Source organism: Plectrocnemia conspersa, unplaced genomic scaffold (assembly GCF_051122295.1).
Source record: "Plectrocnemia conspersa isolate PC_06_02 unplaced genomic scaffold, ASM5112229v1 ptg000011l, whole genome shotgun sequence".
In the NCBI taxonomy this organism is placed as follows: domain Eukaryota; kingdom Metazoa; phylum Arthropoda; class Insecta; order Trichoptera; family Polycentropodidae; genus Plectrocnemia; species Plectrocnemia conspersa.
The window spans coordinates 23,696,383-23,840,561 of record NW_028277175.1 but is presented as its reverse complement, the minus strand read 5'-3'; the positions used below and the strand labels follow the sequence as shown (position 1 = coordinate 23,840,561).

The window sequence follows — 144,179 nt, the reverse complement described above, 5'->3', positions numbered from 1 at the left end:
TATAATAACAAAGATAATTTAAACCCAGATTCTTCGGATAGTCACTAATAGTTATACCACTATGCTATTTTACTGATACATAAGCAAATATTAATCCTAATACATAATTCCTTAAAATATAATTGCAGATGATTTTATGGATCGACATTTATAAATGCAATAACACATAAAATGTATAATGTAGGGTCTTGTATCATTATTAATAAAATCGTTTTACTTTCAAGATGAACACCTAAAGACAATTAATCCTCACTATTATGTTTCATTTTAACAAAACTCTGATTCAAAAAATAAAGACTCAACGGTTGAGCGGGGCAAATGAACCGAATGCGGTGTATGGGGTTCCAGCTATCTGCCCTCAGACATTCAGACCTTTAAATCACGATTAACTACCAGTATCCAGTTTAACGAAGATTTAGCATTCATGTTTTCGGTTTAAATGCTTCCACAGTTCTGCAATCGTAACCAAGTTGCAGCGGTAGTTTCGCATATAATTAGCGCTATGCAAAAACACTTCTCCGGTGTTCGGTGAAAATACTACCACCAACTTTGCACATAATAGCATTTTGTAAACTGAGTGATTTGACACTTCTGTCTAATTTTATTACAATAATATGCCAATATTTTGCATAATAATTAATAATACAGATTCCTCTCTTCAATTGACCAGTGTTTTATAAAGAACACTTTTAGATCCCTCTTGCTATTGATTACAAATTTCAACGGTGGGTTTTTCAAGATTTATTTCCAGATTTTATTTCTACATTAAATTTAAAATATCTAATAAATAGAAAAAATAAGATATTTTGTGAGATAATCGTAACATATTAAAAATGCTATTGATAACACATAACTAACTGTTGCCACTTTTAATAAATGTGTTCTCTATATTAATTAAGCAAAGGCTAAAGGTAGTTATTAAAGAATTCATTAACTATGCAAAGTCTCACACCTAAACCCCTTAACCAACGCCTGAAAAAATTCTCGTTTTAACCTTGACCTGTCTTGCTGCCTTACAATATTTCAACGCTTCTCGCCGTAGCTAGATATGTAAATCTATTTCCGACTCGACGCTCCGGACTAGTGTTAGGGTCGAGCTCTTGACCTTAACCGATTCTATCACCACTCCCTCTATTCCATGCATAAATTGATATTATGTGACCGTTCCTGTTGCCAAAACCAATGCGGTTTCCTGTTGTTTTCAGTGGTGGCACGCGAATACTTCGTTGGGGAAAGTAAGTTTTGCCTTTTATCGTGAATTAGGGCGCCCAGGGCGTCCCGCGGCCACTTTTATAACTCTCTTTATTTCGGCCTTTATCCTCAGGTTAGCGGGCGTAAATTTTATTGTGTTTTTCATCATATGTGTAGAGAGTGCCGGCTGTGCTCGTTTTTATTACATGTACTAACTCGTAAAGCGCTCCTGGTCGGAACGCGGACCATGAAAATTGCGCCCCTGAACAAAATATATATACCATACTAAAACAGTTGCTAGGTGATACATGCGTTTGAGTTGGGTTAAGAACGGTTAAATAAGGTTATGTTAAGTTTCAATTTTTAATCTAAAGCTAGCATTAAATTAAAATTAAAAACAAAAATTTAATTTATTTAAAGAAAATATGTATGTAAATCTAAAAACAAAACTTTTTAAATTGAGAACTATGGATTGAACAAATCACACGTATAAATTTTAAACGATTGGCATAGACTCTTTAAAAAATTGTTTCTGAAATCTATCGATAAATTAACAGATTTTATGGTTCTTAATTTTATTAAAATAAAGAAATAGAAAAATAATCAAACTATTTCTCTTCATTAAGGAGCTTTAATTGCTAAACGTCTGAAGTCTTCAACATAACCGTCTAAATAATGAGTCAGAATTCACTTATAATTAATGAATATAGTTACATTTTACTTTTATGTATGCTTTAACCTTTTGAGGAGTATCGCCGTACATGTACGGCGATCGATATTTCACTGTTTTGCAACAGAAAAAATAATAAATATAAAACAATTTATTTATATTAATTTTTTTAATTTGATTAAATGATTTCTATAAAAAAATAATACCAATAAATTAAAGAGAACGGAATGAATTAACATAACAAAATATATTTTATAATAATTTTATAAAAAATATTGAAAGCCTCTGTATTGTTATGAAAATAATTCACAAAAGCATATGTAAAATAAATTAATGAAAAAGTGTTTAAATAAATTATTAAAACATACTAATACAAAAATGTAGTGAAATAAATCAAAACGATTAGACGTTGAACATCACTGATGTTTTCTCTAATTTACTATAAATACAACATAAAATAATAAGAACTCAATAACATCAAAAATAACTCACTCCCAAGTGTATACTAACAAATTAACAAATGTTTATAAATTAAGTCACTACTGAAAGAGTTTAAAATAAAATGTTAACAATTTTTTAAAACCAAACTTGACATTTATTGCCTAGTTAAATTTCATCAATCAAACATTTTTAGATTCCTGGTTTAAGATATTAACATCAAGCAAACCATGGGATGTTTACATTTACAAATGATGTATACAGCCATTTTTAGGTCCAGAATCTTGGCGACTTTGAGACGTATCTCCAGAATGGAGTCACGGAGCGGGTTATGAAGGGTGTCGGACATTAAGGGCGCCAACGTTTTCCGGAACATGATTTATGCACCAAGCGGCGATGAGAGATCGCAGATAGGTGCTAAAGAATGTTCGGACTCGCCCCCAGTGACCCAAATGACCCGGAACATCCATTACGGACGTCCGAATAAGGATGCCGAGTACGTGGTGCGCGAGATTAGACGGAAGGACGCCTCCTCGAAACGCGGATGTCTATAAATGAGCTTTTTTTCTTCTTCTCTCTCTCTCTCTCGAGCTTCTTGGTTACGTGCGTTTAAGTTATGCAAATAAAATGTATAAAAGAATGTTTAATCTCACTCCCTTTGTTGTTTTTACACGTATAAGCTAATTGTGTTGAATTAAGATTGCTAATAAAAATAATTTAATTTAGTTGCTTATTAATTAATTTAACAATATATTCTAACATATAATGAAATATAATCATTACCATTTTAAAGCTTATTTTCTTGTCAGAGTAACGTTACTTGTTATATAACCACGAAATTAAGGAGTCTATAAAACAAGAAATTAAACCTAGTGCATAAATCACGTCCGAGAAAACGTTGGCACCCTTAATTTCTAACACCCTTCATAACCAAGTCCATGACATTATCCCCAGGCCAAATCTAGAGTCTTGAAGAGCACGCTCGCAGTTTCGCTGATCGAACCTCTAGGTTGGCACTTGGAGCGTAGAAAATCTACGGCCTATAAAGCCAGTGCACGCACAACGACCCGTAATTAAATTTAATTGCGGACCAGGCCGTTATAAACCCTCGGTGCGGCCCTGCGTATTATGTAGGGCTAGTGAAAAAAAATCAATTTCGGCAGTAATACAATGACCTCCGAGCGTTCAAAATTCACGAGCCAGGTCGTCACGTCTATACCTTTAATATCCCTCACTCAACGTTAGTATACTCACTTGGGAAAAGTTGAGCCAAGTGTTTCAAAGTAATAAATGCATTATTAAAATTTGACGAATCGCTTTCATAGTCGCCTTTGTTCTCGTAAAAAGTTTATACTCTTCTTTGCGTAAAAGACAAAATATTTAGCTACTTATATACGACATATTTTATACAGAAAAATTTACAAAACAATATTTCTAAAAATATTTCAAACCCACGTTAACTTTAATTTTTTGCTAAAAACCTAAAACTGGTAGTTTATATACGTGATAGGATTAATGACATATGTATCAAATCAATATTTTTTACACAATATTTAACTTTTGACACAAGTATGCAGTGTTGCCAATTAAAAGAGTTTTCAAGCATGCAATTAGAGATTGAATGGCGATTTTATATTTGTTTTTTATTCTAGTTTACCAAATATCTATAAATACTCTTTATTATCTATACAGTTAAAAAGTTTTTATTGAGTAATAAATATAAAACAATATTTAATACATAGATACACATATGACTTCGACCTAACTTTATTACGCTCTCTTCGACAAGACTCTAAGTTATGCCGTTTATTTCTAATATCTCTCCTTTTCAAGATTTTGCGACTGGAAAGCATTCGACATACGAATGTTTGATATTTAGTGGTATGAGTGAACACATATGAAAATTTCGTTTGATCCGAATCACAACATTCATTTGAATACATAGATCCATATAAGCTTATAATTTATAAAAATACAAAAGTTAAGCTAGTTTTACGCATGATTCTGGTAAATAGTAATCTGCAAAAAAAGTTGAAAGTTTATGTTTAAATTTTTGAGGTTATTGATATGTCAATTTATTATACATAAGTGGTTTTCTCGTAACATGTATACATGCGATTAAAGCAAAATAAACTTTCGTAAATAAATTTTGTTTTTAACATTTCAATTAAACTTATTACAGAAATGCAATATATTTTATTAATTTATTAAAAAAAACCGTCAGGCAAAAGCCTCAAAAATGAGGTAGATTTTTGTATATAAATATAGTATCATTTGTTATATAACATTTTTTTATGTCTTTGCGTATCAGTTTTTTTTTATTTTTTTTAAAATCCGTTGAAAATCACCAGATTAATGACTTTGCTATTTAGCTCAGTTATAAAATGAAACTATACTTTCTAAGCAAATTATTTATTTATTTATTTATTTATTAAAATTATAACCATCGTGACCTGACAGGCAAACCCAATGCGTCACGATAGTCTTAAGTACTAATACATCATAATACATACAAATATAAACAAGACAAAACAACAGACACAAATCACCTCAACAGGTGTGCATTGTCCCATACGAACTGAACCAAAACTCCATATGTGCAAGAGAAAATGTCAATATTACTATGGACAGAATTGAGCAGATAAATAGCCTTGGCCAGAGAAGAGTTGGCAAGTGCTCCAGTTCTAGACTTAACAGGCAAGAATAGTGGACGCGACCGAGAACTATAACCACCTTCAGGAGCCCACATTTGAAGCTGCTCGAGCACTGAAGGATTGTCTACGATGCCCTTGAGCAATTTCCAGAAGTGTTTAATTACATAAACACTTCTGCGAGTCGACAAAGAAACGTATCCCAGGGCTCCCAAAATAAAAGCACTGGGAAACAAGAACGGATAATACCCGTATTCCTTCAAGTATAAATATCAAAGAAATTTACGTTGTACTTTTTCCAGCTTTAATTCATTACATTGATTCATTACGCCTGGGATCCAAATGATGGAGCTAGTTTCTAGTATGCTGCGGACTAGAGTATCATAAAAAGTGCGCAGTACTAAAGTATTTCTGAAGTAACGCGCATTTCTCAAGATAAAACCGAGCATTTTTAAGGATTTGCTATGAGTCTCTGCAATGTGCTGGCTAAATTTCCAACGTTCTTCGAAAGTCACTCCTAAATCCTTAGTTGAAGAAAACCTTTCCAGAAAATATCCGCCTAGATAGTATGAATATTTTGCCGACGTTAACGACCTTGAAAATGAAATTGTGTGACATTTCTTTACACTGAAAGGCAATTGGTTATAGCAAGCCCATTTCCATATAGAGTTGAGATCCTCCTGTAGGTCGAGGGAATCAGAAATCGAATGCATTTTCTTGTAAATTTTCAAGTCATCTGCATATAATAAAAAATCTGAATGCTATATTGCTGTTTCTATGTCATTAATGAACAATAAAAACAACAATGGACCCAAATTGGATCCTTGAGGTACTCCAGTAGGGGTCTTATATCGTTCTGAAAAGGAGTTATTATACTTGACGAATTGATATCTATTGGTCAAGTAATTTGAGAATAGATTTATGAGATCTTCAGAAAACCCGAAATTAGATAACTTTTTTACAAGTAAAGCATGGTTAACTTTATCAAATGCTTTTTCAAAATCTGTGTATACGACGTCCACTTGTACACCAGAGTCCAATGATTTTGAAAAATAGTTAGACAAAATCATTAGATTAGTGACAGTGGATCGAGATTTACGGAAACCATGTTGTTGGTCGAGAAGCATACACCTGCAATGATTAAAAATGTATTTATGCAAAACAATTTCAAATAATTTTGCAGGTGATGAGATCAAAGCTATTGGCCTGCAATTGTCAATCTGAGATTTGGGACCCTTTTTATGAATCGGAGTGACTTTTGAGCATTTCCACAATTCTGGAAAACAAGAGGATCTCAAAATTAAATTAAATATAAATTTTAGAGGCTGTAAAATACCAGACTTGCATCCTTTCAGAATGTAGTCTGGAATAAGATTTGGTCCCGAGGTAAAAATGGACTTTAGTCTGCTAAATCCATATTCCATATCAACCAAACTAAAGGTTTTGATTGATAACAAAGATGACCATGAACGATGAGTCTCATCGTAATTAGAATTAAACTCTAAATGTGACCCATCATTATGGTATACGGTTTGAAAATACCTAGCAAATCCATCTGCAATCTTTTCAGAACCTTCAAAATTGATGTTGTTCCAACTCATCGATGACAGTAAGGATTGGCCATCGCGTTTTAAGCTAACGAATTTCCAAAATTTTTTCGGATCTAAAATTATTGACTTTTCAGTCTCCAATATAGTTGCGATGGCAATTGGAAATCATCAATTTTGCACGCGATCGCAGAGTACGAAATTCTTCATACATGAGAGAATTTCGTGTTCGTTTCCAGATTTTATGTATGACAAATGAAAGGTTGCTCAAACTAACAAAAACAATATGATAATTCCTCCTACAGATTGATGTGTATCTTACTAGTTGTGTATTACGATTAAAAATAATTAGACCGGCTTTATAAATAAACAATTAACAATACAGCAATAGGATATATTAACAAAATATATTAATGAAGACTTTCAAAATATTTTTGTTTAATTAACAGGAGCGATCATAGGGGGCATGGATTAATCATATACCCTGATTGGTTAAAATAAAATTATTTACTATTCGTCTAAACAGAAAACATGCAAAATAATTTGTAAGCACTAGGTCACACATAATACAAGCAATGCTTTTAAATGTCTACTCTACTCCACAACTACACTACTAAGATTAATCTAAACTTTTCTGCATTTGACACCAATGTTCGACACTGACATCTGATTTATGTGTACATACATATTCCTTTGCGAAGATAAAATCTTATTAATGACCCCCAACATCTGAGATCAAAACTTTGCAAAAGAGATGAAAAACGCTTAAAATAAGTTCACGATATGTTAAACGTTAGTTTAGACGCAATTAAAAATTAATCTTTAAATATGATGATTAATAAATATATTCTAGGCTTTGTATATTTACTTTCTAAATAGCTCTTGAATTTATCAAGAGTATTAGTCATTATTATTTTCCTTTTAGGGATGGACATTAATCACAATCATGTATAATTTAATTAGATCAAATCTGCACAGGGGTTGTAATTTCTACTGAAAATTAGTAGGGCCACACAGTGCAGTGTAAATAATTTGTCCCCTCATTAATTATTTACGACTCATCTCGCGGGTAGGGCATGCGAATCGTTTGAGCGTTGTATGGCGTGACTAAAAGAATTATCCAGGCTCTCGTAAATTGTTTATGAGACCTACTAATATCCGGGCAGATTACAAACGAAGGTCTGAAAGGGACCGGCAGCCATTATTCTGTTCGGCACGATTCGAATCACGGTCGTTGGTTGTTATATGTTTCAACAATGACCGGCCGATGGTAACGCAGCACAAGGGTGTTATTTGCTCTAAAGACTCAAATAAATAACTCATCACACACACACTAATTACTACACATTTTTTTAATACACATAAATACACTATGTAGTAGAATACTTCGCATTATAATTAAATAATTAACATCAACATTTATTCAGGAGATAAGGAAAATCTAGGAAAACTTATTCTTAAATGAATAAAAGTGAATTAGTTTATATTATAAGCTGTGAATTAAGGTGTAGGATCATAATACGTCGGTATATCATAAATAGCAACATACGAACTTTGCAACATGTTTTTTAAAACAATCTCGTACGACTTAAAAACCCACTGGCGTAGTTTGTAAAGAAAGCCAGATAACGCTAAATGTATTTTCTTGTAACACAAAAATGCATATTTAAATAAACACATACATTTGACACAAGACTATTAAAATAACAAATTCGAGAGCTATTAATGTAGAGCGATGGTAATATTAATATTGACCCTGAATAATATAATTATAACCATTCAATATTTTTATTCCGACCGTATGCAATTTTATTCTAACCGTTTGATATTTATTCTGACCCTAAATAATATATATATGATCAGCCTGTTAATGTAATATAATTCTAGCCAAGATTTGCTTTTTATTGCGACGCAAAGATGATTTAAATTCAGATCATTTAATTTGTTGCCTTAGTAATAAACTACAATCGTATAGTAAATTAGTAAATTATTAAATTAAATTATTGACATATTCTACTTCTTAATCGATACGTAACATCGAGTGCTTACGTTGTCCCAAGAAATAATACTAATAAAATAAACTCTTAAAATAAATCACTGGCAATTTATTTTGCGAGACACACACACGCCGCGAATGACATTGCTTACTCAAGCAAATATACAAATGAGGCTGTAACAGATACATGCCTACTTATGTACATATATCGTGTATTTTCCATGTGTATGTTATCCTTACAGACGCACACTCGACGACGTTTCCGTTCCAGTACGTATTCTATTACACCGAACGGCTGATTCTTGTATCCGGCGTCGACTGTACTCGGATAAAATTTATTTGCAAAGCCGTATTCTTAGATTTCTTTTCCGATCGTATCAAGTATGTGTATCAAGTGGATAGTATATATTAAACTTAGTATTATAACATAAATAGTAATATAACATTGTGCTACTTTATAGAGCACCCGAACATTTCGAAGCAATGGTTTAATGAATGGTAGTGAAAATATTTCTTACGAATATTTATTATACTTTGCGTTTGTGAAGAGATATTTTCATTGCAATTATATTGTATTAAAGGCTTTGAGAGTGTTCAAAAAGCAAGCAATAATTTTAGTTTTAGTCAATAGTGTAAAATTATAAAATTCCTTCTATAGAATTGAATAAAATAAAATATATTAAAAGTCAGTACATTTCGTTTGACGAAAGACCATGGGTTATGCTAGGTTTAGTTACGTTAGTTTGAGTTGTGTTACGTTAAGTTAAATTAAATATAGCTACATATGTCATGAGCCAAAATTATGTATAGAAACTACAGAGAATGTAATTTTTTCTAAGTATATTTAATAGTATTTTCATGTGATGTTTATAATGTTTAAGATAGAGGTGCACAAAAATTTTTCGTGTAAATATTATTTAATACTCCTATAAAAAATTATTTTATAAAGATTCGTTACATTGAATAATGATTTTATCCTATTTATAAAATAAAATTGTCGATTTAAAGAAAAATTTAATTTTTTTTTTTTAAATTAAATGAAATATAAACACGAGTGAAAAACGGAAAAACTTTGACTAACGTTGTTGATATGAACAAAAATAAATCAAGGACTCATAAACTTTACACGATTCAAGACAAAGATGGAAATTATTAGACGTTCTGATAGCGGTGAGTCTTTTGCTTCAATCGGACGTTCGTATGATACAAACAGGTCTACGATATGTTCAATTTTGCAAAATAAAAATATAATTAAGAAATATGTTCAAAATTGTGAAAAATAAAGATATATTTCTGCAATCTTTAAAGATGTTTCCAAAAAAAACACAGCAAAAAAAAACATAGATGTAATGGAAAATCTTTGTCATCGTGGATCAATGACCAACATCAGAAAGATGTCCCTCTGAGTATTTTAATTATTCAAGAAAAAGCTCTATGTTTGCATAAAGATTGGAAGGATAGAATAAAAAAAGATTTTAACATGGTTTTTCAATCAAGTAACGGTTGATTTTACAATTTTAAAATGAGGTATTATTTTCATAATATTAAATTTACTGGAGAATCGGCTGATGCGGATAAAGATTCTGCAAAAGAATTTATTTCCTAATTATTCAAAATTATTGAAGATGGAGAATATTCCTTTAGCCAAATATTGAATGTAGATGAGACAGGTTTATTTTGGAAAACTCTTAAACAATGAAAAATATGAATAAAGCCTTCACGCACCTTGACAAATTTTTAAATATGATGGAAGATTGTAATCCCAATGGAGAACGCATATCTCAAGTGCGAGGGCGATCAATAAAAACATAGCATGTTATAAAATACTATATGTAGAAAAGAAAAAGAAAAGTGGAAAACAGTTAACTATTGATAACTTTTCAAAGGAAACACCCGCAAACCCCACTTAAACGTGTTTCTTAAACGCCTCTTAAACATCTTATATTTCTTGATAAATAAATATTTTAAGATACACACAATTTCAATTTTTTTTACTTCCCTCGACTTTCGTACATTCAACATTCGCACACATTTTCAGGAACCAAATATGTGCGAAAGTCAGGGCCGCCTGTACTCTCCATTACACGCATCTCACTCTAAATACCTGATAATTTGAAAATTGCTATTATACCTATACCTAAACCTAAAATATTTTTTTTTTAAATGAGACTAATTAACATGTCGCCAAAACAATCTATGCAATTATAATTTTTTTATCTCTTAAAGATCAACTAGCCGATATATTTTTCTAAGTGTGTTTCTAGCATTAACTTTTCCATTGTCAAATAAAAAAAAATATAAAATATTTGAAAGACCAACTATAAGCTTTATAATATTATAACTTGTTTTGAAGTTATTCTCTGCTAGAACGACTTTTTTGTTTTCAGGTAGCTAAAATATGATAATGACGTGTACGCCAGCTAACTTCCCACTGCATTAACTTCATATAAAAGTATCTTTTACATGCAAATGAGGTAAACGCTGAAAATCCACTGCACGCACACATACATATATACCTTCTGTATGCAAATGCGAAATAATCATAATCACAAAGCTGTGTCCCTGCGGAGAAAGTCACAGTCGGTGTGCTAAACACGTTTAAACTCTAATCACAAGCACACACGTAGCTATACTTAATACAAACATACATGCATAAATTATAATATTCAAATTGTAGTAATGTGACAAACACTAGCGTTGATTATTTTATTACTGTGTGGTTTAGACTTAAACCGCACACTACTGTGGCAAATTGCGTTCAACGGTCAGTCGAACCTGAATATTAAGTTGGTTGACGTTCGCCTGGAAATAGGTGGACGCTCTGATCAACTTATTGGAATAACAAAGTGAATTATGTATACGAACGATCGACGCAAATTACTGACTTGTTTAAAGTTTAATTGGCGTGCTATGTGTACAAAGTTTTGCACAAATGAAATTTCAAGGGAGCACGGTTATATAAGCAGCAATTTTACATACCAAATAAGATTTTTTTAAATTATATATTATTATTTTAATACAAAATATAACTTACTAAGAAAAAAATAATAAGCTAAACTTGTAAATAATAAACCTTTTTGAAAGAACACAAAATTATGTATTTTCTATTCATAAATGAAATCCGACAAGATTCACACGGACAGAAAAAATACAAAAATTTCAATGGCACGAGCGAAAAGCTGAGAGATTAGGGATGACGCAGCAATATAAATTTAAAAAGTTACATAAGCAAGTTCATTCTTGAGCTTTCCGCCAAAAGACAAAATTGTTTACAAATTTTTAACACTCGAATTTACCTTATTTTTGCTTAAGTAATAAAATAAGACACTTAGGTCAGAAACCTTTCCGAAGGTGTTCGTGCTAGAAGTTTGAAAATATGCATACTTTCTCGGATCGAAAGTATTTGAATTACCAATAAGTTATTTAACAGATATGTATCTTCGAAAAATGTTTTTAAATAAACAACTACAAGTAGTAAATAATACCTTTATTGCTGCAAAATCCAAGATATTTGGCTTTATTTGACTTCTAAAATTGTATAAAAAAATGTTTCAATGAGGTAACTGATTTTGCTATACTTGTTGTTGAGTATTTGGAAAAAAAGGATTGTAACTTAAATAACATATTTTCAGTTTTTAAAGAAATTGGTTTCCCACCTTTGATAACACAACCGATATTGGTAGATATAACTGATGTAGTCACGCAGTATCAAGAAAAACTCTTAGAATTGTTAAAAATAATGAATCTTTTAAAACACTATTCAACATAAAAAATACAATGACATGGCTTTGTGTCGACACAGAAACGAAATACCAAATTGTGATAAGTTTAGCAAAAAAATTACTGTTACCATTTCCTTCGTCATATTTAGTTGAATGCAGCTTTAGCGCTGTAAATGATTTGTGATTAAAAAATGTCTGGATATTACAAACATTGGAGATTCAGGATTTAAATTAACTAAATTAATTCTTTGCAGCACACATAAAGCACAAAGATAGCACTAATTTGCATATTATTTTCTTCAGAGATATACATATGTAATATTCCATACATTTACTAACACGTAAACCATCTTGGACGAGTTGATAAAATATTAATCTTTACTATATAAATATTGTTTTTCGAGACTAATTTCATCTTAATTATTATTATAAATATAAAAATAAAACACTCAAAAAGAGGTCTTTATAAATAAACATAAAAGTAGCGCAAATAAATAATTATTATTAACATGTTTCTAAAAAGGTAGTAACTTATGATAGGTACTTAACTTAAAAATTGAAGTTTCTTCTACTAAAACAATAGTTTATTAATAAATTAATATAAACTTTTTATACATATTTACTTACAAAAGTCAGCAAATCTATTTTCTCCATACATTTTAGATGAATATATTAAAGCTCTTTGCTTACATAACTCTAATTGATCTATCAATATCTTTCAATACTAACATTACACAATCATTAATCACATTAAATCAGCCACATCCGCCACCAGAGATCTACATATTTCTTTTTGAAAATAAAACCCAGAGGTGGGTACTGATCGCGCTTCCCTAACGCCACCCTATCCTGAGATATCTCGAGACGCTCTGCAGCATTTCGAGCGGCATAAGTCTATCTCGCACAAGGCCGCAAGGCAATGTTAATCTCATATGCTTTAGAAAGACTATGTACATATTGTACACGGGTGAAATACACCTGAGTATTTTCCCAACAGGCTAAGCCCTCGCCCAACTCTCCTCCTCTTTACCGCCCACTTTCAGCCCCTTTCGGTATCTCTTTCACCCCCAGTCAGGCCTCGCCAGATCAATAGAACCAACCGGCTTGCAGAACGCAGACCAAAATAAATCAAGCCTTTTATATCTGCCCATCTACCGGCCGGCCGCTGAGCAGCAATTAATGATACAGGTGTTCTCTGATACTCGGGTATTGCTACGGATGCTGCGTATTTTGCGTCTTCGGGATGGATATTAATGGAGCTGAGCTAAGAAGGATCGATTTTAATGTAATTTTGTGTTATTAACATTTGTGATTAATAGAATATATTACGTAGAAAATAATATTGATCACAAACAAACCTTACTTTTCGGCTACATAATTTCGTAATATTTATTTATTTGTTTAAATAAAGATCATCATATCCTTGAACAGGTTATCCAATACGATAAGCAAAAATAGTATGTAGTATAATATATAATAAAAATTGTAAAGAATCACAAACTATTTAAATGAAATGTTACGAATCGGACCAGCTCCTCGTAGCTGACATTAAGCATGTCAATGTACAATGTCAGCGTATTACGGAGCCTTTTCTTAATAATTTTCCAGATATATTAATTATATATATGTAATACACATATTACTGGTTTATAGCCATTTTCATGTTTACAGTTAGTTGTCAACTAAATTCAATAAAAAATAAGAAAATTAAACAAGACGTAGGTTATGAATTAAAGGAAAAAAATTAAAAAACTTTTATAATTTAAGCGAAAGAAAAACAAAAATACAGAAAACAAACAAAATATTGCTCCTTTCATTGAAGAGAGGTGTTAGCAAAGTTTGTCTACGTTTTGTGGAAATAATTGCGTATTTTTTTATTTGCTTGATTTTAATTTTCCACTTTTTGTGATTTATTCGCGATTGGTTTAAAACCGTAAGCACTAGTTAAAATATTTGTATCGTCAACGCACATAAATAAACGCGTATTTTTTATTTTTTGGAATATCGATCGTATCGATCGTAAGATAAAAAGAAACAGCCCAAGCAAACTTCCTTGAGGAACTCCAGCAAGAATTTTACGCGGGATTGAGTGTTTCGATAACATAGCTTCTAATTTTCAGATATGAGCGTAAGCATAGTAGATAGTAAGAGGGTTTGTTTTTGTATAATTTATGAAACAAACCGTCATGCCATACTATGTCGAAAGCTATTTCAATATCCAACATTAAAAGTCCGTTCTCTTTTTCATAAAAAAATTCGCACATATGTGCTCCGTTAAACTAATAATTAAATGTGCTCTCAAGTGATTTTCACAGAAACCTAACTGTTTTTATTCTTTAAAAATTATTTTAAACACATAAGGATTATTTTTTTAATATTTTACTAAATGACACTAATAAGCTAATGGGGCAATAACTAATCGGATTTGTAAGATTCTTGTCGGAATTTTTTGTCGGATGAATTTTAGCGCTTTTGGAAAATACGCAAAAGATAGGCAGGCGTTAAAGATGTTTGTTAAGTAATGAATGCAAATTCCAGGAAGGTGTTTAATCAACGTGTTATTCCAAGATTTATTTTATTTTTCAAGTTTTTAATAACATTTAAAATACCCCGTAAACTAATTTTGCGAATAAAAGTCTTACCTGCCGCGGATGCTTTTATTTTTCTTATCAATTTATTTACTTTATTTTAGTTTTAGAGTGTTCAAAAATTTTAGTAAGGTAGTACGGTACAGAAAAAGCGTTAGCTGACATCTCTACCTTATCCTGATCCGTGTCAGCTAAAATATTATCAGTTAATAACCGAGGAATTTCTGTGTATTAATTTTTTTCTTCATAATTAATTATCTGCTGATTTTCAAGTTTACCCGACCACGTTTCGTTTTTTCCACTGATTTTCTATTTTATTTTTAATTATATTTAATTTAATAATCGATGGAGTAAGTGCAATATAATTATGAAAATTTTTACGCATCGGTACTGATAATATTTTAGCCTTTTATGAATAGGATTAGGATACTGTTTTAGCACTTAAACCTAGAATGTTAAAACGTTATGATTCTGTGATACAGTTTAGATAATATGACTGGCGTCAATATAACCCAGTACCAAAATGATGAAAGCAAAACATAAATAAGACCTAGAGATGAACGTCTAGATAAACTGCATTGGAATGTGATTTGAAAATTACTCATTATATTTTTACTAAATCTCCCTGAATACCATGACGTGGATATTATTATTTTTTGTATACGTTTTCTCTTAGTAACTAGAAGATATAAAACAATTTAACGCGAATAACCCTTTATTAGCGAAACCATTGTGGTCGCTTCCCGAAGTCAACAAAAGATACGAGCTATAATCATTGCTGAAACACTTATCTTCTAACCCAAATATCATTAATAAATTGTTTGATATGTAACAAACGCTAATGTAGATTTGGTTATTAAATAACCAATGTTTCATCGCTCTTTAAATTTTAAGATGTTTTAAATATGAAAATTTATTTTTTGCTTTTGATTGTTAATTGAAAAATATTATAATATATTACAAGTTACCAATTGATTATTTTAATACATTTGTGTATTTATTGTAATATGACAAGCGATTGCCCAATGTGTTAGAACCGAGTAAATACAATAAACAACTACTTCATTAGTAATGAGACATATATTTTAATAATAAAAACTACTAGTACAGCTATCAATTAATAAATATATATCAATGGAATTAGGAAAATCTAGAAAAACTTTATCTGGATAATAATTTAGAATAATAATTATAAAATAGTTATAATATAATATTATTCTCTCAAATACAATAGAAATTACAGTACGAATCTTTCAGGTTTTATTACCTAATTTTTATTAATAAGTCGAGGATTATAATTATCATAAGTAGAACACTGAATAAAAATATTACTTTTGAAATAAATATCAATTACCACACCACCAGAATTTTTGTATTGTCTAATTATACTCTTTCTGAGAATTTCGGTCCAATTGGATTTATTTTTAAATTATTTATCAATGAAATTATTGTTAAATATGACATGAAAAATATAAATGCTTATGCTTCTCAGAAAAATCGTGATTTTAATATTCATTTTCTTATTCGAGCATTTATGAAAATTCCTTTTTATCGAATACTAAAAATTCTAAAAATAGTTAATGCGACTTAAGCAATATAATAAAATATGCATGATTATATAACCCTAAATTTAGATTTCAATGATAAATATGCATAACTTCAACAGCTAACAACTATAATAAATTACAAAATATTCGCAATTTCTGTCTAAATATCTATGTTAGTATAATATGAAAATCAATTTTGTTAGTTTTTACGTATAGTATTAAAATAATAATTGGGTTTTTTATCAAAGTAATGTCGCTTTACATGATAGCTTATTCATTCAAAAAGTATATAAGTAGTATTTAACTTTGTCTATAAATAAAGAAAACAGTAACTGATTATAAACAATCAATATTGTAATGATTTTTAAATTAAAAAATGTTTTTTATAAATCAACGACAATCGTTGTTTTTTTTTAAATTGCCACTTTATTTTATTATCAACATAAATTTAGCACATTTTTTGTCAAACCCATGATTTAGAGGCTACATTTTCTTACTTTAAAAATGTAGCGTCTAAACTGTCAGATCAAGATAATGTAAAGTAAATTTAAAATGCGACTCGTAAATTATTTACATAACTGTGTAACAAAATTGCCTTCATGTATATTATAATATGATAAATATTTATACTGTATACCTCGTTGCGAAAGTGATTTAAGATGGTCAATGTACTAGAAAGCAATATATTTTATTTCTTAATGCCTCGTAAAAGATATATTACTGGACACACAAAGCTTTTAGATGAATTCAATGTTTCATATGGGATTTTTCAAAATAGAAATTAAATAATAAATCGCATATTATAAAAAATTAAACATGGCAACTGTAATTCATAAATTATACTGAATACCTTTTTTAAGTGAATAAATAATAAAATGAATAATGACAATAATTATTTAACTTTTATTTTTATGTTGCACTAAATCATACACTATAGCTCCTTATTTTGATTAAAGTTACTAAATAGACAAACTTAATAAACACTAATCTTCCGTTTATTATTTAAGCTTTAAATACTTATGATTAAGGCTAACCGATTTTTTAGTCGAAACAAAATTGTGCATACCATAACGCTCGTTTCAACTAGAAATCAATTAAACGGCGGGTTGTTAACGACTTTTTCCACGAGCTCTCGAATTATCGACAGCTGACACATTTTCCAGGGACGATCGTGACAAAGTGTCGGAAAAACGGGGAATTTCGGACACTCCATATCGAAATAAGCTTCCGAAAAGTTTTTGAGTCCAACGCTGGAAATACGTCGAGTGATCGAAATGAGAAACGACTTTACGCTGGGGCAAATGGAAGTATATCGTTTGTGTATTTAATTATTGTTTTATTGGGTTTGAGTTATTTTAAACAATGTGATAATTACTTAAAATATATAAACGTACCAGTATATAATAATTTACAAGTTAAAAAATAGTAAATGTATTAGACATTTGCCCATGAGTAATTAGATATGCGCCTGTCCGAGTTTCACATCGAACGCTGTGCGCGAAATGATCCACAAGACTTCCTACTCGGGCTGTCGTTATAGACAACCACGCTTGGTGAAACTCGGCGCGCTTATTTTGCTTATTTGTCTATCTAAAGTATAGAACCCATTAATACATAACCTAAAACAACTGTATGTATTAACCATCAATTGGATGCTTACTTTATTGAGATATGAATGAAAATGGTAATGCTAGTATGCTATTTTTTTAATTGCTTATTCATAAGAAGGCCAACTATCGTTGCATAGAGCTCGATGAAGCGCTCAATAGCATAGTAGTTAAGCCTTATTATTACCACGTCTTAGTATGATAAAGTTCTCTTGTTTTTCACTTCAAGTACTGCGAAAAGATATCTCTTCAACCTGACACTTCTGAGTCTTAGGTTTTAGTAGTACCCCTAGCCTAGTCTTAAAGTTTTACTATTTTAAGCTTTTTAGTGATTTAAGCAAATATAATTAATAAAATTAATTATGTTTTAACGTTTATATATACACAGAAATTTATAAACAAAAAATAAATATTGGAATATTTAGTAATTAAATTTTGCCAGGATTAATTTAACCTAACTTATCAAATAAACTATCCTTATTATTACTGTTTGTTAGGTTAGATTAGATTGTGCTATGTGAAGTTGGGTTGTGTTTGGTAATTGAATTTGATTGCTATATATTAGATCAAGGACATCCATATAGTATCATAAAGATATTAATAGTTACTGTTTTTTTAATGTCAACTAATGTTGTCCTGACCAATGAGACAGGAAGTTTTAATATAATATAAAGCTATGTAGTTATAAATAATTAGAATAATTTAAATTATGGTACGTACTCTAATACTGCATTTTAATTATAAATAATTAAAATGCAACATGCAAGTCTCTGTAGTCTTGTTTGTTTCTAAAACCTCCATTCGTCTGCCAAAAACGGGTTGAACACTGGGTTCTAACCGTAGTAGCTGGATCAGAGTTCACATGAAGAGAGAAGCAGCTGTTTTTTTACTATTCTCTGTCTATGTTGATAATCGGTAAAGTTTCACTGGATAAAAGTTTGCATGAACTCCAAAGTGAGTCCAAATTGGGAGTAAATGTAAAAAGTTTTTGATGAAGTGCTGATATAATTTAAGTTTATTACGAATAAATTATATACTTTATGGGTAATAAATACAGAAAATTTTCGAGTAATTATTATTTCTGACAATTTTTTAATTTTATTAAATATAATAATTAATATTATCAAAAATCTTGGGTATCCAAAAATGAAATTTAAATATTTCAATTTACTTAGGGTAAAATAATATCACCTATGGTCGACTGGCGTAAATTTCACAGTTAATTAAAACGGTTCGTTTCCTTGCTTAATTAAAATTCCATGAAATTGTTTTTATCAATCTAGTTTTTGTATCTTTACGATTTAATATTTAATTAAAGTTGATCGCCACAATAAAGCGGCGTTTATATCCGATTATTGGCTCTCTTTTTATCTCTCGGCTAACAATATCTCGTTTCGCTTTGTCCCCGCCCTGATAAAGTGCAAAGATTACGGAGGCACCGTTATTCGGGGGGCCTTAATTGCGCCATAAAAAAATAGTCGAAACCCCTCGGTGTAAATTTGGCGGAGATCTCGGCTTGGCTTGGCAATTTCTCCTCGTTATCTGCGGCCGATCGACATTTTTCAAAATTAGCCCTTTCATTTGTGAAATTGCAAATTGAATCGACGGACAGTGTAAAATCCAATGTTAAAACGAGATAAGTGTAATTGTGTAAAATTTCAATAAAACAGAGACGACGAGGGAGAAATAATGGAGTTTATCGGAACGGCGCCGGTAAACTTTAACCGTAGTTCGAGTTAACGTAAAGTTTGCTAATGTAGAAAAACATAGCAGTATATATTTTGCGCGATTACGATTATTTAAAATACTGAAAATAAACTTAGATTAGTTATTGAATTGCTAAAATATAGAATAAATAAAAATATATTAATTTATTTTGATACGTATCGATTTAAAGATATTTTTGACTTGAAACATAAGTAAATTAATGCACTCACGAATAAATAAAAAAAATTCACAGTAATATATCTAAGCCTTTGCATATATCAAACAGTTTTAAAAATCAGATAAAAAATCAGAGACTGGCAGTGTATATAACAAAACATTTAAAAAAACAAAAACAGGCACTTTCATAAATCATCTAGTAAAAAATGGTAAATCAATTATTTAATTATTATTAAATTTTAGTTGTTTTTGTATTGTAAAAATTTAATACCACGAATTACTTTGTAACTTATTACATTAACGGGAAATTTGACAAAAGCATGGCAGAAATTAATAATATATCAAAGCTGCCAGTTTGGGTCTAGTAAACTGCAACGTATGTATATCATGTTTTTGTCAGACTTCGTAGAACTATGTATTAGTGAGGTGTAAATTGCGAAAAAGAAACTGTTAATAACAAGTAAATGGACCTAGATGTTAAATGGTATAGACCTGAAAATGTTCAAGATGCAGAATTGGTCGCAAAAGTTAAGTCAAATTTATAACGATAATAAAAAAAATATTATTTTATCCGCCACTGACTTAATGCAAAATAAATAAATGGTGCGATTCAACACGGAATTATTTAGGAGATATGTGCATTTAAATTAATACTTTGTTTCATAAATTGTTTGTGCATTACAATAATACAAAATGAGCATTCAATAAATATATTTATGTTCAACACTAAATAATTGATCAAGCAAGATTGTATTTGTAGTGTGCAGTGAAAGGTATGATTTGTGCATTAAAATAAATAATCTGTGCATTAGCGTTCCGTTGGTGTAGCCAAGCAGCTAAGCTAAGCAGCACGTGGTCGTATTTGGATGGGTGACCGCTTGTTGACACATTAAGTGGTAAACCATATATGTAAGATATATCTTGATTAAATTTATACAATTCTTCTTTTAAATACATTTGTTGCAGAGAATTAATCATGTGGTGTTCACTGTTCTGCCCAACGACACCAGGTGTCACCAACCAGTCTCCGACATGCTGCTCAACTTCGGTCGTTGGCTACACCAACGAAACGCTAATTAATGCACTGCTTATTTATTTTAAGGCACACTACTAATAAAATGTTGATCAATCTAATTATTGGCACAGAAAATAAAATTGAAACTTGCAACTGCTGTGTTTATGGCATTAACAAATGATGAATAGAGCATAGGGCTCAGTTTAGACCATTGATTACTCCTTAAGAGAGAAAATATTATTTTGATAATCAGCTACTACAGATTATAAACTGTCTACAGTTGCTCAAATAACAAAGTAATAATCGGGTAAAATCATTTGAAAAACAGAGGCTTGACATTTTTATACTAGTAACCAATGACAAACATTGTCAAAAGCTTTTACAGAATCATTGTATACGATGTCTACCTGCTTAATTTAAAATTAAAAATTGAAATTGTTTCAAAAATGGGTGAATGTGAAACGCTGACAAAAATGTGTTGAAAAATAAAATAAAAAATATCTAACTTTATAAATCCTCATGGCAAATTTGAAACTTCATTCGTTCACTTCCCACTCAACATAAACGAACGACAGTTTCACCGTGCCGCATGTACACGCAAAGGGTTAAATGTTTGGGTTATTAATTAAAATTTATCTCTGAGTGCTTGTATATGAAATTTTTCCGCTTTACAATTCCAGATGTAATTACATAGTGTCGTCTCACGTAGGCGGATGGGACAAAAAGGATGGTAGAAAAGTGTTATATAATAATACAACATGAAACGTGAAAATCGTGTATGTTGTAATATATTATACACGAAATAACATATTACATATATGTATAGTATACATTTCAATTTTATATTACACAATATAATTGAAAAATAACGGCGATATTATCGTTGATGTGCTATAAATTGTATATATTGATTTCCAATTAGGCCCTGCGAGTCAGGGCCGCATTGCGCGTAAATAATAATAATAAAAAATCAAATGTTACTATACACGTATAATATAAAAAATGCAAATTTGCGAATTAATGCGTAACGAAATTCGTTAAAATTTCAAATTTATTTGTTAATTAAAATTTGCGCAGCACAAATGAAATATTTAAATTTTTAGCGAAGCGCCCCTGGCGCCTGTGGGGAAATGTGACAGATTTTTGCTAAAAAAACGACCGACGAGAATTTTATTTCACGAAAAAGGCACAAAGAAATGATATATACGAAATTGAGGTCCGCCGAATCTCATTTTTGAGTTTTCACGTCGATGGACCTCATAGAGAATATTTTCCTCGCTTTTCTCCCACATCCACGGCCGTGTGTGTAACTCGATATCAACGTATTTCAAAGAATACTTGTTTATATATATATTTAGTTGGCATATAATGGAACAAACATAAAAACTGCCACTTTGTGGATAGGTACATTTTATTATGAAGAAACTTTGTCTATGTTGGTTTATTTGTATGAAAAAATAACGTTTGCTTATAAAAACTATTCATCGATGCTTGTTACCAAAATTTCTATCAATAAAATAAAATTTAACGAGTTTTTATCTATGTATATATAAACCTGTTCCTGAATCTAAATTTATTTATTAATGTATTTAAATACATGTGCAAGGCATAACAGCTTTACAGCAATGCCCAATACACGAAGAGAAAAACACAATAAAAAAATATTTATAAAACGAAGGCCTTCCGGAATTTTTGGATTGTGAATATTCCCTACCAGCAACTTGAAGATACAAAAACAAATAAATTTGAACGGTGCTGCTAATTAGGAGCATAGTATCCGAGAGGCGTAGACCCTCTGGTGATGCTGCATCTTTGCTGGGCGCTGGGCATCCAAGTAACGCAGTCCCTCACCGTGAGACTCACTTCAATTGCGCTTTAGGACATCAGCTTTCTGCGGAGTTGGTGTCCAAATGGCCAAATACAAACAAGTTTGCTAATAAAGGCGACTGAAATACAAATGTGCTGCTCAGTTTTTGAATATTGCATGAGCTTTGAGAAACAGAATTTCGGCGATTTATAAACATCAAAATTTTTATATATGAGCGACCCCTTATCTCGCCGACCCTTTTTAAATTATTATATTTTTCTTTCGTCAAACACATCACAATCACCACTAAGATTATTTACTTTTGTTCTGTGGTTCTTATTAGTGCTGCAAAATTTTGTGAATTATTTTGTGATAAAATATATACATATGTACCTTAAAATGAAAAATAAAATAAATTTAGTTATTAAACAAAAAGCGTACTCTTACTTTTAGAAAAAAGTTAAAACAAAGAAACGGTTTCTAAAAAAGTACTGTTTATTCAAAAATAAATAAAAACAAAAAAAACAATAATATTTTTGCTGCTCTGTTATTGATATTATCTTGTAATTTTCTTTAAAAAATAGGTTTAAAAAGATTATCTTAAGCTGTCGCTACATATGCACGATAGTTCTTGATGTACTTTAAATAACTAATTAGTTTATAGATATAAAATATACAATTGCTCTCCAGGCTTAAATATATAAGAGATTTCATGTGGCAAACGATATAATAATTGTCTACAGAATCTTTTTATATTTTAAAAGTCATAGTGTATTTTGCAAAAATAACTAAAAAATTAGGATACTTTTTTAAAAACTGAGACACAGAAATTAATTGAAGATAAAAGTTTTTTTAAGAAGCTGATACTCTAATTATATAAGATAAGGCTTAATTTATTTATCCAAGTAGCGAGAATTTTTTTGTAAAAAAAAATATTTTACTTGAAGAAAGAGAGATCCGCTCATTTGTCTGAATACGCCTAATATTTAAATTAGATTTGTTAAGAATTTTAAAGACAAACAATACTAAACTCAAGAGCAGGAGAGGCAATATATAAAATTCTTTTCAATAAATTTATATAGTATTTACTAATAAAAATAGTATCACATTATTTAAAAAAGTGAGCCTAAAATGGCATTCAAAATAAATTTTAAGGTCGGCACAGATCAGATAACGATCCTTTTTTGTTTAAACGTTTCAGAAAAAATGCAAATGCAGTGCTTTCATTGAGATCTGATTCACGCATTTCTACAACTTTTCTTATTCAGAATACCGATCTTGCACAATATGCTGGTAATTAGATGGCACCCAAAAACTGAGTACTGCTAGAATTTTCAGATTGCGTAAAATTTCTACAAGGTATACACGTCGATGCGGCCAAATAAATTAATATCTCAGCATACATTGCAAATTTATATAAAAAATAAGGTTGAGTATTGTTTTTATAGCATTAAGTCAGTTGTATTATTAACATCTAAACAAAAATAAATGTTTAATGATACCGCAATTTTATATTTATACAAGAAAAGGACAATATTTATAATTTTTAAAACATATGAAAAGGCTTAAATATTGCTCTGATATATGTATATAAATATATATATGCTATGTACATATGCACATGTATTATAATATGTATAATAAATCATATATTTATATTTACAGAGCATCCATATTCTTATTCAAGCCAAACATTCGACGGGGGTCATTTTTCAATCTGTCGCAGACAGCCTTTATCTGGGATGGAGACGGTTGATCCCGGGTGATGAAACTATAGGACGCAGTTCGCGAACTTTTTCGCGTCCGCCGCGGCGAAAGGGTTAAAAAGAACAGAGAGTTTTTGCATTCCAAATCCAGGGATTTAGAACTTTTGCTTTCGTTCCGCGAGAGAAATCGGGGATTTGCGGCGGGAGCGGTCTTTTACGGGTGGCATTTTACATTACCGCCGGATAAATAGGGGGCTTTGCCCCGGGTGCCCGCTCTCAACCTTTTTTCAACCCTTATTAACGACCTCGAACGCAAAAATTAGCTTTTATTGACAGTATGACCTTTGAGGTGTTTTGGAGCTCTGTCTGGGACTAAATATGTACACTGAGAATAATATGTACACTAAATATGTACATTAAGATAACGTAGAAGTAATAAAGTTATTTGTGCACATATAATTTAAGAACAAATAATTAAGAAGATTTTTTTGTTTCATTCCTGCCAAAAACTTCATAAAAGTATCAATCTCGACTCATTGCTATTTTTGTTGACCAGAAAATATTCGAGTAAGTCAGAACGTAACGTATACTAACTGTAGTTCCTAGAGTCGGTCATAAAACGCATATTGGTAAACAATGTTGAGTGTTAATCGATAATCCCTGTCCTTTTTATCACTACCTGCTCTAAATTCAGCTGTGAATTTAGCGTATTTAAATCACTACTCGTTTTTATAACTATAGCAGTTGTGAAGCAAAATATCTACAATACCGTTCCAGCAAAATGAATCGCTAGAAATGCCTAAAAATATTTTAAGATCGTTGTTAAGTTGAATGATTGACCATTTTTACTATTCCCGAGAATTCAACGTTACTAACAAATATTATAAGCTCGCAGTCTTACAATTCTTATTAAATATTAACGATAGTACACCTAAATGTATTGCACGAAGGGGATATGAGTGTAGTTCATATAATATAACGATTTTATAGAATTTTATTTTTTTTTCCAATAGATGCTATCATTATTAAAAAAACATATAGTTTTTTCACAGTAGATTAAGTTACTTCTTATTTCTATTAAAAGACTCGATAAATGAAACAGTATCAGTTCATTTAAAAAAGCATTTCTAAACCTTCTATTTATATAACTATATATCTTATTACATTGCAAGAATAAAAAAAGGACATTTTTATGTCATTATTGTATAAACAAGTTAAATTTAACTATCTATTCAATTCATCAATTAGGCAAGGCAAATATAATGCACAAATTACTGATGTAGAACAAATAAAATATGTTCTCGGTTCAAGTGTTAATTTTAAGCTAAAATTTTAACCACTATTTTTAAATGAAAAATGAAAACATCTACAATAAAATAAATCAATTATTTTAAAATACAAACGGTCAAAAATTTGTCTTGTTTTTAGAACATATAATAACTTAGTAATAATAAAATATATAGTTTAATAATAATAAAAGTTTTAATTTTATATTAATATTTAAATAACAGATTAAAATGGTTAAAAATATTGAAGGCTATATTTTTTATACATAAAAATATTTTTTATCCCTTGTAACATCTGAGCTTTTAATATAATAAAGACAATTTATAAAACATATTTTTTAACTCCTTTTGCCCCTTAATAATTCTGCGTTAAAAATCGACATTTAAACTTAATGTTGGATAAAAACACAAAGAATTAGAAACCGCCACATTTTCTGAAATATGTACGCTTAACAGACCCACCAGAAAGCGACGGAATTAATTTTTAAGTAATTAACAATTATGATTATGGCTAAGATTTCAACGATGTTTATCACGCCCAAATGTAATTGTATTTATTTAAATGCGTGAGTAAGATTATCTAAGCTATTGTCATGCTTGAAAGAAATAGTATTGTATACATTTATCTGCATGTAAAGACCGTAAAGTCACCAAATAATGTACTTATTTAAGTTTACTTCCCTACATAAACACAAGCGCCAGTTACACAAAAGCGTACTAAAGAGAGAAGAAATAGAAATAAAAAAGCAACTATTTATTTACTTCGAGCAGCATTTAGCCATCAACACATATTTGATGCATATATTAATTGTTCCAAGCGACAATATTACATTTAATTTTTAATACTGGTATGAAATCATAGCGCCAAGCTGTACCAGTAATAACAATAAATACCCTATGGTGCGATTTTTAACCCAATTTCCGGCATCTGATCACACGTCTTCTAGTCACAGTAAGAGTACGTGCTCTAGCGTGTTTTTATTTTTGTATTTATTTACACCTTTCATCGCGTCCGTATGATTGATGTTTCCACTCAGTGCTGAGGTCCACTTTTTCATATTTCATATCCCCGTCGCGTGCCCTTTGAAGTCGACGGCGAAGCGTCTATAGTCCGTTCACGTGTGAAGGACGCAGGGCCGACGAAATGGCGGGGCCCCAAAAATAAAACGCTCGAATCTCATAAAGTATTCAAGCCGTGCCCATTCGTGGATGTGCTCAGCGCAGCGCTCCGGGGCACGCTCGTTGCGGGGGCGCCAAATTCCTGACGCCTGTCTACCCGCGTTGTATGTGTGCGTGATTGTCAGGCAGCTTTTTATTTCGCAATCTGAGAGTGATTAATGGGTAATTTAAGTATTTATTTACTCAGGCGATGTTGGTGTTTGCTTGTGTACATTGTGATTTTCAAAACGTAAGTACTTGTACCCCCAGAATTTAGGCGAGTCGAAACATGGGAAACGCGAAAAAAATTAATTATATTTTTACGTACTCCGTGTATCTTTATGCCAACAGAAAAAAATACTGCAGAAAACTATTTAATCGTGAAATAAACTAAATTGAAAAATATTAGCTATAGAACATCAAATAATAAAGCAATACAAAGATAGAAATGCAGCATGTCCCTGGTTCAAGTAAAGAAAGGTGATTCCAACACGACATGATAATTAATTTGAAAGTGTAAAAAAAAAATTAAATTAAATTAAAACATTTTAATTTTAAATTAAAAGTACGAAGATCAACCTAAACATATATGTATGTATATTTATCATAAATGATCTAAAAAATGTGGATTCTTCAATGTGCATATTGTTTTACATATAGATCTATAAAAGAGAAATTAATCGACAGTGTGTAAACTGAATTGTTACAAATCGTATCCTATGCAGATGACATAGATCTAGAGAGTAAGAATGAAACATGCACAACGACACTACTGCACAGGTATTTATTTTTTGATTTATGTATTACAAATATTACCCCTAATCTATACTATAAAACAGAAAATAGATGCGTCTGTCTGTTTCAAAAACTCCTCCCAAATGGTGAACAGTAGTGACGCAAAATTTGCACATATCATTCTGGCTGCTATTCTTAGATCAACTTTTAATTTGCGCAACAAATGTTATTGCTTCCCTGAGTTTGAAAAATCTCAATGAATAGTATAGTTTCAGGATATTCCACTTCATCGCTATATATCATCTCCATAATACATGCTAGATTAAGATATTTCCCGGAAATTACTTGCTGCTGAATAATACAATGTATATTTTTTGCATTACATTTTTACAAGCTTCATAAATTTTGCAAGCACTCGAAATCATTTGCCTCGCTATTTAATTGGCTATTTACGTTACTGAAAATGTGCTTAACTCTTCCGACAACTGTTCTCGGCAAAACGCTGACAGATTAAAATATATATTTTCCCGGGACACATTTATTTAACTGCAGCAAACAAACTTGACATAATGAATTGAGCATCGGTAAATGGCTTTCCCTTATTAGTTAATAAATGAGCTATTCGTAAACTGACTTTAGTTACGATCTCATTTTATGTTTTTGCGAAATAAAATGCGTTGTGATGAAAAATTATGTTTAAAACTTTCCAACTTTTCTGATCATTGCTAATAATGGCGATGTAAAATGTAAGATCTCAGTAAAATTAAAGACATAATGTCTTATAACTGCGTAAGGACACAGCAAAATGAAAGCAGGGCCGGTACAAGGGTGAAGCAAGCGAGGCACTTGCCTCAGGTGAACGATAGAAAGGGCGTAAATTTCAAATTCAGTAAATAATAAAATTTTAAAAAATGCTGGTAAAAAATACCTTTGTGTGCTTATTATTTTTATTTACATAATTAATTGGAAAAATAAACGAGCCACGTATGTTTCATGTGTGGAACACAGCTTCTTCTTCAAATGCTAGTATGATTACATTTTTCGAAATTGTTCAAAGAATCTAAACGTTTTTGTGGGATCTTCATATTCTTGAAACTCGCACAATAATTACCATAAGCATTATAAGATTCCCTATCGAGCTTGACGGCTTATCGTTACATTTTAATTAAAATCCACTACTATTTGCCTCTCAGCCATACACTGTGGGGGTGTTACCCTGTGCTTCTAGAGATATATTTACCATTTTATTTGTATTATATAATAATGCTCTTTTCTTGTAATAAATACAAATATTTTATTTCTTTTGTAAACAACAATAGTAGTAACACAGTTAATAATGACTGTAATAATTATATTTATTTAAAATATCTTTGAAATTCTGCGCAAAATTAAAAAAAAATCAGATACGTAAGTAGCAAAATTATAGAATGAAGTTAGTGGTATTGTAGGCTAATCAAATTTATTCATTTAACAATCCAGGACTAACACCTATCCCTTATAAATAAAAGTGGGAGGGGTGTCTCATGCAACGAAGAAAGAGATAAAGCATGCTAGTTCGTGTAACGGTACTTCGTCCAGACGACATGGGAATCTTATGAAGTTTACCGTAATTCATAATTCAATGGATAAGCAGTTTATGAGTAAAATATCACAAATATTTTTAAGCTCATTATTATCAATACATTTTCTATTTTTTCAAGAAATAATAAGATTTCGATTTATCTAAATATTGATATATGTTATTTGGGTAATAATTATTTTATTTAATAAAGGTAAGGTTACGCTTCCCTATTCGAATTTTTTCAAACTTGTAAGTATAAATTCTACTACTCTTAAACCAAACATATATAGTATTTTTTTCGCAAAGATATTTAACGATCGCAAAGATTGCATAACCTACTTTGATACGTTATGATAAGAACAAGTCGTCTGTCTTCTATCTTTGTGCCAAGATATCTTGGGGTTTGAGCGACAGCGAGCATCAATTTTTAGTTAATCATTTCTATGTGAATAAAATCCATCCTCCATATATATATATCTCTCTCTATAATATCAAATAGTTTGTTTTATAAAACTTTTTTGCCAGCTTTACTTTCGACCCGAGTGCGCCGAACACTGATGCAATTTGCGTGCAGTCAGCCGCACGATAACATCACAGTAAATCTGCCGTGTGCTAAAAAAATATAAATATGTGTGTATATATATTCGTAGAGCTTTTTAATAAATTCGTTAAACAGATTTGTCGTAAAAATGCACTATCGCGTTTAATATCTCGTGGGCGCAAAGCGTAATAAACGTGGACGTTGAGCAGCGCCCTGTGGATGTTGGGGAATGAGTATGGCCCACTACCAGTGGTAGTCAAACTGCTTTCAGCCGAAATATGGCTATAATTAAAATAGTGATAAATATGTTATTAGTGCATTATATGCTAAGATTCTAGATTTGCCTATACAATATATTTATGTACAAGTTGCTAGAAACACTAAAAAATAATTTAGTGGCACACAATAATAAAGATCTTTGAAAATCTCTGGATCGTGTTAGATCTCTACCAACAACTTATTGTTTAGATATATACGTTGAAACAACTCTATATATAATATCATATTGTTAATATTTTTTTTAAATACTGAAATTCTGCTATGCAATTTTTTATGCAAGTAAAAAACTTTCAATACCCTGTTGCTTAAATAAATATTTTAATAAGAACAGTTTTAGATACTCCATGATATTTTTCATGAAGTTCTCTGAATATTAAACGCCTACCAAAACTTTTTTTAATAAGTGAATCAGTGAAAACTTTTTCAATACCAGATCATATTTTTAATAAAATACTACCAGTATTAGGTCTTAGGATATTTAATATTTATAAAAGTAGAAAATACTAATACTTTTAAAAGATATTTTGTTTGTGAAAGTTTTGTTTTTATTAACTATAAACATGAATGATTAAGGTTTTTATTTCTATTGCATAGTATTTCGATCCAAGATTTTACATTTTTATACACTTCAGTAACTTTGTATTAAATTAAAGTGTCTACAAAAGTATCAAGTGTTTAATAAGTAACTTTTGGTTTTTGAACATCTTAGTTACAATTACATGAAAATGATCGTTATAATATTTAAAATCATTATTAAAAAGCAAGAGTAAAACTTATGTATTAATCCTATAAATAGATGTTTAATAAATTATTTTTTGCAGCATTTTTTTTTTAATTAATAATTAATTAAAATAAAAATGCTGCATAAAACAATTTATTAAACATCTATATTATGATGGTTATAAATTAATGATAATTTTACTATTCTTTTAGTGTTTTTTCTCATAAGTCGTATCAATGATGCTATTTAGTAACTGGATATTTTTCATTTCTAAATTTTCTACCCTAAATCACCAATGGCAGTGGAAATAAAATAATATTAGTTAATTATAAAAAGCTTAATGGGTTTCAACTTGGTTATAATGCGACAATACCAGTTAAAATCAATGGACAGGGATGCCATTAAATTTGGAAAGTGTCAAATGTGGTTCTAAAAATTTCGTTTCGGGAATTTTGCCATTGAACAACTACGTAAGGGCTGATAGTCTTTAAAATATGTAACGCCTTTTGCAATAGATTTGTTTGTCTACCAGTTTTTCGGCGGCGAGAACAGTTGCTTTAAAAGATAGGCACATTGTGAGTAACATCAATAGCCAATTAAATAGCAGATTTTTTAATTCAATTCAGTGATTTTAAATTTTTTTTAACTCTAAACACGATTGCTGAATTTAGGCTTTCGCGTGGCTCTCTAAGTCAAAATATTACATCTAACATTTGCCAAATTGTTAATATTATGTATAAGTAAAGGGTTAAGTATAAATAGTAGCAGTATTTACCCATTTTCAAAGGCTTCTGCAAACAGTAAGTTACTAAGTGAGTTACTGGTTTGCACCAAATTATTTATTCAAGCAGTCAATGCTATGTTTAAGTTTTGATGAATAGTCTGCATGGAACAACTACAGATGAAAATATTATTAATAAAGTTGAAAAACGTTAACAAAGTACATTTTAAGCATCCATTATTATATTGTCATTCATAATTATATGGATAATTTCTAAAAATAAATAATTATATGTATTTATAAATAATTAAAACACAGATTACTAATTCTGTTTTACATAATTTAGTAATTTACTAGCTCGAAAATACATTAAATGTGTAGAAACTAATATTATTATTTGAATTGCGGCTAGGTCGATAGTTGTCAATCGCTCATTTTAATAGTGCGAGTGAAATAGCGAGCTTTGCTTGCATCTCGCTCTTTTTACCGTCATACTAAATTTTCTAATCTTTTTATTTCATAACAGACAAACAATATTAAGTAACAAATATGAACAATTAGAGCATATGATCCCGTTTCATCCCATATCATAAAAATATAGATACCCATTAAAGAAAAAAATGAATTTAAGAGCAATAATTGACAACGTAAAACTGTCAAGTATCCCACCATGCAGTCTTAACACCTCACGATATGTTCCGATTAAAATTTAACAATTACCTTACACTCGTAAATTTAAGATTATTGAGTTATTTGCATAAGTTAAAAATTCAATATTACTAAATTGTGTTCAACAGAAATTTTTTACCATTAATAAATTTAAATTGGCAAAATTTGCTTTAACACAAAGCTAATAAATGCATTCAAAGTTTTATCGACATATTGTCGACGTATGAGAGCAACGCTTGGAATACGATGTCGACACATTGTCGACTTACGAGTACAAAGGGTTAATAATATGTATGTTTAAATGCTTCTATAATATTTTGTATAACCGATTTATAAAAAATGACCGTTTATAATATAATATAATTTGCACTCACCAAATTTTTCGGCGTCCATTTTCTGCGTACAACTGTCACGGACACATTTTTTTACACACACTTATAAACTACACTACACCTTATTTATATTTATTTTTATTATTTACACTCTCACAAGTTCTGCACATGTATGCTATATCTTTCTTTATTCCATGTGCAGAACAAACACTATATTTTCTTTTCACATACACTTTTTATTTTTATTGGTTGCTGATTTTTTAGCTTATCCGAAAGCCTTTTTGGTGGATCGATTGCACGGACACGACAAGACGTTGTAGAAACCAGTGAAATGTCTTTAAAATCGATTGCTTAACTCAAAAAAAATCGTTAAATTGAATTTTACTGTTAGGATTTAGATTTTGCTTGACACGGAACGAATTAAACAATGCGCACTGAAAAAAACAAAAAAATACATTTTTTTTGTTTATTCCATTGTTTTTTCAAATATTAAATAACACTTTTCATATATTTATTATAGTCGATTATACATTGAGGCTTAAGGCCGGTCGTTCTGTTTTTTGGATCATCTGGCTGTCATAAAAAGTAAATATCATTCTGAAATCTCTTTTCTTATCTGTTTTCCAAATTTGGATAAGCGTTTCATTTTCTAGCGCATATTTCATCTATATGGGCTTTAATTTTATATTTTTGAGAGATTCTGGCAGACCTCTATGTTTCTGGATTGTTCCGCAAAGTCCTGTTTTCCGTAAAAATAAATATGTTGTGAGTAAAACGCTATTATTAAAATTGTCAGCATAAACACGGTGCCACTTGTCCAGATACATAAAAAAAATTCGTTATTGCCTGTTGCTTATGTTTATTTTGTTTTGTTTTAATTATTATATGTTTTCTGTATTTAACCATGGTGACGGATTAGATTAACCCGTCAGGTTATGGTGGTCTTAATTTTAATAAATACTTTCCTTCTGTTCAGAATTCGCTTTCATCAGCACTTCATCAAGAACTTCCACCTGATATCTCTGAATTGGGACACGAAATATCATCCAAGATTGCACTGAGAAGACCAAGAAAGTAACTGTTTGCTTTTTCACGTCAATCCTGATTTAGCTATGAAGTCCATAATCCGATTTTCAAAGACAACTGGATTATTTAGACGCTGACAAGACTACGAGAACATTAGTATGTATTTCACCATTTTTACTCAAACACGCAAACTCAACAAAAATGTTGCACAATCATAATAATTTCTGAGTAACTCTGCCTTCAATAAAATATACATAGATCAGGACAGTAAATTAAAAAGTCACATACATATAAATGTTTAGCTGTTTACTAGACGATACATATTTTAAAATCTTTCTAGTAGATCTCAAGTAACACCGCAAATATCTCTTTGCAGTCATATTTCAAAATCTCATAACTTAATCCTTCATACAACACACAGTCTATTGCCTAGAAATACATTTTATAATTAATTATTTTTAAATAATTATAAAATGATTGCACAAATTGTTACTTTTGCCATACTTAGCATGCCGGCAAACAGTATTTAGCAAAAATATTTATTATGCCATAGTGACACAACTTATTTTACTTTAAATTCATGATACTATTTTGCCATACATATAAATACATAATATTAACAAGGTAATAATGAATATCAGCAGTAGTTTCTCCTTATATTTTTTTGCAACGTCACGCGGACTCTAACATAAACAGCAGTATTGCCAATTCAGTATAAAATCAATTTTATTTCACTAGATTTTTATTTTTTTATAATACAGTGCTATTTTAAAATTGGTCGAATTAAAAAAAAATTACATTATAACCAATAGTTGAACCTCCCTCGCATGCCAACAGTTACCTGTATTATCAGTCTAGAAAAACCGATTTAATCCGTTGAACGAGTCCAATTTTCCATTTTACGTCCAGCACACTAACAACTGCAGCCACATAATACGATTCAGAAGCATTAAAGCTAAAATTCTGAAAGGTTAACATTTTCTGAATTTCACCCATAAGAGACAGAAGTGTGTCGGGTGAGCGCACGGCAGGTTTTGAACGGTTAGGGGTGTCCTATAAGGGATGGTTTGGGGTTGGGTGGTAAGCAGCGTAGATTTTAACGAGGTTATGTGCGGCGAGTCAGAATAAAGTGGAATTTAATTATATTGTTCGAGGACTACTAGGACTGAATTCTGCTCGCAGAATTTCTCTAAATATGCGGGGATAGTTTTCAATTGCGATCTGGCAATGGGAAAATTTTCAACCGTTATATAATAAATGCGCATTTTTTTTTTTTTTTTATTTTTATAAAAGTTTATTTCTTAAATAGACATAGGTAAAATAGCATACAGATATATTAAATGCACAATACTGGTTCATAACCATTTACATTGTTTACAAATTGTTAAGTTATACAATAACATAAAAAGAATAATAAATTATACGAGAATATACTAAATTAAAGGAAAAATACATAAAACCTTTTACAAATTTAAAAAAAAAAAAAATCCAAAAAAAAAAAAAAAAAAATTTTGGAAAAGAATGAAGCTGATGAGAAAAACAAATTATACAAAATACATAATATACAAAATAAAACACATACAAAGGTAAATAAACCTAGCCCTGTAGACCTGAAACTGATGACACTGTGATGAGCTTAACTGCATCAAAGCAATATGTGCTTAGGCATTTTATGTTTGTATTTAAATTTAAGTTTTGCTTTGTCGTAATCACCGATTCTTGAAATTAGTGGGTTTGCGTGGTCTCGCGAGATTTTTTTATAGTATTTTTCGGTTTGATAATAACAGTATTCTTTAATGGTAGGAATTAAATGTTTGGTGTGGAGTTTTTTAAGGTTAGTATAAAACGGTGTATTATAAATTATTTTTATGGCTTTATTTTGAATTACTTGAAGTTTATTAAAATTACTATTACTCGCGTTACTCCACACTGAACAAGCGTAAGTTAAAACAGGTCTGATTAATTGTCTATAGACTAGAATTTTATTTTTTATTGTAAGCGCACTTTTTCTATTAAATATTGATTTTAGAGCCGCAATGGCGCCGAGCCCTTTCGACCGGAGTTCAGTTATATGTTTATTGAATTTTAGTCTGGAGTCCAGGTGTATACCCAGATATTTAACGCTCGCTCTCCATTCAATGTTATGCCCTTGTTCACTTTTAATGGGTGCAGGCAAGGGTTGTCTACGTTTAGTGAATATTATTGCTTCTGTTTTGTCTTGATTAATTTTAATTCTCCATTTCATAAAATATTTTTTTAAGTTTTCAAGGGATTTTTGAAGTTTAACTGCAATAGGTTTAAGACCATAAGAACTAGTAAGGATTGCAGTGTCGTCAGCGTACATTGAGAGTTTAGTATTTTTTAACATTGGAATATCATTAGTATATAGAATGAAGAGAAACGGGCCAAGTATACTTCCTTGAGGAACACCAGCTGGTATTTTACGCGGTGTCGAAAATGTATTATTTAGCGAAACAACATAGCTTCGATTCTTCAGGTAAGACCGTAACATGTGAATAATGTAATAGGGAGTTTCATATTTTAAAAGTTTATACATTAATCCATCATGCCATACTGTATCAAAAGCCTTTTCCATATCTAATAATAAAAGACCAGAACTTTTTTTCATATTAAAATCGGCAGATATGTGCTCTGTTAATCTATTAAGTTGATGCGTAGTCGAGTGATTTTCGCGGAAACCAAATTGCTCATTAATGAGTTTGCTATTAAGAGATTCCTTTAATCGAGATAATATAATTTTTTCAAATAATTTGCTAAATGAGGGAAGTAAACTTATCGGGCGGTAGTTAATTGGTATGTTATCTGCTTTGCCAGGTTTTTTTATCGGATGAATTTTTGCCGTTTTCCAGATTATTGGGAAATATCCAAAAGATAAGCATGAATTAAAAATGTTATTTAAGTACTTAAAGCAAACAAAAGGAAGGTTTTTAATCAATATATTCTCTAATTTATCTATACCTGGAGCCTTTCTATTTGATAATCGTTTAACAATACTAAGAATTTCTGATATGCCGACTTGGTTAATGGATTTTTTATCTATTGGAGTTTTACTAATATCTTTAATTGCCCGGTCTACTTTATTTTGGGTTTTTTGGTCAATGTAATTTTGCGTAAGTTGATAAGATGTAGAAAATGTCTCAGCTAAAATCTCGACCTTCTCCTGAGTCGTGTTAGCTACGTTGTTTCCGGTTTTTAAAGGTGGTATATTTGAGTTTTTATTTTTAAGCGATTTCGTCATTCTCCATAAGGAATTATCTCCCGGTTTCAAAGCTTTTAGTTTACGCGACCACGAAGCGTTTTTGATGTTTTGAATTTGAACGCGAATTTCATCAGTTAGTTTGTTAATTAGAGTTTTAAGTTGGGGCGATTTATTTTTGTGCCATTGCTTTCTCATATTATTTTTAATTTTAATACGTTTAATTATTTCTGGGGTGAGTTCTATGTTATTCCAAATATTTTTACGCGACGGAATTGATGATATTTTGGCCTGCTCGATCACGGATGTTAAGTAATGAATATCATCGTCAATAGTTTTAGTGTCATTTGAGGTATAATTCTGTCGTTTAATCAACACCCGAGACTCTACTATGCTTCTGAATCGCTTCCAATCAGCCTTTGCATAATTGAAAACGACCTCAGACACCATCTCGACCTCACCGTCCAACGTAAAGAATACTGGAAGGTGGTCCGAGGACAGAGCCTGGATGCAGTGCATGTTTGAAATCCGGGAATTACCCTTGACCAACGTTATGTCCAGAATTGACGGAGTCGTGTGGTTGGTAGGATAATGCGTTGGGGATTTCGGAAAATTTACAGTAGTGTCCGTATCGTGTAAATAATCAAAGATTAATTTACCGGATCGATTCGCACCGGGGCAATCCCAATGCATGTGTCTCGCGTTAAAGTCTCCAGTTAATATCACGGATTCTCCAAGACGAAACACATCATCAAGGTCACCTCGAAGCAACCTGTCACCGGGAGAATTATACCCCGCGACAATTATTATTAATTTATTATCGTGTTTAATTTGTATCGCGACAGTTTCAAGATTAGTCGTGTTTGTTGTAATGCGCGCGTGTTTAATTGATTTTTTTACAAATATCGCGACCCCTCCGCCTGGCCTTGAGAGACGGTCCCTCCGGAGGCAGACAAAGTTCGGTATAAAAACGTTGACGTGTGGTTTGAGGTAAGATTCGGTGATTACGACAATATCAATTTTGTACTCACTGATCAGCAGTTCCAGTTCTCCAGTTTTATTTCGGAATCCGCGTGAATTCCACGTCAAAACGTTGAGCCCCACCTTAGAAGAGCACATCGAGATATTCGACCATCATCAAGGCGATCTCCATTTTGCTGGCACACTTTCCAGCCTTGGTCCTGATTTCTTGAAGGACGAGCAACATCCTGCGTAGCTCTGAAGTTGGCATTGTGTCTGAGAGGGGCTCCTCAGGCTGCCTGGTTTGGGGACGTTGTGGCGCCTTGTTTATTGGTGCTGGTGCGGCGCCAACCTGGGCGTTCCATGAAGTGGCTGATGAGATCACTGCTGGGGTGGTTGAGGTTTTTACCAACGCTGGTTTCATTGGTTTCAGTGCAGGAAATTGCGCTTGCTCGAGGTTGAATATGTTGTTCGGCTGCGACGAGTGAACAGTGGGAGTCGGTCTCTGTTGTCTCTTCTGAGTTTTCTGTAGGTATTCTAACCTACGAGGGCAGTCCTTAAAATTGGCCGGATGGTCTCCTCCACAACCAGTGCAGATGGCGGGTGCTTCTCGGTCCTTCTTAGAGCACTCGTTCGTGGCGTGGTTTCCGGGGCATTTGACGCACCTGGGAGCTCGTTGACAATTTCTTGCAGCGTGGCCGAATTGTTGACACCTGAAACATTGCGTTAAATGCAACTTATTACGCTTGTACTTTTCAAGCGTGGCCTTGGTGAAGCAAACGTACCGGATGCTTCTTATAGTGCTCGTTGTTGTATTAGCCGGAAACTGGACAAGGTAGAGCCTGGAGTCTCCTTGTTTCTCGGTCTTGGTCTTCATTGCCGTCACCTTGACGACGCTAAGTCCTTGACGTTCGAGATCTGCGGCAATGTCTTCGGTGGGGACCTCTGGGAGCCCTCTCAGCACGGATTTCACTGTTTTATCGTCGTCGGCGGTGAATGTGTGAAAGGCGCGTTGGCCCTTCAGTCCATCCATTAACAACGCGCGTGCTTCAAACGACGCGCAAAGTACTGACACATTGCCACTTCCCGTGTATCGCAACGAGAAGTTCGATGTTTTTGTGATCGACTTAATTAAGTCGATCGTCTGGAGGTGTGTTCCCGTGATCTCTACGATCACAGGCGGTATCCTCTGCTGCTTCCTTTCGATCACTTCGGGAAGCTTTTCATACCTGTTTTGGCTCGTGGTCGGAGGCATCTTAGCATCCTGGGAAACTTTCGATGTCTTTTTGGGTACCTGCCACTCGTGGTCTGGCAGGCCTGAAGTTGATTGTGAGGCGTTTAGGTACGCCTTCAACGTTCCAAGAGAACGCTTGCGCGTCTGCGCCTTCTTCATGGCGCTGTCTTTGTAGCTAATTGCAGTGGGCGTGTCTATCGTTGCAGAACGGTAGCGGGGGTGTCCTTCGTACGATAACGGAGCGAAGCGCGAATGCGACCGCTCGCGTCAACAGCACAGAGTGGACTGAATATAAATGCGCATGCTTATAGCTATGTGTATATACATTTAACATACAAAAGATGAAATTGACTGTGTCAGTGAAGCATAAATAATCAATTGCAATTTAGTAGTTTAATATGCAAAAAGTTGTACATCTTTATTATAGTACGAGATTGCAAATTTGTGTATGAGTTCAAGTGTGAAAAATATAAATCTTAAATATGCATGACACAATTACACGAATATAATATAATATGAAAAAAATATATAAAACCGAATGATGATCTCAGCTTAAAATAAATCAAATGATTTATTTACCGCTGTATCAATTTACACATTACCAGTCAGGAGCTACACACGCGCGTCTGAAGTTCCTTGAGCAGTGACCGCGGAGCTAGTAGCTGTGTAGTGGAATAATATATTTTAATAATAAACCATGAAATAATTTATTGTTTTGGGTTAACTAGTTATGTTATATAATTTTCTAAATATTGCTGCCTAAATAAAAATTTTACCGGTCACACTATTAATATATTAAATTTTTACCACTGTATAAGCATTAAAGCAGTTTCCAAAATTATCACAAAACCCTTCTATCTGCCTCTGACACACACGCACAAACTATCTAGAAATTAATGCAGTGACAAAAACGGCCGGATTTGGCGAACAAAGCGCAGTAATGGCGGTCACGAATACCACAATATCGCAGGCGATGGCGCAACGGCGGAAAATTATTATTGGAGCACCTGCTTGAATTTGAGCTTTCGAAACGCTTTAACGCGAGCTTTTGTGCGGCACATTGTTATGTAATAATAATAATAATGATTCGATGCAGTTTCATTTTCGAATCGTGCACTATGGCTTTTGGTTGCATGATGTGTAAAGCGCAGCGTTTTGAAATTGGAGAACTGCGAGTATCACAAATCGAACTTTGTGAATGTAATGCGGTTTATATACTGGGTTTCAATATTAAAATCATATATATATTTGTATAGTTGTCATACACCAGTAGTATTAGTAGTATTTTTACATAATTATAACATTGATCAATCCCCACAGATTAGGCTTAAATATATTTTCCACACCTCACTAAAAAATATCGTGATAAATTATTAAGCTAAGTCGTTCATTGTGTAATATATAGATTTTAAACTACAATAATAGTTTATTGTTTATAGTAAATATGTTGCTAATTTACAGACTTTGATTGCAGTCTGTTGTCCTACAGTTAAATTATTAGTTGTTGATTGTGTTGACCCCGTTGTAAAGCATTAGGCTAACGCCTTGATTATGCAACGATATTTGACACGTAAATATACTTTTAATAAAATTAAACTAACCGCAATGATTATTTAATAAATTAAATTAAAATAAAATAGGAAAGCATTACTAAAAATTGAACACCAAATTTGAAACCTTTATTAATAACTTGACATAGAATATATTTATTAAAAATTTTTAAATTTATAAAACTACGCGTGGTCTAAATTTGGCTAACAAGTTTATATATACCCTGAAAAAAATATAATCAAAATTAGATTGGAAAGGGTTGAGATGTTTGCCAGTGCTCATATGACTTTTTATATGTTGACCCAAAATTATACCCACTAGAAAACGTATAAAGAGGTCACGCATGTCATTCGTAAAATTTTATGCCTGCACTACACTCTCTGGAAGATGGCCAAAATTGGCAAAGGACGGAAAATATAGTGGGTTACTTCGGTCGAGTTCGGTTCTGCCCGCTCTCAGAAGTTGTCCGAGGTTACCGAGAACGGGAGGTAAAGTGGGGGTAATTTAGTCAACTTGGCCAGCTTCGAGCGCTTCCGAACATTGTCGGCATATTTTCCGAGTCAAAGGAACTGAAGTCGGAGCTGCTCTTTCGAGCTCTCGCATGTTAAGTAACGAGAGAGAGAGAGAGAGAGAGAGATAATGATATGGTGGTTCGCAAACTGAGATAAAACGAGTAACTCACTTCAAGTTCAGTATGCCCGTAGGCATCCTATGGTTAACACGCATGACGAGCGCTGCATCGTGGTCACGTAGTCCAGTTATAATACCACATGCTATAGTGGGACGCATGTTAACATGCTTTTATGAAACTCGATCTTTAACAGACTCTTAATAACATCATAGAATATTTAAGGGCACCAAAAAGAATTAATTATATTTTTGATAGTATATTCTTAACAGATATCGTTAATATATTTTTTTTCATTTAAAATTAAATAATTAAAAAATAATTAGTGATACTTGATTTTGTTAAAAAAGCCCTTTTCCAATATCCTTATGTATTTTCCTATATCGGTTTATAGAAATGTCACACCATAACTAATTCATATTTAGAATCGATGGTGGCAAATTCTAGGATAGTCACAGATGTAGTGTTCGTATTCTGATGTATCATTTTTATGCCTTATGGTATTTTGCCGACAAAGATTTTGCGTAAATTGAATATTTACGATCGAAAAGTTTTCACTGATATTGTATTGGTGAGTGCCCACACAATTTTTATAATTATCAGTAACGTAATTTTAATAATATGACAATTTAAAAATTGCGATTATTTGGCACTTTTTAAATATGCCAGCTATACGTGACAGCAGCCGCCGTACGGACATCATTCACGCCCGCCGTCTGGACGGCATAAAAAATTTGTAGCATTTTGGCTGCTACACGGAAGTAGGCGACCTCGGCCGACTTCAGTTGAACTTCGGTTCGGACAACTTCCAGAGAGTGTAGTGCAAGCATTACATTTTTTTTTACTAATTAAGGTCCTCTGCAATATTTTTAAAGCAAAAATATTATTTGCAAAATGTAATTATTCTTGTAAATGTACGATGTAATTATTTTCCGATACAATTACTAAAAGTAAATGGAGTAAATATAAATCCAATACTTTGCATATAATTCCCATTCCATAATTCGCATTGATTACGTCGTATTATATTAATACTTTAAGCCAGATTGACACAGCGATGAATGTACTTTTAGCTCATAAATGAGAAAAATGATCAAAAGGAATCAAAGAAATACTATAATACAACATTCACCTTGAGATATGGAAGCTTACTTTGAAGATATGGCTTAATAGAGGTCAGTTGTAAGGCGTATGTAAAACATGTTTTTTTTTTCAATTTAAAAAAAACTTCCGCATTGCGTTTCGCAGCACACAAGAAAAGCATCACCGATCCCTCGAGATTTATCATCGTCAAATTAAATGATAAAATCTGCACCCCTGTAACCGGGTGCCCGGGTGGCGAACGGCTTTTGATTGATTCGCTCTGAGCGATAAGAGGAATGCGGGACACAAAAGCTCTCCTATTGAGAGCTTTCCAAACAAACACAGGTGCCGCTCTTCAAGCGCAAGAAAAAAGCACCAATTATCAATCCCAAATCATTGTTATTATAATAGTAGTTTATAGTAGTAAATGCAGTTATATGTGCGTCAATATTTATGTTTATATAATTATATTTAAGGCAATGGGAATTATGAAACAATACAGTGGCATTTTTATTTCATAATAACATTCCTTTAAATTTAAAGATTTTTTTATTAGCATTGAAATGCAATCTATAGTATTTAATGTGTTTTACAGTTCCTAGACCATGGTCTCTTAACTACTTATATACTTTTGGTAGATGTTTATATTGACAGAAATCACCTTTTTAATCATATTTTTTTCTTCTAATGAATTAGTAAAAAAAATAGTAATTCATGGTTTATTTTTTTTTTTAATTTTCCGTTTAATTTATTCAAGTGTTAAGCGTAGAAAGTCTCCTATTGAAGGCTTCCTGTAACGGCTAGTTATAAAAAGTGTAACTGAGCGTCTTTTTATATTGCCAGATAACAGATTTTTGCTTTAAAACACGCTCTTTTTATTCACGTTAAGCACGAAACAATATAATATAATATTTCGTAAAGGAAGATTAAGATCTTTCTAATCTAAAAATAGATAAGATTTTGGTTTTATGTTATGGTTTAAAATTTCCATTTTAGTAATTGTTTATGATAATTATTATTTTATTAATTTTAATTAATATTCACTACACACCGCCACTGTTTAGATAAAATGGTCATCGGACTGCCAGAAAAAGGGGGCGACGTTTGTCGTTCAACGGGAAGAAGAAGATAGAATTTTTCAGTAGGGGCAAACATTGCTGCGATATGCACTTCAAAACATAATGCAGCTGAGTATCGATTCTTAGAAGTGGTTTTCAGAGAATATCGGATGTCTTTTTATTATCCTCTCTCTGTTTGTGAGCGTCGATCGTAAAGTTCAGACACGCGGAAAATGTATGAAAATTCAAAAAAGCAACATACCTGAATTCATGTTTTTAAATTTGTTTGCTATTTTGATTGAACGCTTACATTATCAGATTTATATTTTTTGATAATATAGATAGGTTGGTGCAAATATTGCTCGGAACAGAGTCACGATTTAACAAGGGTGCAATAATTCGGTCACTAAATATATAGCTGTCGCCTAATTAATGGAAAAATATTATTAATAATAATAATTTGCAGAAACCACAACGCAATAAAAATATAATTATAGGTCCGAATTTATCGTAATGGTCTAGCTAACAGTACACCAGATACGTGTGAAACTATTATCCCGTCGTTATCGCCCCAGCTCTGAGGCATTTTGGTGCAACGTTACAAATGGTCAACATAGATAAATGGCACCGCACTATTTCCCCGAACATTAGTTTCCTATTCCGCGACAAAGACTCCTTTCGTCGTATGCCATGTGCTAGCTAGTGGTCATGCAACCGAGATTTTACAATCATATAAGACATCTTTGTAACCAAACATGTGCATTTCAGAGTTATATTGCTGCATATACAGTACTGTTAAGTTGTATGGTTTTGCTTGTGGCCAACATATAACGTTATTAAAAAAGATTACATGTAAAAACAACAACTTTGCCACAGATATAAAAAAGTTATATTAATATTCAAACTGCTAAAAATAAAGAAAAGTTTGCCCATAAAAGTCTCTTTTTTCAAGGTATTATCCCGTAATTACGTAAATATCTTGGGGTTCAGTGATCATTGCTCACATGGCAACTAATTACATGAACATTGGTCACGCGGATTATTGCTTACACGAATATTGTGCAAAAAGCAACAAATCGATCATTAACAAGGCGATTGCTCTCACGAATATTGCATCATAGCAGAAAATTAATTATTATAAAATCATGCAGAGACTTTTTGTATATATTGATAGTCCGTTTTCGATGTAGTCGTCTTTCAGGTACTTGTCGAGTAATTTGTGACCGTCGCACTGTGGGGTATTTGCACGATCTGGGGGGCCAAAATTATTTCTCCACTTTAGTTGATTCCATAAGTGCTCTTAGTCAAATATATAATATTATTAGTGCTAAAAAATACATTATAGAAAAAAAAACTTTTAAAAAAAAAAGTTTTTTTTTTATTTTTTATGAAATAATTCATGCAATTTTATTTTAATAAGTATTTAAAGTATTTCTTGAATTTTAGGCCCGAGGAAGAGGAATTCCGTGTTGAACTGTCAAGTGTTAGAAATTTTTTTAAATAAAATTGCTAATTTAAAAAAAAAAAGTTCATATAAAATAAACGAATAATTAATTACAATTACATAAAAAATGTGTCTTGTGTTTCTTCTCAAAATCAATTTCACGAGAGAAACGCAATATAGTGATTTATTATTTCTTGAATATTTGCAATTTTCTTGAGTATTCTTATAAAATGTTTTTGTTAAAATTTTAGTTCATACGAATATGTTTAAATGCTTTACAAGCTTTTTAATTTTTTGAACAAGTAGTAATTTTAAATTCATTAAATTTAAGAGCAATATACGATTAAGTCTTTGGTAGTTTTTTATATTCAAAATATAAAATATAATTTAATTTACATGCATATTTTGCCCTAAATTATTGTAAATTAAATCAATAAAAATACATACTGAAATAATATAAATAAATACCGTGTATAACATATACTTTTTAGTACTGTATATGACATTTATCGAAAAATGGAAAACATCCAGAAATGTATGACTATCACATGCCTTGCACATTCTGGCAAAAATTTACATTTAGACAATATAATCCAAAATCGCCAATTTACAATTCCGATTGATGAATTTTTAACCCATTTTTTTCCAAACCAATATTTACTATTACCATTCCCTATAAAAAAGCAAAAATGAACATTCCTGAATACGTTTAATGTTACGTAACTATAAATGGTGCAAAATAAGTCTTTGATGTTATATTAATTCGTCCTACTTACATACTTTTATATATATACAATATATATGTATATGGAAAGAGAAAACCATTTTTCAATCTGACACACACAGTCAAACACAAATACATACAAACACCTGTCACAGCATTCAAAGGCTGCAAAACGAACTTTGTGTAACTTTGAGGCCGCAGCCTTTGGGCCAGACATTGCCAATTAACGGCATATTTACTTCGCGAGTCGAGCTTATACTTTGTGTTATTTAATTAAATTTTAACTAATACTAGTTGTCTTTGTATCGAAGCGAAGAAGTTGCTTATATTTCAAACGCAAAATTGATTTAAGCCGCCTTTGCTTCAAGTTATCATTTTTATTCAAATTGTTTAATAATATATTAGATTAAATAATAAACCTTATTATCTATTATATATATATATATATATATATATATATATATATATATATATATATATATATATATATATATATATATATATATATATATATATATATATATATATATATATATATATATATATATATATATATATATATATATATATATATATATATATATATATATATATATATATATATATATATATATATATATATATATATATATATATATATATATATATATATATATATATATATATATATATATATATATATATATATATATATATATATATATATATATATATATATATATATATATATATATATATATATATATATATATATATATATATATATATATATATATATATATATATATATATATATATATATATATATATATATATATATATATATATATATATATATATATATATATATATATATATATATATATATATATATATATATATATATATATATATATATATATATATATATATATATATATATATATATATATATATATATATATATATATATATATATATATATATATATATATATATATATATATATATATATATATATATATATATATATAAAACGAAGCAAAATAATAATTACATAAAAGGCAATAATTTTAATATAAATATTTAATTATGTTGACAATGTACCGAACTGTTTTAAATACATCAATTTAGTGCTTTTCTTTGAGGCATTATATAGTATAGCACTGACTTGGAATAGTAACATTACGTTAAATGGTTGTGATTTGTTAGAAAAATATCTATTGTATGTAGTATCATATTTATATAGATAGTTCCAAGGGCGGAAAGTTCCGGAGGTCCCAGCTCGCAATAGGCGATGATATATCATGTATTTTATCAGAGGTCACATATTGCACGTCCGGTCGCTGGGCTCAAGGGCTCAAAAGTCTTCCCTTTTGAGCCCTCGGGGCTTATGTGCCCCCACGCCACGGTAAATGATAAGGGATTGTTTTATGTCTAATAGAAACTTTAAGCGAGACTGAAATTATTTACTAAACAATACATAATAATATATTGATCGGTACATATTTTATTTAATCACTCAGTTCCTAAAATATTACTGTCCAATCGGAAAACTATGTCGAATGCACAATCTAATATAATATAAAAGTTCTAAGGCTAGAATAGCGTAGTCCGTAAGACGCTGGACTGACAATTCAAAAGCCATAGGTTCGGTCCCCGCATCAAACTAAAATGTTCATTTATAAAAATGCACTATAATTTAAAACCGGCTCCGGCTGCAACAAAAATTATAATTTGTAAGAGCTTATAAATAATTATACTGTTGTCACAGATTTCCAGATTTTCAGTCTGGTACAATTTGTATGTTCAAAAAAAATTTTTATATCCTTGCCGTAAAAACTGATAATAAAAAAAACTATTGCAGAAATATTTATCAAAACAATGTTCTCTTTAGAAATAATAACCCAAAAAAATGATGATATCAGGTAGTGAAACCCAGTGGCGTAGTTGGGTATGGGCTGCTCAGGGCGATCCTTAAAATTTCCACCCCCCCCCCACATACATTTTTTTGCAAGGTCATAAAATCAGCATTTTTTAAAATAATAAATTGGTTATTATTAAGCTCTTGATATTCGTGAATTTATATATATTTTAGTGCATTCAGGGTTAAGAACCACACTAGACGATACCATCGCGAATATGCCGCCCCCAAGCAAGTGCCGCCCGGGGCGGCCCGCTCCTTCCGCCCCCCTCCCCCACTGGTGAAACCACAATTCCGTTGTTGCTAGATTTACGCTCCGAACAAAGTATTATAAACGGCTAGAAAGTATATTAGAATATTTGGCAGATAAAAATAAATAAAAGTAATTACATGCATTAAGAGTATATTTAAAATTGAATTACTTATTAAATAAGATAATAAATATCAATGTGGGAAACATTTTACTTTCTCTAATGCATATTTAATTATCAGTTTTTTGCCATTCGACAGTAATAATATTACCAACCTATACCAACCAACTGCTAATTAAATTTACATTTTTAATACTGACCGTTTAATATAAAAACTGATCAAACCTTTTACAGAGCTATTTTACTTTTGATTTTCAGTACTTTCGCTATAAAGCGCAGACAAAAAACAAAATAAAACCAGACAAACTTTAGAGATGATTATCTCGAAACGTGCAATTTTCAAGTTAGCCGTTAATGTTTTGAAAGCCTTCTATAATGATAAAGAATATAACGGCAAAAGAGAACAGGAATGATTAGGTTTGGTTATCAAATTGGAATAAATCTGCAAAATTTCATTTCCCAAACGATGATTTTATTTCTGGCATTCTCACATCTTGTATCGCTGGCTAAAAAGCTGAAAAAATTAAACATAATATAAATAATAATAATAAAAAAACGTATTAAACGATTTCGTTTCAATATTAAAAGCAGTAATGAAAAGCACTCTACTGTATTGGCTCACAAAGGCTTCAAACCTTCATTATACCTTACGTAGATACTAATTATCTTTTAAAACGCCCTACGCTTTGTTATTAAAATGTGTGTTATGTACGTGTTTACGAAAAAAGCACTTTTCTCTTCGTTCTAATTTAATTTCTATAAAATAGACTTTTGCCTCTTTATTTAGCTAATTTTATAGTTTAATTTAATCAAGTCACTAATATAAAAAAAACGTACGATAGAAAGCGTATTTTTAATTAATAGATATGCCTCAAAATATATAATTAATATTTATTTTAACAAATCTAAATATATGCTAAATTTTATGAATATAAATAAATATAACAAATATATTGTCTTTAACTTTAATTTTAACAAATGTTTTATATTTACTTGCTATGAAAATATCTTCTTATATCGTTTGTACTTTAGAATTCTTATACTACTTGATTTGTCAATTAAAGTAATTTAAATTAATTTTAATTTTATTATTGTAATCTACTTGAAAATATAATCATTCGTAAAACACAATATATTCTCTAATAGTACTTTGCCCTTAAGAACCATAAACAAATACGTTGCTGATATTTTTATTTTACATGAGTGTTGCTGTGTATGTTTATTTAACCTGTACTTTACAGATACATAACCGTCTTCTTAATTGCGATCACTACTGCATTGACTTAGATGTCAGCGTGGTTATTTTGAATCAAATCAAAGTTATTTTATCATAAATTATTATTTTTGTGCATCAATTTTTAAGTTTGTGTAATTACTATAATTACGTTAAGCTTTCGTAGCATTTTGTGCGTCTGTAGCATCAGATTAAACTCTGGATTTCAAACGTCGTAGCTGAAGCAATGTTGACGTGAAGAGGGAAGCGGCCACTTTCTCAATATATTTATGCTGGGAGTATCCATACATGTGATTGCTTAAATTTTCGTGCGTTCTAAGTCGGAAGTAACTGATGAACGTTGATGCTGAAGGTTCTTATCAGAAATAAATACAAATAGAAGGGAATTTATTAATAATTTATTTATTTATCGACAGATTAATTAATAATTGTTACAAAATATAATATAAAAAAATTATATTTATACTCCAAATACTGTGTGATTTAATTTATCTAAATGCAGCTTTACTTAATAGTCTTAACACATGCCGGTGCATTTTTACTTAAACCTAATAAGCTTCTCACTCGAAGAAACTCCATCCAGTGTAAGTTAATTAAGTTTCAGTTAATCAGAAGTGGAAAATTAAGCATTCAAGTCAGATGAATTCCGTCGCCGGTTCTTTAGCTACCAATTAACTACCCTAAGTGATATAACCGTATAAAATAAAACAAAAAATCTTGTTTGATGCGAATTTTTATATTTTTATTTCAAGAATAAATTAATAACATTGTCCTTAATGAGATTTGGTCTTTAACCGTTTGAGAGGCATGGGGACGACTGAAATAAGCTTGAAACCTTTTGTGCAAACGTAAAGCTCTGCATCAAGAATTAATTTAATTGACTGCAATAAAGACTTGAGTAGAGAGAGACGAAGAGTGTCTCTCTTAGTGTAAAATACACCAAGAGGGAGTACCATATCTGGATATTGCCGCTCAGAGATTTTGAAAGCAGTTCAAGGGAAACTGTGGATTATTCAGCGCAACGCCTCCATCAAACACAATTCTCTTGATTAAGTCCGAACTCGACTTAATCGACTGATGCTGCATCTTATGTACATTGTGTTTGACTTCGCAGGTGAACGACATGATCAAGAAAGCTAAAAATATATCTAAAACTTCTAGAATAAAATAAAATAAATAACCAAATTGAAATTGTTTTAATACATAGTTTTATTTCTTCTTAAACAAATATTATCTCCTTCCATTATATAACTTAAATAAAAATAAAATACATTATATAACATAAATATAAAATACCTCTCCAATTGTTTTTATGCCAAATCCATCATAAAATTCATTGTGAACATAAGTTGTACAACCTGACTGTTAATCAAGAGTTAAAATATATTTTTAAGTATAATTTTGCTCGATTCTCTTTCGGAACAGAACCAGTGAGATAAATCAATGGTATGAATCGATTACTAATACCTAAGAGACATGATTTTGAATCCCATGTATGTTAATTTTGTTAACGCGTTGTTCGAAATCCACGATGCGCGTCAGACACGATAATCATGACCTCACTCTTCTGGCTCTGGAAGCCGGCTAATAAAATTGACACTGACTATCTCAACGGATCAGATTCATTACTTCAAATGAATGTAGCGTCAGCATTTGCTGCTATAAAAATTCATTTAGGGTACTTTTTGATCACACCTCATATAAGGCAACCATGACGTGTATTAATTTTGAAGAATATACAAAATATTTTTTTTATATTAAAATTTATTTTTTGTGTACTATTTATTACCTATGTTCAACTATATATTTGCTTTGAAAAAATGGGTGGTTCCTATAGAATACAAATAGGTTGGAAACCCCTTGTCTATCGTATTAACATTGTTATTAATATTGTAAATTGATCCCATGACGTTAGCATGTATATGACAATATTGAAACATATATTTGAGCTTTTTCAATTAGAACAAAAAAAAAATGTATTATATATAAACACTTTATTTCAATTAAAAGATGATTTTTGAGAAATCCGGGCATTATTCTAGTTACAGTATTGAATATAATGAATACTTTGAATACCATGGACAGCAAAAAGAGATTGAATATACCTTTTTATATTAGTATAAGTTAAATACATATATACTCATGAATGCATTTCATATAAATTCACTCACACATCCGGCTATAGAGAGAAAGACAGAGAGACAAAGACCCATCGTCAATCAGAAAAACTATTCCAGACACTCTAGATCCCCTAAGATTGCGCCATTCAAAGCTATTTCATTTGAATACACAAAGTAGCTACATTACTCACCGCGAGTACCATGACCGAATTATTCATCGCATAACCAAATTCGTCAAAATTTGATTAGCCTATTGAAATTTTGTCACACGTCTTTGGCTTCTTTTTGGAGGGGAGAGAGTTAAGAAATCCTTTGTGTTCGCTTTTTTCGCCGCGAAAATCCCGAAAGTCTCGCGTAAGCCTCATCAATCCCGCATAATCTGAGCGATATCTCAACCGTGGCAGCCGCAGTTATTTTAAGGGCTCAAAAACTCAACGAGGGTCTGATTATGTGAACGGACTGAATATCCATAAAGCTAGAGTTTTAACTCTCGTAGCCTAGGCAGAATTAAGCACGGCCGTGATATAGCGCCCAAATCACCTCATCCACTCGGCGAAAGTGAACTAATTGGTCGCGGGGTTGTAATGGGCGAGGGGCGTTCGATAAGTTTGGAGAGTTTTGATATGTGTGCAATCTTTGTCTTCAGAGTTTGGTGAGTACATATTTGCCAGCAGACGGTAGCGTAGAAAGGGGCTGTATCTGGGCAGTCGCCAGGGGCGCCAATATAACAAGGGCGCTAGCTTCGCCTTGGACAGCATTAAAGTTTGAAATTCCTAGTTATATAATTTTGAAACTCCTCTTATATGTATAAGATAAATATGTTATTATTATTTTAACTATCTACATCGATTCAAGAACCATAATTAAATCAATGTTGCAGCTATCATCCTGTCTTATGGGTCAAATCATAAATAATATTTTCTATAATATACAGGAACTTTGAACACCTTACATTTTCACAATAAATATTTTCTGATCTAGTTATTCAACGATGACTATTCATAAAAGATAATTCTTCAATCATTTAAGACTTATTGACTCGTCTAATAAAGAAGCAGTATTAATAACGATCATCAACTCTTCGAGAAACAAATAGAATCACTTTTAATTATTTGTATTTTTTTATTTAATTGCCTATTGATGTTTCTCTCAATGTCTTGAACACTTTGACGAACTGTTGAGCAAATGTAAGTAAATTTATTTTTCTGCTGGAAACAAACTGTAATTTATTAATGACGGAATAGGACAGTCATTAATTATGAAGTTGTGGGTAGCGACACTCAATTTTTATTTATAAAAAAAATGCGCGTTTATTAAAAACTGGCCCAAGTGCAGTGACATCTATTGATTATAAATTATATTGCACATAATTCATAATTAATAATAAATATTGTGTCGAGTGTTTCGAGATTATAATCAAATTAGTGTGAAACTTGGAGGATCTGTCTGATATATGTATTGTATAACAATGCTTCCTAATGCTATAAATATAAAACCGAATTCTCGCAAAACATGTTATATGTTTGATGCAAGCAGCTTTGACGAATAATGAACGAGTTTATTTTAGATAAAATTGGCATTGGAAATGGTGCCGATGTATACCTGATATTAGATGGATTACGTCAAAATATCAAGAGCTGCATCAAGATTAAACAATGATTAAACTTTTTCTCTCGCAATTGTATTAGATGTATTCACTCCAGTGGCGTAGCTAGGGTATGTGCCGCCCAGGGCGATCCTTAAATTTTCCGCCCCCCCCCCCATATAATTTTTGCAGGGTCATAAAATCAGCATTTCTTAAAATAATAAATTATTTATTATTAAGCTCTTGTTATTCGTAGATTTATATATGTTTTAGTGCATTCAGGATTAAGAACCACACTAGACGATACCATCGCGAATATGCCGCCCCCAATCTAGTACCGCCCGGGGCGGCCCGCCCCCTCCGCCCCACTATAGCTACGCCACTGATTCACTCTCTTCTTTAGATTGCACCTCGATAGTAAATCGATTACGGGTAAAACTTCAAAATACATGTTTCATTTTTTCCTCTCGGAACTGTTTGCACTCTATATCAATTAACTAGCATCGAAGTTTTAAGATTAAACACTACATTATTTTAGTGTATTTAAAAACTTATTTACTAAACCAACGACATGAGCATGTATGCGAACGTTTTCCAGAAACGGAAGGTATTTTTAACCTCCCTCTTCCCTTCTTCTCTCTGCGAATAACGAGTAGTTTTCGTGAAAACAACAAAGGTGCATTTTAAATTGTGTATTAGCACTATCGCAAAGTGCACCCGGGCTTCTCTTTCTTTCTCTTTCGCTCTTTCAAAGAGGAAAATTGAGTCCCAGAAGGGAAACTTCTGCCGTTTTAATTCTTGAATATAATTACACTGCGCCAGCAGATGAGGTGAAAATTTCGGCTTTGTCCTTAGCCAAGTCATCATTTCCTTTCTAACTAAATTTGCAGACTTAATTGTGCATGAAAAGTATCTATAATATTTGTTTTCAGTCAATTAGCGAACTAATTAACAGCAAAATGGCTCAGCATAACAATGCCGTTCCGTCCTTTGATTTAATAATGTTTAGTTAAATTGTTTGAATAGTTCAAATGTACATTATATATACATAATAATGTTTTTTCAGTTAATATATCTGATCCTTCAAAGAGAAACATACAGCATATTCCAAAATGAATTTATATTGCATTTTACTAATTAATGTACTAAATAGAATCCAATATTACCAAAACGACGATGACGTACAATATCAGTGGTATTTTGGCACAATTATTTATTTATCGAAAATAATTATAAATTCACATTTACTTTTAATAATATGCTACTAATAGTAAAAATCAGTTATTTTCTTTTTTTAATGTAAGTCATTGGGTACTCGTTTTATATTACCCCATCTACAATAATACAAAGTTAAACATACACATACTAAATAATTGAAAAAGCTTATTAATAATTTAAAAATATTATTATGTAACACTGTATTCAATCTCTGTATAAAAATCTTTTTGTGTCCTTAGATGTGGGAATAAAAAGAAGAAGAAGATTCTGAAGAAAAAAGGTGTTGGCTAAAAGCTAATTAATCTCGGCCATTGTAATTAAATCTTTGATGATTCGCCGATTCGGCGGAAGTCCAGCTTTCGAGATATGGGACCCTTGTAATTAGTCTTTTGCCCATTCAGAAATAATATCTCGCCCTCTTTAAAATTTATCCGCCCGTCCGTAATGCGTACACACTTGTATAATTAAATAATTTAATTAATAATATTATATCTCTGCAGAGATATACGATATAATCGGGATTTAAACCCCTGATATAATAATGCCAATTTGAAGCGAGGGTTGATTAATTATTATTATAAAATACATTTAATTTATTTTAATAATACATACAAAATATAAGTAATATAGAAAACTTTAATTATTTATCTAACTTTAGTAACTAAAAAATTGGATCGAAATCTTAATAACATATTTTGCAGAGATATAATATAATATTATATATTGTATTATAATATGAATATATTATATATATATAATATGAATATCATAACTTATTATTGCCAAATAATAACAAAAATATATCCAATGTTTATTGTATTAAGATCGCACCTCACGCAAAGAGTGATCTAGGCACGCGATTTTATATATTTCGGCTCCACCCACCTGTCAAAGAACATGAAGATTAGGATTGGGATAACAGAAATACTAGCGGTCCGCCATGTATCGCCTGTGTGAGAGCTTCAAACGATTTCAGAGCCGGGCTAAGAGGAACACATAATATGTAGAAGACCTTGTTCTTGGTTAAAAAATCAATCAAAAAGTCCCAAAAATTTTAGCATTTTTGCTAGATTTTATCCTCAGTCTTGAATTTAGAGGCTATTTTAAAAATATCAGAAGTTCACAATTTTTCAGCCTTTTTGTTAGATTTTTGAGTTTGAAACCCTAAATTTAGGGCCTATTTTAAAGAAGGATCCAAAAGTAAAAAAATACAATTCCACAAATTTTCAACCGTTTTAATATATGTTTATACCCAAAACCCTAAATTAAGGGTCTGTATTGCGGAAAAGTCTAAAAAAAAAACAAAAAATTCATTGGTCCACAAATTTTTGAAGATTTTTTAGCTCAAAGCTTTGAATTTAGCGCCTGTTTTGAAGGAAAATAAAAAAAAACAAAAATAAATTAAAAGTACACAAATTTTCATGTTTTTTGATTTTGAAGAATAATAATAGTAAAAAAATCAAATAAAATTACAAGTACACAAACTGTAATGCTTCCTCTACACTCTTTGGAAGTTACCGAACCAAAGGTCTACCGAATACGGTTGAGGTCGCCGAGACATTAGAGCGGGCAGACCCGAGCTCGACCGAAGTAGCCCCGAATTAACACATTATATTTTCCGTCCTTGCCCAACCATGGCCTACTTCCAGAGAGTGTGGAGGAAGCATAAGAATTTTTGATAGATTTTTATGCCCAATTTTGATGAAAAATAAAAAAAACGAAAAATTTTACACATTTACAATTTTTTAGCTTTTATGATAGATGTTTGAACTCGAAACCCTGAATTTTGGATCTGTACTAAAATAAAATCAATATTGTATTTATATTTACAGACAAATTTATATCTATATTTATTATTATTAAATGCTGCTGCGTCCTCCCAAAGAGTCTACGCACCCGGAGGTGTCGCGCTGCCAACGATCTGCTCCCAGGGCCTGAGCCACTGGAGACTAAGCAACACCTTCGAGCTGCGCCCTCAAGAACAAGAAGGCTCCAAATAAGATCACCATTAAAACAATTCACAATAATAATTATCCAAAAGATTAGAGTTCAGTCTAATTGCTTCTCACCACACTGTGTCACTCACATTATTAATAAATATTGAAGTAGTGAGAAGTTCCTAGATAACGATGAAGAACATAACTTATTACCGGCTTTTCTCTGAAATTCGCCTCCGAATCCTGTATCAAATACTAAATGGAATCAAAAGTGAAAAGTTTGAGCAGGCTAGAGGCATTCGAGTTGTGATGCCACTGTTGAACGCTAAAGATCTTTTAGACAACGCATATTAAAACTTAAGTGTATTGCAGTTTTTACACAATGTCAGTGAGCTTTCGAATATCATTTACAAAGTAGACGGCAAACAATAACTATGTAGGAAGAAGATATCGTGGCTACCGACACGGATAAGTTACGGACATGGATGTGGCTTTGGACATGGTAATGGCTATGTACATAGACATACACAACCAGACTAGTTACGAAATAGATAAGCTAAGGACATGAAGTTCTTTGCGATTGTCACAGGAAGCGCTCGGTATTTGAAGAAGAAGAAGATATAATTTTATTTAAATTTGTTTATTTAACTAGGTTCATAAACTATTATATCGAGCCGTTGAATCACTTTGTAGCACTCCGTTCCATCCTGTTATGTAAGGAAGGTAGCAATTACTTTTAATATTCATTGAATAATGTTATTCTGAAATCTGTCGGTACTATAATATTATATATTATAACATATTTTAATTTCATTACTATCAAAACGCTTTTTGTTTGAAAGTTGTGAAAAATTTATAAATACTATCGCACTATATATTATTTTTTTTTAATAATACTCATATACTGACAAGAGACTTATTGGGAGTGTTTCCCCCGAGCGGAATATATTTGTTTACTGAAGAGCCCAAGCCTCGTTCGGCTAGATCTTGATTCAACTAGTCAGTAGCATTTTCCTCGAGCAGAATATATATATTTGTTTACAAAATGTCGTTATGTGCATTCTAGCATATTCTAACTTAAATTTATCCACTTTTATGTAATTTTTGTTCACATTTTATGAATAATACATCAACATTCAGGACATCCAACGTCAACACCGGCATGTGACATTTTATAGAAACTATACCACCCAGAGCAAATAGAGACCGGCTTTTTTTACAAAAAACACCCGACAGTGTAAAGTATGTTGCTCACAGAAAAGTGGAAATGGCAAAAAAATTCGAAAGGAGTCAAGATACTATTGTCCAAATTGTGATTTAGGGTTATGTATTGAATGTTTCAAAATATACCATAACAAAAATACTTAATGAATAAATTCCATATAAACATTGAATTAATATTACTAGTTAACTATTTTCTAAAATAATCTGCCAACATTTAGATAACCTTATATTAACCTTAATATTTTCATTTAAAACTTAAGAGAATAATTAATTACAACCTATATCAAATCTTCATCAACTTTTTAAGAGACAAATATGAAATTATTTACTACTCACATATTTTTTTAATAATAAAATTGATTATCATAAACTGTAATTATTTCTATTTAGTTGTAGTTTTTTAAGCATTAAGGTTTCTATTTATAAATATTTTTATAGTTCAAGATAAATATGTATTTATGTATACGTATAAAAATATACTTTAAAGACTGTTTACAATCAACATAACATAATAAAAATATTTTAAATGATTGATATGATTTAGATGTCACTATATTTTTCTAATTTTCTAATACAAATATTGAAATAAAACTTCACCAATATCTTACTAAATAATAACTATAAGTATTGTATATATATTTATAACTTATCACAGAAAAAAATAAACATTTGAAATTCTCTCACTTGAGGAAAATGATTAAAAGGAGTTTAATAAAATATCTAAAAATATAACAATAAATACATTTTATTATATTAATTATTCTATATACACACATTATTAAATCAATTTCGTATTAATTTTCATAATAATCTGATTAGCAGTCTTCTTAGGCACATTTACTATGCGCGGTATTTCCAATTTATCATATACAACAACTGTTCCCAATTCATTATCGTTAAGTTCATTTCTGTCGTTGATACCTTCTATTTTACTTTCTTCTATCACATTTTTTAATTCATTAATGGAATTCAACAATTTTTTATTTCCTTTTTTATTCTTTTTCTTTCTCTTAAATACATACTCTTTATTGTCTTCTGAATTGTGGGGTCGCTTATTATTTATACTATCTTCTGTATCACATTTTCCTGTTATATCTAATGCTTGTGAAGCTATATCATAATTATAACTATTAGAAACAGGTTCAAAAGAAGTTGAAGGATATGAATAATCATTTTGGACTGCAATATTTGATTCATAACTATTTATATATTGATTATGCAATGAATAATCGTTGATTACAGAACTGCATTGACTTATCGCTCTCTTATTATCATCGTTAGCTTTTATGAAAATTTTTTGTTGAACATCTTTACTATTATTGATTGCTACTTGTTTTCGTACATAGCTAAATCTTTGGATCATTTTACGTTTAGTTTCATCGACAGTCTCCAATTCAGGCGCATAGCAAATGTGAAGCAATCCTCCATAAAAACTCCTTGTGTCTAAACATTTTTTGGCAACTCTCGCAGATTGGAACCGTTCATACACAACGTGGAAGCATTCAGTAAACTCTTCCATCGGATTGTAATTTTTGACAGTGAGACTGAGAATTTTTCCATACTTTTGAAGCAAAACTTTTATCTCTGGCCGTAATTTCACCTTTGGTACGCCGAATACAAGCAAGTGATTCGATTCGCTGGTTATGGAGTATGTCTAATGTAAATAAATATATTTGACAAAAATGAATGAATTTAATATTAAAATCAATGTTTGAAGGTTACAAAAATACCTTAACCGCTTTTAAATCTCTTCCTTGTCGGTACGCAGGTCTAGTTCGACATAAATCTAGCTGGACATGATGAGGCAGTATTGGTTTATCTTTACTTTGATCCTCTGATTCTTTGTCGTTAACTTCAGATGTCATTTCTGAAATTAATACAAGAGTTTTGTTACGTTATTTGCAAATTTAATACAGAAAAAAACATTATTGTCACACTATATTAAATTTATTAATTTCAGGTTTCTTACTCTATAGTTATGAGAATTACACCGACAACATCGAAGTGGCAACCAAACATAACCTCAATAAAAACAAACTTGACAGCTGTCATTATTTGGTCCTAACACAAAATCTTCGGGACATATTAAGAAACTAGATTAAAATAATATATATTTTTTTTTAATTTTGGTAAGTTAAATAATATTTAGGTAATAAAATAAAAATAATATATTTTTATTTTTCATAGTTTGTGTTTACCGTTTTTGTTAATTCCGAACATTACAAAATATTAATGTCTATTTTATATAAATAAAATTAAATTAATATATAAAGTTTTATATCAGTAGAAAAATATACAATAATGCAATATCTTAAACATATATCGATATATTACGATAGTTTGTAAAATATCTTTTAATTTTTAATTGTTTTTTAATGATAGATACAAAAACAATTTTAAAGTAGCCGTTTATATTAAAATTCACTATTAAGAAATAACAAATGTCCACTTCTGAACTACTTATGTTGTTACGATATATTTTATGGTAAATCTTTGTATTATAAGACAAAAATATCAAAATCATAAAATGCAGTGTTTATTTTACATATATGCAAACCAAAACTAATTATAGATCCTCAAATGTTTCCCAGATCAACATACCTTTTTAAAAATGTAATTAAAATACTAAGTTAATGGAATATGTATACGGTGTACCAGTAAATATACAAAGAAATTAATGCAATAATTTTTAAACAACACTATACCAGTTGTCAAAACCATCGGCATAAGTAAAAAGTGACATATTTTGTTTTGTATTAGTTTAATAATTGAAATTGGTACAAAAATTGCAAGTAAGCAGAATATATAAAATTATATATTTTGTTTAGTGATACTTTTACAAATATTTTTATAATTTTTTGATAATAGTATGAGACAACAATGACACTGTTTTGTTAGAATGTAGTTACTGATTATTATTCACATTTAAAAATGCACTTTTTTTGTTTTATCTCACAATTCTGTAAGCATTAATTTCGATAAAATGCCCTTACAATAAAAACTTTTTAGCAATATAAATTAAAAAATAACACTTAACAAAAAAACATTGGTAAAAAGCCGATTTAAAATAATAAATTATCTTAGTAATAACAAAATAGTTGTTATATACACTTTTTTATAGTAATCAAATAATATTAAAACTAAAAATTGCTCTACTATAAAATGTCACTTTTGTTTTCAAGGTGCGATATATGTGCATGATCGGTGATGAAGCACCACCGGCCGTTGACTTCCCAAAAAGTCCACCAAAAGAATATTCTGCTGTTACACGAATGTTACCAGAGTGTCGCCAAGTTTTAGCCATAATGAATGAATAAATAAATAAATGAATAGGCCCCCACAACAACCATATATTACTATCTTTTAATGTTATTTTAAAACATTTTAAAAGAACCGCGGATTATGTTTCCTAAGTATTTAATTTTTCGATGATTCCCGTTGTTCAGAAACTATGTTTAAACTATTATTTATATATATTTATTTCTCGCCTTTTATGTTTTTCTTACACTTGTATTAATATATGCGTACAAATATTTATAGCTATTATGTTCTTTGTACATTTATGGTTAGTTTTATCGAATCTTGTGTTAATATGCATAAAATAATAGTTTTTTTGACGTTAATAGACAGACCTCAATATTTATCCATTACTATCTACTAGCTACCCGATAGAGTGATACTTTTAGTCTCTTCGTATACACTGCTATAAAGTTTTGGCAATATAGTTTACGCAGCACTGTCACGACATTCCAGATATATTATATAAAATATTTGTTAAAAAAAATTTTAACTGGGATTTTAAAATAGTATTGCTATTTTGTATGTATATTTTTTATTTTTTTACATTTTATATAATAATTTATTAATATTTTTTTTCTTTTTACATTATTTAGTACATTTTTAAAAACATATTTAATTTTAAAATGTTTTTTTGTTTGATATTACCCCTCGCCTGCTCATGGCCACATTTTAGCGCATGTAAACGTCAACATGACGTTTATAAGTGGCGTTATTGTGGCAACTCACAAACACTCTTGCACGCACGCGCGCACTTCACCTACACTCACCAACATGTAACTCATTCTCATCCGTGAACGTACAGTGATGCTTTTCGGCCCGAGGAAGTGGGGAAGTGTCATAATTTCGAGCAGCAGTCGCCGCAGATCGACCGAACTCCGTCAGTCAGATTGACCGGATTCAAACGCGACAATGGTAAGAGAGCTATATAGAAATATACACACAGTCGATACCCACGTGGATACGATACGTCATTGTACACGCGAAGCCTTAACGCATCACGTGGATTGTTAAATACACTTTTTTAATGTACCCTGAAGGTCACGCTTGAATATGTTGATATTTTCGAAAATTTAACTGTCAAGTAAACACACGGTACATTATATTGTACGTATAATTTATTGTTTGTTTGTTTGTTTACTATGTAGATTTGTAAGCATATGTAATTTCATAACAATTGCAAAAGTAGTGACTGGTTAAATGCCTTAAATGGCAATAAAAATTATTTTGTTTTCCTCAATCCTCCTTTCACATTCGTATCAATTCTCTGAGATATGATAATGAAAAATTTTGTTGAAGGGTAAACAATTGTATTATCACATTATTTTCATACGTTTATGAATCATGTTTATTCAGTTCTGAATTAAAGTATTGTTTTCGAGATATGGAGAAATTTTTTGTTGTTCTGTTTTTTTATAAAAAAAACTAATAAGTTTTAAATTTCTCAATAAATTATAGCACAGTGGGGGAAAATTGTTTTAAAAATAAGTACATACAATTCTAAGCGTAAATTATATAGGATATTAAATATAAATAAACAAAAAAAATACATCTAATCCATAGAATTTTCGTAAATTAATATAATATTTGGAAAATAAAAATGCTTAACATAAATGATATGTGTTGAAAATCCAAAGATTCAAAATATATCACTATATCTTTCAATTAATTATTAGATTTCCGTATTTGGAATAAAATAATATCATGTGATGTTGTTAACACATTACACATAAATAATGATTAATACTGTGAGATTTATATATTTATCGAATATACTAAAATGCGATAAAAGTATGTTCAATAAGGAAGAGGCAGTTGTGTATATTTTCAACTTGTGTAACGTTTAAAAAATAAGAAAATAAATTACGTAAAATATCCAAAAAAAAATTTCTTCAGTTTTGCTTAAGCAATACACCCAAAATTTGTAGATGTATGTGTAAATAGTATTCTTCACTTAATTTTTTATTTTATTTTAATAACATATTTTAAAAGTTAAAAAACAGAAAAATATAAACAGCCGCCATTATCAAAAAAATTGCAGACCAGATTTGGTAACGGACATAGCCAAGATATAATAATTAAATTATTGTAAATAGCTTGATATATTTAAAAAAAAACTTATAATACATTATTCCCTGTAAAAATAATATTTATTGCTCTTTTCTTGCTTTTGGTTTTTTTAGCTAAACAACTCGATACATGTTTTAATAATAATAATATACGCACAATACTATTAGTATTAATATAATCTAAATTGTCAATTTATTTATTTTTAAATAGTTTCCCTTTTATTTAAAACAGATTATATTAAACTATTTTAACACCAGACCCCGATTTTTTAATTAAATTAAAAAGTTAACTTTTAATATCTACCGTTATAGCATTTTGTCGTGTGCCACCGATTGACCGCCGCTGTCAAATCATCGCTGTCACCGCATTTTCGTTAAAATCAGCGAACGCGTTTTAGTCTAGTGTTGACCATTTCTTGGTGCGGACGCCTCCGCATCATCTCGGGCGATGTACAAAACACGTGCGTAAAGCGAGTTTAATTTTTTCCGACTTACGTAAACGCGTCGAATTTTCCCCCAATTCTGGAAAACCTTCACCCTCCTCCCCTTTTTACGAGAGACGCTACGGTCAGGGTCATTGCGGAGCTAGCGCTTACCCTGACATTGCGCTATTAAACTCAACAACAGCGCCAAAGTATTATTATTATTTTAAATATATAAATTTCCGCAGAAATTAAAATTATACAATATCAACAGCTTATCAGTTCAAGGTTGATGTTCATGAACACACCCATAGGGCTAAACAAATAAATAATATTTATGGTCGCTTTTTGCGGTATTATGACCGCAAATGGATTTTACATTCGATCTGTAATGGCGGCAGTAGTCGTCTTTTTCCGCTTCGCCAACGCTAATAAAAATGATTGTTAAAAAAAACAATCGAGACCTTTATTATAATCTGGTATTGTTTATTTCATGCCTACATGTCTTAATTGACCCTTGATCGTTTTCCACTTCGCGCTTTTCCGTTTATTATTTGGTCATAAAACCATTCATTTTAGCCATGTATATTGTAAAAAACAATATGAAAATATATAAAATTAATTTCTAAATACGAAACGATATAAGTAATAAGTCGTATTTCTTAACTTATTTTGCGGTTTACCCTTTTTTGTTCACTTTTTTCCATTTATGTGGAAGAAGATTGTAAGTTATGATTAAATAATTTATTTATCATTTGATAAATATATACATTTTCGCTATAATTTCAGTTAGTTCGATACTAAAAGAAAGTAGGGAGATGATTTATTATTTAAGTGGCGTCTGTCTAATATACAAGATGTTCAATCCAAATCGATCTTGAGAGATGAGGATCCTAGATATACAATACGCTAAAACGTTGCTTTTTTCCATTGCTTTTGTCTATAGATGCCGATGGATTTGTTTTATTTGCCTTATAACTTTTTCATATTCCGTTATTTGATTTTCTTTCGTAGCCATTAGATAATTCGTTGATTCTCTACAACCAATCAAATAATATTTTCCGTCGTCCGACAAAGACGTATGGCGTTATGCTTAAAAGGCGTGATAAGGTTTCTTGGTAGATAGGGACTGGATCTATACCTAACTTTTGGTAGGTAAGGATAAATGATCTATAGATAATGAACCTCATTGTGCATGAATTACTTATATGACATGCTAGCTAACATATGGACGCTTCTTTCTAGTGTTTTAATAGTTTTACATCTGACTATTGATATTCCTATATATTTTAATTATTCTAATTAATTTAAATAATTATACTGCCCAAAGTCGAGCAACGACGGCGATAGACGACACACACATGTTTTTGTCCGAGCGTTCTACATATTCCGAAACGGTACAAAAATTTTTTTATGCCTCGGAAACATATATTATGTTTGGATTAAGAGTTACATAATGTTCACAAAATAACATACTACTTTGATAAATTAAAATTTACGCGCGCAGTAAGATAAACGCGATAATTTGTATCCAACAAATTGTTATCATGAATAGTTTTTATATTAATGTGTAATGAATACTGTTCAAGCTAAGTTTCTATTTAATATTAATGTTCGTTTATATTTTAAATAGTAATTAGTAATAGTTTAATGAGTTATTTTATTATCGACCACATATACACGCGACACTATTGTATGATATAATATAAAAAAGCATCAGTCGATTAGTCATATATTATTTTCTCTGTGTCGCCTGACGCGTTGTTATCAAATCGCGTTTGACCCACTTTATTGCAATCAAATCTTTGTTTTCCAAATTTTGGGCCATTTATAGGTTCCCAAATTAACGCTCAGTTTTTTTGGTAAAGTAGAATTAATGGTTAGTTTTGATATACTTTTACGCCCGGCTTAAAGTTTTATTTTAATTTATTACTTAGACGCGGGTGACGCGTATTCGCGTCATTCGTTATTTGGAACTTTTAACTGTTGATAAATTGTTTTATTTTACGTAATTATGATTTTTTCATCATTAAATTGGTTAAAAATCAATATGGAAGCAGACCCACAAATAAACATTTATGAGTTTATATATTTTAATATACATATAAAATAGCAAGTTTTGAGGATATACATATGCATGACTGATCTGTAGAGAATTTATCGCTGCGCGGCCAAATAACGCGTTTTTTTATAAGCATAATGATCTCCTTTTATAATAAAAATAAACGCCACGCGAAATTTTATAAAATTTTCTTTTATTATAATTTTATATAGTGCAACCGTAGATTTCTATAGACATACATATGTATGTATTTACAGTGGCATCACCTTCAAAATAATCATATTTCGTTTATAAGTAAAGATGTTATATTTTGTTTTCAAATTATTTAAGAAATTTAATTTAATTCTAAATCAACATGTAAAAAATGTTTTAACACTTTTTCGAGTACTTCTATCAAGTTTTTGTTTGCTCGTTGAGTTATGTAATCAATTTTTTTCCTTATTTATTATCCAAAAAATCTCGGTTTATTTAAAAACTATTCCAGGGCCAGTTCAAGGATTTAGTTCTACGTTTTTCCTTATGTTCTAATTTCTTTAACCTAATCTTTACGGCATTGATCAAATTGATTAAAATATATATTAGACTATTTTCTTCTGATGAAGAAACATCTACTAAATTGCAGTCCATGTGCTTTACTATCGAAGGGATGAAGAAAAATCTAGGACAGTTTTACAATCGATTATGTGGAACCTTCCATTCCGGAATATAAGAAGCACCACCCAATTGTTTGGCTCTCTGGATTTCGCTCAGTTGCCTGGACATATTTTTCGCTGCATCTTTGGCGTCAATTCAAAAAATCATAACTTGTTACATAATTTAATTTTTTTTTTTTATGTTTTAATGTAATATGTATAGGTTATTGTGATTTTTGTGAGACCACGATAACTGTTGAAGCTTAAATTATATTTTCATATACATGGAACTTATATTTAATTCATTAAATAATGTTTAAATTGCTTATATTAATCAAGATTAAATAAATTAATTACCTAAAGGCTCAAACCTTTTAAAGCATATAAATTATGTAAAAGAGCAGTTTTATATGGTATATTTATAATACATAATCGATTTTCCGACATTTAATCAATTTAATTATTAGGTGATTGTAACAATGAGCACAATTAGTATCACGTATAGTTGTTTTTCGTACGTCAGAGTAATAAATACAATATCGTTTTCCTATGACAGTTTTCTTAGAAACGATTAAGCACACTCGGAAATACAGTAAAGTCCATATTCATAAATCTTAATGGAACTAGCAATATGCTATATATTTACACCAAAAACATTTTATTTGTTATAATTGCTTATCAAAGTTTTATATTATTCCTTGAAGAATAATATAAAAACATTGCTAATTTCACGCTGTGTTGTAACATAGCATTCATTATCTCCCTCTCATCTTCAAAACGTAATTTGGCATGAAAAATGTTGCTATACTACAACCACAGGCGATTTAACCATGACACGCACACTTGTTGCGAAATTTAAGTAACGATTATTTCGATATTATTCCACCAATACGGGTAAAATACTTGTTATGTAAATTGATTTCAATTTGCCAATTATTTCGCTTAGCCGAAGAATCTGATACATTTTATATAAGGTTAATTAAAAATGTAGATGAACTCGGTTCTCAGTGGACAATCATTTGCATCCACTGGTCACGGTCATTGAAGAACCAATCGAATTGTTATTTTGAATTATCACTGTGCTCGATAATAATGCCTGTAATTGTCAACATTCAATTGAGGACGGCCACTGGAATACTGAGAAGGCGATTTCAGGATCAAGTTATAAATGACCCAATATAATAACTGTTCTTAGTAATCATTTACTATGTATAAATTGAGTTTTTCTTTGCTCCTCCTCCTTATTATGTCGTACTTAGCTCTAATATTACAATATATGGTACACATTATTTGCCACAAAGATAATATAATTTTGTTTATTTTTAAAATTATGCTACTTTTATTTTTGTATATCACTTTATATTTAAATTAATAAAAGTGTTGTTATTTATGTACTTATTTTATAGACCCTCATTTTTTAAATATCATTTTACCTTCAAATAGTTGGAAGTGAGTTCAGAATGGAAGTGTCATAGGAACCATGTATCCACTTTCATACGTTTAATTCGTCTCGGAAATATTCCGTGCTCGATTTGTTATTATTCGTCTATTTTTTTTAGTAAATTAGTTTTCGAACAATTTAGCAATCTAGCGACTAGCGATATAATACAATAGCACTTGTAGAAACTCAAATATTGTTACGTTATCAAATCTCATTGTTACGTATCTAATAATACCGTTAAAAAATAATAGCATCTATTTATGGCGCTTTTAACACATTTTTTTAATATATACTTCAATAAAAGTTTTTGCCTCACAATATTTGAAATTAATTTTTATTAAAATCGTATGTGGCAGTTTATTAGAATAAACTTTTTTACATGTTTAGCCAAACATAGTAAATAACTTATTTAGTTAAAATGTGCTTCAAAACTTTCATTAGTTTTATTCATATTTATTAACATTTTCATGATTATAATAAGATAAATTCATAAGCTACTTAAAACTGTGCTTTAATCACTCAATTTTATTGTATTTTTTTTTTAATTAATTTTAGTTAAATGTCAATGAAAGTTTTTTTTTTTTTTGGTAAAACATTTGCCAAAACATCTAAATTACAAAATTTTGTTTTTGTTGTAGTTGTAACTATTGAGACTATTACTAGCATGTGCAATTTCGTGAGATAGTAAATTTTATCATTTGTATGACTATATTTTATGCATTACTTCGGTATGAAAAAAAAATTGATACAATTTTGCAATAAATATATATTATGCTGCGTCGTGAGTCATCTTAAAGATTCGTGGTGACTGCTTGGCTTTGAAGGTTGTCATCTGTACATTGGAGAAAAGCCTAGGCTAGTGAAAGTGGTAGTGAAGTTTGATTAATACTTCTGATGAAAGTGATTTTGCTATAGCAGTATTATATCGGTGAAAGGGAATTATATCAACTATTTTACTCTCATTCTCATTTTAATAACCAAGCTAGATTAATAATAAAGAGACTGGAATCTGATACTTGTTCTTTCTTTCAGTATTGCATACATAGGTTCGGCTACCATTAAATTTATAGTTTCGCTACCTGCTCGCTCGGAGACGATATTTTGGATCTTGAGTTGCATATAACGGTGCCTTATTCTTCCGCTACTTATACCTTTCATATTAGTTTTCCGTTTAAGTGTTCTATTGACCTTCGTTAATTTAAGACAGGCAGCAAAAACACTGTTTTTTTGCTAATGAGAGGGATTTATGTCTCTATTATTAGAATTTTAACAAACATATTACAACGCGACGATTGTGTTTTTTTTTTTAATTTTTTTTTATGTATATGGCTGATATGAGGTATTATAAATATAGTTATTTAATAAAATCGCTGTTAACTAAAAAAAAAATGCATAATAAGAAAATTTGCAGCATATATGTGTAGCAAATATTTTTTTTAATAATGTATATAGTAGTTACAAAATGAAAAATCTTAGACTATTGCAAAAGTGTATATATCTATTTTTATGATAAATATTACGAATTTTTTTTATCAAAATTTACTTAGAATTGACAATTCGGAATTTCCCAAAATGGTCGATATCGACTCCCAAAGGGTCGATTGGGGTCGATAGAAAAAAAATATTTAAAAATCACTATGCAGTTATATTTAAACATTTTTAATATATACTCGTCATATAATGTGCACTAGTTCAGCCAAAATAGAAACTTCTATTAAAAAAAAATGTTTATATCTTTCCCTACTTGTTTCGTAATATTTTTCTGTGATTTTAAAAACTTTTTGATCAAAAAGTCAGTCTTCTATGATTAGTTATGTATATATGTATTATATAAAAAATATTAGAGAGTCGAGTATACTACAAAATATATTACATATTAAAGTCAAATAATTAGTTTTAAAAATGCAATTAAATTGTAATTCTTAAGGGGTTGAAAAAAGCCGAACTTTAAATTAGTATTTCTAGAAACCTTATTGGAGAAAAATAATGAGAGCTGAGACTTTTTACAGAAAAAAGTTCAAATTACAGGCACCACATTTCATCTCCTGAGTTTTTGACATTAACGATAAAGGTTTAATGAGACACATTTATTTTAGAGATTTGTTTTAAAAAGGAAACAAGAGGGCCACTATAATCAGTTTCCTAAGAATCCAGTTGTGTTGTTTCTTGTTCATCTTGTTGTAAGCATCGCTCTTAAATTGCCTCTCGTTTGATTCCCAAGAGTCCGCCATAATTATATGTCTTTTGTGGCGGAGTGAAACGCCCGTGGGCATAGATGGGCAAAAAAGCAGTTCTCAACACTTCTTCTAGTCCACCTTGACTGGATTCATTGTTCCTTTGGTACGATTCCGAGAAATTGGACTCCAGAGCGAACATTCGCTCAGGAGTGGCTAATCGAGTCGATTTTTATATCAAGGTCGGTTCATTGTTATATCTCCTACATGTGTGCATGCAATTTTATGACACAGAAGAATTCAAACATTGCAAAGCAGTTAATTGCTTATCTGTGTGTATTGTTCATGTTTCAAAGCTACATATATAAGTTTGCTTATAATGACTCTCATTATAAACACAAAGATCAGTAAATATAACATCAAATTCCATTTAATTATTTGTTCCTTTTTATTCGTAGTTGTCTTCATCAGTAAATGTCCATTTTATAGTCCTCCACATCTTCTATTGATTCGCCATTAAATCCATACTAGTTGCAGGAATACTCGTCGAGAATATTCTTATCTGTAGCCCTCAACGTTTCATCTTCCTCTCATTTGTGTCCAAAGAGCCAAGATATATTTCTAACAGTATGTCCTAAATCTATCTGTAACCTTTTAAATTTCACAGAATTTTATTTAGTGTATTTTTCACTAATAAATGAGATTTTTTAAATTTAATTTTTAATACTGAACCGACAGTATAGACGCTGATGGTAATCCACGAAACGGGTTAAATCTACCATTTTTGACGTCAGATGTTTAACGACTTATTTTGTAGCATCAATCCGCAAAAACTGAAGCTTATTGTCCACAGCTGCAAAATATTAACTCGGAAATATGAGTTTATATTTCTGGAATTTCGTCAATTACAAAGTGTTTTTTGCACATTATTTTGTTCGTCGGTTATTAGTTGTAATGACCGTGGCTGTTTTAAATAACATGATATAGATAAAAATTTCGCAAAAAAAAGAGCACAATTGGGCTGTAGAAAATGCAACGCTACAATATTTCACTGTTATCATCAATGAATATTTTACTAATATTCACTAGTTTAAAAACGGGCAAATATATTCGGTATTCAAATAATAGGATTTGAGTCTCTATAAATACTTTTTATACATCTACCTTAAGATATTGTAAAGATATGTTAGTAAAGCCGCGTAGTGTGAAACTTTTATAGTTAGTATTTTACTTCAAATTGTAAATTTCATGAATATTTAAAAATGAAAATAACTGCGCCACTTGTCAATTTATGATAATTACTGATGAATTATTTTTTTATACAAAACAATATAATAGTCATGTTATTAATATTTTATTTATATACAATATTTCAATTTTACTTTTTAAAAACGTTTTCAATTCCCCACGCAGTACCGAGAGCAAAATTTGCTTCAGGTCCAACTAATTACATGATGCTATAAAAATAGATTCAAGAACTAAAGCAATGCATAATTTTATGTAAATCGCACAAATAAAAGCTTAAAGAAAACGGCGGCCGCCACCGTTGCAATTGTAAAGAATACTATTCAGCCCATAACGGTCTCTGACCCAGGACATTCGGGGCTCGCGCGAACCGTTAATTCGCTCACGATTTAAAAAAAAATATTCTGCTTCCTTTCTAGTCATTAAATAATAAATTAGTTTTGTTATTTTGAATGCATTTGATAGCTTAGTTTAATGAGAACAAGCAATATATAAAATAATTGTTTGTGCATTACTGTTGGACAGATTAGGTACGAGCGAGCATTGGAGAATTATTTCTCGAAAAAAATGTTTCAAATATTTTTAAAAGGTTTACAACCACTGTTCTTTTTATAACGATGCATAAGTAAAGGCCTAATATGCATACTCCTTGAAAGGTTTTAATAGGGTCTGGAAATGACAAAAAATTGTTTACAAATTTTTAACACTCGGACTTATTTTTGCTTAAGTAATAAAATAAAACACTCAGATAAGAAGTCTTTCCAAAGGTACTCGTGCCAGATTTTTAAAAATACACATACTTTCTCGGAACATTTTTTTATTACTCTAACCGGCCGGCGGTTTTATCGTTGCTTTGGTGATCTAAGAACTCTGATTTCTCGAGAATTCTCATTTCTTGAGAAATTAAAATTATTGAGAAATCAGAATATCTAGTCAGAACATATGAATAACTCTCTGCAACGAATCCTTTTCCGAAGATATACTTTACATGAATAAAACAAAGTATTTATTTATATGCATATCTCTCAAAATAATTCTCTAATAAATAGCACCGCTTTCGAACTTGCTATGTGACCTATGGACCATCTTAATAAAAATAACGAGATACTGACCCGGAAAATAGGGGTTTTCCACCAATTATATTAATCGTCAACATTTATTAGTATCTACTAAATAAGCTGTTAACTAAAGATCTGAAAATGCGTTTTACTTTATTCAAATTGTATAGAAGCAATCCTTATTACTTATCAAGTTCTTGGTATCTTTCATACGCTTCTTTATTACAGTACTAACTTCGCATTGTTTCATCCGATTATTGAAACGACCTCAAAGAATTTGTTTACAGAATCTTATGCTCCTGTGTAGTATTCTCGAGCACCAAGACTCGCTCGATTTCGCACACATCATAAACTTTGAAACAATGATCGGTTTTAGTCCATGAAGCATATCGACCTCCAAACTTTTCGATGATCATGACAGATTGTCGTCAAAAATGTTTCTATCTGGAACGTGTGAGACCATGGAGAATGTCGGTCTTAATGAAAAGTGTTTCTTCAGCCGTATACAAGATCGATTGCGATTCCCAGCAGAAGATAAATAAACGTGTATCATAATTCGGAATGCTCCCGCACGGGGAAAAGTTTGAAGTGAGTCACAAGATTACGACTAAGATGAGAAATGCTTATTAAAAATAGTCCTCTTTCTCAATGGATATTTCCACTTGGCGAGCGTTCAAGTCTTATTTCGCTCCTCTACACGTTGGATGTAATTTTCTGCAGTTTTTATTGCAACCTTCGGCGTTTGAAAAATGTTCTATAAACACTTCAAATCATCAAGCTAATAGTGGATATTTGGTTAGTATTGCATCATTTTCTGGTTTGTTTTCTCTTGTGGTGCTTCATAAATAGAAACTTGCTTAATAATGGCATATTGTGTTTCTACATTTTGGCATGAGTGAAATTATGGACACATCGATTAAATATATCTGAAAGTGAGCTACTTTATCTCTCGTATCTAATCAATAAAAAGCTTCTACTGTAACTTAATGCGGTGTTATCTGGATTTCTCGGTTTCGTACTATACACAAGTATTCGATTTTGTTTGAAATTTCTTTGAAATTTTTATTTAATTATTTGCTTTGGCCGCATAGTGAGATATTTTAGATATTCCAAGAACGGTTTAATTTTTGTCTTGCGTCTAACATCTCGCATCCGTAAAACAATACCAACTATATTGACAGTGCAACATTAGGTGTTGGAATCCAACCAGAGACGTAAAAGTCTGCATATCGAAATTTTTATTAATTAAATTTTAGCATGAAAAATTTTCCGGGACTTTTATTTTCCCTGTCCATTCACACCAGCATCGAACATAAAGTCATTGTGTCCAACGTGGGGTCGTTGGTCACATCGAGTTTGAGCACCAGATTTTTTTGGGCATTGCGTGCGCCGACTTGATGATTTGCCAACAATATGCAACAATTACGACCACTGTGCCATCGCCGAAACGGTCTATTTGTGGACAAAGTTCGCTTTTTTCGTCTTTGCTAGTAACAATCGGCCAAATATAAGGTCTCGAGTGATGATGACTAATTGGGGAAAACATATTAGCAGGGCGTTCGCCCAGCCGTTTGGCATAATCTTGCTGAAGTGACGCACCAGAGAAAGAGATTTTAGCATAAAGGAATAAATATAATGTCTAGAAAGATCTAATGCAAGAGTAAAAATATTTTAGTTACTAGTTACCAGAAGCGTTTCTATATATTTACAGAGTCCATGGGATGCTTCTTTAAATATCTATGAAAATCGTGGCTTAATAAAGAATTTTTCATTCATGGTTTTTGCACAAAGATTTTTTTTAAACCCCCCATATGTTAGTTGAATTTATATGTTTAGCATACAATGCTCAATCATGTATGTATGTACATCTTTAAAAAAAAACACTAATTTACTTCTTATTATTCGTGTTTAACATATAATTTTTCATTACTGTGACAAATTTACAAATCGTAAGTAGATATATAAATGTATTTAATACATTTCTTAATTTCTTTACCCTGAATATTTTGAGGTTAATACTAGAAATGAGTGACTTTTAAAATTCTCAGAACACTTGAGACAAAGATCAGTACACGAAGATTTTATTGAGAATTTATTCACAAATATTTTTGCTTTCTGATAAATTAATTTTGTAAATATATGCAAGGAAAAATTTAAATTATGGTGTATTATAGTTTAAAATATATATTTACAGTGCAAATTTTAATAAATAAACCCCAATGCGACGGCGCCGACACGGTTTTATTGCTTTTGACGTGAATTTTTTACTTCCGAGAAGTGATAATAGTTTTTGCGCTCTTCTATTGCCAAAATTTGAATACACTTTGACCAATATTATCATGTCAGAAGTCGATAGTAATATCGGTAAGAAGAGTTACAGTTCATATTTTTTAAAAGTGTAATATCGAAGCGAAATGTGATGTCTGTCTGTACTTCATCCTTTTATTTCCAATTAAGTTAGCTTAACTTGTATTTTGGACTTGACTATATGAAAGTTCTAAAATTGTAATTAGTTCAAGAACTTTCATTATGTTAATTCGTGTAGGTTAGGTTTGGATTTGAACAGCAAATTTACGTTTCGCAACTGTCAAATTAAGTTTCAAAGACCTTTTCATAGATCAGTTAAATTATATTTTATCTACTGGAAAAATTGTATTTGGACTTCACTAGTGAAAATATAACTACAACTTAAAATATACGTCGCATGTAAATAAAAAGTATGTAAATGTACATATTACAACGTATGAAAAAGTTGAAATTACATCATCTTACTAGCACCTGCCAGATTAATTATATTTTCACTTATAAAAATATATATCTACCGGTGAAAATATATTCCGATATGATTTCACTGAAATGACATATTTTTTAAAATAATCGTTTGAGGAATAACCTATCAAAAATTTTACTATTTTAATACATTAAATAATATTATTTATCACTGTGTAATAAATTTATTACATTCCGATATTTTAGAATGTTTAGAACGCAGCAATAAAAATACGTTTGATAGCATTAATCTATTCTCAAATATGAATATTAAAAAACCTACATTCATTGCTTGATTCATAAAAATTACAATATAGGCAAGTAAACAACTGCTGTGTTTATATCATTTATAAATAGAATAACAGTAATGGATTGAGGATTGTTCCTTGTGGCACTCACAATCATAAGCAACAAGTTTTCGACACTTGATTGTATTTATTTTATTTATTTGATGTACAATGTATAAAAATCACAATATATTTAATTTATAAATAATATAAATGGCATTTATCAAACAGTCCCAAAAATATATTACTAAAATTTGTTTTTATAACATTTTAACCAAATGATATCTGGAAGTTGCGGCGCACATAGATAATTACACTCGTTCCGCTATGTAGTATAAAGACATAATAAATGGCCATTTTTTGTGTGTTGCCATATGCAAAAAATATAGCCCGACAGATGCAAATTTAAAACGTTGATAGATCGCTCTCACTGTGTACGGAATATAAATTTACATTCCATGAACTCCTCTTTTGCCAAAATGTTTTTCTTTATATATTTATTTATACAGAATATGTGTAGTGCATTAATATTTGATAAACTATTGACACATCTAGTCCTATTTTATTTACGTCGCTTTCGCGTAATCAAACTTTATTGTAAATTAATTAGAGTCGTTAAAGCAATGACGTCATCGCGTGGCACTAGATTTCACCTAGTTGGCTCAAATAGATACTTTTACGCCCATACCCTTGGGTCGTTTTCGATTTAATTTGCGTTATAGCTTCCCATAGCGAGCGGTGATTAAATTTCCATTTAAAATTCGCTTGTTTACGCTTTGCTACTTACTTGCCGCAGGGCGGCCGAATCTGGGGGCACCGTTTTTATCAATTGACACCAGCATGTTATGAGAATGCAGCTCGCAATAAAATCGGTCACGAAAGTAAAATTAAGATCAATCAAAATGGAGCATTGTTGAGGCATTGAGTCATAATAAATCCTATTCTTTGTCACAGCAACGATTTTTAGGTAGCACAAAATCCAGATTTGAATTAATGTAATTTTAAAACAATGACTCGTTATAAATAGATAACTAGAAAAGTTAAGGCTTCTTCATAATACAATTAACGAGATTCGACTCTCAAGAATTTGGATTCAATCTTGCGAAAGAAGCTTTATAAAAGCTCGATGATAAAATGATTGTTAGTGCTCGTGTTTCTCAAAATGTTGTATATCAATGTTTTCCATCGCAAAATAATTTAATATTTGTCAATTATTTACTGTTAAAGTATGTTTTTATATTGTCAACTAAAACATTATTACAAAGTCCGCACGCGAATCTCAGTTTGCAATTAATAATCATTTTATTTCCATACTTTATCAATTGCGTCAATGATAATTCGATATAAATCCATTTATTACAGCTGATGTTTAATTTCATAGCTGAGCGTATGTTGCATACGGTATGAAATGCGATAATGTCACTCTAACACTAGATAATAAATAATCTATATATGTAAAATAACATATTTATTTTTCTAAACGTGTATTTTCCTATGTATTATTTATCTACGAATGAGGAGGAACGCGTGAGCGATCGGAATGTATGCGGATGTTCGTTTGGAAATTGTATAGATTTTAATTTATGAGAATAATGAGTGCGTTGGTGTTAAGTCTTCCTTCTATGAGGTCTATTCAGATTTATAAATCAGATCTATCATCAAAAATTAGGTTTTTCTTAGATTTTCCTTATATCGCGTATGAATAATATGAGTCGTACATAGTCACATCTATTGATTGTAAACTGTAATGATAATTTATAATTCAGATTTTTATACATACTGGTGTCTCACTACTTACTACGTTATTGGTTGTGTTTAACCCGTTGTAACGCATTTGGCTAACGCCTATCATGTCGCAATTTTAGATTTATAATAAATAAATCAATATGTTACCCAAGAATCAATCCATTAAAATAAAAAAACAGCGTGTATTTTAATATTATGAAATGTGTATAAGTGATTCTCAAACTTTTTTTTTTATTTTAGTGCTAGTTTCGGCGTGCTTGTGATTGAGGAGCCTGACAGGATTGCCCTCTGAAGCAAAATGGCGACCAATGACGTCAAAATGGTCGTCACGGAGTGCAAGTCCGGAGATCGTGAACTTGACCCATCAGAAGAAGAGGACGAAGGGCTCCTGCATCCTTTGCCCAAAATAGATGGAAAGAAAGGTTTGTGTGTTTCTTTTATCTCGATTCACATAATCTTGACGCGTGACCATGAGATTAGATCAAATAAAAATAAACTTATGTAACGATTGATTAGAAAAAGTTTATCTATAATTAAAATTACTTTTCTTGTCGATTAATACATATCTTGTATTACCCATCAATCTCACTACGGAGTTATCGATAGCTTTTAGGTCTTGTGACAATTTCAATATTATGATAAGACACCGTTTTCAGGAAAAAAAATATTTATACTACGATAAAGTTTTTTAAAGATACAAGAATATGGTTGTTTTAGACATGTTTTTATTAGTCTAAAGTTCAATAATCAAACTTTGGTAAACTAAGTACATACATTTGAACGATTATAAATTTTGCTTCTTGAACCATTAGCTACAACAAAGAAACAAGGAAAACTTAGGTACTACTTTAGAGCTATTAGATATTGCCACTTCTCAGAATCGTCCATTTATTTTATCTGCAAATTATCTTGTACTTACTCTGTAACTGATATATTATTATGGCAGTTTATGTGAAAGTATAATGAAACAACTAGTACCTGAGATTGTTTTCCAAGTATTCTTAATCTTCTAAACAAATAGATATTCTCGTTAATGGTTTTAGGATCTGTACATCTAAGACACTTGTTTATGATGTTGTTTTAACGATAGTTTTTCTTCCGTGTTTGACAGCCATATACATATTCAAGTATACGTTGCCTTTTTCTTTTTATGTATATGATACTTCTTATCTATAGCTGCTTAAGAAAAACAATTTTATAACGGTATATCCTTCGTAATATAATATCGTAATCATAGTTCTACTTTTGTTATTCAATAGATGTCACGTCTTTTGTATAATTCTGTCTAATGTCTTATTATTTTTTATACTACGCAATTAATTTTACAAGATTAGTCAACTTTAGACAGATTGACAACATGTATATATGGCATTGACTTGCACATTCTGCTTCGACTCATTCTTTGCTCGTGTCAACGTCCTGATATATCCAAACATCTCTTTTGGAAGTGTCTGCACTTAAACATTGACTGATACGTACCATATGAATCAGATTTCCTTTCTTTATTTAATAAGAAGGAAAAAGCACACTTCTCCAAACGTATTATTTTTTTTAAATAATCAAAGGGTATTAACCCTTACAGGTCAGTCCTCCCAGACTGCTTTGTTTGCTCCATTCTCAGACAGTCTGGTGCCTCTGAAAGTACGTAAACGGATATTTCTGCCTCGAGCAACGCTCAAGCACCAAATCAGATTAAAGCAGGCGAATTTTGAACCACCAGGTTTATTTTGGAGCGAGGTCATCGAAAATTTACCACTGGCCATCTCTAGGTGTGCAAATGTTTCGCTCTAGTGACTTCTACCAACCTTGTGTAGCAAACGCTTTCGAGTCCTTCAAACACTCTTTGGAAAATATATAATATGTAATATTGATGTATCCTTCTTCTTGATTGTCTGGAATCGTGTACGCAGTTCACATAATATTTATATTATTTAATTTTATATGATATGTACTAACTTTATAATTATAATTAATTTAATTCCTACTGTTATTACAAATTTATTGCAATACTTGGCTATATACAATATTTTTAGTCTCTTGCCTTCACGTATTGCAGTAGCACGTAATCGATCATCGGCACGTCGCTGTTCGGTTTTAGGAAAGTTCACAAATGGAAAATTCATTGATTGCCGAATTTATTGAACAACTTAATAAGCACAACTGATGTTGATTTTTTTCATCTGGGTACTCGCAGTTCGTCATAAATATTTTTTTATGTAATGTTTTTTTCTATGCAGGGTGCATTGGCATAAATCTGTTATGCCTTGCACGTATATTAAAAAAAATATGTCTAGTTGCCGAAAAATAGAATACGCAGCATATGTATAATATTATTATCCTCACCGGATATATTTTTTCAAACAGAGAAAAAATACATTTTCTAGCACCTGTAAGCATGTTTCTCAACCGTAGACTACAATCGATCTTTTATATTAAAGTTTGTGCGCGCCAATAGCAACAGGTGCCAAGTTTATGCGATATCGGCAATTTCTTTGTCGTCGTCTGAGAAAAACGCCCCTGGGTATTTGAACTTCGAAATCAATGGGCACTTAAAAATATATTAATAATAAACCATCTATTATTACTTTATAAAACGGCCGCGTAACGAGAACTTATTAATTTTTAGTTCACTAATATATTGTACATTGAGTAAAAGTGCAGTGACATGCCTTTTTGGCCTGTTTAAAATCAAAATCAATAAAATCGTTCCGTCGCAGTGAAAACTTTTAAGAACAATATTACTACTTCATTGAATGAAGCATATCTGAACCGAATTTTGATCAATAAGAGAGCGCAAAAACAATTATCACTTCTCAGAAGTCAAAAATTCACGTCAAAAGCAATAAAATCGTGTCGGCGACGTCGCAGTGGGAACGCTCAGTAACGAGCGTTCCCATTTCCCGACACGATCTTTTTTCTTTTGACGTTCATTTTTTACTTTTTTTTTACACTTTTTTCCCATTAAGAATTGAATTCGCTTACTAGTGAAAATTTAACTTCATTGAAAAATGTATATTCACTGTAACATTTATACATTACATGTAAATAAATAATGATAAGTATGTAAATATATATATATTACTACATATGGAAAAGTCGAAAACATGTAGTTTCTTTTGCATAAAAATATACATCTACCAGTGAAAATGTATTCCTATATGATTTCACTGAAATAACATTTAAAAAAATATATACTTATTAATTTTTAGTTCACTAATATATTGTACATTGAGTAAAAGAGCAGTGACATGCCTTTTTGGCCTGTTTAAAATCAAAAGCAATAAAATCGTGCCGTCGCAGTGGAAACTTTTAAGAACAATATTACTACTTCATCGAATGAAGCATATCTGAACCGAATTTTGATCAATAAGAGAGCGCAAAAACAATTATCACTTCTCAGAAGTCAAAAATTCACGTCAAAAGCAATAAAATCGTGTCGGCGACGTCGCAGTGGGAACGCTCAGTAACGAGCGTTCCCATTTCCCGACACGATCTTTTTTCTTTTGACGTTCATTTTTTACTTTTTTTTTACACTTTTTTCCCATTAAGAATTGAATTCGCTTACTAGTGAAAATATAACTTCATTGAAAAATGTATATTCACTGTAACATTTATACATTGCATGTAAATAAATAATGATAAGTATGTAAATATATATATTACTACATATGGAAAAGTCGAAAACATGTAGTTTCTTTTGCATAAAAATAAACATCTACCAGTGAAAATGTATTCCAATATGATTTCACTGAAATGACATTTAAAAAAATATATACTTATTAATTTTTAGTTCACTAATATATTGTACATTGAGTAAAAGAGCAGTGACATGCCTTTTTGGCCTGTTTAAAATCAAAAGCAATAAAATCGTGCCGTCGCAGTGGAAACTTTTAAGAACAATATTACTACTTCATCGAATGAAGCATATCTGAACCGAATTTTGATCAATAAGAGAGCGCAAAAACAATTATCACTTCTCAGAAGTCAAAAATTCACGTCAAAAGCAATAAAATCGTGTCGGCGACGTCGCAGTGGGAACGCTCAGTAACGAGCGTTCCCATTTCCCGACACGATCTTTTTTCTTTTGACGTTCATTTTTTACTTTTTTTTTACACTTTTTTCCCATTAAGAATTGAATTCGCTTACTAGTGAAAATATAACTTCATTGAAAAATGTATATTCACTGTAACATTTATACATTGCATGTAAATAAATAATGATAAGTATGTAAATATATATATTACTACATATGGAAAAGTCGAAAACTTGTAGTTTCTTTTGCATAAAAATATACATCTACCAGTGAAAATGTATTCCAATATGATTTCACTGAAATAACATTTAAAAAAATATTTTCGGAATAACTTCGAGACTGTTTTTTTTTTAGATTTTCCTTGATGGATAACCCAAGAATTTCTGCTTTTAAATCAGGGACGTCATTTCACCTTTTTACAGCTTTTTTGAATGTTTCGATTTCATTAAAATTCATAGTATTTAATTTAATAACATGCATTTTTCTAGCCAGATTCAAGGGGGTACAAATGCCACCACCTTAACCCCTCCACCCAAAATGACGTCAAAGATGACAATCAATCACTGAAGAAAATGTGAAAAAGTTTCGGAATAAATGAGTAGTATTTTGCACGGGCAAAGCAATTTTAACTAACTTCTTGGATATAGAACAAGTAGCAATCGAATTTTTTTAACAGAAACAGCACCGTAAAAAATTGCTGAGCAATTGTTGAATGAAATCGTTGATGACCAAGATTGCTTCAATGCGTCATAACAAGTTACGAATCATGTGTATATGGCTAGAACAATAATGGTCCATAATCTCAATAGAAGACAAAAAAAAAGCCAGTCAAGTTTCTTCGATTATAATTGTATAGTTCAATTCAAATTCTTGCCTAGGTTTTATGGCAAGTAAATAGTCTTGTAGTCGTGATGCCGCAGTTTTCAGTAAATATATGTTCCTCTACGACTTTTTTTGCTCCCCCAGATAAATGGACATTGAAAGGACAGCGTTATGCGACCATAGAGTATTTAAAAATGAACTTAATGGCATATTCCAGAAATGCATTGTTACTTGAAAGCTATTGACTTCTTTGAAAGGAACAATATTAACATCGAAGATTAAACACGAACGTGTTTCACAGAAAAAAACTTAAGTTCTGCATGTGCAGAAGAACAATGGGTGATTTCTTCTCATGATCTTCTAAAATTACTTGTCAATATAAACATTTTAACGGAAATTCAATGAAAAGTATCAAAGTACTCCTAATGCGGAAGATGTCTATATATTTCTTTAGATACAAATATCATGATTTCTCCTTATTATTATAAAACATGTTTAATCGATTATCACCAATGAAGGAATAGGGCTTTAGAGACCTAACTCTAGCTTAAAGCTTATTGAATATCACCCCTTATTTTTTATATTTTTCTGTATACGTTCACGCGTTACGTGACGCAATCGTGACGTCACATCCATCAATTGATGAAAGCATAGAATGAAGAAAAATTTCTAGAGTATCTCTATATTTTACTCAAGTCGTAATGGAAGGTCAGTTTCTATATTATAGTTAGTTATCCAAAGAAGTAACGTTGCACCTATTCGACTTCAAAGTCAGCCAAGTATTTGTGTTTATGGGTCGCGGTCTGTTCTAGACATTGATAGATTTTTATACGCTAAATGAAGGTGTATGTGGTTCACAATGCAACTGTCACGATTCACGCTTGAAGTACCACGATTTTTTCCTTCACTTTTGCTTATCGACGATACGCGCATTATCTCAATTGAAATTTAATAGATTAACACGTTGTATCGCGTGATTTATAGTTTTCTAGATCGAATATCTCTGTAGACAGCCAACTGATATTATTATTACACGAATCCGGAAGTTGGGAATATCGCGCTATTTCGGGCGTGCCACAAACTGGGACAGTCAGTTCCATTTTGAGACTGTCTCAGTCGATCTGGTAACAATTGGCAACTTTAAAAGTTGAATAATCTACAAGTGAAGATGTTAAAATACATTAAAAAATATTTATTAACTCTGGTTTTATTAATTATATTTTTAAACAACCAAATACTATCTCTTATTAAAAAAAACATCAAAAATGTTATGGTCTTCACGCCTGCACCACTTCAAAAAATTTAATAAATACGAAAACTTTAAAATAAACTTCATGAACTTGCAAAAACAAAAACATATATTTTGAGACATGCCGTAAATAATTTTAAGAAGGACCTATCCGACCATTTCGCTGGTTTTGTTAATTTTATTTACCTCTTCAAAAATACTTTGATACTGTAAACTATAGGCAGATTTAGTCGTTCTATTCTCAACGGAGACAAAAAAATATAAAACGCAATATTTTAAAACCGGAAACATGATCTGTAGTTAATTCAGATTATTTTCAGAAATGGAGTAAATCATAGTTTCACTTTTTGTAAAAATTTAAACTGGAACATTCTTTTTTGAATCTGAAAATTAATAAAACCTCCTTTAGTACTAGACAAAAAAACTTACATGAACCATGATCTATAGTTATTTTTCAGATTTTAAAAAACATGGTTAAGAAACAGTTGCATTGCCTGAAAATATTGAATCCATACATTATATTTCCTTCTATATAAAAATGATCTTGTTGTATAACTGCAAATTAAATTTTTCAACCCTTATTTACATAAATTACAATCTATAATTATTTTTCGTATTATTTTATAACATTGTAGAAGATTAGCCTAATTTTTGTACCTATATAAAATACTATCCTATGGTAATCAATGTTTATTTTCAAGAACCATATTTTAACTTCACACTCTTTCTCACAGCATAAAAATTGTACCCAATATTATTTTAGTACTTCAGAAAGAAATTTCAGAACCTTACTTATATGAAGCATTCAGATACTCTCTAATTACCAGCATCACAGTTCAGCCAAACGACTATGATGTTTTATTAGTCAACATGTTAATATATGCATCTATCCATTTCAAGATAAATATTATGCTAAATACAAGACGTTTTTGTTTACACATCACAACACATCACCTCGAGATATCCTCTGCTTTGTCTAATTGAATTTCACTGAAACATTTTTATCGTTCTGATCTTGAACGTTAGCAAGGACCCGATAGCCTCTCGAAAAGCGTCTGTCATATTTAATTGCTTCAATTGGTTAGCAATTAAACAGCAATTAACCAGTTAACGCTCTCGTATTGCATACCCCTTTGGATCATACCGTGGATGATTTCCTTTGAACGTAGACGCTAACCATGAACATGAAATATGTCAAAGGAAGGCAATGTTACGGACAATTTTCATTGTAAATTGTGGTTTCGCTATGTTTGTATTAATATATGAATTGTTATTTTTCAGTCAGGCTGGGAGGCGATGACGGAGCTCATTTTGGTAATGCGGCTTTCACTCTGGGAGAACCACCGAGACCTGAGTGGACCACAGTGCCACCGGACGGCGGATGGGGCTGGCTAGTTTTAATGGGTAAGAAATCCTTATAACTTTAAAAACAATCTCTTCAATCATACTTGTCATTTTTTTCCCTAATCCGTACTTCTTATTTATCTTTTAACATTCATGGGCAACTGTGGTGTATTTCAATTTTTTTGATAATTTTGCTGTTGGAATTCTGTCTATTCAATATATTTTTTTAGGTGCAATGGTAGTCAATATATTAGTGCCAGGAACAGTGAAATCATTTGGAGTGTTGTTCGTGGAGTTCCTTGAAGTATTTGACGCAGGCCCAGCTGCGGCAGCCTGGATTCCAGCATTATGCTATTTCTTATACAGTAGTTTAGGTAACTATCCATATTTTGTATTATAATATTATATACCATGAATATAAATTTTAATATATATGTATATTTTTCAGGTCCTTTATCGTCCATTTTATCCGTGCGTTACTCGTACCGCACCGTCACCATAATCGGCGGTTCTTTCGCAGCCGTCGGCATGATGCTCAGTTTCTTTGCTTCATCTGTAACATATCTGTATTTTAGGTAATTATTCTGATAATAGATTATCATTAATTTAATGTATAAATGTACAAATAATAGTGAAATTTTAATTTCAGTTACGGTGTGCTCGTCGGTACAGGAGCTGGTCTAGCATTTCCCCCAACGATATACATAGTCACGTCATATTTCGTTCGCTTAAGAGGATTAGCTAATGGCCTTTGTATGTCCGGTAGTGCCCTTGGCAGTATTATATTACCTCCGTTTTTGAGATATCTTCTGGAAACGTACGGATACAGGTGAGACTTTTGAATAATATGCAATATTTTCTAGATAGATTTAAATAATCCATCGTCCATGCTATGGTATGAGCCAATGCGTTGTGATACAAATAAGAACAAAGAAGCTTTCTAATTAATTTATTTTTTTCGGCGATAGTTTGTATTTTTTAAGATTGTTTTTTACTGATTGTGTACAGTTTTTGTCGTAGTAGATCCTACGTAGTATGTAAAAATCAAATTGCTAGTAACAACGTCAATGTAGTGAAATCTCTAATTTTAAATATTTTAATTGTTCACAGAGGAGCTATTCTCATTATGGGCGGCATTACTCTGCATGTTTGGGTCGCCGCCATATTCTTCCAGCCAGTTGAAGAACACATGAAACGGGTGCCGATCGAGTACGACGATGATGAAGACGCCGACTCACAGCAAAATGACATGTTTTGCGAAGAAGACCTGACTATGGACACGTACGATTACTTTTCGGATCCTAGCACTAAATCACCGATTGAAAACGGATTAAACGGACCACATCTCGCTATAACGTCCGGAGAATCGACTCCGATGAGCGAAGCCACACCGACTAGAGAAAGAGTATCGAGTTTATCCAAAAAAGACAATAACATGAGCGATATTAAAGAAGAGAGCTTGATACAAAACGGATCACCAGTTAAACCGGGCTTTACACGGTCAGCTTCTGCTGCCGTCGTACAGAATTTGAGGAGGTATTCGGACGCGGAGAGAAAAAGAAAAGTGTCCATGCCAATGACGAGGAATAATAGTTCGTTGTCAAATTCTAATTCAAAAGCTAATATAAGGAGCAATCATTCGTTTTTATTGGAGTCTGTTCCTGAAGGACGGTATCAATTGGGTTCCGCTGATGGTTTATCGCCGACTATTAGGAGAAGTGGTTCGTCTAGAACGCCGAAAAGAAGTCCGAGTACGTCTAGCTTTCAATATATGTCCACTCCGTTCCACGGATCGACTTTGAGTGCGTTTCAACAACCGGATGAGTTCGCTTCGCAATTAACACTGCAGTCGATCAAAGAGAGCTTTGCGCCAATTTGTTCATGCTGCCGTAAAGGAAACGCTGATGATACTAAAGATAAGCCTAAAGAAAGGAGCAAGTTTTTCGATATTACATTATTAAAAGATCCGATCTATCTAGTGATTTTGATATCAAATTGCACAAACGCTATCTCGTATACAAATTTTATTATTCTTTTACCTTCATACGCGATCAAGATGGGCTTCGATAAAGGTTTAGCTGCTTTATTACTATCCATAGTATCAGCTCTAGATTTAGTCGGAAGAATCGGAGGCTCGGCACTCTCAGACACTGAGTTGATCCCTAAGTCGTATTACTTCGTAGGCGGTCTATTCTTTTCTGGGTTCAGTTTAGCGTTGTTGCCGTTGTTTAGCGTATACTGGACCATTAGTGCTTGTTGTGGATTGTTCGGTTTAGCGTCAGGAGTATACGTCGGTGTCACGGCTATAATCATGGCCGAAATGTTGGGAATGGAACGCTTGACTTCAACGTACGGCATCAGTTTGTTCGTGAATGGTATACTTCAATTGATAGGGCCGCCCATTTGTGGCGCATGGTTTGAGAGGACCAATTCATATTTTGCTTTGCTCATAACTTTAGGATGTATAACGATGAGTGGTGCCTCTATCTGGGGCTTTATGCCTTATTTGAAACGCAGAAGAGACAGGTTACGAAAGGAAATGGGAGATGCGGCGTTGAATACTTGATGAGTTTTATGAGCGATTCTCTTAACCAAATTTTATCATACGCCTAATGTATTATATAAATATATTTTTATATACATTGTACTATATTGCTCGTCTAGCAATAAATTATGTTAAGTACAACCTATTTCCATATTAGTTAATTATTTATTGTTTATAGGATTTTTTTAGTTATTTATTGTTTAGTAAAATATACAAGAGCGTCGCCGTTTTAGCACAAAGCGACTAGACTTAATTTTTTTATATATCATTTTACGTACTTATGTTGCCTAATGATTATTGAATAACTATTTCGTATGATTTTATCGTGTATTTATTAGTTATTTAACACAATAATACAAAACAAAATATGGCTTATTTACAACACACCAGTTACCAGTGTAAAGATAGAATCATTTAAATGAAATGTGGAGCAATTATAAATTATATAGGACAGTGATTCCCGAAGTCTTTAAGATATTTTTGTGACGAAAATGCCTCAATATTGGACTTTTACGATTCTTCCACAAGAACCACCATTTAAATACAATATCCCTCATTTCCTACAACAATGACATAACTCAAAAAACATATATGTTACTAATACTCAAATGAGCTACATAAGCTGTTGTAGAAACTGACACGTCTGCTTTCTCGCAACTAGTTTTTAAAGCTTAGTTATGATGCTCTACATACATAATAACTCTGACCGCTTAATTTTTGTAAAAAGCTCGAATTTTTTTATTTGTGTTATTGTTGTAGCAAGTGAGGCTGCGCAGCGATAAATCTTTTCATTTAATTTGTATATTAGTGAAAATATATTGAATTTTCAATGAGAATCATATTTTTATAAAATAAATGTTAGTGTATGTAACGATTGTCAGTATTTTATCGATTTTTTATTTTTATTTTATACATGCAGCGCACAGTAAAGAAAAATAGTAATAAATAACTATATATTACTTTTTTTATATTCTTAAATATTTTATGAATAATTTTAAAACTATGGGAACTGTTGTTATAGGATATGACTTATTAAATGTAACGTGTAAAAATGTACTTAGATTTTTTCCAGCGATTATTTCAATCAGTGTTTCTGACGTTTAATTATTACTGTACCATAAATATTATTTTATCAGTAATTAAATTGCACATCATATTGGACTTTTTTATAATCGAGCATTTTATAATCGACTACAACTTGTTAGTGTAGTTCTAATGTTTTATTAACCATTAAACATCAACAAGTCAATTTAATAAACAATTTTGCAATAAATTATTCAATTAATAACATGTGAAATACATACATAATTGATATAGCGTATTTTATCAAGTGACCTTATACATGAACTGTAAAAAGGCGTTCATTGTTCGTGAAGCGTGAATTTTTTATTGTGTAAATAGTTCTAACAGTCCGATCATATCAGATAACTAATTGATACCGTCGCTGCTCAAACCTACTCTCTATCAGAGTTTTCGCCCTCTGATTACGTGCAATTTCTTGCCTTGAAAGTGTGAACTTTAAATTAATATTTACTACCTCTTTATACATACATATGTATATTTATTATATTGTTAATCATAATATATATTCGGGTTTATGTCGGTCGATAGTGATTAAGTAATATCATTGTGATGCAATTATTGTTAGTTTATGTATGTATATTATGAAAGTTATGTGTGTGCGACGACGTCGAATTTCCAAAACGATTATTTTTTATGATCACCAATAAACTTGAAATTATTTGTGATGTGAATGTTTTATTTATTTATTTTAATTACACCACATAATACTCTAACTTAAGAAATCGATTAATATTTTTATTATAATAATACTCTTTTTAAGTCTCCTTGAAAGCATATTTATTAGGTATGCCTTTTAAAATGCTAATTTTTAAGTATTGTACATCTTCTAGAATTTATTCGATCTTCATGTAACTGCTCAACATCTCCATACAAAAGGTTTCGCACAGCTGTTCACTTTTTCATATTTGAAAGATAAGAGCATGCTCTTATCTCTCACTCACTCTCGTCACTTAACACGCGAGCGATCGAGAGGGAAACTATCTCACCGCCCGCGCCTGTTGCAAATGGCTAGCAATTATTTTACTGTACAAATTGTTTGTAACAATATCTGTAATGCACAAAAAAATAGACTGAATTATATAAATACATACCAATATTAAGAATATAGCTATATGTCACTACAATATATTTCACAACCATTATTTTCATGAATCATTATGTTTTATAAACGTATTAGAAACTGTCGGGTTAGTCAAGTCGCACCAAAGAAACCAAGAGGTCACATGCGGCCTTAAGGCCGCAGTTTCCAGCCCCTGAATTAGGCTATACAGCGCATATGTATTTCTGAAAGGTAGTCATTCCTAATTGAGTATTATCCAGCGACTTTCCAGTCATACGCAAATTAATGAGAACGTAAGTATCAGTAAGGAGCGCAATTATATACTATTTATGGTCAAAAAAATAATTTCGACTACTGGTTATGTATTTGGAAGGGTTTGGTAAACGTCCATTGTTTACGTTTTTGAAGTGTGTTATTCTTGGTTTTTCTTATATGGCAATTTCTCTTGAGAATTTATAAAAGACGCCTTACATATTTTTTAATTAAAACCATGTTTTTCTAGAACAAATACAAGTTTCACAAAAAATATTTTTTTTAATTTTAAATCAAATTTCTGAATGCTTGATTTAAAATTAAAATGAATAAGAAATAACTTACTTTTTACCATTACTTCATCAGTTTACCAAAAATATATCTTTCTACATCAATAGATCCACTTTCTCACAAGTGAAACCATAAATATTGTTGCAATGTAACGTAATGAGTCATAATCACGCAACTGTTGGATTTCTTTCTTTAAGAAATCTTTTGATATTTTCGTTTTCCCTTCATTTGCAAGTTGCATTTAGCGATTGCCTGTCATTCATTAGTGTAGGCCCCAAATATTGCTACAAAAAGTGCACTTCTTGTTCATTCTCATGCCTGCACTACTCTGGAAATTGGCCAAGGTTGGCCAAGGACGGAGAATATAGTGGGTTACTTCAGTCGAGTTCGGTTCTGCCCGCTCTAAAATCTCTCGGAAGTTGTCCGAGGTTACCGAGAATGGGGTAATTCAGTCGACTTGGCCAGCTTTGAGCGCTTCCGAACATTGTCAGCATATTTCCGAGTCAGAGACCGAAGTCGGAGCTGCTCTTTCGAGCGCAAGCGGTGAGATACTTCCCTTGTAATTAAAATATCAGAAAGAAGAAAAACATCTGAAAATTCAATGAAAAGCGTATGCAAAATAAAACCGTCAAATCAATTTCTTCTCCTTAAAAGCGGAGAATTTGAATTTATTTGTCCTTTCAAAAAAATCTTTTCATCCTTCTCAAAAATTACAAATTACATTCATTAATTTTTATACATAATACATACCAAAAAAAATACACACACCTACTACAGTAAAAAAATCTCCAAACAAACACAGACATCATATAAATGTAAAGGTAAAATTGCAATGATTGTTTGGAGACTTTTGCATGCGCAGATGTCAAATTTAGACACATATACATAATTAATCATTAATAAATATAAAATACTTTTTTTTCATAATCTTAAATAATTTTTGTACTTTTTTTTTAATTAAAAATTTGAGATTTTTTAATATACATATATATGTATATATACTTTTTTAAATAAATATTTTACGAATAAATGAAATTACACTGGCGTCCCTACCGCTGGTCTCTATCTCTCTCGCCGTCAAACAACCGCACTCAATCAATATAAAAAGATTCTCGTTCCAAGCTGAATACACAAATGCCATTTTTACACCTACACAATAATTAACTTCGACCCCCTAATATTACATAGAACGTTAAACAGCCGTTATTAAAAGATTCAACAACTCAAAAACGACTAAAGGCATCGGTTCGATAAACACAAATCAACAATGGAACGGTGATACGCAATTCGCGCACAGTTATGACTTTGGTGATAACACATCGAGTTGCATATATTCATAAGATTAAACTCATTAATTCTATTGATAAATATAAAGTTTATATAATATATTTTTTTTCGATTTTATTAACTTTAGTATCACATTTTTTTATATTTTTTTTTCTTCAATAAATTTTACATAATCTACGCATCTCCACCGCGACGAAAGGAGACAACTACATCACATATATAAGTAAAGTTATTTATAGCGCTATTTATCCACGATACCCTGTGGCTCTGTATATGTATAACCACATACAGTAGATGTGTGTAAAACATACAATAATAAATATAATATAGATAAGACTTTACGATCAAGTATCTTACATCGTCACACTTAAAATAAACCGCAATATCAAGCAAACATCCAGAAACGTCCACACGCACGCACACATTGTGATTAGCATTTTATATAAATTTAATAATGAATTGAGATTGAAATAAACAATGTGACTTAGAGACTATTGCGAATAATGATGGTGATTAATAATAAATACAATAAATACTCGGCAAAATTATGTCACTATCAGATCGTCGATTTTTGACATTTAACATTACAAAAATGCATATATTCTTAAAACAAAACGGTGACTGAAAATCAGTTATTGTTGCATAGTACAGGCACTACTGGACTAGTGGGCCAATCTTTTGTGTCTTCGTTCAGGTCGTCGGAACTCTCACTACCGGATCTAAGAACAAAATAATAAAATGAGTTACGAACGCCAAATTTCAAGTAATTGATACTTTTAGTATCACAAATACACACCTAGAGCGTTGACTTTGTTGGCTAGAGCTAGACGAATACTGCTGTTCTAAGATAGTAGGCAGCGTGCTGGTTAATTTGTCTGTCGGACGAAGTACCTATTAATGGAAGAAACATTAATTAACACAGTCGAATATAATTAAATCAATAAGTAATATAATAGTAATTACCTTCAGAGTTCTCGAGCTGACTCGCCACACTAAGCATTGACGATGCGGAGTCTTCTGACGAGTGTTGTACCTTTCGAGAACGCAAACGACGGCCTGGTGCGACGTGAAGAAAGACTCGTCCCCGATCTGAGAGATTCTCTGCAGCTCCATGGCGAAATCGATTATTCCCATGAGGCTGTGGATTTCGGATTGCTTTTGGGGATCGATGGACAAGTCTCTCTGCATCGCGGACAAATGTGAATCGAGTTGCGTGCAGAGCAGGACGAGCGCCAGCTCGCAGGCCCGGATGTTACAACAGCTGGCATCGCATGACAAGATTTCCAGTTTGTTAATCATCTCGGATTCCTGTTTAAAATACGTATAATATGGATATTATATAATAAATTCATTATTGTAATATGCTTCAATGTGACGTTGAATCAAAAGTTACCTGAAGTAAACGGTTGACAAACTGAGAAGGCAGACCCAAGAGATTGACAGACGCCCAACGAATCAGTTTCAGAAGTAAGCGCATCCAATGCAAAGGCGTGATCGACTCGCCGACGGCGCCTAACTTTTGCTCAATGATTGCCGACATGCGCTTCACATCGCCGACGGTGCACTTGCATTGCGATATGGAAACTGAAAATTTAAGTAATAAATTAGTAACGGGTGCAAGAAGCAGCTTATATAATAAATTTAATTGCAGATGATATAAAAATGAATTTAACGGTCATCCTTCTATAAGAATAATTTCAAATCATAGCACATTATCTACAAAATAGGTTAACCCCTCCCTGGTCATGCTTGAGAGAAAAATTTCTAGAGAAAATTTCAGCCTTTTTTTGTTAAAAATTAAATTTGTAGAAAATGCTTTTATGCCTTCGAAAAACATTTGTGAATAGTATGTTTATCGGTAATCTCTACTATGACCGAAATATGCAGAATTCGTCCGTTTAACTAAACAAACTGTTGGAAAAACCTACACTTCATTATTGTTTAACGCAAATACAGATCTGATCTATTAATGTATATTAAATTCGTTTTAATCATTATTAGCTATTGTTTGTACAAAAAATTCAATAAAATAATCTATTTAAAATGATCGATTTTGCTTAAGTAAATCGTGGCTGATATGAAAAAGCTGAAATGACGCACCTGATCAAAACATAATAATAATGACACTCCCACTGATCAGTAATTCGAACAGCATATTTTGTAAAATTCAAAAAGTTGCAATGATTATGAAAGTAACTAATAATTATTTTTAAATTGAATAATATTTTACAGGCAATTAATTGGCTTTTTGCACTAATTGGATAAATAAAAAAATATTTCTGAGAAAAAATTTACGAATATACTTTAATGTTCTTTTTTCTCTATCCCTTTTTAATTCAATATTCATATAGTTAAAAAAAAAAACTATGAACAATTTATTGAGAACCCTTAATATTTTTGCAATAAGAAAGAACAATAATTACCTAAATCTTCAGTGTTGATCGGCTGCATTTGTGGATGGTGAGAAGTTACAGCGATGTGCATGCAAGACACAGATATGCAGGAGATATGACACGGGCGAACCTGTTTAAAAATTTCAAATTAGTTTCGAAAAAACATCACTAACGAATCGATCACGAAAAAACGATACTCACTTTCATTTTTGTAAGGAACCTATCGAGCAGATTTATGGAGTGAAACAGAACGTCAGTGGGCAGATCGTACCATACTTTTAGGCAACGTAGCACGTGAACGGCTCCGTCGCGCGTTCCGGCGCCGATTTCGCCTCTCTATAATTACCAAAATCAACATTAACACAATCATACTTTGAAATTTAATTTTAAAATCGGCATACCTGCGGATTGACGGGAAGATAGAGCCTCGGTTGAAATTTGTTCTCCACTTGTAGGTATTCCCTAAGAGTGACGTACAACGCGTCCACGTCGTAATCCTGCTCACTCATAACGAAACCGTCGTCCACAGGTCCAGCGCTAGCCTCAAGATCTACCGTACTGTTCGTCGATTCGACGACTACTTCGCTCTCGACAGTTTTCATCTCGGCGTCGGTGCTGTAAGGCTGCTGTTTCAGGTGGACGCGATCGTCGCTCTCCCGCTGATCGCTACGAACGGTCTCCGCCGCTTCCGAAGGCAGGCTTGCGTAATCTTCCGAGTGTCTCTTCTCGTGCTTGTTCTTCTTGATGGGAGAAGTGACGTACGGATCGCATCTGTTGGCATTGCTCTCGTGGTACTTTTTCACGTTATGCCTTCCAATGTTAGAGGGGTGGGTGTGGTGCTTCCTGGATCTGTCGTCCCTGAAGCGAGTCTTGCCTCGCTTCGACTGGTGCGACGACGGGTTGTAGCGTCGAACGCCGACATCCGGGACCCTCGGCCTCCCATCGCTCGGCTCCGGCTGCCTCTGCATCGCCGCGCCGCCGTCAATGGGAAAGCAGTGACGTCCGAAACCGGGCGAGTAGGGCCTAGTACCTGACATTGTGGAAAAAAGCAAGGGGTTAACGACTACCGAAGGTTTGTACGTCTGCGACGCCTCGAGAGGGTCGCGGGCGAACTTCGGAATATCGTCAGGCGACCTCGGGTTTGCAAGGACCGGGGGTCCGAACAGTGCCACGAGGCGGTCGAGAACTCAGCGAGTCGTTTTGTTGAAAAACAGACGGCGAGCAATCGACGTGCCACCCCTCAGATTATTTTTCAAAAGAACGCAAGTTACGCTTCTCAGGTACTACTATACAGCGGCGGTTGAACGCTCTACTGTACGGCTCCTTTTTTAACACCAATTCAACAATTAGCTACCTTGAACTGGAGAAAAAAAATCATAAGTATACACGACACGACAATCGAAATATGGATAGAATAAGGGTTGCCACATTCCAAACTAAGTTTCGTGTGGCCTTTCAATAGAGCACACTTGTTATCCAAAAACGGTTATTTAACTAAACTTATCTATTTTAGAAGAACGCGTCACCATAAATGGTTTTCATTTTGCAACTTTTTTTGATATAACAGCATTTGATGATATAATAAAGGCCATAAAAAATTAACCTTGCAAATAACTATGATTCATTAGCCAACCTAAAGCCGCCGTATTGTTTGAAAATCTAGCAAATTTTCGCAGCCAGAATATTTTTTAGCTAGGAAGAATTAACCGAGAGTTACATGTTCTTGCCATGGGTCTTCTTGCATTTTTTATACTTTTTTTTCAATAATTTTGTCTAAAAATAGTATATAAAGTCGCCTCATCAAAACCAGAAAAATGGTTAAAATAGATATTTATGTGATTAGATAAAAATTTTTTTTAAATATATTTACATCCCTATAGCTTTTATATAAAATTTGAGGAAAAAAATTTTTTTTGAAGTGATTCAACACATATGGCGAGGTAGGGGGGGGGTCCGAAATACCGCAAGGGTTGCTGAACACTGGTATAAACTACATCTAAGCTCTATTAGACACGTGGCAACCACATACGACACAAATCCGATCAATTAAAATGAAACGAATCAATTGTCCCAAATTGAGGTTATGTCATATAGGAAACGTGGCAGAGGAAAATGGAAAAAAGGGAAAGATCCAAGTGCAACCGTCGCCTCCTAAATACTACACAAGTGCAGAATAATAAGATATAACTGAAATGCGAAAGTAACGCGACAATAGCGACTTTCAAAATTGTCTTTTAAATTACCTGAGCAGCTGAAGCGGCCATTGTAACGAAGATATATGTATATAAACCAAGAGTGAACTATATATCAAAATGTAGTACAGTACTAGAAGACCGTTTTTCAGAAATGCTTCCGAAACGGCGTCCGCAACTACACTGAAGATGAAACTCGACTTGCGCTAACTAGTCGGTTGACGTCACCGCGCGCGCGAGAGACGGAGCTATACAAATTTATACGTCCCTCTCGCTCGCACATCGACTCGATCGGAAAATCGTCGATAGCAACAGGAAACAAAGATGGCCGCCGAGACGCAGTTGCACAATTTATTTTATTATAACGGATTAGAGGAGCGATGAGTGGAGATTGTGGAGATGGTGGAGATGGGGGAGATGAGGGCGCAGCGCCCGAGGCGCGAAGCGTCGTAAGGCACGAAAGGGACACTCACCCGGATGCTTGGGTCAGGGTCGTTCGGGGGAGTCGAAGGGCGAGGAAAGGGCGCGAGTCTCGGCCGCAAGCAGGGCTGCGGCTGCCGCCGGGGGCTACGGCCCAGGGCCCAGCCAACGGGCCGCCACCGGAAGCGGCCGCAGCTCGCGCCACACCTACCAACTTAACGACGAAAAGTGAGTTGCGTCACACGCGCTCACGAACGACGGGGGTTCGCGAACGCGAACAAAATCCACTCAAATTCCAAGAAAAGAAACAGAACTTTGAGCAATTACAACAATGGAAATAATTTCGACTATGTTACAATTTCACGTATGAAGTATAAATGTAGTTATAAATACTTATATACAATTATTTATTTATTTCAAGTTATTTATATTACTCCCCTAAAATAGAATAGGCGACATTCAGTTGCGGTTTATAAATTAGCCTTTAGTTAAGACTCGAGCATGTTTTCAGCGATAGCTACGAGAAGTTAATGTTTTTATTTTACTTCAAACAACATTTTTGTGTATATGTATTGTGTACAGGTGTACACAATACATATATATGTTGACTATGTATGCATTGGATTGTTCGATAAGTAAAGCCGCTTCAGGTCTCATGTCAACTATCACCAAGAAACTCCAAAACAACACTTAGTCAAAAAACTGTTTATCTACAAATGTGCGCACAAATGTTTTCTCTTTTGGCTCTTTAACAAAATAGCAAAATATTTTGATTAAAAATAATTAAAAAGGGATACTAATGTGGAGAGAAGTGAAGAACAATTCCAACTGAAAGAAACAATTTCACACTAAAAAAAAATCATTTTGAAGGCAAAACTGCGTCACACATATTTTTGCTGTAAATATAATACTCAAGTGTAAAACAAAAATGACAAAAATTTAGAACACATTAGTACTAACATCAAAAAGTGGACTTTATCAGAGTAAATATTTATTGTGCATGTTGGAATCGTTTCGAATTTTAGGTCGAGGCTAAACTGTCACTGCTGAAATTTATTAAGCTCAACTGGAACGGTCAAAACAATCTCTTTCAGAAAAGATGCCCTCACTTGTCAACAGAAGAGTGTCATATTACACCGCGATAATGCCGGATATTTTAAAAATATACACATGTCTCGTTGTACAGCTAATATAAACCAAAACATTTTCCTAAAATAAAAGAATCCCCCTCCCCTTCCTTGTGGACATTATCGTATCGTAAGCCTAGAGATTCCATCGCCGTTACATCACAACCGACTACAATACATAGACGTAACAAACGGATAGATAACGCAAATTAAACGATCGCAAGCGACATTATGTAAAATCGACAAAGACAAACATGACTTGCGTTCGACATCTTATGAACTGCTATCGAAGGCTCGGCAGCTCCAAATCGATCCATAACTGAGCTGTACTGACACAGAACCAGGCTATTGACGCAAATAGCGATACGCGAAACAAACGTATATATTGGCACAGGCGGTTACCCAATTCTGCGACTTACGTATCAACTCGAATTTACGTAAATTGAGATACAAACAACGTTAATATAACACATTTTACCAGGGCTGTGGAGTCGTTAAAAAAAACACGACTCCGACTCCGACTCCGATTCCGATATTTACCAACAACACGACTCCACTCCGACTCCGACTCCGACTTCGACTCCGACTCAAAAAAGTTTAATTTTATAATGTATTTTTGATGTTTTTCTACACGTTTAATATTCATACGCTATACACATTCATTATTACGCAATTAAAAATTCATAAATTTCATAATTTAAAAAATGCTCGAAGTTGCTCATTTTTCACGACTCCGACTCCGACTCCAGCTCCGGCCAAAACACCACGACTCCACGACTCCGACTCCGACTCCACAGCCCTGCATTTTACGCATCTATAGTTTCTTCCGGTTAGTTATGTAAGCGAATTAGCAACACGACAGCACAGATCTCATACAACTTTCATAACATGCGAATCTCTGAAACTCTACGCCCAATAATAGCATAATCTCGAATGAACCGCCAGCTAATCGCATTAGTCAGACGTGAAACGATAACAGTAAGCTTGTCCGTGCGAGCGAATACTATTTATAAAATATACAAATACATGTCGTTATGACGAATCGTAATGAATCACAAATATAATGAAATAACCCCCCCGATATGCTTTCCGAGGTACTGATGTCATCATTAGTCCCCTTTAATTTAAATTTATTTTATAAATCGCTCAGTCGGATTTAGCCACCAGCTTCCGAATCAAATCCAATTCAATGTTACGCGGGTTATCTATTTTTAGCGAGTCGAAGTGAACGTTATGTGGTGCTGGTAAATATTTTGCTAAAAACAAAACAAGCGACACACGTAAAAAATAAATAACTAATTCAGAGCGGGTGTTGCCGTGTCGAAAATATGTTGTTTTCGCGGCGGTTTCGAACGAGAGCATAACGCCTCAAATTATTGTTATTGCCATATTTCTAAAAAAAAAATTGAAAGAGGAGAAAACGCTAGAATACTAATACGCGATCGCGTACCCGTTTTAATTAATTAATTCACGGCGTGAATTTCACTCTAGCTCGGAACAAAGAGAAGAGCGCCTCTTTGTGTCCGCTTCGCAATTACGGCCTATATTGCTTTTTAATTAACTTGTTGCTCTGACGATTTTTTTCGAATTGCCACAGTTCGCGACCCCTACACGCTCGATCAAGGAGACTCACACACGCGATAAAAAATGCAACCTTCGCTTTCGTAGCCTGCGATGCGATGGTCTCATCGCTAAACATAGCCCGAAGGTAAGTCTGAACCGAATGTGGCATGATTAAAACGGCTCGCGACTTATCAAACCGACCTCGTTAATAATAAACAAAGCAATATGAACAAGCCTTCCATACAGTGTTGCCAGATCTCCAGGACGAAATGTAAATTTTATGACAATGAGACAACGAGAGGGGGGGGAGGCATGTTCAAACAATATATTTGATCAAAAACTGATATTTAATATAAAGAAAAGGGTAAAGATTGATTATCCTCGTAGCGCTAATATTGATTTTGTAAGAATGCTAACGCAGAAATTGAATTTTAAATACAGCATATTTAGACATTATGTCATAAAATATATATGAACCCTCTACCCATATTTCCCTCCATCTCAAAAAACCCTAATTACATATACAGTGTACGAACTGATTTTTTTTAAATGCTAAGACTACTATTCGTGCTACATTCATCTTTAAAATTGTTTTTTTCATAATGTATGAAATTGTGTAATACAGGTTGATCCAATTCGAGTTTCCTATCTTGCCAGTAGTGTAAATCAGACAGCTGTCAATTATCGCGCGTGTTCAAAGAGTCAAATGTTAGTTTGCAACAACACATTTACGAAATGGATCGCTTAATGTTAAAATTATCGGTTATCATGCGCCATGATAACCGATTATTTCTGGCACGAAATCGGAGATATTGATGTGGAAGATACTTGGTTCCAACAAGACAGCGCAATACAACGTTGGATGTTCTACGTGAAAAGTTCTTAGATCGCATTATTTCACGTTTTGGTGGCGTCAATTGAACGCCAAGATCATGCGATATAGCACCGTTGGATTTTTATGTGGGGTAAGGTCGTGTCTACGCCGAAAAACCCGAAACGTTGAAGCACATAAAAACCAACATATAGCCAATATATCGCCCGAAATGTACGAAAAAGTCATCGAAAGGATCGGCCGCCACAAAAGGTCTAGAAGCGTCCATTTAATTGATATTATTTTTCATAAACCAATGAAATACATTAAATATTCGATTAATAAAAAAATTCGAAGAAATCCTTAAATTTGTAGGGATTTTTTAAAAAAAGTTTGGAAACTGGAGTTGTATTGAAAATATGTATATCAACATATATTTAATTACCTAGCATCCCAACGATGCACTATAAAAAACAATTCTGCTGAGAGAACAGCGTAAAAATATAGAGCAATTCATTCTAGAAAAAATCGCGAGCACACAAACAGAAAAGAAATCTTGGATAGTGTCTGAGAAAAAGAGTGCAAAACAAAAAATCTTCAATATAATAGTTACATAGTTACGACAGTATTTTACATAAAGCTAACGTAACGCTGTAAAAAAACTAATGTTACTTAGTTGTGAAAGTGCAAATGCATTTTTTTTTTACTAAGATTGCCATATCAGAAAAGCGTATTTTGGACGATTTGCATTTCGACAACTAGTTCGTTGAACTCTCGAACGCAAGATAACATTGATAAGAAAAGATTATTACAAAAGACACGGCTGCAAACATATGTATTAAATTAAAAACCATTATGATCCGACAGTACCCCATCGCGATGCTAATTTTAATCAATGTCATATTGAGAAATGTAGAAATTCGCAAATTGACAAATATATACATCAATAGCATAAGTAATCAAAAACATTGGGGAGACCGGTGTGGTCGAAATGTTAAATAAACATTCATTTTTTGATTTAAAACAAAACTATTTATCAAATTTGTATATGTGATACAGTGAATGTTTATTACCAGTGCATTTATATTTTCATTAGTATACATATTATTCCATATACAAAAATGCATTTGTTGGCACTCATTTTTAGGACCGTATTTAAGCAGGTGCTTAGTTACATGGTTCAAATCTGGAGTTACTAGACCATAAAATGAAAAGTTGTGACTTTCCAAAAAAAAATCCGGATATCTGTCTGGACAACCACACTCACAACTAAAAAGATTAATACATAATGACTAATAAGTGCAACGGACACGACAGCCTTTTGAATGTTTTTATTTGAATTGTACAGAAGTTAATTGCACATTTACAACATTACTTTCAAATGTACGCGTTCTAACCTTAAATTATTCAATCGAGTTAAATGCAACTGTGCATTATACTTGTTAATTAAATCCATGTATTATAAAGGGTGAAATGAAGTTAACACCATATACCAGAAAGACGCCCTTGCACTCCTTCGGACAGAGGTCTGATACTGACACGAATGACATGGCAAAGTGAGTATTTTTGGAGTTTAGACCTCGCGGTCGAATCGAAGTAATAGGCGAGCCTAAATATATCAAAGTATCGAGGGCAAAGGGCGGAACTGTCGCATGGTCGTTTGCAACAACGGAGAGATTAAAAATATTCGCTCACGGGATTCGAGTACTCCTCTTGCGATCAGAAAGTGAAAATACATAAAACATCGGTCGGTCGCAGATCGTCGAGACGGACATTCGCTCCGGAATCTTTTCGACCGGTATGTCACAGGACGAGAGTTTCGCAAGCGTCGGGTAGTATCGAAATACATGATGGCCTCGATGCAATTTCGCGCAGTGCACATAACGAATGCAACTGTACGTGACTTTCGACCGATACGCCAATAGACCGTACCTAATCCTATTCTAGCTATTATCCTCCTTAAGTCTATCGGATGCCGAAATTACTAATGCAAAGCGACAACAATAGTATCCGCGAAAGATTGCCACCGGTGCGCTCAATGGCGACCGCTCGCATAATCGTAAACAACTTTTTTAGAATCTGACCTCAAAATGAGCGATAGCGCACGACGAAATGATTCGACTCGGGGTCGTCGCATATTTTCGTAATATTTTTTGAAGAACGCGCCAGGAACCGATTTTTTAATTCGATCGCCGTTCGAATCGAATCCTTTTCGACGGGCGCTGCTAACTGCGCAAAAGAATCGAACAGAGCGATAAAGTAGACTGCGCATTGCGTAAATGATAAATAAAAAACCGATAAACAAACGTTGTGTTGACATTCAAAAATGTGCAATCAATTTATTATCAATCGCGGGGAAGGGGGGGGGGGCGATCGAACAAAAAGAGAAATTTATCACATGAGAAAATTTGAGAAATTTCTACGCAACCATATTTACGCACTTTGCGCAAACAACACTTTCCCCTCGTATTCGTCCCGCGGTCGAACGGGGTCATTGCCGAACGACGCATGTCGTGTGCCGCTCGGCTCGTCTTCTTTCAGATGACCAACATTGCGAATATTTTACATACGCTCATTCGAGAAAGCGGCAATGAAAATAAACCAATTTAACAAAGGGGGAGTGTAAAATTATACAAAAAAAAAATGTTAATCCACCAGATGTTTTGAAAATATAAAAATACCCTAACCAGTTTACGCCCAAATTGATTTCCCCCCAAATAAACCACCCGGCTGGGCATATATATGCTTCGTGCTATAGCTACCATATGGAGACAAAAGAATCCGTTTAACTTGCATAGATATATCGATACTTAAAAGTGCAATATATGACCTGAATCTTGATTATCTTTCAAGGTTATCTACGGAAAATGAAAGCGAAATAGTGGACGAACTCGCTGATCGAAAATAAACAAAGATGAGTGTTTTTAAGGCTAAGTACGATTGCAAACATACGCATAATATATAAACTAATATTGTAATAATGGAAATGTGAAAATCGCTAAATTTAGGGATATACGCAGGGGAATACGACAAGAAAAGCAATTACACAGGGAAACCTTTACCAATATATTTCTATAAATCTGAGAAATTATGAAACATTCGACAATCCTTTTGTTAAGGGCATTGGGGCAAATGTGTATACTTGTTATTATACTGGTATTTCGTTTATTTAGACTGTTTTAGTGATAAACAGAAATGTATTTGTTTTATCTAGAAAAATTGTTTGATTTTAGTGTGTTATTACAAGCAATATATAAGTACGTTCAATTGATTTACTTAAATTGTTTTTTTATAAACTACTGTTTATTTCTTATTAGATTTATATAGTATTTACAATGAAACAAAAAGCTACGCTGATAATAAAATTTCCAATGCGGCTTGAATTATTTAGCATAACTATCTCGTCGTAAAGATTTTTTGTGAGAATATTTAAACAGAAACGCTATCTACAATTTCGTATCTTGCATTTAAAAAGAATATGGCGTAAAATAAATTGTTTATGAGATATTTAGAGCTTAAAATAACGTGGACCGTAAGGGCTGTAATAATGTAAGGTGACCAGACATCCTCCTTGAATAAAAATATAGGAGGTGACTTTTTTTTAGCTTCCGCAGCATCCATATATGAACAAAAGCTTCCGAAATGACCATTTTTAACTCCCGTAGCATACGGCGCCATATATGGTCTTACAAGTTAATTTTAAAAACATATTTCTTTAAATATTTTTTGTCTTGCTGCATTCAGTGGCATATTTTATAACATAATTGCGTCCACATTGACATCAGATATCGAAACCAGAAACTTCATTAACCGTTGGTAGTCATTTGAACTTCGTTAGTTGGAAGTGTTAAATTGCTACGTGTTTGAACAGGAATTTATCGTTGATTATGTACAACATACGTTTAAAAAATATAGATCAAAAAACATACAATATTGATAAGTGAATTTAATAATATACTGACTAATTTTACAATCGTTTTAATATCGTAAATTAGGTTTCTTTATAGTGCCATATCTGGCACTCCATGCATTAAGTACTATAAATATGTATGGCTATATTTTGTACCACATGTAGTATTTTTCAAGTGAAATGAATTCAAATAATATTTATGCAAACCGATGTTTTTTCAAAATACCCGATACAAGCGAAGACGAGTATATTAGAAGTAAAAAGTGGTACCATAAAATATTTGTTTAAAATTTTGTTGATTATTTTTCCTCGATATTTCCTAACATGTTTTATAACATATATTTTTTTCATGTAGTAAGGGGTTAAACTATTATAACCCTGAAATAATATTTTTCGCCTACGCTTCTCTAGACGGGCCGGGCCCTCTGGCGGCCCGCGAAGGCAAACGGGATTGCGAATAAAGCAAAACGCGAAACACTGTGAGGTCGCGGGTTCAACGGCCAAGATTCAAATTTATCTGAACGAATAGATGTCCGGTGCGATCTGATCGTAATAAAAAAGAGAAAACAATACCAGTATATTGAGATAAAAAGAGTGAAGATTCATACAAAAGGAGTACATATTTTTATCAGCGATATGATTTTTTTTTTATAAATTTAAATCAGGATATGCACAATTTTGAATATGTGAATATGTACCATCGACGCGAACAAAGAAGTCGCCGTTTAGGAGAGAGTAAAAAAAACAAGCAGTTTCAAGGGCAAACTGGCAGTTTTTATGTGGCTCTCGTTTCAATACAAAATGGCGTTTGTATTTAATCTATTTTATAAATAAACAACATATTGCGAAACAAGGCTAGTTGGCGAGCCCTGCACAGATGTTGCATCAGCCTCCGTGGGCGGCAACTCGGATTAAGTATATGTATGTTAATGTCTACTGTACAATGTACACCCTTATGAATAATGTATTTATAAATGAAATTGTATCACATCCCTATATATGACATGACATAATATGTCACATCCCTATCGGGAGGCTTGGAGCGGCGGAGAACAATGGCCGACGATGAAAACGTCAAATTATATTCACCTCATGCAGGATCGAATCAGAACATCTCCGACGATTCGAGATGGAGGTCGGGGTGTGAATGTCGATGGTCGATGACTTTGTTCCTTTGTGACGGCGATACCATTGGGACTCTCGCTTCGGGCACATGCACGGACGTCTTCGATGAAAGGCGAGCCCCTCGTATCGATAAGGAAGTATGAAAGGATGCTCCAAACGGCACCGAGCGAAGCGTCGTCAGTTGCGTCAAACTGCGAATGGTCGTCGTCACGTACGCGACCGTTGTAAACAAAGCGTCAGCTGCCTACCCCCACCGCCGCGCACGCCAAGCTACGCACCAGACGCTCCCAACATTTTACGAGCGGGGACAACGCCCTACGCCTGATTTGTACAATAAAATAAACCAATTCATACAAACTGAATAAATAACGACCATCGTGTATGGACAAAATTGTAGCTGTTTATGTTGGAATTAAATTTAAAAACATTATTTGCTAAATATGGAACATTACTTTTGTGGCCTAATATAAAAACACAATATGGCAATAAGAGAAAACAAATTTTCAATCATAATTTATGTACATTCTTATAAGATTCCATTACTGTTTGCCTCTCATCTATACTCTGCTCAAAATTGCACAATGAACAATTATGAAGCGTTTTTACAAAAGAAGACGGACATGTTTTATTCAAAGTATTATTTAGACTTTGTATGATGTAATGCTGAAGTCTGAACGTTTCTAACGTGTCTGTGAGATCGGAACTAGTGATAATTATACACATATTTCCAGCCGACCATCACGCATTAGGTTTTCCTATATATTTCTAAGCTTACAATACCAAGCTAGGTGTTGCATAGTGACATGTATCAATTGTAAACTGTATATAATTATTAAAGTATCTCCCTGATTTACAGACTTTCATTTCAGTCTGGTGTTCCACTTAGTAGTTATTGATTGCGTTTACCTTGTAACGTATTGGGCTAACGCCTGTCATGTTGCAACAGAAGATTTACAGTAAATAAATCAATATTTACTTGGTGTTAATAGTATCTTATACTTAAAATGAATATTTAAAATTGTGCATAATTTCTAACCCTTACAGATGTTCCTGTTTGAGAGCGGTTTGGGAAGCAGCTATAGGCCAACAGATATGCAAGGAGACATTCGTAATAACGATATATTATTAAGAGAAAAAACAACCACGATCCAAGCCTTAGTCACGTCCTAACAGATACCATACTGAAACAGCCCACGGTCCACCAACAGTAAATTTCTCAGTAAAAAAACAGAAACATGTCCAATGATACGAAGATCATTGACTAAATAATTATTGTCGAGAAGTAAATTTACATACATAAGCTCTAATATGATTCTAATAAGAAAGCTTTTACCGAGCCGTTTATTTTTAGTTTAGAAACTTCACATATGCACATGTGAATGATTCCAATAAGAAAATATTTTATTCAGTATTTTAATTAGTGAAATTTCAATCTGATCCATCCCTTTAAAAAATATGGATGCTAATGCATCGCCATCTTTGGATTTTTAGATGAATAAACTTAATCGCCAACCACCGACAAGAGTTTGACCAGAGACGGACCACCTCAGAGATTAACTCAAGTCACCCTTGCCACTTGAGATGACCAGTCATCCTACGCCTTTCGACCAACTACATGTAATCCATACCACCACTTATTTGACATATCGCCAACATTTTAATAAAGAAAACCTTGTCCGGTAAATATTATAGCAAAATAATATCTGAAATAAACATGTATTCTGATTATTGAATTGGGCAGAACAATAGAAAGTGTTAAAAATAACATCTAATATAGACTTCTTCACAGATTGGGCCAATTAAAAAGGTTTTGTTCTGATATAGTTACAATGGAAATATCTCGATAAGTATTCAAAAAAATAAAATGTATATAATAATAATTTAAATGAGTTTTAGTTTAGGTATTTTCACTGTCTGGTTATACAATATGGCCACAATCGGAGCTTTATGACAAAATTACTGACCATGTTCAATTATCAAATAATCATCGTTGTTTTTAAAGGTACTAACCACTTAATATTTTTAAAAACCAGACAACTAATTGCCCCCGTAAATAATTAAAACATCAAAATATTAAGTTTTTGTTTTTGACATTAAGCCACTAAATTATTATTATTTAAAATGGATAAAGCGAAAATTGATGATAATTTATAGGGGTCATTTTTATTTATAATTTTAATCGCAAATCATATAAATTTCTTGACAAATCCAATGTTTTGAATTATATTTTTAATTTGCACATATTATAATTTGTGGAATTTCCATATATGTAATCTATATTTTTAAAAGGTCTTTGAATCAGCACAAAATATATTAGGAATGTTATAGCCTTATCTTGAGATTTTTAAGATCTATGCTTCATAAGCATTATGCACTAAAATAATATGTTTATTGTGAATGATGCAATATATGTTACTTTTACATCAATTTCTTATGTATTATATTACAACATAATTTAAACTCATTAAAAGGTAATAATTTTTATACTTATTTCTACTTGATAATTTTTATGGGAGTTTTTAACCCGTTACTGCCAACATATTTTTTTAACAAAAAAAAATTAGATCACACAGTTTGGGAAGTGATAGTATGAAAACTGGCCAAATTTATAAATAAACTTATAAGTTTGACATTTTTTAATTAGATACCAGAGGATTATAATAGCACAAAATACATAAACAAGTAATTCAGAAATGCTGTATTTTGAAAATGTTTTCTACAGTTTAATTAGCACATTTCTGGCTTTCTCTAGAATTTCTACCATCTTTCAAGACAACTTCCAAAATAAAAGCACATCTCTAGCTTTCTAGTTAAATTATTCAGAATAGATTTTGTAAAATATGTTTATCTTATGTAATGTAACACTAAAGTGGTGAAAGAAATGCTACAAAATAGAATACACTCTTGAATGAATATTTTTTAAAACGAATGCTTATATATAACATAGTCACATATTTTCTAAAAATATATTCCGTTTACGCAGCTAAGTTTTTTAATATCTGCATCGATTCATCTTTTCTATCGAACAACCAATCACAAGGCGGAAATTTAACAACATATGACAATCAAAAGTAAAAATAATTCTGTCCTTTTGTAGCTGACTCTTGAAAGTGAACAAACTAGTATATTTATTTTCAAGTCAGTTCACAATAACATGGTTCAATACGTAATCATTACACGCTGTTCAATCTGAGGGATTTACCGGTATGTATAAGTACACAGAACGATATTGATGTGTTGTTCATGAGGTATAGTTTTTGGGATTACTATCTTATCGCCCCATTTACTATTGATTTAATTATATATATACTTTATTTAATATAATGCTTACCTTGCTTTGTGTTTTTTTTAATTTTATTTATTTTTTAAATTATTACTTTTATATATATTTCAAAAATTTGTTTTAATTCAGCCATATTCTTAGCAATCACGTGAAATCTTCATGCACTGACTCTTAAGAAAAAATAGTGTAGATAAGCATTAATATAATTAAAATGGATAATTTGTTAGCATTGAATACTAGACTTTATACTTGGTCTTTTTATCTAATAGTTTCAAATCTGTGTTAAAAATGTCTGCGTCCATACATAAAATTCCAATGGTAATAGTAGTATGCAACAACAAAAATAAATGGGATTCATAAGAAAAGTCTTATTCATTTGTGTTATGGATCGAAATGATTTTTTAAGACAGCTCGGAATTAAAACGTTGTAAGAAAATATGTTTGTATACGATAATAACCCTTATTTCTTGTTTATATGTTACTTCATACTGCTTTTCCATGAAAATACAATTTTATTATTCGTTAAGGTGAAAATTTAAAAGAAAACTTTTATTTTCCCAAACATTTTGGAAAAGATTAGCCATTTTTTAAGATCGTAAGATTTGATGAATAAAATTGAATATTAGAAAGACCTGAAACTATTTCTAGATCTCCCATCCCTGTAATTAAAAGAGCAGTTAATACTGCTAATACTAATTATAAAAAAACTAACAATAGGAAAATTATTTCCAAATATCTAGTTTAAAAATATCTCATAAATATAGTTTAAAAATATCTCATTGATAATCAAAATTCTTGTTTCGTCACAAAAGTGATTTCAACTAATCAGTACGATGAGGAAATATATTAATCATTTACGTAAAAAAATGAGAATCATACATTTTATGATTTGTTATCAGTTAGTCATAAAATAACTAGTACATAAACGGAAATTCCTATTAAGTCAATTGACCGTTCTGTGAATTAACAAAATTATATTAAAAAGTGATAGTATTTTTCCGTAATAAAAATTATTAACTCCAAGTACGGCATAAAAAAATAGTTTATTCCAGTCGTTTTATTTACATGAAGATATTTTATCAGTTGATAAAATAAAAATGTAACGGAATTCAATGTAGATTATTTAAATAAGTTATTATTCACATTTTACACTTACATTTATCACTCAGCTTCAACGCACATCATCACAATAATTATAGTTATCTAACTTTACGAAGGCACTGTTATCACACATATTATTCAGTACGCACTCTGATTTCCAATTTTGGAACATTTCGTCAGACGACAAAAATGGATCTTCGGCACACACATTGATGCATAATTTCGGCGTAGGTAAAATCAATCTGCGGACAAATTAAATATTGTTATTATTATAACTATTATTCTAAAGTGAATATCGTATACTTTACTCAAAATGATCAATAGAAGCTGAAAATATTTACTCGGAAAACACATAATTTGCGTTTCAGCATATTTATTCAACTGTATAAATAATAAAAACTAATATAAGTTTAATGACGTCGGTAAGATGAACACCTGTATGAATGAAGATACATTCTGGCTGGATCCACATCTTGCCGGTTACTATACGTATAATCGCCGACTACGGTGTGGCCTATATGATGGCAATGCAGCCTCAGTTGATGTCTTCTTCCTGTAAAATCATAATCATTAGAAAATTGTCTTTTATTCTGTGTGCTCTTTGAATGCCCACTAGTGTTATATAAATTAAGGAAAGTTAATGAAGGCATTAATAAGGACACTGTTAATAACTAGGCTAATTAAATTTCATATCTGTGACTTTTTCTAGTTGTAACACCGCAAAACAAGACATATCAGGTTATCCCATTAGTCTTTGCGTTTTTCCTTATATTTTCAAAATATATCTTTTTATAAATTAATGATAATTTCACTATTCTTTTATGCTAATTTTACACCAAAACGGCGCTCGCCCTCGTGTATCCAAGAAGACGATAGAAAAAAAAGCAATGTATTTTTTGGGAACTCTTTTCTCGCCCACCGTATTCTTTAAACATTGGCCCAAACGACTATCATCTATTTAGATCCCTACAACAGTTTTTAGGAGGAAAAAAATATTTTACAAAATGGATATAAAAAACGACAATAAAGAATGTATTGCTTATAAAAATACATTATTTTTGAATCAGATATAAAAAAATTGACTAACATGTGAAGAATAACTAGAAAACGATAGTGAATATATAATTTAGTAAAAGTATTACACATTTCAATTTTTAACTAATTTTACCTGCACCTTAAAAACCACAAAAACTTATATAACAATCTTATATAATTCCTGATGTTTTCGAATCACATCATGCTTAGTTGATTGAAATCGTAGGGCTTGTGCCCGTTAAAAACCACTAAATAAAATATTCAATATCCATTCTACAACTTTGAACTGTGAAGATTTGAACAATTATCATTAGAAATCTGCAAAAAGTCAATGGTATGGCTTAACAAAACATAAGAAATCAGTATTTTAGAACACCGAGAATTGCAAAATAGCGACGCAGACCTTCGAAAGCCATTTTTATCAAAAATACTTTTGAAACTCTTTTCTTCATTAGCTTCGAGACATCTATAAAAAACATAATTGGCCTTACGTTGAATAAGCATCGTTTGAACCGTCTTTTGTGATTATGGAACGGCCTCCTTGAAACTTAAAACTTTCAAAAATGGTTTGATTGAAAGTGAAGCTAAACACTAACGTGATTGGCACTCAAATTATTTTTTCTTTAATCTGTGCAGGTTTCTTTGGAGAACCATTATAAAAATTAAAACGCTTGGTCACATCGCCTCGAACTCGCACAACTACAGCTTTGTAATCAGCGACTACTGGACTGATTTTAAGACTACAATTTGGCTCAGCTAATAGACGAGGAACTAAAGATCAGAGCGACTTAACATTCATTCGACTCGTGATCCTAGACTGTACAGGTTTGAATAATGAACTCAATCGTGACTACGATCACAATGCTCAATCTTGCAGAACAATGGCAAATTATCAACACCGCTCCCAAGCAACTTCACAAAATGCTGCATAGCAGACGCTACGTCTCAAAGGCAAGGAGTTATACTCTATGGCACCCAACAAAAAAGCATTCAGATACTCGTCAGAATAAATATTGTAACTCACTGACAGCAGTTGTGGATATATCTTGCGAAAAACTGAGACTTGCGAAAAACCAGTCTAGTTTCTGAATAAGAATTCAATGACAAACCTTATCGAATACTTTTGCAAATCGGTGTACACAATGTCGATCTGAGTTTTAGAATTGAGGAATATCGATACTGACCTGGAAAGCGTCAGTTTTAAAACTATCGTTAAGAGCTGATGACTCGCTTATGTGTCATTTGTAACTCTGACGTTAATAGCCATTTTAAACACATTACCATCGTTCATAATCAGGAAAGTTGATGTCAAAATTCATATATAAACTATTGCACTGAAAAATATGTTAATATAATGAAATCTCAGTATGGCGAAGCTCACGAGACCGAAGAAAAAAATTCGTTATATTGAATGTAATGAAGATGATATATTTTTATTTTATTTTTAATTACCATATTACTACAGCATCAAAATAACCTCTTACAAGATTGACAGATCGTTTTTTGTCTATTTTTTCAGGGACAAATTTAAGATTCGTTACTTCGGTATTTGTTACAAAGAGATTTTACTTTGTATTGAAAATAATGGCGAGCGTCTGAATATGGATGAGAAAATTAAACGGACAGAATTTATGTGGCTAATTATAACTTTCGCAAGACTAAGCAAGGTACATTTGTACCCCAAAATTCTTATTGTTTCAACCATTTGTTAAATATTAACAATGCTTATCCGATATTTACTGTAATCTATAAAGATATCTCAATGAATGGAATGCGAAAAGAAATTTAAAATATGTTAAGAAATGATAATGATATCGAAGTTTTGAGATTATAAATAACGTTTTGGTGTTTATCTTTCATATTTAATTTTAATTTGTAACTTTATTCAAATATAAAACACTAAAAATAATTGTATTATTTTGTTGTAAAGTATCAAGCACTCGCTGACATTGCACAAGACCGCGCATGTTTGCTACTGCTGCTTCTTCTGAGTATGGTTGGGAAAAGCTATTTGTAGATAAATTCAATGACAATAAAATGCATTTTAAACACACTTAAAATGAAAATCTAAATTAATTTCACTATTATAATAACTTTGAGTTCATTAATACTCAATTAGAATTTGGGGTTACTTTGTAACGCATATCGGTTCTCGATCCCGTTTTTGAGTTTGATGATTAATGAAAATTCTTTAGAATTTATATTTCAGAGTATTGAACTACATAAGGTTTTTATAGCAAATTATATATAATTCAATCAGCCAAAAAAGTAGAGGCGCTGACGTGGTGAAAAGTTAGTAGCTAAGGAAAGAAGTTTCAGTAGTAACCATTCTGTTCATTTAACAAAAAGAAACATTAAAAATTTAAATAAGAAAAAGAAAATTAATACACATTTCTCACAATCAACTAATTAAGTTAAATCCCATTGAAGTAATACAAAAATAATAAAAATTGCATAACTCATCACTAAAATGATATTAATAGTTAAAAAAATATATATATATTTTAGTATTTCTTGTAACGATTTTAATATCAAAATTGTTATTATTTTTGTTACAGGTCAGTCATAAAAATATTAAAAATCAGACCATTTTTAAATAATATTACAATGAAATCAAAGCTAGTGATAAATTACCAGTGATAGGCTTCAATAGTATTTTTGTTGCCGATTTATTATCATATAAACCTTTCTCCAAAACCAACATTTTAGTTACAGCATTTCGAGGTTTAATACAGTTTTCACCAGCAACGCACATCATTTTATTGCTGTCGATACACATCCGATCATAACCTACAATAAAAATAATTTTACTTATATATACATACCGTCAAATTAATGAACATACATTTATAATAAACAAAAAACCTATAGCAATATTTACAGATGTTAATTCTTTCTCCATATGTCCTCTTACAATCGCCAAATAATATTTATCGACTGATCTAGATTCAAATAATTTTCCGGCGACAGCTGCAGCACTTTTATTTTTAGCTAAGCATATGACACCGCTAGTTGAGTAGTCCAAACGGTGAACAAAATGATAGCCATGCCTCAAAAGCGAAGAATCGCTTCGAAATGCTTTAGAAATTAGCAAATGCTCCAGGGTATTCTATAAAAATAACCATTTCGATAAAATTTGCATTGCTATTAATAACATAATACAAAAATACCTCTTCGTTTTCATCGTCAGAGTTTATCAATAGGTCAGGCGGTTTATTTACGATTAAAAAATCGTCATTCTCAAATAAAATTTCAATATCCATAATGTTTGGATTTTATATCATTTTAAACGTCTTATAAAATTTAAAATACTGTAAATGTAATTCAAAATAAATAATCTAATACAGGAAAATAAATATATTTGAATTATTGTAAAATGACCAACATACCAATTGTAAAGAGGAAGTATAACGTTTATAACAACATAATATGAACACTTATATACAGGATAATACGCAAAAAGTTGCAATAAACGATCGATGATTTCATATATAATACTCATCTTTCATTTATAACTGTTGGTGTGTTTTAAAGTATATAATTTGCTTTTGTGGAAACACCATGCGGCTTAAACCACGTTTTCACAACATTTATGACGGAATTGGCCTTTACAACATATCTATCGACCATGAATGCTTAATAATTTATTAATAAATATAAAATGTAATCTTATAAATAATTGTTCTAATATTTAATAAATGTACTTACGGTTAGTTTTATGAGCTTTCACGCCTTGGTCAGAGAAATCTGCAAGAGGGAGATAAATGAGTATATCCTCTTTTCTCTCGCACGGATTCGCGTGTACGTGTGCAATCAGGATGCACAAGTGCGTGTGACAGAGCAAGACATCTAGGTAAAGGTGATCACTCTGACGTCAGTATTTGTTTGCATCTTGTCGGGAGAGTTACGTTGAAGCGCAGTATATTCCTTCGCTTCTCAATTATTTTTCAACTTGCTAAGTATATTTAATATGTTCACTTTAAAAAATAGTTTTAATATAAACTAACTTTAATTTAAATAATATTTATAGTGATGCTCGAAAGATATAATGATTCCGATGAATCTGATCTCGAATTTAAAAATGTAGAATTTTTCTCGGATAACGAAGACGTAATTAAAATTTTCGAATCGAAATAAGACGAAGATTATTGCAATTACAAATTAAATATTTTTCACATTTACATTTAAAATTATTATTTATTATAAAAGCATTATAATCAAATTTTTGTAATTTATAGTTTATATCAAATATGTCAGATATATTGCAGTGTAATGAAAACACGGAACATCCGTATAATGTAACTATGATATCAACATTATTATATGATAAAAAATATGACAAATACATATTATTTTGCAGGAAACTTTTTATATGTTTGGTTTTGCTGATAACATGTCTTGACGTCTAATGTTTTAAAAAATCATACGGTTGTGTTGAGCAGTATGAAAGCTTTTAGCACATATAGTGTAGGCAGCAAATCAAACGACTACCGATGGTTAATTTTTATAATAGAGTAAAAGACGGAGTTGATCTAAAAGCCAAAATGACTCGTGAATATTTTTGCGCACGGGCAGCAAAGCGATGGTCATTCATAATATTGTTGGAACTCATTGATATTATGGCTTTCTTTTTTTAACATTCGCAATATTTCATGAATATGTAAAAATTGTTAAGAACATAATATTATGTAAGGTAAAAAATGTCACTATTTTAATTATAACACGCAATATTTATAAATCAAAACAGTTTTATGTTTTTAAAGATTTTACCAAAACTATTTTTAATTTTGTATCACAAATAAAAATATAATTACAAAATAAATATTTAAATAATTATATCTAAGTGATTTTTTATTATCCATGTATTTTAATAACATTAATTTGATTTTATTTATATAATTTTAATTCCTCTGGTAAAGAAAATGCGTTTTGTATACACTAAAATTATTTAACCTTTATTTATAAAACTTTTAAAAATCCATGAACGGGGTAATACTGAACTTAATTTGACTGCTGGTAACTATTTATCATTTGACAATATAAATGGATATAAATCTTCCTAATCAAAGTATGACGACCAAACTCAAGTGAGTTGAACTACTAATAGGTCTCTTTATCACTAACCCACTGATCATTTTATAACTGTCTTTAGAGATCATTTTATAGATTTATTTTTATATAGATATTTAAATAAATATTTTTAATATTTGATAAGTGTAAATTAAAAATGTTCAAGAAAAATTCATTCTTATTATTTATAGGGACGGTACTAATATCTATTACAGTTTCACAATCGAATCGTGAGCATTACTGTAATAATAATTATATATATTAATCAAATTATAAATATAATATGTATCTAATTTTCTAGATTCCAAAATGAATAAAGTTTTTGTGTACGGTACTTTAAAAACTGGCGAGCCAAATCATTATTGGCTAACGTCTAAAAATAATGGTGAATCAAAATTCATCGGAAAAGCGTGCACCAAACAAAAGTTTCCATTAATCATTGGATCACAGTACAACATTCCATATTTACTATATTCTCCCGGTATTGGAAACATTGTTAAAGGTACATGTTTTATTTTATTAAATTTATCAAAATAGTATTGCAGTTTTATGTGGCACTATTAACAACCACATGCAAAACAAATAACTTAACAAATATTATTAGATATAATGTTTCATTATATTTATTTTATTTTGAGGTGAAATTTATGAAGTTGATGATGATATGCTTCTTAAATTAGACTATTTAGAAGATCATCCAAATTATTACATCAGAGAGCTACAAACAGTGTCGTTGATTGATGAGTAAGTATATATATATATATATATTTTTAAATTTTTTTTTTCTTATATAATAAATTAAATAATTTATAGAATAGGCAATAAGAGTGATGTTCAGTGTTGGATATACTTCATTAAAACATTTAATAACAAACTACTGCAAAAGCAAATGTTCGAAGACTACTCTTCAACCGGAGACCACAATCTACCATATGCAGAAAGGTCAATACGAGATCTTGAATATTTAAAAAAATGGAAAAAAGATAATATATTGATTGATTGAAATATGTTTTTTTATTATTTAGATATATAAAATGAATTTTTGCATGGGTGATTGTTAAACATTTTTGTATATTGTTGGTTATAATTATACATAATATTTTTTTTAGCTTTGAAGATTCAAGAATTGAAGATCTAAATGGATTCAATAACGGAAATTTATAAAAGCATACATTTAATATAAAAATATTTTATTTTCTGGTCATCCTAATTTTATTTATTAAAATGTTACTATTAATATTAAAAACTAAACATTTATATTCAATATCTACGTAATTTTATTTCGTTTTTTTCTTAATTTGATTTTTATTGTTAATATTATGTATATTATAATAAAAATAAATTATGAACATATTTTATTAGTACTGTTTTATTTGCTAAGTAAACGAGTATGTTTACAAAGAATACATTAATTAAACATGAATTATAATTAACTGATATGACGACATAAATAACTTTGATTATATCATATGCCACAATGATAACGTATTAAGTTATGTGCAATAATTCTAGAGTGAATAATTTTATTTGCTTTTCTTTATGATGATTGATTACGAATTTTATTATACACACTTAATTAAGTTTTTAATTAATTTGCTCCTCTATAACTATTTTTTCGAATTTGAGAAAAATAATTGTTGTAGAGAAGCATAAAATAATATATTATATGTATAAAAAATGTTTTAGAGCACTAAAGCACTACGCGGGATAGATTCAAACTCACTATTTATTCATTATAATTGATTTTATTTATCCTGTTATTACAAATTAACTTCAATACTTGCATGTATACAATATTTTTAATCTCTTGTCTTTACCTATTGCAGTAGCACGTAATCTGTCGTCATCATGACGATGCTTAGCTTAAGCTTTTTTTGCCTCATCCCTCTTCGTTTATGATTTTGTTAAAACATTTTAGAAATTATATTTTATTATCTTTTATACAATTCACTATCTTAGAACGAAAGGGATTTGTGTTTGACTAATTTATCCGCTTATATGAACGGATTTTCTTCAAAATTGAATTCCGTTGATGTGCATACCAGTGAACATAATGGACATTGAGGTAAACTTCTCAGATTTTGTACTCCATTTCGTAATGGGTGCTATTTTACAGGGAATTATTTTGAGAGATATGTGCATTTAAATCAATACCTTATGCACTTATGTAATTTAAATCTTAGGATTTTTTCTTCGTAAAATGATTCGTTGCAGAAGCAAGTCGGTGTTCACTGTTCTGACCAATGCCCGCTCGCTCACACTTAATCTGTTCAACAGTAATGCACAAACAATTCGTTTTATAGAACATTTATTTCTTATATTGCTCATTTAAATTGTAATTCGTAATCCGCTCATTACTGCTGCATCATCATAAGCCTTTAAAATCAAATTTTCGTTAAGTTTTTAACACATTTGTAAGTTTCATAGCAGTTCTATCGTGAACAATAAACAACAGAAACCTTTCAACTGGTTAAGAATTGTAAGTAGCGCAAAATAATTACGATCTGCGAACGACAAGATATACAATATCAATTATTTCGACTGCTTGCAAAGAAACATAGGTCGCCTTATCCATTTCACTTTTAATTTCTTCTAAATACATTTTATACGTGTGGTCTAAAATTACATTTTTGTTGGTTACTAAGCTAAAATTACATCTTAATGCAACATATAATTTCACTACCACCTATCAGTTAAATTATATTTTCGCTAGTTAAAATATATATCTACTAGTTAAATGTATTTGGACTTCACTATTGAAAATATAACTTTACTAAAAAATACATGTTCACTGTAACATTTATACATCGCATGTAAATAAATAATGGTAATTATGTAAATGTTTGCATTACTGCATATGGAAAAGATGAAATATATGTACACCGGTGAAAATGTATCCCAATATTTCACTGATATGACATTTTTAAAAAAATACTTGAGGGATAGATTCGAGATAAGGTTCTCAGTTGAATATTCGAATATTCACTTACATATATAAATTATACTAATGTTCACATGTATATAAAAATTGGTCAAAAATTAAAATCAAAACCTCATTTTAATTTATTTTTGCTATTACTCAGTTTGCTTGCATATACCTCATATACATATTATTAACTATACTATGTTATAATCGTGATATTGATATTATTGTGAATAGATAATATTTTATAATCACGCATTATATATAAGGTATAATTATATTTTCTAATATTTTATTATTATGTCATATACATATTGCTCTTAATTTTAAGTACTTTTTGTCACATAATAAATATAAAATATTTTAACATCAAAAAACATAAATATTTCAGCATACATAAAATTAGAAACATTACGGTGGTGACCTTTTGCATTCGCAATAACGTATTTAAATATTTGTATAATATACTAAATATTGATGTAACTGTTGTGACTTATTAAATATAATGTATTGCTTATGAAATACTAAAACATGTCCTTATGATGTGATCAAATGGAAAAAATGTATAATATATTAAAAGTAAAATTTTGCTCTATGAACGCTGTTGGGATCCGGTCCTAAGAAATATTAGTGCATAATACCTAATATGTTTTCAAAATTGTAATGTTCTCTCAGATTCCTGAAATTTTCTTCAAAACTATTTTACAGAATAACAATAAGAACGTTATTAAACGAGTATATTCAAACATCTAAGCGCCATTTTAATTTCAGATATTTCAAAATGCTGTATTTTGTTTTGGTTGTCGCCATTTTTGTTCCAATTCTGTCCGTTCTGGTGAAACGCGTGGGAATACTGCGTTTGTCGATAACATGGTCAAAAACTGGAACCATGTCAAATAATTGTTTAAAACGACACGATTCCAGTAGAAAGCATAAAGATAACATATTATTATGGACGTAAGCAAAAATTATGTCAATAGGAAAGTCTGAATCTGTAGCAAATGTAATAAATACTCAGAGAAAGTCAGATGTCATATAAAATAGAAAACATCTGAAGTTTCTAATTTTGAGGTTTGAGGCTCTTTGAGACTTTTCAGCCATACATAGACGTCGGAAAGCTGGTAACAATTTATTCAGTATTACATATATCGAAACAAATTATAGTATAAGTGTATGTGCTTTTCTCCGAGCGTTGGTGGAGAAGCTGGCGGAGAAATGATGTCCTAGGGATAGTCTTCTGAGGTCTCTTGTTGCTCGTCGCCGTTTATCGTCTGTCAGTTGCTTCGTCTTCCTGCCGTCTGTCTCTCGATCGTCTGCCTTGGCTCTACTGGGGTCAGGTATTTTGTACCTTAGGTTGGAGAGGTCTCCGCGAATCACAACCATACAAAGATCATTCAACCAATTGTTGCGCTCGTATATTCGACCAATGAAATATTTCCACGCATTATAAGAGTGATATTTGCTAGATTAACACATTCAAAGGGTAAATAATAAAAGCGATGGTGTATTGTTTGTGCAACCATAATGCACAAAAATGTTAAGAATATAGATTCTCTGTATTTACGATGGTAATAATGACGTGTTTTGACATATTGTTATGAGCTACTTTATATCCAAAAAGATTTGTTTTTCCTCTGAATATTTTTTACCGTGGTAGTCAGTCTATTGCATTTTCGTTCTTGCAGATTACCCTCTGTTTATATTACACAATTGTCAAGATATATTCTTGTAAGTATCGTTTGCTTATGGTTTTACTGCGCGAGTGTATGAAGACTAATTTTAGCGACCTCGTAGCTAGCTCGTTAAGGTTTGACTCTTTGTGTCAACGATAAAACATCAAACTAAACTTTAAACGAAATTATGAGTGAGATTTCTTTTATACTACGAGAAAGAGTTCGTGCATGATATTGACACTGCACGTCAGCAGAGTATCAGAATAATATGTTACACAGTTTAAAAAATATTCTTAGAAAGAACACAGTTGATTTACTGGGCACTGATGGTCGACGAATCTAGAGATATTTCTTGAAAATAACAATTAAGCTTCTTCATCTGATTCACATCATCAGACTGTTTTCTTTGTGCTTTTAATCAGATCTTGAAAGTGTTGACTTTATATTTATATTGTCGGTGACACCGGTAGAAAATAAACGTTTTTTCGGATGTATGAATAAGGCTCATACCTTAGAAAGGTGTGGAGATCAGCGACTAAATAATTTACTGATGATTAGATGTCAACCAGAAGATACGAAAAATATTGTGACAAAGTGATTGATAAGTTTGCTAGTATGCAACAAAGACGTTATCCTTTGGTATATATATTATTACATAGAATTAAATTTGATGAACCTTGATATAAACTTATGAATGTTTTTCACTTTTTGTTAATAAAATAATATATTTTCCTACATATTAAATCTACAAATATATGTTTCCGACTAATTTAAAATTTTCAATAAAATATGTATTTTTTTGTTTGTTAAATTTTGTGATATTTAGATGTATATTTTTTGTTAAATATATTTGTTTTTAATAGTACGTATACTTTTTATTTATATTCCCATATTTATTTATAAATGTATTAAAAATTGACTACGGACTAGCCAGCTTGCGCTCCCTAACCCCCTTTTTTTTGTTTAGGAGAGGAAGAAGAATAAGAGAAATTTGAAGATGGTATTTGAACAAAATATTCTAAATGACCTTTATCTTTTAGCATCAATTTCTGCAGAAATTAATTCTCCCCAAACAAAATTTTCCGTAACGACCTTTTATGCTAGACACTTATTCAATGCGTTACAATGGATTATCATTCAAAACATATGGTGGTTTCAATAAATTATCTTACAAATTTAGGGGGAGGGGGGGTCAGCAAAATTGTGCTATTGTGAAACAAATAGGATTCTGGCTCAATGAAATCTTGTGCCATAGAGGGGGAGCGGGTGAACAATTCACAAAAAACCTGTGATATAATTATTGGAAGCCGCTAAAGAGTAGACATTGTGATAATACAGGACAAAAACGTTAGTTTTATTAATTCGATCAATTCGTAACATCAATTCTGAGATTGCTTTAAAGAAAGATATGTTTGATTTTGTTCGATATTACCTAATCAATATATAAATAAATAACATAGTTGCTAAAATAATATAATAAATAAATAAGCAACAGCTTGCATTTGAATTTATTCACATGAAAAGCATATGATTTAATTACTTTTATTAAATTTATTAATAATTAAAAAGAGTGCAATTTATGATCAAGTCTATGGTCGCAAAGTGAGGTGTTGTATTCATTCTGTTGAGTATCTTCTCGGCGGTGCAGGTTTGGTGGATTGCTCTGATGCTCTGCGGCGTCGCTGTGGTTTTACCTCTCTAGTCCGCATATATACACAGTCGGGCCTTCGCCGAAGCGCTCCGTCGCATCGGCGCCCGCCACCCGAGCCCCGCGAGCGACGGTCGGGACGCGCTCCCACCGCGGGTAACTATGCGATCTTTCTCCCTACTCGGCCTATTTTTAAACGTTATCGTCTCAGCCTTTGTCTCCGTTCGGCGCGGGGACACAAAGGAGGCGCGTCGTCGATCGGGATCGCACGCAGGTCAAGATCGGCGCCGCGGCCATTGCGGCTGCGCCACCCATCTCGATTTTTTTTCGCAAATCCCACCAGAATCGCCTTCGCCTTCTGCTGAATCATCGCTCTTCTGTGTCTTTTATCCTGTACGTCTTTACATCGCTAACAAATAGTCGTTTTAGGTTTGCATCATAATGGAGAACAATACTGGGGACGACTCCGGGTGTCAAGCCAAGAGGAAGTGCGACGAGGCGCAGATCAACAATGAAGGTATTGTATACATTTTATGTACTATCTATTATCCATTAAAAGATGTTCCTTTCATAGTGTCTTTGTACTCAAAACTTGTGAGCCTTTATTTGATGACGTATGGAACATGTAAAAAACTATATTCCTAAAGAACAATTTCCATTTCACTTGTTTTTGTTATTATGAGTTGTTCCATTTCAATATGTTTCGATAAAATTTCCTTGACAATAAATTTAAATATTTTTTCTGTGATTCGTTTTCTGTCTATTTTACGTATGCTTAACTCAAAACGGGACATCTACTAATTTCTTCATAGTTTTTATTTGTTAACCGTGCAGATTCGGATTTATCCCACTTTATAAAAATCATAATACATGTACATACCAGAAAAAATTCTAATATTATATTTTTATTTCTTTTATTCGTATTTTTCCAGATAAAGCCAGGAAAATTGTAGCATTAATTGTTTTTATTTTATTAAATTCAATTCTGAAGGTGAATAAAGATGCAGCAGAGAATGACTATAAACATATTAAAAAATCACAATTATATCTTAACTTTTTTTTAATGGATAATTGCCACATTTCCTGACTTGATGAAATTTTATTCCGCATATAAAGGGTTAATGAAATGAAAACAGGAATGAACACTTGAAAATAAATAATTCATGTGGTTTTATATTTTTCTGAAGTATAAATTTGAGCTTATTTGGTATTGATTTCAAATAAGAATCAAATTCTTGGCAGGATTTCTTAATATTTACTTTGGTAATTAACATTGTTTTAAAAACTACGACTTGCAACACTGTTTTTTCGCTCGTCCACGATATATTTCTAATTCTTCACAAAACAAAGTCCACTGCTCTAAATATTCTTTGCTTATTTTATAGAACTCAGCCGCTAGGAAGAAACAGTACATACTTTGTTTCAAGTCCAAATTGTCTTTAACACCGAGCGGTATCGCTGTACATTTCACTATTTTGAGAAAAGTTGTATATTTACATATATAACTAAAGAAATAAACATATTTATATAATATTTTTTTAATTTAATTTATTGTAAATGATTTTTATAGAAAACAGTACCAATAAATTAAAGAGTATGAAATAATTGAATATAAAAAAATATTTTATAAAAAATATTAAGAACTTTTGAATTGTTATAAAAAAAAAACCATTAAAGCTGAATAATATATAAAAATAATGTAGAATATATTAATGAAATTTAATAATAGAAAAGTATTAAAATATACCAATACAAAAAAGCAGTAAAATAAATCAAAGCAATAAAACGTTTAAAATCACTGATTTTATTTATAACTTACTATAAATGTAATATAAAATAATAATAAATAACTAACAACGGGAATATTTGTGGAATAATACATAAAATCAACTCTGCAGAGACACTCTGACCCTAGATATTTAACACAGTTTGATGGAACTTTGCTGAATGCATAAAAAAAGCCATAATTTAGAGTTAGGGTTTTCAAAAGAGGTACTCAATATGTTTTGACATTTATCGATACTCAAAAAGTAGTTTTTTAATGGCTTGTACAGTTTCAAAACTTTTACAAAAGCAAGGATAAGCGTAAGCCACCTAGTTTCTAATACTCTGTTTCAACTTCATTACAAAATTCTTTCAGAGCTTCCACGCGAACAGTCAATATAAAAATGTGAATATATTTTCACAATAATGCATTCAAAGTCTACAGGTAGACAATCTACAGTAGTTTTAATTGTGTTGTAAATTATGTGAGCCCCACATTCTATTCTTATCAATGTTCTTGCGAGAGATAAATTTAGTTTTGCATAAACATTGTTGATGCTTCATTTTTTCAATCTGCCAAAATTGCAGTTCGTATTATCTCCGTAAAATGCCACGGTATTTGCGCTCAAATTATTTTATATCAATACTTTCATTAGATAATTGACCATAACGTCTGATGTGTCGCCCGGTTGGACTTGAAATTCTAAAACTTTGACTTGTAAAATTAACCTAACTAATACGGAATATTTTCTTGCACCTGTGGTATGAAGCATCAGTTAATATAGGCTGAGGCGATCTTTTAATTCACTTATTGCTATTAGCGCTAACACATTTACAATAGCTTCTGTTTTTACTTGAGAACATTTAAATTTCGGTTCAAAACGTGTTTGAAATAACTTTGAAGCACAATCGTTTGAGCGTAAACTGTGGTTCTCTTGCACCGTATAATAAGCCCAGGCGCTTTCCATCACAGCAACTTTCAGATCTTTCGAAGTTGGCAAATCCGTTTTCTTAAAAACATTAAGCATCAAAGCTGCAGTAAGATCGGAATTTTTATGTTTTACTGATCTTAAATGTTGCTCAATATTGTAGCACCTCCACGGGCTACTCTAAATTCTGTACGACACTTTTCACATTGACTTCCGATGGAGTATTTCTTTTCTTTATAAACGGATATTTAGTATATTCTCCTGAATCGTTGCCAATAGATGTCCGACGTAATGGATTCGTTATTTTGTAGCAATTCAAAGTGAATGCATATTTTTGGATGCAATCCGCCCCATAATTGCCTTTCTGGTAGACTACCTTTGTCTACACATTGCCTGTGGCGTTTATTGATGCCATAAATGCTTCATTTTTAATTCCCAGTAACAATGCGCTACAGAAGCTTGTTGTTTTGTCACACCAGATGATAAAGACACACATTGAGACCCTTCATTTGGTTCATCCGTGTTAGATTCTGTGATATCCATCGGTTCAATTTAGATCATCGATTGTGTTGATCCGAATGTCTTCGATACCTTCCAAACATAGGCATGGATCTATCTCTACAAAATCTCATAGAGTTTTGTTATTTAGCATTTCAATCTAGCAAATCACTTTCTACACTTTCGTTTGGCCTCAGTTATCTGTACACATCGCAAATGTTTTTATGCGTACTGACAACTGATTGCTTTTTTTGAATAAAAACAGAGTATGCCAAATATGAGTTGGATTGACTTTCATATTGATGACTATTTTCTCCCGAAATTTGTACTTGTGGACGCTAAGAAGTTTCAACATGCACAGCAAAAAAATCATGGAATTTGCACCCTCAGTTTTTTTGCTATACATTTTAAACGGCACGTATTCATGATATTTCCCAGTATAATACCTAATGAAGGACCGCTTGCTGAATTCTTGTGAAAAATCAGTTTTAAATTTAAAAATATATTTTTTTTGTAAAAATAAAATTTGAGAAGCGATAGTTTGGATGATTATAGTAATACTGCTGAAGAAATCTACCGCTTGTGTTTCCATAAACTATGCATGTGTGGTGGTTCAATAATAAAATAAATGGACAGTTCCTATAAAACATATCCTATATAAAAAACTTTATGTTTATAAGTATTCGTGTTTCAGGTGATAAAGTAGCACAGTATGAGCAGCACTGATTTTTTTTACAAAAGGCACGAAAACTACGATTGTAAAGTGCTCATCCTCAAATATATTTTACTACATTTATTGCAGTGTTGTTTTAAACTTTCTGGCAAAGCTTTTGATGCAAGTGCACAATGATGCAACATGCAATCCGTTATTGTAACTTGTGGTAATTGTCTGATGTATGAAAATAATATGGAATTTTTTCCAAGCATTGCTGAGGCACCTCAGTTCAAATTGAACTTATCACATTCGTAGTGCAATAAAAGTCTGATGTGATTGAAAACATCAATTCCTCTCGAAGTCGACTCCAGTGGTTCACAAAAATAAAAATTCTTCTATCATTTTTTTCCTTTTATATATTGCACAGATAGCAAGAGCTAGCTACAATTATCAACATCAGTTGACTTATCCAGTTGTGTGCTTACTTTAATAGGACTGACTTTTATGTCTTTTATTATTTTATTAATTCCTCAGTGATCATTTCTGAATATTTTGACCTCAAGATGTTCAGACTGTTCTACACCTTCACCACCATGCAAATTGTTGAAATGCTCTAACAATTTTGATGGCTTAAGATTGGAGTTTGAAAATATCTTGGAACATAAGATGCATTGTGGTTGTTACACACTATCTTTTTCTGTTGTACAAGCGAATCCATAAGCAGCATAATCGTCCTTCCATTGGCGTTTTTTTGCCATAGTGATATGCCATAGTTTACTACAATTAATTAAATAATAATTAAATATCGCATATAAAATAAATATAATTATAATATATAATATAATATTCAAAGTTTGTGTAATCAATTTATTCTATTTGGGCTTTAGTCATTGATTAATTTAGTGTGTATTTGTTTCTGCGTCAAATTGGTGTGTAACATTTGTAATCAGGTGTTCGTATGCATACACATACTCATCTCAAGAAGTTTCTCGATATACTGCCAATGTCGCAGAAGCAATGGTAGACTCAGGTACAGAGAAAGGGAGGGGGACCTGCCTAACCGGTTTCAAACAAAAATATATGGCAGATGCCATCAAAAATGCCAATAGTTTTTAAATACCATAAAAATAAATGTATATAGATAGAAACTTTTCTCGCACCCCCGGAGATACGCACCCCAGGTTGAGAACTACTGACATAGATAAATAATAAATCGAACTATGGTTATTTACTGGTTATTTGCACCATCACAGTTCAATGTCTTAAAAAAATTCAGGCTAAAAGTAACATTTATTATGGTGGATTTATGACATCTCCCTTTGTGTCGTTAAAGCCGATGCACGTGTGTCAAAATCTTTGTTGCATACTGCCTTTTGCCAAGGACTTTTTATCCACTTTCGAATTATTTACAGGCAATGATATTTATTTATAAGTGTCATGGAATGATGTTTATGTATACTTTAAATTTTTTTGACTTCTAAATAAGAAAGAATATTGTTTGGCGTGGCAATTTTGATCATTAAAGATGCTTTAGGAGTTCTCATAAATTTATTTTCTCTTGTGACATATTTTTAAAACGACTTGCACGCATTGCAATATCTCTATGACTCCGAAATTAATATGAAAAACATCTAAATATGTAGCGCTTTCAACATACGGTTAATACTTCTTAAAATTAATTATGAATGCTGAATATATTATATATTTCACGGCATGGTACAAGTATATATTCTAAAATATAAAAATACCGATTTAGGAATAATGAATAACTTGGTATATTTAAAATTACATAAAAAACAAATTTATATTTTGTCTTAAAGCTTAAGATCGCCTGATCGATTGTGATACAATATTTTCCACTGAATTGGAGATTTCTCCTGAAAGGTTTTCTATATTTATATTTTATTATGTATAATGTAATATATTTATCTATAATATATTAGGATGTCTACTAATGTATAGAAATGCGATAGTCTGTTGTTATCGGTAAGTTGGCTATAATTTTTAATTAATTCTCATTCTGGAATTAATAAATAATGTATTAATCCTTGAAACGCCAGTGACTTTTTAGTAAGTCACCTGTTATTTCTCTTCACGCGTCAATATACCTTTCTAAAAATAAATATAGAATGCTTGGTTTACTGATAAATAAAACTAGTACAATAATCTTCAATAATTTAAAAAAATGGTAAATAATTCAATAATTTGTTTAAAAAAAATAATCATGTATGTATACATAATATATAAAATAAAATAATAGTAAACAAGTAATTCACCGATGATTCGCTGGCGTTCAAGTGGTTAAAGGAAAAGGTGTTCTTATTTGGAAACATTTTTTATAATTAATGTAATAATATTTTTTTAATGATTTTTAAGGAGCAAATGTCAAGAGACCAAAATCTTCCAATTCAATATCTACCAACTTCGGGTCTGACAGGGCAGAAGAGCATAATCTGCTTTATTTTTCCGATGATGTAATGCTATGCATTTTGGATTATTGCAATCCGGGCGATCTTAAAGCGCTCAGCTTGTAAGTATTAGTAATAGTCGAGTCTTAAAATATATGTTAGAAATACAATTATTAACGTATTTTGTAAAAACAGTTGTTGTCGTCGATTGGCTCGCTTGTGTATGGATAGAAGTCTCTGGCGCAACGTAGATCTGAGAAACCAAGCCCTGGGCACTAGGAGCTTGTCATTTTATGCGCGGTGCTTAAACTCTGGCACTTCTTCGTTGCGTATTCGTGGACTCGTGGGAACATGGTATGCATCAATCAAATGATCAAATGCTGTCTAAATGAAATTTATTGTTACAATGAAATTTTACAGCATCGAAGAGAAAGGAATGAAGAAGTGTCCCGCCAAGGGCGGCACCCCTTCCGGCCCAGGCTTCTGCGAATGCATCAACCCTGATTACATCGATCTCGTCAAGAGTAATTCGCTCAAGTTGAGGCGCAGCCGAGAAAAGTGGCTGAAGAGACAAAAGAATGTCGGCTCCGCTGATGCCCCACCGACCCCCACCAGCACTGGCGAGTCTTCCCAAGGCAGCAGCAGCAGCTCTAGTAGCAACTCTGATAACCAGCCGTCGACGTCCAAGCCTGAACGAGAGGGCACTCCGTCCGGTCACAGCTCAGTCAGTTCTTTTTTACCGGGGAAAGTGCGCAAAGAAAATGGCAACACGAGCCCGAAACCGTTCTCGGCCGCCTACGAAGGCTATCCGACTATTTCGCATGCGCCTAAGACTGAAAAACCCCCAGAAGACGATGACAAATGGGAGACTGAAGACGATAAACTCGTCGGGGAGACGGCAGAGTGCTGCAAGTACAGAAGCGAATGCATTGCATCTTTGACTAAATATATATTGAATGAAATCAAACTGAGATGCATACACTTGAAAGATCTTCGTTTGGAGTACTGCAATTTAGATTGCAATCCTGTATGTTGATTTTTATTAGAGTAGATCTAAAAATATTTTAATAGATTCAAATACTATTGTATACTAACTTTATTACGTATTAATTTCAGCTGTCGCTCGCAGATTTGCCAAAATCTTTGAAAAAACTCTCATTGAAGGGTTGTAAGAAATCTAACATACCATTCCAAAAAACGTTCCTTTTTAAAATTAAAGATCATCTCCCTGGCTTAGAGGTATGTAACGTACATTTTTATATTTATATATATATAATCGTTTTTGGTAATACTTAAATTTTTATTTCATCACAGGAATTGGATTTATCGTATTGCTTCTGGATATCTGGACACACTCTCCTGATCCTCAGTAAGATGATACGTTTGCGCAAGCTCTGGTTGCGAGGATGTATCTGTCTCGGAGAGTGCGTCGCATATGCTAGCCTTGCAACACGATTTGGCTTCAAGTCTTTGGAGGTTCTTTTATTAAATGTATGTGATATATTTAATTCTTGATTAAATCAATTGCTTTTGTAATATTTTAGTTTCTCGATATTCGAGGCACTTCGATTGGCGACTCAGAAGTGTCAAGCTTCGGCAGCTTGGTCAGTCTCCGAGAATTATATTTGGAGCCTCCACCGTCCGATTCGGATCCGAACCACATACCGGTTGATTGGCCGGCGCATAGCGGTGCAATGGAATCTTGGGAATCTGAGGTATGCAAAATTGAATTAAATTTCCTTTTGACTTTATTTTTTATTTTTGTATATTTTTTTTAGTATCCGTATAAAGAAGTGGAAGAGTATGTAAATTTAGTTAACGGTATAACCGTTCCGGAAAATAACGGTGACGATGAAGCGAAACCGGCTACAGCAGAGTCTGCTCCTAAAAATGAGTATGTTTTAATGTATAGTTTAATTTTAGAACTAGGTGGATTTCAAATTGTGCATTTATTAATGACAGTTTACCAAAATCTATTTTCAGTGTACTTACAGGTCTGAAACTTAGTAGATAATATATTAGTAATTAAGTACTACTCTTATAGTCGGGTGAGTTGTGTGGGTGGGTACTTGCCATTTTATTTTTAGTCAAACTGCTGTATACAGATTAGCAGTATCTCAGCGGTACAATTTTGGAAACTAGGTACCTGCTCTTTATTTATAAAAATGTATAATTTGAAATTTACTGTTTTTAATCTCGTTTCTTTTTATTGTATTATTTTCTTTTACTTAATTCTGTTTATATATCTAATGTGATTGTTTATTTTTAGAGCTACGCCGGGTAGTAGTTCGAATGCAAATCGAAACGAGCAGCGCGATGGAAATAGAGATTCAGAGAATTTTGGTATATTTTACAGATCTGTGCTCAATGTTTCGTTCAATGCGGCAGCGAGAGTTCTGCAGAACGAAGGTTACGATAATGCACAACGTGATTTCTTTGGAGCTGAACCGCGAAACCCTCCGCCCGTTCCGGAGAGGCCGCCGCGAGTTCACATCGGACCCCCAGTCTTACAAGTCGCCGCCCACATGCACGTAAGACCACCCTCGCTGGAGCCCTATATAGATGAAAGAATCATACAACCCGGTGCGGGAAACGTAGACGTACAGCTCGGGCCTGCCGGCGTGCAAGTCGAATTGGGCGGCGTCGTCGTCGACGACGAGTGGGAGAGAAATCAACCAGAGGTCCAAGTAGAAGTGGGAGGCGTAGACGTCAACCCTGGATGGGTGCATTGGGATGGCTTGCAAGTCAATTTTGGTGGAGTTCAAGTTCCCATACCCGAACGAGGCCAAAGACCGCCAGGCCAGGCCGGGGACGCTCCTGTAGAAATGCAAATTGGTCCGATAGAACTTGAAGTGGCAGAAGTAAGTTTCGAAGTGGGTGGCGAAGGGGGAGGTGAAGGGCAAAGACCGCCTGAAAATAACGCTTTACCGAGAGAACGCCCTGAAAATCCGCCACCACCTGCACCGCGCCAAAGAGTGAATCGTAATCGAAGAGGCGATGAAAACGGACACGATTTCCACGCAGATATGCAGATGGATCCCGTGTGGATGAACCTCGACGAGGATAGAAATGAGGAAGTGATCGAGGATCGTAGATTAATGGGAGTCCCTATGGGTCTTCACCTTCAGGTGCGACGCTCCATTCCCAGATTGAATCTGGAAGACGGGGACGAAGAAGCCCATGCTCGTCTGATGCAAATGCATCGACCGCCTAGACCCGGAGAGGTAAACGAACAGCAAGAACCGGTCAATCGGTTACGATTCGAACAGGGCCTGCAGTGGATGAACGTTGCCAACGAGGGAGGAGTTAGGGTGGCTGTTGGAGAAATGGCCGGTCCCAGGGGAGGTCTCTACCGCGTAAGTAATATTAACGTTGAAGCAGGTTACCACCCTGGCCGTAGACTGAATCAAGAAGAAGGGAATGTTGAAATGCGGCGCAGGATGAGAATCGCCAACGCCCACTTCAGAAGAGCGATGGAGTTTATAGAAGTGCAAGATAGGCAGAATTATGACCAACAACAGCAGCAGAATCAGAATCGACAAGCACCGGCGGCTGCGGCTGAAAACCCTCGAGCCGAACGGCACAACATAATGGACGGCAGGGTGCACGTCATATACGTGGACCCTCGGCACCCTCGAAGAATGCCGCCGGCCGAGGTTTTAGTCGCCGCTGGTTTCCCCCGACAGGCAGCCGTGATGATGGTGGACGATAACCTATGGCAAGGTAGAGAAGATTTTCCATATAGATTTTTGCATATTGAAGATATTCCTGTGTTACAACTTCCTATTTGGAATATAGGTGGGCACTTGCGGCGCTTGGACGGATCTGAATTAGTAACGGACGTGTCGCTCTTGCGGTTGGGCGACTCGGAGCAGTTGATACACGTGGGGCCTGGCGGGCATCGTCGCCGCTGTCGCAACAGCCGCCTCGAAGTGCTCGTGTGTCGAGGATACCGAGGCGTGACGGACCGCAGCTTGGCGCATCTGGCCGCGGCTGCGCCTCTCTTGCGTCACTTGGATGTAGAGAATTGCGGCGTGACTATGAACGGCGTGTCCGGGTTCACTATGGTGCGTCCAGACTGCGCGATCGTGTCCAATTGCAATGATCCGCCCCCGCAGCAGCCTCCGCCTGACGCGCCCATTAATTTCGACAACTTTTAAAGGATCATTTTATTAATAGTATTATGTATAATATCAGCTTATTCGATGAGCTCTTTCCTTTATTAATCATTCGATGGTCTCGAAAAGCGGAATAGTTCATTCATGAGCGAACTATACTCTGTCTTATAAACCCAGTCAGTAAGATGTCAATAAGAAAGACACTTTGCAAGTCGATACATGTATATAGGCCCAATATTATTATCGCTCTTTATTTAATATATTCCCATATATTTCTCATAATAAACTATTGATATAATTATTTGTTCAGGGGTGATACGACATAGCAGAGAAATCTATGCAAAAAAATTGATTTTCTAAATTCAAAACCAGTATCATGGAAATTTTAATGTAATGACAATCGTGGCGATAATAACAGCTTTTGTTATGTTATCAATTGTGATATAATACAATGTTTGAAACAACAAACAAAATACGATTTTATTTGTTAGATTCCTCTGCCAAAATCAGCCACTGATTTATAAGGCAATATGAGTATTGATAAAATCAAATATATTGGTTTCGCTTTCAGTCATAGCTGACCGATATTTTTTTTATAAATAGTATTACCAAAGCTGAATAATACTGACTGCAAAACGAACAGAGTATAGTTTAAATCACTTTTTTTCAGCTTATATCTTCTAAATTTTTTTATCTATTTTTTTATTTTTGGTATACATTGTAGAAATACTTGAAAAGCAAATAATTATTTTATACACGTTTTTCTAAAAAATGGCAAACCCCTAGTTTAAATGGAGAGGGTCCAAATATTAACTTTTATGAAAAATAATTATAAAGTGGCTCTATACAAAATTCACATATGTATTTTATCACTGCTGTCTTATTATGTCGTCAGAATTTCGCATATAAAAAAATGATATTTCTTGCAACATATCCTTTAGGTTTGATTTCTTCTTTCTTTCTCCAATAAGTATTCTCTTTGTGCCCAAAAATTTTTTTTTTTAAAAAACTTTTTTTGTTATTGACTTTTGTATTTGGACCCTAATCCATATTTGCACCAGATCCTCGATTATTATTGGTACCGTGGACTATTTAATTAATTTGTGGTTGTATCGTAGAACTGTTTTTTGGCTTTATTTAAATTTAATTCGTGTAAAAAGCATCATTTTTTTGCTGAAGACTGCTACTATTATTTTTTATCATTTTTTATATAGGAGGCTTAACAATACATATATTTATACATTAAATGAAAATCCCCCAGGAATTGAATTATACTGACATTTTTTTTGACTGATTTTTTTTAAATTATGCAGTGAATCCTTTGGGTCGCAATATTTGATGTAAATAAGAGGGGATAATAAAATATTAGCCTTAACATTTTGTATGTAATGTATGCATATAAATATTTAGAATTTATTCCCATGGTCGTGAATTATATTCACTGTATTTGTGATATTGCAATTAGCAATTTTATTGCAATTTATATATCTATATATTAGGTGTGCGAGAATTGACAGACTTTTCGACGGAGATGCAAAAATATATATTATATTGAATATATAGTATTTAGGACACGTTTGGTATTTTAGTCACACTTGTAAATAAAAATACAGAGCAAAATCTTTCCTTTCGAAAGTAGAAATTTTTAACGAAAGTGCTGTTTTAATTTTTAGCGGAACAATCTTGAAAATTTATTGTGGTATTTCGATGTATATGTTTATTATTTATTTAATTTTTTGTAAGTGAAATATGTTTCAAAGTTATTCAAATAAATATAATTATTATATCTTTAGGTGATTTTTTTTACACTCCAATAATATGATATTATATTCTTGTAAAAATGTATTCATAATTTAATCAATATTTATATTAATATACATTATGGAAATTACTGAAGTGTCGTTTCGGACATGACAGTCGTCCGTTTGAACAAGTCCATAGTGAGCTCGCTGATGAATACTGGGTACGAATTGTGCTGGTTGAGATGATCGACCATATCGCCGATCGTCCTTGAATAGTCGGTCTGTACCATATGTAAAACGCCATTGGTCAGTTGAAAGTTTAGGTACTGATCCGGAGAATCTGCGTACATACTAGACAATCTGAAATAAAAAATATTTGTGATGTAATGTCAAAACACATTTTGATTCCATAAATCACCCTTATAAAAAGAGTCGATGTTTCTCATATTACATATAATTATATGGCCTTTGCCTGTTTTCAACGGAAGCAAAATTTAATTGATTGCACTCCGCTAGGACACCTTACAAATTGACTCAATGTTCACCAAAACATATCCCTACCATGCTTGCAACATTTATTATTTTTTTATCTTACTGACAAATATATAATTGTTCATTCTTTTTTTTCGAAATTCTGGTTTCTCGAGTACTGTAGCAATTTTTGAATAGCTCACCTATAGTTATTGAGACTTGTTCTGTCCATTTTATAACCGAACAACATGTAACACACGTCCTTATACTCTTGCGAAGATGACGTATACAATTCTTTCATCCTCTGTACCATTATTTTGCTGCTTTCGAGCTGTTTCTTCAATTGACTGTATTCCTCACTTTGAGAAAGTGTCTCGTTCAGTTTTTGCGTCACCTCCAATTCATTTGCTTCTAATTTCTTAATTCTATACTTAAGACTTTTGATCTGTGAAATTCAAGTATAAATCATTAATGATGTGAAAAATATATAAAAAATGTTATTTGACATAAACATTGTTTGAACATTGACATTTGGAAACATCACACAAATGTTAGTCAATTGTAAATTATGTTATTGTCTAGTAATGTAAATACCTCGGAGAGAGCTCTTTCTAAACTCTTCTGAACGTCCTCTTGAGCTTTCGCTAGCGGATTCTGTGTCAAATGGAGTATCTAAAAAATTCAAAACATTCTCAATATCAATAATATGGAAACCTTCATTAAGCATCGACAGAAGATGTCATTACCTTAAAGCCACTCAATTTTTCTACTTGCATGTTATTAACGCTTCCCTCTAGCTGAATGTCTATTTTATCACTGTGCAATCTCAATATTTCATTCTCTTTGGTCAAGTTCAAAACTTCGTCTTTGAACCGAGACAGTTGTTCATGTTGAGCAGGAGTTCCTCCTAAAATTAACCGTAATATACAATAAAACACCTATCTAGATTAATAGCTGCAGTAAATTCTTACTTAAAGCTGTCATGTCTTCTTCCATTTGGAGGACCAACTCCTTATATCCTTGCAAAGCTCTTTCCAAACCTTCTACGCGAGCGTTTGTCACAATGCTCGGTTGGTTCTCTCCAACTGCAATATTCATAGTCAATTCTTTCTCGTAACAGTCCAACTGCTGCCGATAGCTGTCTCGTTCACGGGATACTATAAAAAAAAATCGATTCGTAAATAAAAAATATAATCATAATTAATAGTGACTCAATTACTTAAGATCATCTTCTTTTTCAACCGATGTATGAAGCTCTCTTGTGTCTTTTGTATATTTTGTAGATCCGTGAGCTTTGACTGTGTCTTCTTGCACTCGTGTTTAGCATTCATCAGTTCCTAAATAAACACGTCTATAAGAACTCAAAACCGAACATTATGAGCTCAAATTAATAAAAGCCATCAACTCACAGTTTTCATATTCGACAGTAAAATATCAGCGTCTTTCTTTTCCGAGATCAACGTAATTTCACGCTGTTGGAATTTCTCCATCTGGCTCAATAGCATATTCGATTCGGAACATTCGAAAGCTTCTCCGACTCTCTTCCACTCATCCAACGTCTTCTCTAACTCCATATTAGACTTCTATTTAAAAATGGAAAAATAAGCCCTAGACAGTTTTTAAATCGCTATAAACTTACATACCTGTATATCACAGTAGTTCTGATAGAGCGGCTCCAACGTTTCCATGCGGTTCTTAAAGTATTGAACTTGCTCTTCCAAAAGCAAGTTTTGCCTGGTAGCCGTGCGCGACTCGGCTGTTTCTTCGCGCAAACGAGTGACTTCGCGTTCCAGAGACGGCAAGTTTACCAATCGCTTTTGCAGCACCTTAACTTCTTCCAATTCCCTTTTGCTGCTTTCGAACTCCTTCAAACGCATATCTGTCTCTTGCAAGAGAAGCGTCTGTCTGTCGTGAGCTTCTCGGAGAGCCATTACTTCTTCAGCTTTGACTGAAGCCTCTTTATGTAACGCTTTGTATTGCTCGACATTGTTCTGAGATATTTTGTAGCTCTAAAATAGAAAATTAATAAATTGGATATTTAGAATTGGGAGCTCGAGGTCACTATGTGATTTGTAATTAATGCACAACATCTCAAGTCAATTGCCGAAACATACAAATAAATTTATTATTTATCTACTGTAAATCTTCCATTGCAACACAACAGGCATTAGACCAATGCATTAGAACAGGGTAAATATAATCAACTACTTAGACACTAGACTGAAACAGCTATTTTATTAATTATAAGCTATGACAGCGTACAGTCAAAAGATTTTACTAAGCATGAACTAGACTGATTTTATTGATTAATCAGTGAGATTAGAAAATCTTGGAAAACCTAGTCCGTGATGATCGATCAGAATTATAGTTATATAATAATCACTAATTCCGATCTTCCAGACAAAACAAAAATAGAAAAATACTAGGGTTCATGTGGAATTCAAACCCAGATATTTCAGATACATCAAAATATAGTGGTAACTTAAAAACATGAGGTGATTTTGTTATGTTTTGGAGAAAGACTAGTGTTAAAAATTATTTAAATATGTTGGGGCCTATTTATATTTAAATATAGATTTTTATAATGGCCAAAACTTGGCGACACTCTGGTAACACTAGCGTGACGGTTTTTTCTCTCCACTGGCAATCTTCGTGCATTCGAACGCGCGCTCGCGCCCCATTTATTTACTAACATGTAACAACTTCATGGCACAATAAATACTACTGCAGAGGCTCAATCTGTGTCTAATTACCACCCGTTGCCAAAAATATATTTTTATTTTATCGGTACTTGATTCACAGTTTTACAGTACCTGATTTCACTATTACGAATATATAACATGTGCAATATATTCATAGAAATAAAATCTGTATTGTGCAAGTAAACACTGCCATAAGACGAATTTTTTATACCTGAGTTTTGAGCCTCTGGAATTTTGAATATCGATTTTTGAAAACTATTTATAATATTATATTAGTAACATCTTTGGCCAAAACGCTAAATGCATACATTACGGTAAATATACAGTTTAACGTATATTTTTATTATATAAAGTTGAAATGACGAAATGCACAAATTTGTGCACATGGTACTCAATGTGTTAATATCATATTGGTACTCTTAGTTGGAGAATTGATTGTGGTCTAGCATATTTAATGATGTTTATTAGATCATAAGATAAAAATTCTAGAAAGTATTCATTCCCTAGTGACTTGGAAGCTAAAAGAAAAGTCCAATTGAATACAATTTTCGTACGCTTGGTTGAAATAAAAAATTCAAGATGGAATTCGGACAAAAAGTTTAAAGTTTGGACAAATCCTGACGTTCGGTAACCATTTATGTGTATTTTATTGGAAATGAAAATACCTGCATTAGTTCTGCTAGTTCCTTCTTCATCTTCGAAACACTCTCATTTTCACTTATCTTCGCGTTGTTTAGATCATTTTTCAACTCCAAAATTTCTTTATGCATTGATTGCTTATCTCTTTCGACAATTTCCTTATATTCCATGAATTCTCTATTAGTCTATAAAAATAATATTAATTTTATTCAAAAGTGAATTATTAATATATATACAGTAAAACCCTGTTAAATAAAAAATCACAAATTAAAAGTTTAGTTTCGATGAATGAGTGTGTCGAATGAAAACCTTAAAGTTTTTTATTTTCATGTAAATTGACAATTGTGTTACTAATAGTTCGAAATACAGATCAGACACGCAACACGAAGACATAGCAGTAGCTTAAAATAGGCGCTGCACTAAAGTGGAGTGTTCTGTTATTTGTTTTTTAACATTAATGGCCAATGACACAACATCACAGTCCAGCCAACCAATCATAGTATGTCATGTTTCCATCATTGATTACTGTCCAGTGACACAGCGCCTGTGCCACGTTAGTGGCCGATGGCATTTGATTTTTTTACTAGAATGCAGGGGTAGATACTGGTCGATTAGTGACAGGCCAATGCCGGACTCGTACACACAATGAAACAATTTGGCGCACGTGTAAAAGTCGTCTTAGCATTCGACCGATTGACGGATCTTTTGAATTAAAAGGAATTAAAAAACAAAAAAATTATCAAACGTTTACCTATATTGGTACATATGTTAAAATTATTTTATCAATGATTTTGAATCTATAAGTTATATAGGATCAATATTAAAATCATAAAATTTGTTTTATTTCTAGTTTAAAAAATATTTACAAAAAAACTCAATATAAAAAAATGCTGGTTTTGAGGATTAGTTTGATTTTGTTTGGTACTTATTTATTACAACGGCGCCATGCTCATATTGAACAGTTGTGAAACGTCCATTTGGTGTTCAAACCCAAACCTAACCTAAACGAATATCATGTTCAATTTGTTTAGGTTCTAGGTTATTACTTAAAACTTTATTTAAATTGTTTTTCTTTCAATTTTTTTATTCATTCTTAAAATAAGTTGCCAATTTTTACCTTAGTTTACCCACTTAACTGTGCGGTGTGTATAGTGTTGATGATAGTGAATTGAGAAATTAAAAAAATCATTAACAAATGTACTAGTAAATTTTGTAGCACTCATTGGAGTACATTACCGTAGTTAAAGGCATTGTGAAAGACAATCACCGAGAAACAATGAATGAAATATTATATTAGAAATTATAATTAGTGTTTGAATAATAGGGTTTTACTGTATATGTTATTTAAATAAAACGAAGCTGATAATAACCTTTGTTAGCTGCTCACGCAACTCAGTATCTTTGGCCTTTAAGCTATCGAACCGCATATTCATCTCAGTAATGGTTTTATTTTTAGACTTGCGCTCGCTGAGGTATATTTGCCGTTCATTTTCAAAGAGTTCCTCCATCTCTTTACGCAAGACGTGCTGATTGCTAATTTGTTTTTCTAGCTTGTCAATCTTGAATGAAAAAATATATAAATATCAATTCACAGTTGTTAGTTGGCCAAGATTATGTGAATGCTTGATTATTCCATACTTGCACTCTTGATTCGAGAGCCTCGGTTTTGAAGCGGTTGATCTGCCATGGCGATGCGACTTCCGGACTGAAACCCATAGTGTTTTCTAAAGATTCAACTCTAGATATTTTCATCATCGGCTGGGTCTCAAAGTTGGTCTTTCTCTTACCGAGGGCTTAAATTTAATTAAATTTATAGGTTATATACTGTCGAGTGGAAATTTATACAATTCAAGTTCAACATTAGAGGTTAGGTGAAAATGTTTATAGTTTTACACGTTCATATTGATTTATACTGTGAATACCGTGTTCTAAAGTGGTGTTGAAGTCGAGTTTGGTGGCCACAGGCGGAGGCCTAGAGGCGCGGCTCGACGAAGTGGAGGGCTGTGGCGAGGCTGAGCCCTCATCCGGTTTTACGGCTCTTCGAAATGGCGCCAATATATCCAGCATTAAAGTTCGGTCATCTAAACGCGACATGGCGCCGACCGGCGTCCCTAGCTGTCACTTTATCAACTTGCAGCTATAGCATTATGGCAACATTAGAACATTTTAAATTTTACTTTCATTAAATATGTAAAATTTAAAACATAATATTTTTTTAAATAAACAATTTACATAAAACATATAAATTAGATTAAATATATTTAGTGTATGAAGTTAAATGGGGGTAATATCGAACAGTTAAGTATAAAAAGCTACACTACGAAATTGCCCGAGGAATAGCGAAATCGTGCGAAGTTCAAGTAGCGTTACCACACACTCGTGGATATCATACGCTCTCGCGCTCTCCGACGTGAATGTCGTCCACTGCTTTGTACATTTTTGCGTATAATAACTATTTGCGTGTTTTGAACACAAAAAAATCAAACAAATGGAGAAAAAGGAGATGGTAGATGATTGCAATGCACCGTCCACTCCGGTGCCAGTGTTAAGCGACCATTGTACTATTGTAGCCCTGTATGTGTCAAATAGGGATTTTTCCCCCTTAATTCCTCTATCGGAATTTTGTTAATTTGCTGGATTTGCACCCAGACATTGTAGACATTCTTTTGCTCTTTGTGCCCTTTATCACTAGGGTCCCAAATACACGGCTCTGACTAAAAACACTGTAAAGTTTTGGTAATAATTAATGAATATATAAATAGATAAATAGGCCCCCACAATACCATTAATAATCTGCGTGGAATATCAACAGATGAAAATATTTTTAGCGAAGTTGAGAAAGTAATATTTGAAAAAAAAAAGTGTTCTCAGCCTTCGTGGCTAATCATTGTGTTACTCACCAACGGGTAATATATTCTATTAAACCATTTGTGTCAGGAGTGAACTTCGTTCGCTTTTATGGACATAGTGATTTTTAGCTCCGTGATATTTTTATCAGATTTTTTTTCTGAATACTTATTTAATTGTATATTTTATAATGCGCCTATTGGATAAAGGATAAACTAATTTGGCCCTCTTGGTGTGAATCTGGGTCTTGAAAGCCAATTAACTACTATTCCCACTACTGTACAATTTATATTTTTTCCAACACATATTCTCCTCTAATAAAATCGTATTCATATTCAATAAAATATGGTATTACTTAGTATATAAAATATAACGTATAATTAAAATACAATAATATCTAATATTATATAAACAATATCAGTATCGAATAATCAAAAAGATAAAACCAGTCTGGATGGAAAACATTGTTTTGTTTTGCGTCTCAGCTAAGCTTTCACCTTGAACTTTAGCAATATCTGACCCGAAACAAACATAGTATAATATGCAAATTTTTATATATACCTTAATCAATAAAATATATATGTATATACATACTAAAATCAATTTCGTGTAAATGAACGTGTAAAACAATTACAAATTTTAATATTTAATGAATAAAATGAAACATATTTTAAAATTTAAGTATGACTGTGAGATAAAATTACTCATTGTACGTATATTATCTCAATCTTTGTTGTCACTACTTATCTCATATCACTACTCGCGCGTTATGCGATCCTTATTTTCAAAAGTGCACCGCCATCGTTCTTTATTTATCCGGAAATAATCTTTGTGATGATTTAAATTTAGTCAATAACACATTTTATGGTTGATTGAGTGTGTTTTTTCTTCGTTTGAGTAAATTACAATAATCACCGCTTTTAATATTCATCCTTGAAAACCCGAAATACATAAACATAAATAAAATAATAATTATTACCCAAATAATGTATTAAATGGTCATTTAAAAGTAAAATTCTAAATTTTCTTGTAATTAAATGACTTGATTAACACAACCAATCAGTTTTAATAAATATATTAGTATAAACAGTATTGCATATTTTTGGTATGCGACTCTTGACAAGTAATAGATCAGTCATGACAAACATATTACTCTTATATTTTTTGTACCTATATGAAAAATTAGTAATCTGTTCTTATGAGACATCAAACAATTTGTTTGTTCTTTTAGTGGCAGGGGGGTGAGTCGCCTATCATCGATTCAATTTAATTTATAAAATTTTCTTCCTTTTCAGACGTTTCCTGTATTGGACTTTTGTTAAATTCTTCGCAAGTTGATTAGAACGGTTCGTCAGTCTTTCTTTATATTTTATATTTGTCTTGTAGATCTATTCTTTTGCCATTACCATATTGAGGTCCTGGTGGATGTATGAATTTGGAACAAAGAAGTTGGTAGCACAGCTTCATGTTTTATTGATGATGTTGAGGCAGATGTGGAAATTATTTTTCTGAGTGTAAGATTTGTTCCTTCGTTCTTTTTAAAGCATTGATAACAGAGTGATTAAGTGTAAAGATTTTTGAAGTTCAAAATGACATGCTCTCTGAAGAATGAGCATTATCCATAACCAAGAAAACTTTGAGTGGCAAATTTGTTTTCAAAAGGTTTCTCTTCACTGCAAGAAGAATCATCGACTGTCGAGAAGAATCATTGGCTCAGTTCGAGAGAATGTGATGCAATACGTACTGGTTGTATTGCAAGACATCGCTCGTTTAAATCAATAAAAAATGCTCGTATTTCGAAGCACTCGTAAATCAAGTGAATAGCAATCCAAAGTTCCAATGTAATTGCAAAAACGGGTATGAAATAATATCAGTTTATTTCTTCACACAATGGTATGTATAATACATAAATGTAATAATGACAAATATGCGACATAAGTAGATATAGATAGAAATATTATTACAAAAGGTTTCATATCGCAACTTAAAGAGAAATTTAACAAACTTTCTTCGATTTCAAATTACTAGTAATTTGACAAGTGCTACCTTTAATTGTGTGTGGTATTCTCTAATGTATATTCTGGATTTTTTTTATAATGAGTCAGCAGGTAAATTTTATTCGAAATATAACTCACATTTTAATTTTTAATTCTTAAAAAAATTCTTAATATTTTTTTAAAATATTTAGTTGAATATGAAAAGTTGATTTATCATACCCTACTTAATTTTCTGTGTTTTTATGTTTCGCCTAATAAGTTTTTAAATTTTTGGGCCATCGATAATTTAAGGACTTTTCGTTATAGCATTCAAATTCAGTTTTGTGAAAAGGATACGTGCTTATTAATTATTATACGATTAAATACCTAATTATGTCTTAGAAAATAAGCAAACGTTATTTTTACTTTTTATTAGAAAAAAAGGAAAATGGGCAAACAAGAAACAGAAAAAACAAGAAAAACAACACAAACAAAAAACAGCACTTACGTCTCATTGTTCAAGATATATTCAAAAGCCAGTTTTGGGAAGATACGAGTAGTTTAAAATTAATGTGGTCAAAAATTTCGACCGCATTATAAACAGACCAATTTTTCTTGCTAATATCTGACTCAAAATATAAGTGGGTATCTAAAAGCTAAGTCTGATTCAATTTCAAATATCATGCAGATAACCGAACCCCACAATTTACGTCATTGAGACAAAAATACTTGGTTTTATTTATGCATACACATATTGTTTAACAAAAAAGTTACTGAATTTTAAACAACACTTTGCACAATCTAACCACAACACAACACGTTGCAGTGGGAACGCTCGTTACCAAGCGTTCCCACTACAACGGCCCTGACACAATTTTATTGCTTTTGACGTGAATTTTTGACTTCTGAGAAGTGATAATTGTTTTTGCGCTCTCCTATTGACCAAAATTCGGTTTGAATACACTTTAACCAATACTCTTATTTCAGATGTCCGTAGTAATATCAGTAAGGATAGATATTTTTAAAACATTATGTAATATAAAAGTGCAGAAAAACAATGGAGCAATATCCGAGATACTTCGTCTGTCTATACTTCATCTTCCGCTTATTTCCCCTTGAGAGTTGAGTTTTTTTTAAACTTGGGAAATTTATATTTTAAACTTGACCTAATGATATACAATTATTTCTTCTAACACAATTCTTGCAGCTCCATTTTATTTTTCGTTGCTTAGTTACTAGTATATTAACTTTCAATTGTTTACACGTTCTATTTAAAGAAATGAAAATATTAGATTTTACACACACCAAATTATGTAATTAATATTGGGAGAAAATTGAGAGTACCAATCAAAACATTGTAAGTATCTTAAAGCAGCTGATCCTAACATAAATTTTTTGTGTGTTTGTATAACGTTTTTAGTAGCTAAACACATTTTCATGTCGCGTCTGTATTTTTCAGGTTACTTGACAGTTGTGTTTTTCTGAGCATTGAAATTATATAATCATCGAGCACCTCTTAATCAATAACAGAAGGCATGGTAGTTGAGATGAACTCCGTAATAGCAAAAGACAACACTGGTAGCTTATTTTAAAGGATATCTAAGAAGCATAGGTATGCATTATAATATCAATATTACGATTTAGAATAAATGAGAATCGAATAAAGCATATCAAACCGAATTTTGCCCAGTAAGAGAGCGCAAAAAACTGTGGGGGTCGTGTCGTCTGGTGCTGGAGCTCGTGCTCACGTCGGGTTGTCACCAGTTTGGGGGTCGTCGTGATGGAGCTTGGTGTCGCAGTGGCGTCGCCCTACGGGTGCGTGACGGCGCCGGGTGCTTCCTGGGCCGCGTGGTCGGCGGCGGCGACTGTCAGCGGCGACGGTGGCTGACGATGGCGGCACATGGTCGGGGCTGCGGCAAGTAGTCGGCGGAAGCGGCGAGGGCGTGAGCGGAGCCAGTAGTCGAGTCTACGTAATTTAATCGGGCTAACTGTTCTCCGGAGTTTCTGTCCGTCTATTTATATACCGAACGGGAATATTAATAATTTATTGTTACCTGTCGCCACAAACAATTAACCCTTCTCAAAAGTCAAAATCCACATCAAAAGCAATAGAATCGTGTCGTAGGGAGCGCCCGGTAATCTAATGTTCATCTTAAGGCTTTTTATACCAATATTACGGCTATCAATCAGTGAAAATCGAGTGAATCATATCTAAATCGAATTTTGACCAATAGAAAAGCGCAAAAAACAATTATTACTTCTCAGAAGTCAAAAATCCACGTCAAAAGCAATAAAATCGTGCCATCGCCGCCCAGTGGGAACGCTCGTAACCGAGCGTTTTTTGCGCTATCCTGTTGACCAAAATTCAGTTTGAATACTCTTAATTTACCAATACTCTTAATTTAGATGTCCGTAGTAATATCAGTAAGGATAGCTATTATATTTTTAAAACATTATGTTATAAAAATATATATATATATCCGAGATATCGTCTGACTATACTTCTTCTTTCGCTTATTTCCCCCTGAGAGTTGAGTTTTTTTTAAACTTGAGAAATTTATATTTTAAACTTGACCTAATGTAAGTTCTAAAATTGTAATTAGTTTCGAAACTTTCATTAGTTTTTAGCTATATATTTGTATTTATTCGTTTAAAACACGTTCCGCGCCGCGTAGGTCACCGGTGACCTACCATGTTTTTGACCAGGGCGCCACGTAGGTCACCGGTGACCTACGTGTTTTTTTTTATAAACAGTCCCAATGCGCCAGCGGTCGGTCACATTTACTTCGAATTTTAACATTGAATATGACCTATACGGCGCCCCTGAATACAATGCACATAAAATCTTCTAAAATTTTGTTTGAAAATGCAATTATTTTTAATAAACCTATATATGTATACATAATATAAACTATTATATAATTTGTGTAGTGGCGCAGGTACTTATTTTCTCAAAATGTACTGCGGCACAGAACGTGTTAACTTTAGATTTGACATGTTTAAGTAAAGAAAAAATATGATAAATTTTGTTTAATTTTTTATGCGCTTCGTGGCATAGAAAAAAACGGCTTTAAATTTAATTTAAATGATATTTGAATA

The 144,179-nt window shown here is 32.0% G+C and overlaps 7 protein-coding genes across 16 annotated transcripts; 3 read left to right on the top strand and 4 right to left on the bottom strand.

Annotated features, from left to right (window-relative positions):
- Nucleotides 1-34,954: 34,954 nt before the first annotated feature.
- LOC148230055 (uncharacterized) lies at nucleotides 34,955-39,096 on the bottom strand. The gene is made up of 2 exons (XM_088198161.1): nucleotides 38,361-39,096; nucleotides 34,955-38,288 (listed from the first exon to the last, which is right to left on the bottom strand). The coding sequence occupies exons 1-2, from the start codon at nucleotides 38,966-38,968 to the stop codon at nucleotides 37,721-37,723; spliced, it is 1,176 nt and encodes a 391-aa protein (XP_088054287.1). The 5' UTR covers nucleotides 38,969-39,096; the 3' UTR covers nucleotides 34,955-37,720.
- An 18,520-nt stretch (nucleotides 39,097-57,616) lies between these two features.
- LOC148230054 (uncharacterized) lies at nucleotides 57,617-58,964 on the bottom strand. Its single transcript, XM_088197383.1, has 3 exons — nucleotides 58,859-58,964; nucleotides 58,620-58,756; nucleotides 57,617-58,543 (listed from the first exon to the last, which is right to left on the bottom strand). Exons 2-3 carry the CDS (start codon nucleotides 58,752-58,754, stop codon nucleotides 57,668-57,670), a joined length of 1,011 nt encoding a protein of 336 aa, XP_088053509.1. The 5' UTR covers nucleotides 58,755-58,756; nucleotides 58,859-58,964; the 3' UTR covers nucleotides 57,617-57,667.
- A 1,885-nt stretch (nucleotides 58,965-60,849) lies between these two features.
- On the top strand, nucleotides 60,850-87,832 carry hrm (solute carrier family 16 member hermes). 4 transcript variants are annotated; one of them, XM_088197370.1, is made up of 7 exons: nucleotides 60,850-61,101; nucleotides 76,332-76,513; nucleotides 83,477-83,599; nucleotides 83,770-83,913; nucleotides 83,988-84,114; nucleotides 84,189-84,368; nucleotides 84,650-87,832. In XM_088197370.1, exons 2-7 carry the CDS (start codon nucleotides 76,390-76,392, stop codon nucleotides 86,103-86,105), a joined length of 2,154 nt encoding a protein of 717 aa, XP_088053496.1. In that variant the 5' UTR covers nucleotides 60,850-61,101; nucleotides 76,332-76,389; the 3' UTR covers nucleotides 86,106-87,832. The 4 variants fall into 4 exon arrangements, with proteins under 4 accessions (XP_088053496.1, XP_088053498.1, XP_088053497.1 ...); XM_088197372.1 differs by having other exon boundaries at nucleotides 60,866-61,101; nucleotides 83,481-83,599; XM_088197371.1 differs by lacking the exon at nucleotides 60,850-61,101 and adding an exon at nucleotides 62,583-62,716.
- A 1,571-nt stretch (nucleotides 87,833-89,403) lies between these two features.
- Nucleotides 89,404-103,797, bottom strand: CycG (cyclin G). Of its 5 annotated transcripts, none has more exons than XM_088197374.1 (8): nucleotides 103,563-103,797; nucleotides 92,852-93,810; nucleotides 92,652-92,786; nucleotides 92,481-92,580; nucleotides 91,451-91,641; nucleotides 91,021-91,365; nucleotides 90,854-90,948; nucleotides 89,404-90,776 (listed from the first exon to the last, which is right to left on the bottom strand). In XM_088197374.1, exons 2-8 carry the CDS (start codon nucleotides 93,485-93,487, stop codon nucleotides 90,686-90,688), a joined length of 1,593 nt encoding a protein of 530 aa, XP_088053500.1. In that variant the 5' UTR covers nucleotides 93,488-93,810; nucleotides 103,563-103,797; the 3' UTR covers nucleotides 89,404-90,685. The 5 variants fall into 5 exon arrangements, with proteins under 5 accessions (XP_088053500.1, XP_088053502.1, XP_088053504.1 ...); XM_088197376.1 differs by having other exon boundaries at nucleotides 92,852-93,480; XM_088197378.1 differs by lacking the exon at nucleotides 103,563-103,797 and adding an exon at nucleotides 94,694-95,271 and having other exon boundaries at nucleotides 92,852-93,480.
- A 10,220-nt stretch (nucleotides 103,798-114,017) lies between these two features.
- On the top strand, nucleotides 114,018-115,447 carry LOC148230051 (putative gamma-glutamylcyclotransferase CG2811). Of its 3 annotated transcripts, XM_088197381.1 has the most exons (6): nucleotides 114,022-114,104; nucleotides 114,279-114,317; nucleotides 114,389-114,589; nucleotides 114,726-114,831; nucleotides 114,901-115,029; nucleotides 115,197-115,447. In XM_088197381.1, exons 3-6 carry the CDS (start codon nucleotides 114,397-114,399, stop codon nucleotides 115,249-115,251), a joined length of 483 nt encoding a protein of 160 aa, XP_088053507.1. In that variant the 5' UTR covers nucleotides 114,022-114,104; nucleotides 114,279-114,317; nucleotides 114,389-114,396; the 3' UTR covers nucleotides 115,252-115,447. The 3 variants fall into 3 exon arrangements, with proteins under 3 accessions (XP_088053506.1, XP_088053507.1, XP_088053505.1); XM_088197379.1 differs by lacking the exon at nucleotides 115,197-115,447 and having other exon boundaries at nucleotides 114,901-115,092; XM_088197380.1 differs by lacking the exons at nucleotides 114,279-114,317; nucleotides 115,197-115,447 and having other exon boundaries at nucleotides 114,018-114,104; nucleotides 114,901-115,092.
- A 4,854-nt stretch (nucleotides 115,448-120,301) lies between these two features.
- On the top strand, nucleotides 120,302-132,492 carry LOC148230050 (uncharacterized). The gene is made up of 11 exons (XM_088196937.1): nucleotides 120,302-120,487; nucleotides 120,761-120,848; nucleotides 126,554-126,707; nucleotides 126,781-126,939; nucleotides 127,006-127,612; nucleotides 127,702-127,824; nucleotides 127,900-128,061; nucleotides 128,130-128,300; nucleotides 128,364-128,479; nucleotides 128,855-130,308; nucleotides 130,384-132,492. The coding sequence occupies exons 2-11, from the start codon at nucleotides 120,773-120,775 to the stop codon at nucleotides 130,743-130,745; spliced, it is 3,384 nt and encodes a 1,127-aa protein (XP_088053063.1). The 5' UTR covers nucleotides 120,302-120,487; nucleotides 120,761-120,772; the 3' UTR covers nucleotides 130,746-132,492.
- Nucleotides 132,493-132,532: 40 nt separating this feature from the next.
- On the bottom strand, nucleotides 132,533-138,390 carry Mad1 (Mitotic arrest-deficient 1). Its single transcript, XM_088196938.1, has 12 exons — nucleotides 138,180-138,390; nucleotides 137,896-138,050; nucleotides 137,628-137,816; nucleotides 136,284-136,442; nucleotides 134,560-134,925; nucleotides 134,326-134,499; nucleotides 134,136-134,253; nucleotides 133,888-134,073; nucleotides 133,663-133,823; nucleotides 133,511-133,588; nucleotides 133,120-133,361; nucleotides 132,533-132,805 (listed from the first exon to the last, which is right to left on the bottom strand). Exons 1-12 carry the CDS (start codon nucleotides 138,349-138,351, stop codon nucleotides 132,592-132,594), a joined length of 2,214 nt encoding a protein of 737 aa, XP_088053064.1. The 5' UTR covers nucleotides 138,352-138,390; the 3' UTR covers nucleotides 132,533-132,591.
- Between the last annotated feature and the right edge of the window lie 5,789 nt (nucleotides 138,391-144,179).

Bases quoted from the DNA above. Each gene is read 5' to 3' on its own strand.
- LOC148230055 (XM_088198161.1), bottom strand. From the start codon at position 38,968: ATGAAGAAGGCGCAGACGCGCAAGCGTTCTCTTGGAACGTTGAAGGCG. The intron at 38,289-38,360 runs GTACGTTTGCTT...GCAATGTTTCAG, and splicing joins AGCACTATAAGAAGCATCCG to GTGTCAACAATTCGGCCACG.
- LOC148230054 (XM_088197383.1), bottom strand. From the start codon at position 58,754: ATGACATCTGAAGTTAACGACAAAGAATCAGAGGATCAAAGTAAAGAT. The intron at 58,544-58,619 runs GTATTTTTGTAA...TATTTACATTAG, and splicing joins GAGATTTAAAAGCGGTTAAG to ACATACTCCATAACCAGCGA.
- hrm (XM_088197370.1), top strand. From the start codon at position 76,390: ATGGCGACCAATGACGTCAAAATGGTCGTCACGGAGTGCAAGTCCGGA. The intron at 76,514-83,476 runs GTTTGTGTGTTT...GTTATTTTTCAG, and splicing joins CAAAATAGATGGAAAGAAAG to TCAGGCTGGGAGGCGATGAC. The intron at 84,115-84,188 runs GTAATTATTCTG...TTTTAATTTCAG, and splicing joins GTAACATATCTGTATTTTAG to TTACGGTGTGCTCGTCGGTA.
- CycG (XM_088197374.1), bottom strand. From the start codon at position 93,487: ATGTCAGGTACTAGGCCCTACTCGCCCGGTTTCGGACGTCACTGCTTT. The intron at 91,642-92,480 runs GTAATTATTGTT...TTAAATTTTCAG, and splicing joins GATCAACACTGAAGATTTAG to TTTCCATATCGCAATGCAAG. The intron at 90,777-90,853 runs GTGTGTATTTGT...TTTTGTTCTTAG, and splicing joins CAACAAAGTCAACGCTCTAG to ATCCGGTAGTGAGAGTTCCG.
- LOC148230051 (XM_088197380.1), top strand. From the start codon at position 114,397: ATGAATAAAGTTTTTGTGTACGGTACTTTAAAAACTGGCGAGCCAAAT. The intron at 114,590-114,725 runs GTACATGTTTTA...TTTTATTTTGAG, and splicing joins TATTGGAAACATTGTTAAAG to GTGAAATTTATGAAGTTGAT. The intron at 114,832-114,900 runs GTAAGTATATAT...AATAATTTATAG, and splicing joins ACAGTGTCGTTGATTGATGA to AATAGGCAATAAGAGTGATG.
- LOC148230050 (XM_088196937.1), top strand. From the start codon at position 120,773: ATGGAGAACAATACTGGGGACGACTCCGGGTGTCAAGCCAAGAGGAAG. The intron at 120,849-126,553 runs GTATTGTATACA...ATGATTTTTAAG, and splicing joins GGCGCAGATCAACAATGAAG to GAGCAAATGTCAAGAGACCA. The intron at 128,480-128,854 runs GTATGTTTTAAT...GTTTATTTTTAG, and splicing joins GAGTCTGCTCCTAAAAATGA to AGCTACGCCGGGTAGTAGTT.
- Mad1 (XM_088196938.1), bottom strand. From the start codon at position 138,351: ATGTCGCGTTTAGATGACCGAACTTTAATGCTGGATATATTGGCGCCA. The intron at 137,817-137,895 runs GTATGGAATAAT...TTTTCATTCAAG, and splicing joins CTCTCGAATCAAGAGTGCAA to ATTGACAAGCTAGAAAAACA. The intron at 134,500-134,559 runs GTATGTAAGTTT...ATTTTTAAATAG, and splicing joins AGAACTACTGTGATATACAG to AAGTCTAATATGGAGTTAGA.